Source organism: Podarcis melisellensis, assembly GCF_964234715.1.
Source record: "Podarcis melisellensis genome assembly, chromosome: 2".
Classification (NCBI taxonomy): domain Eukaryota; kingdom Metazoa; phylum Chordata; class Lepidosauria; order Squamata; family Lacertidae; genus Podarcis; species Podarcis melisellensis.
In genome coordinates, this window is record NC_138529.1 from 50,917,375 (window position 1) to 51,052,546 (window position 135,172).

A 135,172-nucleotide genomic window follows, 5' to 3' on the forward strand; every position below is an offset into this window, starting at 1 on the left:
ACTGAGTTGAACTGAATGTAACCTGTACTTGGGATTGAATGGTTCGGATTGCTGGGTTGCTCCAAGCTCAGCAGCCGGCAAGCCCTCCCAAGTGCCCCTATTTTCTAGGGACAGTACTGGATTTACAGAAGCCATCCCAGTTTCTGATTTGATTCCAGATGGTCCCACTTTTCCTTAAGGTAAAGGTAAAGGGACCGCTGACCATTAGGTTCAGTCGTGACCGACTCTGGGGTTGCGGCGCTCATCTTGCTTTATTGGCCGAGGGAGCCGGCGTACAGCTTCCGGGTCATGTGGCCAGCATGACTAAGCCGCTTCTGGCAAACTGGAGCAGCACATGGAAATGCCGTTTACCTTCCTGCTGGAGCGGTACCTATTTATCTACTTGCACTTTGACGTGCTTTTGAACTGCTAGGTTGGCAGGAGCAGGGACCGAGCAACGGGAGCTCACCCTGTTGTGGGGATTCGAACCGCCGACCTTCTGATCGGCAAGTCCTCTGTGGTTTAACCCACAGCGCCACCCGCGTCCCCCGCTTTTCCTTAGGATGTCTCTATTTTCATCAGGGGAAATGTTGGCAGGTATGAGCGTACTGGCTTTGCAAAAAGAAAGCTAGAGCAGGAACCCCTACACATAGCTGCTGCGGCCCTCGAGTCTCCCTGAAGGGAATCGGAACTTAGGTCCATCACATGCATGTTAGGGTCATAGCCACATGTATGGTGTGTTCAGCAATGCTATGTTACCACTTCATAGCTACTAAACGTTCTTCTAAGAGGCCTCGCCTTTAAGGAAAGCAGCCTGAACATGCTTAGGTTAGTTGGCTGTTTCCCCCCAAGCACATGGTAGAGGAAGGACTGCTTGCTCAGTTATGTCCCGGCTGTCAAACACTGATTTGAAGTTTTTGTTAATGGTTTTCAGGGCAGAACTAGGAATGACAGTGAACATGAAGTAACCGGCAAAGACAGCAGCCCCACTTCAGTGTAAGGGAAATGTAGTCAGCACTCTTCCAATCCCCTTAACAACCTATATTTGGGAAATACATGTTTTGATGGTGTCGTATTACACATTTCCCTTATTAAACGTTACAAAGACTGAACTTGACATTAGGTTGCTGCTGGTTTTGATGGCAACTCCCTGATCAGCAGCACGTCGTCTTCTGCTTGAAGAAAAAATGCTGTTTCTATAGCCTTATGTCAAGTGATCAAGTAGTTTCTCTCGTCTCTCTTGAATCTGCCACTGCCTGATCTGATCCCTGCACCCTTCCCAAGTCCTTAATTCTTCTCCCTTCTCCTACAGTTTTCTCCTGACACGTTTGGTGCTGAGCATGCATGGATATGCCGTTATGCCTTGGGATATGGGTTGCCTGGTTGGCCTTGACACCGATGTAGCACAATAAACTCGAGTGACCCAGTCTCTCTCGGCAGTTAGTAGCTTAAAGGGTTACATATTCTGCTATGTAGCTCCTTTTGCTCTCTGACCCCGTCCACCTGCAGAACTGGGATTTGAACAGACCATGGCTGCCCTGCGCTAATTACAGCTTAATAATTACTCAGCATCAAAACCCAACCTTTCCATTTCCTTTTGCTCTGCTCGTTTGCTTGCAAAATAACTCGAGCTTTCCCCAGCAACAGTCGGTGGGGTTGAGGGTCACTAAGCAAGCCCTGTTGAAATGAATGCACAGGCTCTTCTCAACCTTTACACTGATTAACAGATTTATTCCTCTTCTGTTGCTCAGCACTGATTTCACACAAGCGATTGGCTTAGGGATGGGGAACCTGGTGCTCACCTGATGTTGTATTGCCCAGCATCCCTGATGGTTGGCCTCACAGGTTGGGGGTGATGGGAATTGGGAGTTCAACATTCATCCAGACCAGGCATAGGCAAACCTGGGTCTCCAGATGTTTTGGGACTACAACTCCCATTATCCCCAGCTAACAGGACCAGTGGTCAGGGATGATGGGCATTGTAGTCCCAAAACATCTGGATGGCTGAGTTTGCCTATGCCTGATCCAGACTTCCTTTTGGCCACATTTCTAGGCACAGGTCCGGACTTTAAAATGGCATCTCTGAGTGAGTTTTATTTATTTTGTCCCTGGGAAAACATGCGTTTTACTGCTGAAGCAGAGCAAACAGCAATTGGATTTTCTGCGGATTTCTGTTTGCTCCAATTCAACGGTAAAACGTGGCTTTTCCCAGGGAAAGCACCAGGACAAAAATAAAAAATGAAACCCACTCAGACACAGAGCTTTAAACCATGGACCAAAGTCTGAAAAGCACAGCACAAGAGGAAGTCTGGATGAGCCCAGGCTCTTTAAATTCAGCAAAATGGCTTTTCTTGGAACCAATTGACCTTTCTCAGTAAGAACAAATGAAATCCCTTACCTGCTTCTTTTCAGGAAACAAGTGTTAGCATACTGGATTTCAGCACAATGAAAGTGAACAGGCATGTCCTGATAGCTGCTGTGACCTTTGACTCCAATGTTGTCACGTAGCAAGTTGTTGAATAAACCGAGTTCATATAATTGGCTTCATTAGGCAGTTTTGCTTTGGTGTCATTGTGCAAAACAGATTGAAGAGGGACGTGCCGTTGAGTTATATGCTAGTTACTGCAGGTTACTGTACGTCACCCATCTGACTGGGTTCCCCCAACCACTGGGCTGCTTCCAACATATACAGTGGTACCTCAGGTTAAGAACTTAATTCATTCCAGAGGTCCGTTCTTAACCTGAAATGGTTCTTAACCTGAGGCGTGCTTTCGCTAATGGGGCCTCTTGCTGCTGCTGTGCTGCTGGCGCGCAATTTCCGTTCTTACCCGGGGCAAAATTCTTAACCTGGAGCAACCACTTCCTGGTTAGCAGAGTTTGTAACCCGAAGCATCTGTAACCCGAAGAACCACTGTATAAGAACATAATAAAACATATTAGATGACTATTATTCCCTCTGAAAAATAAAACCTACCCAACAATATTCGATTAATCTGTTTAAAGTTGCAAAGAGTTGCACCCAATGGGATGTGGGCAGACTTCCACATGCACAACAGTTAGCAAGGTTAGCAATTCTGCTAATTTTCAAGTCAGGTGATCAAAGCATCAAAACTTTATACTAAACTCTACAAAAATGAAACACTTGTTGCTATGGTGTCTGGTTGCTATCTTCATGTCTTCTGGGAAACTCTTTGGTAAAGAAATGGGGGGGCTGTGTGGTTTATTTCTATCTCATAATGGGAGGAAAGGAACATCCAGCAGAATCAGTTGGTAACTTTTCCTGGAGTCTGCTACTTCAGGCTATAGACATGTAGTTGCCTGCTGCATGCTTCTTCCATCCCCGCAAGCTCCTGCTAACACCTGGGTGTCCAGCCCCCACCCTGTATAGAAAAAGTTGGAATCTCGGGGAGAAAGTTCGATTCAGCCCTTCTCCCTAGCATGCTTATTCTGTATGCATTTTAAGTTTATTTTTAGGTGGAGGAGCATTCAGCTGTGTTATTCTGTCCTCCACGCCCTACAACTCACTTGAAGATCTAGAACAGGGGTCAGCAAACTTTTTCAGCAGGGGACCAGTCCACTGTCTCTCAGAACTTGTGGGGAGCTGGACTATATGGGGGGGAGGGGAGGGGAAATGAATGAATTCCTATGCCCCACAAATAACCCAGAGATGCATTGTAAATAAAAGCACACTTTCTGCTCATGGAAAAACATGCTGATTCCCGGACCGTCTGTGGGCCAGATTTAGTAGGTGATTGGGCAGGGTATGGACCTTAGTTTGCCTACCCATGATCTAGAAGCACTGTGCATATTCTGCATAGGGGCTGACAGTAGTAAAGGAAGTGCACTCTGCACATGCTCAGAACCAATATTTTATTTATTGCTAGTTCACATATTCCATAGCGGTGCTCATAGACTTACAATCTCTGGGGCTAAACCTGGCTCAAATTAAAGCCATCTCCAATAAAAGTTCTGCACTGTCTAAACTCAGCTATTGAGGGCTTCCATTTCAATCTCTGACTACTGATCAATATTTCCCATTTTTATAGAGGGGATTCTTTATTAAATAAAAGGAGGGGGGACCCTCCTTGTTTCAAAATTCAGTAAATTTTAAAACACGCCTCCTTTATCACACAGAATAGCTATTATCTTACTCGCTGATCTGTTCAATTTGCAAAAACTTCTGGGTGCTGCTTTAGTATGGACGTTCTGCAGTCATATTGGTTGTTGACTTGTTTTTATTTTTCCTCTACTGACCGATTGGCAGGAAAGCGGTCTATAAATGGCAATATAATAACACCTGCTCTCCGGTCTCCTGGCTGGCTTCACAACCCAGTAGCATTGCAGGCCTGGCGAAGGGTGGAAGTGGGGTTCTTGGCACATTTGCAAAAGCAAAATGAACCCTTGCAGTATGCTTCTTGTCCTGCGGTGGAAGGGAGCTGCTTCTGAAAGCTGCAGCACAGATAGGGCTGTGGCCCTGTGCAGGGGAGCTGGAGTAGCAGTTTTGACTCAGTTAATGTGTCCTCTTCACGATTCCCAAATGTGGAATCCCAACCCAGCAGCATTTGACAGAAAGATAGATGACCTTTCCTTGTGTGCCAGTGTTCTTGGAGGAATGCAGCGTTCCTCATGCAGACTTCGCCCATGGGTTGGCGGTGATGGCTGTGGTGTTTCTAAAACATCTTTTCCGTAGCGTTGCTCTTGCAATGCCACCGACAAACAGAGACTGACCTTGCCGGTTGCTTTAAATGCCCTGCTACACTGCAAGCATAGGAATGAGAAAGTCACATGGAAAGCACTTTGGCTCACATGGACTGTTCATATGCAAAGAAGGGAGACTAAAAAACCACAAAGCTCTCACAAATAACAATAATCTCTGCGGGATTCTACTGCTCTCTCCTATGATGAAACCGAGAGGCTATGTTTTTGGGGGAGGGGTGCTTGCTTTAACACAGAATCATATCACAGTTTCAGGCCATTTACAAATCTCCCAAACCAGACTATGCTTTTGCAGCCCAACAGGCACTTTAAAAGCCCTGGTCTTTCACATGAAACTCAGATCCCACCAAGGTGAGATAATCAAGACATCTGGGAATATCCCAACTTTTGCACTGACAAGTCATCCTAGTTTTCCTGCCACATAGTTGCAGTCCAAGGCAGTCTTGCTTTAGAGTAAATCCCACTGAAATCAGTAAGAATCAGACTGGGCTGTGAGGATTAAACTATGTGCATGTTTAATTGATGCACATGCTTTCTTTGGGTGCCTAAATTGCTTTGGGGTTTGGCGGAATGCTGGCTTGCTTTTTTGTTCCATCTTCCACAAAGTACTTATCCCAGTGCTTTAAAAAAACACAAAAAACCTCCCCATGCAGGCCCATTCTTGTGTGCCAGAACGGGTGTGCTCAGTGGCCTTGTCAGGACAGGATTTAGAGGCAGAAGTCCAGAGCACCACTCAGTAGATTGAGTAGGAGAGCTCCCAAATGCAGCAGAGCTGGATCATGAATTTTGAGGTAAGCGAAGTCATGCACATAGGGTGGTGTTCAACTTAGTTCTACTCAGAATAGACTAAGGCCATAATCTAAATGGGTCTACTAAGAGCAAGGGATGTGGGTGGCGCTGTGGTCTAAACCACAGAGCCTAGGGCTTCCCGATCAGAAGGTCGGCAGTTCAATTCCCCGTGACAGGGTGAGCTCCCATTGCTCGGTCCCTGCTCCTGCCCACCTAGTAGTTCAAAAGCACGTCAAAGTGCAAGTAGATAAATAGGTACCACTCCAGCGGGAAGGTAAACGGCGTTTCTGTGCACTGCTCCAGTTTCACCAGAAGCGGCTTAGTTATGCTGGCCAAGTGACCCTGAAAAATAGTCTGTGGACAAATGTCAGCTCTCTCAGCCAGTAAAGCGAGATGAGCGCCATAACCCCAGAGTCGTTCATGAGTGGACTTAACTGTCAGGGGTCCTTTACCTTTTTTTTTACTAAGAGCAAAACAGAGACACACTATACATTTAAAGCACATTCGATGGGTATGGCACTCCCCTGCCCCAATAACCCTGGAAACTGTAGTTTCCTTCGAACACAGCTACAATTCTCAGCCCACTGAACAAACTACAGTTCCCAGAATTCTTGGGGGAAGCATTGCCCATTGAATGTGCTTTCAATTAATAGTGTGGTTCTGCAATACCATCCAGTATCATATAGAAACAACCTCCTCTCCTTTGATAGACCCTTCATTCCAGAACTTAACATTATTTAACTGCATCACTGGATATACCTATATTTCACATTAGTAAAAACAATTTCTGACTCACTTATTTCTCTGGGGGAAACATAGAGCTGATAACAATACAATAAATATTGACATATTTTAGGATAAAAATAGGAAATCCTACTACTAGTAGAAATAGTATTGTTACACAAATTGGGAAACTATTTTGCATTTACCTGATGGCTTCCAACTACTCAACAATGATCAGCTGATGTCTCATCTGTGAGAAATTGCAGGCAAACATAACTACAGTATGCATAAGAGCTAGTTAGAAGGGGTTAAGAGCACAGAGTTCTGTTCCTAGACTTAAACTATGTCATGCTGCCTCTACCCTGTGAGGGAGGAAGTGAAGCTTATTCCTCTCTCCACCATGTAACAAAGGATGATAGCTTAGAGCATGTGTTTGAAGCTACCTTGCTGTATATTCTGCTTGTGTTCTCCTTGCTGCTGCATGGAACAATGCATGTATCAGACATCTCAGTCTGTAAGTAAAGAATTTTAAACTTACTTACCAGTGTGTGGTCTGTTCAATGCTAAAAGAGGTAGAAAGGGGCCTGCTGTTTCAGCAAATTAAATGGAAATTTTAAACAGGTTTAACAGCCTATTCCTATGCAGTTCTGCTGCACAAGTTATGACTTGATTTTATACTCTGCTGGGGCTTTCTGTGTGCTAGCCCTGCTAAAATGATAAGACGATATGTTCTCTAGATAACTAATAATATATTTCTAGCTTTTAGACTGTAATATCCACCAGAGTTTGCAAGGTGACGCTCTTCAGCTAGTGGAAGGGAGCAGAGAAGCAGAATCAAGCAGTTTGAGTTTGAAGAGACAGAGTGGACGGTGAGTTGACTGAAAGTGAAACACCCTAATTAGGGAGGGTCTCATTGAGTTCTGATTCAGGGTGAACAGGTCTACTGCCTGCTATAGGAGAGGGTCCATTTGCTTCCACTATGCTCTAGTTATGGGCAGGGTTCAGTTAAGTAGTTGTGTGCATGGAATGAGGGCCACTTGTGCAATGGGACTCCATCCACCCAGTGCCCCATGCACCCACCCTAAATGTGCTCTGGAGGGATGGAGGAAAACCAGAACATGTTTAGAATATGTGCAGGGTGCATGCAGGGGGAGAAGAGGGGAAAGCTCCATTGTGCAAGCAGACCTCATTTCAGGCAAGCATACTCCACTTAGTGCTGCAATGAATTCCACCCTACATATTTATAAACAAAAGAAACACCACAAAGACACCTTGGGCTTGACCACTGAAAGGAAGCCAACCCCTGTAGCTTCTGGAACTTCTCACCTCTCAAAAACGATGAGCACATGACAATATCGTAAGAGGAAGAGATGGTGGAGGTTATAATAATAAACAAAGCTGCAACTTTTATGCCACGCGCACACAAACAAATATAATACTTTTTTAAAAAGGGGGCTGCCTGGTCCCAAATTATACATGCCCACAGTTAGTCATCAAGTCTAACACCATGTTATATATTCCTCTGTTGGGTGTCCGGTATATTTATTTACAATCCTAATATGGATGCCAAGTGTAATATAATCATGCAAATGTTATAATGTTAGGAAATGTTAGAAACACCATTCTTTAAAGGGTCATTATACAACCCCTGCTAGTTATCACAATGCACGAAACAGCCCTATGGAAAACAGAGCTTCCTGTTTTCCAAACACCTGATTATTTAAGTGTTTTGGTGTATTTACTAGGCTGCTCTCATAGCCGAGGCTTTCGCAATGTATGCTTTGCAAATAAAGCTTTAAAGGAGAGGTGATGTTTAAAAAATGTCCCCCTTCCAAAAGCACAGCATATGCAAATCAGTCTGTGGAAAGCAGAGCTGTATCATGTAACTACAAAAAACACACAAACACACACATAAAAGAAAAGCAAACAAACACAGCGAGGAATGAGTTTAGGCAGGCGCAGTCCTCACTGAGGGATGAGCTTGCTGACCAGCAAATTCCTAAATCAAATGCTCTCTCTGACTCAATGTGGAAACCATCCCCTAGGTTTGCTGTAAAGATACAACGCTGATAGGAGTTCCATTCAGGAAAAGCAAGGTGTGTATAGAAGCAACCAAGCAATCAGTTCTCACCCTGCTAAGAAGGGTAATGAATAGTTTAGGTAACAGTCCTTACTTTAATTGCAAATTTTTCACATTTAGAAAGTGATTCGTACCCAGAATGGGCATACACTGGGCGCCTGGCTAGCCCTTTTCAAAAACCGATGTGTCCGAATTAGAGCTCCTCTGTGGTGAGCAAGAATGGCTGTGGAGCTGGCTGCTGGCCCTGGCTGTCTGCAAGTGTCCCCCCCCCTTCCCCACAGGCAGGCTTCCATGGCCAGCCTTGATCCTGTCAGTATCAAGTGAGCATCCCTCCACTCTTCAAAGCGCCAGCCGGTTTATTTATTATTTTGCTCGGAACCATTCAAACTTGCTGCTCCGATTTTGTAACAGGCCAAACTCCAATCCCTAGCAGGATAAACAAGATTGCAGGGCTAATGATTTGTGAGCTTGGCCTGGATGCCATTTTGCAGCAGAAATTCCAGCCCGGGAGACTTTGCAACTTGCTAATAAAGCACTTTTGGCGGAAGCTGTGCAAACAGGATTTCACAGTCCCCAAATCTGGGTTTCTAGCACTGGTGCAACCTGCAGTGACAATGACTCTTTTCAGAGTAGCTTAACCCTCCAATAATAAACAAGTTGTAGTTGTGCCAGTTTGTCTCTCTCCTGCCCGCCAATCTCCCCACCCCCAATTAATTTATGTCTTTTTATAGGTAGCGAGAACCCCTGCACGTTTTACACAAGAGCCTTGATCATGTCTCTGCTGAATTTTCTGACAACAGTAAATAGTTTAAACCCTTCCTACTTAAAAACCATTTTGTTTGCGAATTAAAATAGCCATATTCATCCTTCCACTGGCAAAAGAAGACAGAGGTGGAGATGGGCTGCAGCAGTTTTGTGCTGGCTCCCTTTGCTATCATTGTGCGATAGACTTCAGTTTTTAATTTAGCATTCTGAATGGGCTTGACCAGGCAATTAATTAAAGAGGAAATTCTTCTAGCTGTTGAAAAGGAATTAAACTTTTGATCAAAAATAGGCAAGGAAAGAGGTGGGTAAGAGAAAACAGATGACCAGTGAGAGAATGAAGTAAAAGATTCACTGGTCACATCCTGCCTCAGTGATCCAATTTGGACATAATGCTAAGCCAAATCATGGCTTAGCACAAATGTGCTACAGCAAAGGGGCACGGGTGGCGCTGTGGTCTAAACCACTGAGCCTCTTGGGCTTGCCTATCGGAAGATTGGTGGTTCGAATCCCCACCACACGATGAGCTCCCGTTGCTCTGTCCCAGCTCCTGCCAACCTAACAGTCTGAACGCACACCAGTGCAAGTAGATAAATAAGCACCGCTGTAGTGGGAAACAGTGTTACCATGCACTCTGGTTTCCGCCACAGTGTCCTGTTGTGCCAGAAGCAGTTTAGTCATGCTGGCCACATGACCTGAAAACCTGTCTGTGGACAAACGCCGACTCCCTCTGCCTGAAAGCAAGATGAGTCCCGCAACCTCATGGTTGCCTTTGACTGGACTGAACCATCCCGGGGTCCTTTACCTTTACTTTTTACAGCGAAGGTTTCTGCCGCTGTGCCCTCACCTGGTCCTGTTGCTGCTGCACTGCCCAGGTTTCGCTTAGCAGCATAGGTGAGGTGGTCCAGGGTTGAAAACCCATTCCTGTTTCTTCCATTACGGGGTCTCTGCCTCTAATGAGCTGCCCAAGTAGCATGATCTTAGCCACTGAGAAGAAGCCTTCTCACCCTTTGGGCTGATTGGAGCCAATCAGGGTGAAAGGAAGTGAGTAGGCCACTAAGGATTGGCTCCTGGGGTCACTCTGGAGAAGCCATGCAAGAAGAACACTGAGGAGTCATGTGTGCTCCACAGCTCAGCACTTAGGAACACTGAAAACACATGGTGCTTTGGTTTCAGGAGAATGGCATGCAGCTTCTCTTTTGTACAATGGAACTTCGAGGAAAACCGAACTTCTCCAAAAGGAGATATTGGAGCACTCCAAATAATTTGCACAAGTACACGAACAGAAAATAGTAGACCTAGCTGAAAGGCGACACATGGAGAGCAGCATTGATCGTTGCAACCAATCGCAAATTATTATTTTCTATAATTATAAGATTATTGTGTAACCTTATAATGTTGTATTGCTTTAGAAGGGTGTGTGGCTGTGACTACAGTGGTACCTCGGGTTACATACGTTTCAGGTTAGAGACTCCACTAACCCAGAAATAATACCTCATGTTAAGAACTTTGCTTTAGGATGAGAACAGAAATCATGCCCTGGCGGCGCAGTGGCAGTGGGAAGCCTCATTAGCTAAAGTGGTGCTTCTGGTCAAGAACAGTTTCAGGTTAAGAACGGACCTCCAGAACGAATTAAGTTCTTAACTCAAGGTACCACTGTATAAAGAAGGGATCTTTCAAAATCACTTCTGAATCTGCCACTACACTGCTGCTTAGCGGTACATCCAGACATGGGCTTATGGTTTGTCTCCCCCAGAGTGTCATGAAAGGGCAGCTCACCGTTTGTTACCTAATGTGTTGTTACTGTATTTTTACTGCCAGAGAGACAGAGAAGCACTTGTACAATTTTCTGCCTGAGGTGCCTTAAGTATTATGCACCTTGATTTGGGGAGGGAGGAGGGATCATTTACTGCTTCACTCCAGACAGAGAAGTGTCTTGGCCTACTGACTCTGCTGACATTTGTCTAAATCCCCAGTATACGCTGACAGTTTCCCCCTTAAACAAGAAACCCGCAAAATAAAAAGCATAAAGAAAACAAACTAAAGCTCAGATTCTTAGGACCCAGTGGGGAATAAGTACTTTATTCTGCATTAGAAGCTGACCCCTTGCATTAGATGACACAGAAAATCCAGATTCTTTCATTTTACAGTCCTGCTTGTCTGTCGGACGGGTGTCATGGGGCAACAAGGAGTCTGGCTGCTGGTCCCATGATCCAGCTAGCTAAAATGCAACCTTTCGTATCTGGGAGTCTGACATAGTTCTGGGCTACAATCCAACACAGCGCTGAATTCTTTGTATTCAGTAGGTTTTGTATTGGTTTGAAGCCCTGATGTTTAGAACTGGCTCCCCGTCCCCCAATGGAAAATGGCTATTTCATTAGAAGGAGCAGTTTCCTGATAAATGCCAGGTTTTTAATTTTCTTTTTTAAAAAAACAAAAACAAAATTCCTCTCAGTTTGAAGATGAATTGTTTTCTTCAATTTTTTATTTTATTTATTAAAAAATTAAATCCAACATTTAAGACTATGGCTGAGTCAATAAAATATATCTGACAATCCTATATCCCCGCGCTCTCCTATTTTCTATGTACACCAATATGTATGTTCAATGTATAACACTTTGCTCTTCTATTTGTAAGAACTATATAATGTGCTTTTGCAGATACCTTTTGGTTTTTTCCTGTATTTAATTTTTTTTGCTTTATTTATTATTTCTATGTTGCCTGGTTTTAAGCAGATGCTCTTTTATATAGGTAAAGGCGTAGTATTTTCTTATTTACAGTTTAGTTGGCATTCTCTTTTTGCCATTGATGGTCTTTACACTCATCAGCTAGTCAATGTTATTCTGGCTTTTAGCACTCCAAAGCACAATCATGTATGATGGCTGAAAGCCTTAAATAGTCTGATTTTATGGGTTCCTCCAGCTTTTTCTCTGATATTATTGTTGCCATTTGTTTCCTTTTCCTTTTTCCTTTTCCACCTGAAGCTGACTGTTGAAAGACTTGCTGTGCTCTGTTTCCATATGTTTAAAGCAGAAGGTGAACACTATAGCAACTTTACTTTTAGAGAAGCCTAAACATCTTGTAATATGCCAATTAATACCATATGCTGTGATTATAATAACCAGCATTTACAAAGCCTCCTGGCCACTGTTAGGGCTGCCATGCTCCAGCACGTTAGCAGAAGTGGCTGAATAGAGCAGACTGAATCCAGAAAATAAGACAAGGCTGACGAAGCCCGGTTGGGCAAAACAAGGAATTATCCTGGAATCCTTGTCTTATTTTCTGCATGTGCCATTCTTCCAAGTTCTTCGTCTGAAACCTGCATATGAGGAACGCTAGAATTCTTAAAAGCATCTTCACACACACACAAAATGCATCTTTACATGGAACTCTACAAGATATTAGAATTCCACACCGTGGATTTTGCTAATATAAGAACTGAATAGATTGTATTTCCTGGTCAATCTGCTGGACTTTAATTTCTCATAATATGTTTTGTTTATATGGTAAGTTGGTCTATAGAACCATATATTTTGATATGATCTGTTGAATTGCATTTGAAAAAGAATTTATACAGTTACATACAGCCTGTTACATTGTTTGTGTTGTTGTCGAAACTAGTAGTGCACAAGCAGAGCTGAAGCAGTCAGACATATTGAAGAGAAGAGTGAACCAGGCAACTAACAGAATGAAACCACTACACATACTGAATAGTGTTATGAGTTTGTGGGTACCATACCCCTTTAATCCCTGGATCTAGCAAGTGTTGGAAGCTAATCAAAAGCCAGGCTAGCTTCCTGAACCCCTTGATCTAGCAAGCGTTAAAATATAAGCCAGGCTAGCTTCCTGTTGAGATGATTGCCTAGGTGATGGGCCATTAAGAGAACGAAGGAAAGGAGCCTCTTTGCCAAATAACAAATGGGTGGTGCTCCTCCTTCGACTCTTCGATAGTTGGAAGGACAATTCCTGAGCTGCAAGCAGAGTTTTCCTGTGATGCAAACTATAAGTAAAGCATCAAGCTGGATAGAGTCAGAAAGTTACCGTATGTTTGATGCCTGTTTCAATCCAAGGCTGTGGCTATGGGAGAAGCAAGACGCTTTTTGGGGTGTGGATGCAGTGAACACCTCCATCAGAGGTTCAGATTGTAAATATGTGTAAACAAACCATATATCATAAAGACACCACGGTCTCTGCTGTGCCTCATCCCCAAAAGGAAATATGAACCTTGGGTAAGTGCCTCAAACCCCAGGAATCTCACACCACTCAGAGATTGGGGTAGCGCACAAAAAATGCTAGTCTCTTTCCAGTACACTGGTGTAATGGTTGGACTAGGGCCTAGGAAATCCTTGCTCAGCCATGAAGCTCACTAGGTGACCTTGGGCCAGTCACTGTCAGTGTAATCTCCCTCAGAGTTTTGTTGTGAGGAGACAAAGGAAGAACCATGTATGCCACCTTGGATTCCTTGAAGGAAAACTGGGAAATAAATGTACGAAATGAAACTAAATGTATAAAAGCACACTGGCCTCTTTACGTTCAAGAAACCCAGGCTGAAGGCAACTTCTTTGGCTCCACCTGGTTGCTAAGCAACACTCCCCATCCCAATTGTGAGCCCAGTTTGCAGCCAGGGCTCTCTGGATGCAGCGAGAGCTGTTAATCAGCTCCGCACCCTGTGTGACTCTTGCTATTACATGTTTAGCACATGAAAAACAAATTAACCCTTGCACTTTGAGGTGCAAAATCTTGCCATCTCTGTGCCAATACCGCAAACCTCCCTTTTTAAAATACAGTGGTACCTCGGGTTAAGAACTTAATTCGTTCTTAAGTCCGTTCTTAACCTGAAACTGTTCTTAACCTGAGGTACCACTTTAGCTAATGGGGCCTCCTGCTGCTGCCGCGCCGCCACTGCACGATTTCTGTTTTCATCCTGAAGCAAAGTTCTTAACCCCAGGTACTATTTCTGGGTTAGCAGAGCCTGTAACCTGAAGCGCCTGTAACCTGAAGCGTCTGTAACCCGAGGTACCACTGTAGGCCGATTCAAGGAGGCACTGTTTAAATTTCCCATACTGCTCCTGGCATGGCATCACTTAGAGGCACTGTGGGAGATGTGAATAGCCACCAGGGACAGCATAATGCTACTATGGCATTAGAGGAGGCAAAAGTTAAGAAATACTTTCCTTACAGTCAGTGGAAAGCCCCCACCCCCTCCAAAAATCAGCTTCCTATATTGCCCTGGTCTCCTGCCACTGAATGTGCCATTGTGTTGGGCACTGGGTGGAGTTGTGCCTCTTGTGATTTGCCTGAGCACTGCAGGGTAGGGTTACACCATTTCATTTTCCAAAAACATTTACACCCTGCCTTTTGGGTTGTTGTTATTATTAATAATAGTAGTAGTAGTAGTAGTAATTGCTCATGGTTATCATGGCATCATTTGGCCCATGCCATACCCTGATTGCTTCGTTCCAGGTATCAGCTTGTAACACTGTGATTGATGGAGTGGTGTTGCTATATTGTATTGTGTCATTAAAAGTGGCATAATTTTGCTTGGAAATTTTGTTGCCTGGCTTACATAGTATCTTAAATTATGCGAATGCAATGCCATTGTTAGCAGCATCTTTAATATTTATTTAGGGCACAGTTAATGATGTGGGTGGCGCTGTGGGTTAAACCACAGAGCCTAGGACATGCCGATTAGAAGGTCGGCGGTTGAATCCCCACGACGGGGTGAGCTCCCATTGCTCATTCCCAGCTCCTGCCAACCTAGCAGTTCGAAAGCCCGTCAAAGTGCAAGTAGATAAATAGGTACCACTCTGGCAGGAAGGTAAACAGCATTTCCGTGTGCTGCTCTAGTTCGCCAGAAGCGGCTTAGTCATGCTGGCCACATGACCTGGAAGCTGTAAGCCGGCTCCCTCGGCCAATAAAGCGAGATGAGCGCCGCAACCCCAGAGTTGGTCACGACTGGACCTAATGGTCAGGGGTCCCTTTACCTTTACCTTTATCTTGCTGAGTTTTTAAGTCTCACTGCTGATGGGTTGGTTATTTGTGTTTTTAATGCTATGTTTATGATAAATTAACATAGTTTTATTTGTTTTATTATTTTATGCATTTTTAAACATTTTTAACGTTGATTCAGGGGCTTCTCTGTAGGGTATGTGTCAGGGAACTGCCATCGGAGCTAGAGGTGGAGGCAAGGCTCCAAAGCGATGCTGGAGAGGGGCCCAGCAGGGAGAGAGGCAGCTCATCGGCTGGGGAAGGAAATCAGCGTAACACCAGGGGTAAAGGGGGGCAGCTGGCGGAATCGGCGAGGGGGCTCTAGGACTCCTCGCCGGAGACCAGCGGGGAGAGCACGGGTCCTCCCCTGCCCACACCCACCCTGCGCAGAAGACTTCCGCGCAGGGAGAGTAGGCGGAGACTTGGCGTCAAAGAACTTCTTTGATGGAAGAGGTTCAAAAAACGCCCACTGACGGATTCTGCCAGCGACTGAAACAGCCACGAAGTGAAGGGCTGTCCAGACAGAAAGGGTTTAACCAGGAGCGGCGGCAACTTACGCACGAGCAACCCCTATAACCATTACAGTATGCAATGAATCCACTTCAAAAGAAAATAAAGCCAGCAATAGAATATAAGAGAGAATTGTTGTTGTTTTAACATAGCCAGAGTTCCCACCTTGAACATCAAGCTCCCAGATTGTCTTGGGTTAACATAAATTCCGTGCTGTGGGCAGAATGTCTGGTTTTGAGAAGCGAAATTTAAAATACTCTTCCCTACCAAAAAATAAATAAATTGTCTGCCTCAGCCAGACTGTTAAAAGGACAACCGCCAACTGCCCTGGATGTAGCGTTCCAGTAAGTACCTGCTACTGATTCCAAAGAGCTCCATTAAAAGCAGCTCTCACCAGAGACAGAGAGAACAATAGATAGAATGGAATAGCAAACCATTAAAAATTACTGCATACAAAGGTCCTGTCCTGTATTTTCCATTTTGTTGCTCTTTTATTCTATTCATTTTGCTGTTAACTGGGAAATTGCCCTTCAATCACTTCTTAAGCTCTCGCATGAAAGCAGAAACAAGCATAGCATCTAACTAACTGCTGCCAAATTCCTCTGTGCTTGCTGCTACGAAGCAAGGGCTGTTGCTTCTGCTTTCAGCTGTAAGCTTTTCCTCTGGTCTGTTTCCATGCAGGGAAACTTGCCCCTGAAGATAATCCTCATGACCTTTTCCTTTGGGTAAGACAACTGGCAGGTGGTCCTCTTGATCCACTTCAATGAATCATAGCACTTGGATCAACTTGTACCATACTCCACAACATTTTGGGAGGGCAATTCGGGGCACCATCACCACCACTCTGCTGACCCTGTTCCTTGCCCCCTTACCTGCTGCCAACCCCTCGTTTGCTCGCCCGCACATCCCCCTCCCTCCCTCCGCCACCTACCTTTCTCCAGTCCTCCACAGCACCCGGCCTGTACCACCTCAGAAGCAGCAGCACAGGCTGGGCAGACCTTCCGGCAGGGCCAGCTTACCACATTTTGAAGGAAGTGACGTAAATCACGTTACCATCTAAAAGGGGGGGGGGGGTTGTTGTCAAACTGTTGAGTCCAGAGTCTAAAACTGCCTAACCCCTTGGAGATGTTTGTGGGGTTTTTTATTTTCAGTCGTGAAGTATATAAATATTGTTAAGTAAAAAATAAAATAAAACGCACCACCGCGTGCCGCTTTCAAAGAGGAATCTGAAGTAACAGTGTATTCGGCCTCTATACATTGGCCATGCCGGCTGAGTCTCATGTGAACTGAAGCCCGACCACATCTGGAGGACTATTCCTGGCTACTCTTGGTCTACACTGACTTGCAACCGACCTCAGGGTTTCAGGGTTAGAGAGGGTGGAGACTAAAGCTGAGACCCTCTGCATGCAAAGAATGTGCTCTACCTCAAAATTTACAACCATTTTCTTTTCTTTTTGTTAAAGATTTTATTGATTTTCCATTTTCAGAACAAATATCCAATATCAATACTAAACATAAGTTTTTCATTCCCCACCCCCCACCCCCCGTTGACTTCCCTCAGCTTCCATTTCTGGTTTATTACATCAAATGATATGTTCTGCTGTTTATATACAATACTATGTTATTTTCTAGCTGTTCTTCATTTTGATAACCCGGAAAATGCTTGCTTATATTCTGGAGAGGAATTTCTGTGTCTATTAATAGACACCATAGCCCTACTTCTTGCACTGGCAGTGTCGCCGCCGCCTGTTTCCTCAACACACAAATCTGCAAATGGCAGCCACGTAAAACACTCTTCTAGGATTTTGCACCAAGTGAATGAGTGTCCTTATTCCCCACAACCACCTTTGCCCTGGTTCCTCAGCCTCCAGCTTCCTCTGTTAAACTATATACCATCTATGAAATTATTTTAACAAGACCATATACGTAAAAGCAAAGTCTCTGTCTGAGTAATGCTTAGGGAGAGTGGGGGAGGGGCGGAATTAAACTCCTCTCTAAACTAATTAAACTGTACTATGTGTCCTTGTGTAGTTCCGGGTGCTTTTCTGGTTCACTCAGTTTCAATAGCTACATAAAAATTGGAGCCAGGGCTCCTGAATGACTAACTCAGAACAAAAGCAGGTCCCCTGAGTATTCTTGAGCAGCCAGCAAACAGAGAGAAAGTTATTTCGGGTTAATCAATGTACTTCAGTTACAATCACATTTAACCCTAACGGTAAAGAGGTCTGCAAACAAGGAATTACTGTTCCAGGCTTGGAAGTGTCACTAACCAGACAGCTCTGCTCAGATGCTTTTAGGCTTCGAGCACATACGTAGCACGAGTTTTCAAGGTGTTTTCAGGACAAGGGGGAACTGGTGGCTCAAGATCTAAGGGGGGGAAATGCCATGGATATTTGGAAAACCTTTAGCAGGCAGGTTTCACTTTCATGTCCAGAGATCCTATCTGATCACAATGTTTGGGAAAAACGAATGAAGAATCAGAGCGCTCAGCAACACAAAGAAACTATGTAGTACATGTTGATTCAGTACACGGGGAAGGACAGTGTTGCCCCCTTGCCACCAGCTATCCATGGCTCGCTCTGGCATAATCTGTCAAATCGGAGAAGTAGAAGACACCTGATGCAATCAGTTCCAACTATTTATCAAACTTAATGTTTGATTGTATTATTTGCATTAAATATGCATGGAATGTTTGTTGGAGGGGGTATATGAGATCGTTTGTATTTTTAGAAAGTGAAAAGTAAACTTAAGAAGACAAGGAAAAGGTAAGTTATTTACATACTTGCATATAGATAGACATCTTTTCGGTGACACACCAAGACACCCTGAAGCAAAACCTTGGTTGCTACACCCCCGCCCTACCAAACCCAGCTAGAGCCAACACTTTAAAAATCTTGCTGCACCATTCAAACAGCATTCTTTGCCTTTCTGTATTCTCTTCTTCCGTGATCTAAACCAGGTTGCTTTTATCCTGCTCCATTGTATTTATGCCATTTATATTCTGCCTTTCCTCCAAGGAGCCAACACTGCATATGTCACCCCCCCCCTCAAAATAGATTAGACAGACCTTCAAGTTACCCAGTGAGTGTTACACCTGAGTGGGGATGTGAACTTGGTTCTTCCCATTCCAGGTTGAAAACTCTACCATTACATCATGCTCACACAAACACCCCCTTTTTGTGTCTGGCTCCAAGTGGACTAATAAGCAGGTTTGGCAGCTGCCCTGGATGACGTAGTTCAAAGGGAGCGTGCTCTTCTGTGTCAATGCTGCTGCTGGTGTAGCTTTCTCCCTATTCCAGAAGCAGAAAACCTGTGGTCCTGCAGATGTTGTTGGACTCCAGCTCCCACCAGGCCCAGCCAGCAAGGCCAATGGTCAAGGAATGATGGAAGTCTGTGGCCTGGCAACTTGGGAAGGTTCACAGTTTCCCCATCTCTGTGCTGTGCCATCTGCCCTAGAATCCTCTGCAATGCAGGCTCCCAGTAGACAGCAGGAGCTGCCTACTCCAAGAACGGCCCGGGAGTCTGTGTGCATCTACTGAAGGCGCCTTCTCTGTTATGATACAGGGAGTGCTCCCAGCACATTTCTGAGCACAATTCAAAGTGCTGGTGCTGACCTTTAAAGCCCTAAACGGCCTTGGCCCAGTATACATGAAGGAGCGTCTCCATCCCCATTGTTCAGCTGAGGTCCACCTCCGAGGGCCTTCTGGCGGTTCCCTCCCTGCGAGAAGCGAGGTTACAGGGAACCAGGCAGAGGGCCTTATCGGTAGTGGCGTCCATCCAGTGGAACACCTTCCCATCAGATGTCAAGGAAATAAACAACTATCTGACATCTGAAGGCAGCCCTGTTTAGGGAAGTTTTTAATGTTTGATGTTTTATCATGTTTTTAATATTCTGTTGTGAGCCACCCAGAGTGGCTGGGGAAACCCAGCCAGATAGGCAGTGTATAAATTTATTTATTTATTTATTTATTTATTTATTTATTTATTATTCTGCTTGCAGAGGAAACCTGCTGCATGGGGGGGGGGGGGACAACACTGAGCCACCCCTGAGCCGTGAGCTGATAAGTACTGCTAAGGCGTTCTAGGCTTATGCTCAAAGAGGAGGCTAGTCCATCCAAAGCTGTCTCCAAAGCAATGATTAATCTGCTTTAATAGATACTTTCCTCTCAGTCAGTATCAGGAGACTCAGTTGTGACTGCAGCTGCTGCTGTTGCAGTGAACCACACCCAACCAAAGGTGCTGAGTCACGACCCTTGAGTCATCAGCAGCTGAACTCTCCCTCACCAGCCTGGTGTCTGCCTACACTGCCGCTTCTTGGGAGATGGCCTTCTGCAGACCTGATAACAGCTCTGCTGAATACCAGCTTTGCTGTAGAACTTGTCTCTGCCAACCTAGCAAGCTAGCCCAGTTCCATGTCCCCACCCGGCCAGCCCACTGTTGCATAGAGTTTCTATCTAGCCATATATTTATCCATTTCCATTCTTGACCTTCTCTCCTTAAATGTAGCTTGGAACCATGCCTGGGCAGCTCTCACAGCCAGGTTGCAGAAGATCGTGGCAAAACATGTGTGTTGTATCTGATAATAATGAAAAAAAACTACACCAACCTAGCCAGACCTGTGGTATGCTGACATGTGTTTTAATCTCATTTTCTTGCTGCTGATTTTTCATTACCTTTTGAGTGTTTTAAACACCTGTTTTTAGCAGTCTTTTATTGATAATTTTAATGTGGTTTTTGTGTGTAAACTGCTTGGAGGCTGTATTACAATCAAATGGTATATAAATGTTGCGAAATTAATGAAAATGAATAAACTACAGTCGGTAACACTTTGATTCAAATGTTTGTATGCATGCATGTAGCACACCTCCTCTTTGGGTGGGAATTGATGATGAAAACATACAGTCATACCTTGGGTTACAGACACTTCAGGTTGCGGTTTTTTGGGTTACAAACCGCCAAAACCCGGAAGTACTGGAACAGGTTACTTCCGGGTTTCAGTGGTCATGCATATGCAAAAACGCTAAATCGCACTTTGCGCATGCACAAAAGCGCCAAATCACAACCTGTGTGTGCGCAGATGCGCCACTGCGGGTTGCGGATGCTGCGGGTTGCGAACATGCATCCTGCACGGATCATGTTCGCAACCCAAGCATCCACTGTATTTTGAAAATGAAATGAAATGCACACATTAGTAGAGCTGAAAACGTCAGCAGTTAGCCTGAGTAATATATTGCCGGTTCAGAGAGGGGGAGAGAGGAAGAGAGAAGAAAACTACTGGGAAGGATACAAAAAGAACATCTTTCCCACCTCTGCTGCCCAAGAGTGCAAGGACCAAGTCAAGCCAAGTGATGGGTGCATTGGAGGTCTTCAAACACAGGTTGGGGAGGCAGCTGTTGTGTATCTTCTGGGCCCCAGATTTCTTGCCCTGAGTGGGAAATTGCAGTGGCATAGCGTGGGGGTGCAGGGGGGGCGGTCGCACCGGGCGCAACATCGGAGGGGGCGCGCGCTTGCACTCACAGCTCTCTGCCCCTACCTGGCTCGAGTGCTAAAACCCATGGGTTAGGGGGCGCAAATTACTTGCCTTGCCCCAGGTGCTGACAACCCACGCTATGCCACTGGGAAATTGCACTAGACAGCCAACAAGTTTTTCTCCAGCTCCATCACCCCCTTTAATAGCAAACTCAGGTGGGGAGGATTTGCTGCTGCTTTCACTTCACAATACGTTGTATGTTACATTTTGGGTTCATTGTGGAAATATGAGGAGTTGACAATTGTGTCATTAAGGAACTGGCTTCCATGGCTTTTGATTGCACAGCATGCTCCCAGAGATGCTGCAGACATTGCTACATCGTTGTGAGCTGTGCCAGCTGGAACCTTTTTTCTGGTTTTCTCATAGTAAGAATCTCCACTGATTATGGCTGGTGGGGGTGGCATTTGTCAGTGGGAGGGTTAGTTTAACGTCACAAAAGCCCATATACAAGAACACGGCATCCCAGGAAAATATTGGGAGAGGGAAATCTGTGGTTGCTGGTCAAGCTCATTGTGTACAAAGCAGTCTTTGTTCCTCTCTCAGTGAGAATGTTCCTTGGAGGACAATTCTACACTATAAATGTAACCTAGTTTCAAACTTGATCAGTGCTTATGATCCCTGTCCTATGGGAAGCTAGGAACTGTGTTGATAGTATTACTTGCCAGGAATCCCTACAAAATGTGACAAAAGGCGGAATCCTCAAAGGTGGATGACTGGAAAGAGGCGTAACACATGAAACATCAGCTTGTTTAGGGGAGTGCCAAGGTTTGCAAAAATTCAGTAAGTTTTTTTGGGGGGGGCTTAAGGAAGCCCCACCCACCCAAACAGGGGGCTGTCTTTCAGAGGAGACCTGGAAAACTGGAGTGGGGAGAGGGAATGAAATGAAGTATCCTAGAGGAATTCCAGATTGGCTGTCTGTCAGGAACACCGAACAGGAGCAGGCCACAGTGCAATGCTTTGTTGAAAGCCCCCCTTGTGAACCATTTTGAGAGAGTACTGAGACCACGAAAATATGCAAGGAGCACATTTTCTGTAACCTCATCTGACCCTACGTGCCATCTTCCTTCTTTGAAAACCCATATCAGAAGAGACAACTATCCAAGCAATTTTGGCAATTGCTTTTGGGGAAGCAATGGAAGCATGGCTGAGCAAGCTCAAATGAAATTTGACAGTGGCGAGCCCGGCTCTGTCCCAGTCACATTTAAATGGCGGGGTGGAGATCAAGAATCCATTTTTAGAGCAAAAGGGCGAGAGTGCAAAAAAGGAAAAGAAAAGTGCTAGAGCACATGATCTGCATACTAAAGCAACCCGAGTTAGATCAACCAGCAGACAGACTTGGTAGCTTGTTCTATTCCTTCTTATATGTGACTTGGTTTGAAACAAGAGGACCTGCTACTGTCCAATGTCGCTTGAGCCCCGGTTAACATATATGATGAGCATGTATTCACACACATTCTAAAGAGGCCGACAGCATTTTCATATTGTTAGCAGTGCATTTCTTTCTTCTCCTGGGCTCCCATGTAACTGAGCTTGATGGTTGTAAGGCTAAACCAAAAGGTAATGTTTCAATGCAGGGTTCACAAGCATAGTAATGGATTAAATTTCTGCTCCAAAGTGCTCTGCATCTCAAGTAGTATCAGTGACCAGACAGACCTGTGCTCCCCTCTCCCTGCCCACACTCACTGTTGGTGTGGTCTCCATCCGAGACAGTAAAGATCAGTGTGGAAAGCTTGAAAAAAATATGTGTGTCTATTTGTTTCAGGCTTATGCCTTTAAAGAACACAGAATCATAGAATTGTAAAGTTGGAGGGGACCCTGAGGATCATCTATTCCAACTCCCTACAATGCAGGAATATGCAGCTATCTCACACAACAGTGGTTTTTGACCAGGGAGCCCTGGTCAGGGGTGCCACAGGCAACACTGGCCTCTGTCCCTCTTTCTTTCCCTCCCTCCTCTGATGCCCTTTCGCATCACTGCCTCTCAAAAGCTTGCACAGCTGTTTGTTGCAGCAGCCCTGGCTACAGGCTTCTCAGGCAAATGGTGCCTCTGGGGCTGGCCAGGGTGTGCTTCCAGGGGGGCAGTGTGAGGAGGCACCTCTCTTTGGAGCTCAGAAACCAGGGGTGGCAGCTGCAGCCGCCCAGATGACTCTCATGGAAGAAGAGAGGAGGCTGAAGGAACACTCTCCAAGGGAGGGTGTTCGAAAAGGGGTGAGGGGCCACCAGCTCTGCAGGCAAATGGTAACATAACTGGGCTCCTGAGCCCCACAGGGGTGCCGCAGGAAGAAATTAGTTGGCCAAGGGACCCATGGACCAATAAAGGTTGAAAACCTCTGCCATCCATACAAGGATCGAACCTGCATCCTTGGCCTTATCAACACCACACACTAACCTGCTGAGCTATCAATGACAATTTCTATCAAAACAAAAAAAATTCCTTCCAGTAGCACCTTAAAGACCAACTAAGTTAGTTCTTGGTATGAGCTTTCGTGTGCATGCACACTTCTTCAGATACCTGATCTTCAGATACCTGATCTTCAGATTCTTCAGGTATCTGAAGAAGTGTGCATGCACACAAAAGCTCATACCAAGAACTAACTTAGTTGGTCTTTAAGGTGCTACTGGAAGGAATTTTTTTTGTTTTGACTATGGCAGACCAACACGGCTACCTATCTGTAACTAATTTCTATCAACAAAGTCATCAAATATAAATAAATCACAGGCCCTTTGAGAGTATGTAAACTCCAGGCGTTGTACACTTGACCACTGGCTATGGTTCCTGGAGCCCGGCTTGTTTCAATGCATTAAGGATGTGCAAGTAATGCACAGTTTGTCCTCCGCAATGATGTTGCTGGTAGCAGTATTCAGCTGCAACCTGGACTGGAGGAGAGGAATAGCTGAGCGTTCAATAGAATGGCAAATGTTCATCACAGTGCCATAAAAAGTGGTAGGCAGGGTTCAACTAGGTGGTGCAAACTCGAAAGGTCTGAATTTTACTGAATTAAATGAATGCTGAATCATGTTCTTCATGGAACAGGAAGCATAAATTCTACAAACTCTGTAACTGAGAGGCATTGCATGTGAAAAACGAGTGTGTGGTATCTGTCAGTGCAAGGATTTTTTCATGCACAATGGGCTTCCCCCCTCTCCCCACGCACACCCTGTGCCCTTCCCAAATCTGTTCCAGAGGTGTTGGGAGAACAGATTTAGGAGCCACATGGTGAAAGGGGAGGAGAGAAGTTCTGCTCTGTAAGTGGAGATTCTTGCACTGATGGACAGTCTGAGTTGGCTACCATTCTCTGTGTATATTAATTTGGAAAACATTTCACATCTAAACCTAACTGAAGTTGCACCAATGTGTATTTTAGTGGCAATGTAAGCTGAATAGTTAATGTATATAACAACTGACCACTGTGCATGTTCACCAGGTTTCATGGAGAATGAGCATATAATCTGTTTAAGAAGGGAAATTGTACACATTTCCCAGCTAATACACATAATCTCCAACAGGCCTTGGAGAATTTGCATATTGACAGCATTTAGTACATTCTCCAGGCAATATGAACATTCCCTGGTTACTTTTTGTTTTTATCACATTTCAAACAGGTCGCTTATGCAATGGTCCGGCAATGGGGATGCCTCTTTTTGCTGAAGATGAAGATACAATACAAGAATGCTATGAGGTTTATAATTTTTAAAAAATAAAGTCCACAGCAGTGCTTATTTAAAGAAGCTTCCAGGGCATTACAAAGTGCATAATAATAGAATTATCAGGCAACATTTTGGTAATTCAGATCAGGCTTCCCTCTCTTTTTCTTTCTCCCTCTGATTTTTAAAACAATGAGCACTTTATCCCATAATAAGCTCTAATTAGATTAATCTGTTTCTGTAACTGACAGGTCAGATGTCTTCACTGAAATAGATGTCTGCGTTCTTATTGTGTCTTCATTATTGGATTAAATTTTGATCCAGGCAGGGAAATTCTTCCCTGGCTCATGTGTGTGTAGGGGGGGGGGTCACTGTATGTGAATGTGAATTATAGTGCTGGTCCACATTTGAGCACTGTTTAGCTGTTAATCCGCTTCCTCCACATTTGAATTAGACCACGTTGTACATATCCACAGATATTTGTATCTGTATATGAGGAGCAACTTTGGTCTTTTCCATTGATAGTAGTAGGAATTCCCTTTTGTGTTTGTCCCCACCTTCTAATTTGTTGGTTCTATTATGCCAGTTAAGTACCAGCCGGGCATGTGAACAGATAGCTTCGTGTGCATCTTGGTTTTGTTTGTTTGTTTGTTTAATGAATCCCAGCCCAGGAAGTATGCAAAAGCAAAGAGACAACTATAAATTCTTAACACATATTTTTGCAGTCTCCCAGTGTGGACAAGCCCATGGAGTCACTGGCCACATTTACACAACATGCCAACCCAACCCATGGCTTAGCATGAATGTGTGGACATGCTGGCACCCATGGAGGAGATCACAGCTCCCCCCCCGGGCTTTCTAGGGCAGTGCAGCAAGGGGTGGTTTAGTGTGACATCTTAATTTGGGATTGTGGTTGAAGTCTCTTCTCTTTAACCATGATCTGTGGCCAAGGTTTGCCTTATGGTTATTATAGTTCTGTGCTGGGCTTAGGGGTTAACCCGAGCAACGCGGTCCAGGTTCGGTCCCAAATCCAAGGGTTCCATGAGGAGTCAGTCCGACAGGGCCAAGGCAGAACACGAGGCAGGAAACCGGACAAGGTCTGGCACAGGGTCTCAGTCAGGTTCAAGCAAGCAGCAATGTTGCTCCCACAACCTGGGGTGGGGTCCAACAGCCTTTTATCTTTGTCGGGCTAACGGCCAGTCCTGATCCCCCGGTGACTCACTTCCCTGTCTCGCCCAAAGGCGAACACTTCTCCCAAGAGTACTCAGATCTCTCCTTCTCTCAGATCTTAGTCTTTGCAGCTCAGGAGTTGTTGGTGGGTTACTAGACCCAGAGACCGCCCCAGCCTCTCCTGACCCAACTGGTAGTGGAGCAGCTGTAAGTGATTGCCCAGCTGAAGGCAACAAAGTAATCCCTGCATCTGGAGCCAGGGCAGGCTCAGGCCCCTGACTCGGCTCAGCTGGTGCATGTTGCAGGGGAACCTGTGCAGACTGGGGCTCTTCAGAATCAGGCCCCAGACTAGGTTCAGATGCCACCTGAGGCAAAGGATGTGGACTGAGACTTCTCTGGTTCCGAGTCTGAGTCCAAGCCCAAGTCCCAGGCCATCACAAGTTCATGGTTTAAGAGAAGAGGAGAAACCTTAACCTTGATAATGGGTTCAGACAACGTGCTAAGCCAAAACTTGGTTTAGCTGCTATCGTGTGCTGACTTGGGGAGGAAGCAAGCACAAAGTGGGCACAAACTCACCAAGAGCCAGCACATCTGCACAGTCACAGCAAGCTATACTCTGGTTTACCATGATGTGCAAACCAGGCCAGTGTGGAATAATGGATAGAGCATGGACTTGATCAGTGGGAAGATGGGGGAATAAATGCAGAATGAATGCTTATGGTCCTATAACCGCCCCACAAACAAATCCGAATTTAGAGACTGTCATGCGTATTTTTTGTGTGCGTTTGTGTGTGCGCGTCCTAGTGCAATGTAAGGAATGTTAGAATATGACCCACAAACTAACGTATACCTGCAAGCATAATTGTTAGCAAACAACCATAACATCATTGTCTGCCAAAATAAGTGCCAGATAGGGATGATTGCTGATCCATCCCATACAGCAGTTGGTCTAATGACATGTTATTTCTGATTAGAATCCTTAACAAAAAGCTACACTAACTGAACTTTAGCACAATAGAAGGAGAATGAATCACAGCTATTACTGGAAATAAGAGGTTCTATGACTGCAGTTGCAGGGAGAACACAAATGTAACTTCTCGGTACAAAACATGAGCAGGAGGCCGACCAGACAGGAGACGTCACTTTTTCCTGCTCATGATTAGAGTTGCCAATGTGCCAGAAAAAAATTAAAAAATACAACCCACAAAAATTGCCTGTTTTTGTTTTTAAATCAGACTAGTTTCCAGAAATGCAAGAGGCAAGGCTGTTTAATACCACCACCACCTGCCCCTGCCCAAACACTTCCCTTGCTCAGGAATGGCTGTTGCATTCTCCACTGGCTCTAAGCTCTAGCTTGCTGCTGTAAACCTGGAGTAAAGACCTACCAATGAATGCTCTGGACCCAAAATAAGGGCCGGGAGCTCCTTTATAAGTTTCCAGGGACAAGCCTCTCAAGGAGCTCCTGTGAAAGGTCTGCTCTGCTTCTTCTCAGTCCCTTTGTTGTGGCCCTTTGCTCTCCTCTTTCCTCCATTTATAGGTTTCCCTCTATTTCTCTGCAGCCTTCTTTTATTTCCTGAATTGGTTTTGGTACGTATGTGTGTAAGTGTGCAGGACAGGTATGAAGAATCTGTGCCCTCCTAGTTGTTGGTGGACTCCAGGTTTTTCAAAGTACATTTTCCAACTGCACAAATTTCCCATTGGACACAACCCCGCAGCTGAAAGGACACAAAGTGTGCTCTAGTCCGTGCTTGCCCCCTGTATCACCATTAATTATGACTTTGCCTTAGCTCAGTAACTAACAGGGGCACAGGTTATTTAGAAGGGCGTGGCAAAGAGTTACCAGCCTGAAAATGAAGATATCAATCAAAACTTTATTAGCAAAGCCAACAGGCCAACGCTATACAAGAGTTAAAAGTGAAAATAGGGATAAAAGGAAGAAAAGAACAAGCAAAAGGAGGTCCGTCAGATGAACAAGTCTGTCACTCAGATGAAGATATAGAAGAGGAGGTTCCAGGCAAAAAGAAGTAGGAGTTTTAATACATATAGCTTGGGCAGTCTATGTACAGAAACTGAGCACATTCTATCTTTACATAATTTGGGTGCACACTATCCCTGACATTGCCTGACATTTAAGTGCTTAATCAGTGGTCAGCAAACTATGGCCCCCAAGCTGGATCAGGCCCACCAGGGTTCTAAATCCAGCCTGCCCGGCTATTTAAGAACCTGCTGCGAAGCCAAGACTCCCGGCGACAGGAGGAAGAGGCCGAGCAGCAGCAGCTCTGCCAATCAAACGCCCCACCTGGTTTACCTCAGCGCAGTACGGTGTTTGATTTGCAGAGTCATCCCCGTGCCATACTGAGGTAAACCAGGCATGGCGTTTGATTGGCGGAGCTGCCGCTGCTCAGCCTCTTCCTCCCGCCCCCGCCCTAGTGCTCCTGTGACTGCTGCCGCTCTGCGTCCCCATGAGGGGGGTGTCAGCGACGTTCCTGAAGGAGGACAGCTGGCCTGGGCTAGGACTCGGCGGGGCTGCCGCCGCCACATTCCCATTAGCGGCCGATGTGACGGTGGAGGATGATGAGGCTGGTGATGAAGTGGCCCAGGTAGCGGCCTTCACCTCCAGGGAGCAGGAAGGTGAAGGGCAGAAACACCCACATTGGGCGGCAGCTGCAAGTGAGGCACCAGCTCGTCCTTGTCTCTGTCTCCGTGCTCCTTGAAGAGGAGCATCGGACAGTGCGTGCCACTCTCGGTCAGCTCCTGCAGGCTCCCGGTTTCCAAGGCGCCCAGCTGCCACGAGCGCACCAACCCACTTTCCAAAACTTCCCATCCAGCCCCCAACAGTATCTGAGGGACATTGAACCGGCCCCCTGTTTAAAAAGTTTGAAGACCCCTGTGCTTAATCAACATATGCACCTAATATGTCTAATTCCCATTTTTTTCAAATTAAACAATATCAGCTTTCCAACTGCACTCCCCACTCAAATCCACTTTTTGCATCCAAGGTTGGTGGATATTGGTGGATTCCAGCTCCCATCAGCCCTGCCAGCGTGGCCAAAGGTGAGGGAAAATGAGAGCAGGAGTGCAACAGCATGTGGAGGGCTTGCCCAGCCCTGGCACAGGCAGTCCTGGATGAATCACAACTGCACAGCCCTTCACAAGTGCTAATATATATTAGCTAATATATCTTCATTTCTTTTTAGGTTAAAAGGCTGAGGCTATCTCCAGAAAGCTCTGAAGGCAAAAGGTTTGGTGGGAGGAGTTGCTTCTTCTTTCACTTCCCAGTACATTGTGCGTTGCATTTTGGATTCACTGTGGACACAATTGTGTCATTAAGGAACTGGCTTCCATGGCTTTTGAGTGCACGGCCTGATCCTGGGAATGCTGCAGACGTTGCTACATCTTTGTGTGCTGTGCCAACTGGAGGCGTTTTTGTGTTGTGTCATAATAAGGGTCACCACTGATTGTATGTGTGTGTGTGTGTGTCAGTGGGAGGGTTAGTTTAACATCACAAAAGCATATATACGAGAACATGGCATCTCAGGAAAATATTGGGAGAGAGGGAAATCTGTGGTCATGCTCATTGTGTACAAAGCAGGCTTTGTTCCTCTTTCAGTGACAATGTTTCTTGAGTTGGAGGACAATCCTACGCTATAAATGTAAGCTGGTTTCAAACCTGATCAATGCTTATCACTGTCTTCTGGAAAGCTAGTAACTGTAGTTCGCCAATAGGCTAGGGATTTCTAACAAAGAGCATTTGACAAAACGATGGTCCTCAGAGGTGCTTGATTTGAAGGATGCATAACACTCAAAACTGTTTCTTACTAGTTTTGATTTGTAGTGAAAATGCCATGGTTGTACCTGGATGATGTGCTGGTGTAATTTTACATTTTTGGTTGTGTACACAATTAAAAAAAATTGGGAAAGGGAACTCTAGTGTGTATGTATGTGTGTGCATGTGTATAAAATTCACTTATTTTGGGAAGTTTATAAACTGCCAAACATTACATAAAACAACGATAAAGCAACAGAAATGCAACAGATAAAAATAGACAAAACATTTCTCAAAAACGAAATCAGATACTGTCTGTGAGTCAACCCATTCTGCTGGGAAAGCCTGTAAAAATAAGAAATAAAGTGCAGAATAAAGGCTTTAAGCTTCCATTGTGCTCCACAATTTCTGGTCCATGCTGAGCTCTAGAGAGAGCAAAATGAAGTTCACTACTTCTGCCTACTGGTTTTCTGAACTGGCCCTGGGTGAGGTAATGTGGGATGTTTTGCTTATAGGGAAATGTGAGATGCAAGAAAACATGCCACTCTTTGATACAGGCTCTAACATAGGAAATGATACCCTGGTAAAGTTTGCTTTATCTGTAAATAAAATCAAAGCTACGCTGGTGCTGAAAGGGCCTTCATTACCTCAAACGGCTATTCTAGTTAGTTTGGAGCTAATCAGTGTTTTCCTCAAATGGTGAGCACTGTTGTGACTTTGCATAATGATGTCTGGGCCAGTGCTCTGTAATTTTAGCGGCAGCAAAGCAGGATGAGTTCTACCACACCTCAGTCTTTTCCTTGTGTCAACTTGGATGGTTTAAAGATAACCTGTGTTTGCTTCCAGGCCTGTCCTGCCACTTTCATGAGCATCCGTACAGAGCTGAAAAGCCGTCATAACAGAAACTCAAGCATGATGTGCCCCCAGCATCCATTCATGTGCCAGCTCCTCTCTCAATGGTTAGAAACCCCCTCATGATTGGGGGGTGCTGCTGATTAAAGGAAGGATAACATCTACCCATGAATGGTTAGAACAGGCATAGGCAAACTCAGCTCACCAGATGTTTTGGGACTACAACACCCATGATCCCTAGCTAACAGGACCAGTGGTCAGGGATGATGGGAACTGTAGTCCCCAAATATCTGGAGGGCCGAGTTTGCCTATGCCTGGGTTAGAACCTCTCTATGGATCTTTACACTGGAATGCAAACATCTAGAGAGGAAAGGGTAGGGTATCATGCACATCTATACTGAGAGTTGGGTGAGGGCGGCATGTATATCTTTGCACCTCTTGCCAAGTTTGGGCCCTCACGGGTCTGTTTGACCACTTGAAGCTTCTTACTGAAGCTAAGCATGTTTGGATCGAGTCAACATCTGGGTGAGAGATGACTGCAACCGCCATGTTACCCACCTTAGCTTCTATATTTTTTTTAATGAAGTGGAGAGCCACAGATAGTTTGGGAATACTTTTCGTTAACAGATGCCAACACTACATTTGGTAGACAGGTGCTTGAAATCCTAGACTGCATTTTTTTGGAAGCAACTTCCACTGACATCAAAAGAAATTATTTCCATCTAAAGGTTTTGGACTGGAATGTTTCTCCGTGGTGCTCCTGTTCCAAAATTATTGCTCTCACATCTCAAAAATGTGTGTCATCTGTTTCTTTGACAAGTCTGCATATATGAAATACACAGAACAATAACTTTCAGTTTCTTTTCATGTGTTTCCAGCCATTTGATTAGCACTTTGTCAATCACTTTTGAATGTATCTCTTCAGTGATGGAACTTACTGTTGCCTTTGTGGCTTCCATAACCCATATGTCATCCTTTAGAAGGTAAAGTCCAGAACTATGTCAATATATAAGGCTAAAGGGGGTAGGGTGTTTGCCTCCCACCCCTTTAATTCTATTTTTTTACTAAATAAATGTTGTGCCATTGGTAGGAGCAGAATAGGCCTTTTGCTATCCAGGAAATGAGTGTCAGTTGGCAGCTTGAGGAGAAACAAAGGATCCATTGAAATACTTTGATGGGTCAAAAGAGGTTAAGGATTAGATATGAGGTGTCTGAAGATTTTTTATTAGTTCATTCTGACCCAGCATTTCAAAAGAACCCCCTGTTTAATTAAATGATCGCCCACCTTGTGACAGTCAAGGTCTTCCTGGGAGGACAATGTTGGCATTGTTGCTGTTGTGCTGATTGTGTAGCTGGATTGGCTGTCGTTACGGAAGCCTCCCTTTCTCTAAGACTGAGCAGGTCTTCAAACTGGCTGTGTACATGGGACTTTTTAAAAGAATGAGAAAACATGCCTCCTATCGCAAGGGGCTTACAATTTAAAATTCAAGAGACAGGGGACAAAAGAAGGGAAAAGAAGTGAACAGGGGAAGAAGATGCTTTTTTTTATCTTCTTTGACTCAGTAGAGTAGTGGGTATGGAGTCTAGAGGTGAGTTACTCCAAAGGCTTCAACGAAAAGATGGCATTTAAAGGAAATAACAGAGGTAGCATCATGCAGTTGTTCCAGGAGACAGCTCCAAGCAAAGGAGTAGAGTTTTTTGAGGAACCTAGAGACCTTCAGATGCCTGAGGGTGGCAGTACTGGAGATGTACTGGCTCTCACCAGAGGATGCAGTACTCAAAGTCTGCTTTAATGCATATGGTACATCGAGGTCTCCATGGCTCTCAGGACAGGAGGGATGGTCATGGCTAGGAATGAATTGGGATTTAAGAGTGGAGTGATTATTTAGCTGTGATTCCTGTAGGGGGTTGGACTCGATGGCCCTTTGGGTCCTTCCAACTCTACAATTGTGACTGGCCTATCCCAAAGTCATCACTCTCTGCCCTTCCAACTTCATGGAAGTGTCCTCAGTCCTACTCTGACATTCACCATACTGCCTCACACAAAAGGTGCACAGTCACAAATTATACCGAGAGTTTAGCTTCCTTTACACACTATACCTAGCTTGGTTGGTTTTAAAAATAGAATTTGCACACATTCACAGAAGAGAAGAGATCTATCGTATGGGCACAGAAGAGAAGAGATCTATCATATGGGTGGCTTGTTGTCAGGAAAACTCAAGGGACCGCCCAGCCACAAATTGGGATAACCAGGCAAGTGGGAACCTTAGCCTTGCAGAGGTAATAAAAGCCTCTGCTTTTCTTTTCATTGCTGGAAAGGATGAGGGATAGGGGGAAAGCACTCTATTTAATGTAAATCTGTTACATAACAACAAACCCATTTGTTTGCCTAGCCATTGTCAAGCTCAGTTATACTGGGTGAAGATTTCGAATACTGTGATTTCTATTTTATCAAAAACTAGCAAAATGCCCTTCTTCATGACGGCTGGTGAGCTTATACCAAGGAAACACAAACAGAAGGGAAGCTGTGTTGCTGCCCTTGCCTCTTACTGCCTGGCCCCATCCCCTTGACATCCATGCATGGAGAATGAGACAAACCTTTAGATCAGGCATAGGCAAACTCGGCCCTCCAGATGTTTTGGGACTACAACTTCCATCATCCCTGACCACTGGTCCTGTTAGCTAGGGATGATGGGAGTTGTAGTCCCAAAACATCTGGAGGGCTGAGTTTGCCTATGCCTGCTTTAGATCTTAACACTTAGCATCCCATCAGTACCAAATACCGTATTTTTTGCTCTATAAGACTCACTTTTCCCCTCCTAAAAAGTAAGGGGAAATGTGTGTGCGTCTTATGGAGCGAATGCAGGCTGTGCAGCTATCCCAGAAGCCAGAACAGCAAGAGGGATCGCTGCTTTCGCTGCGCAGCGATCCCTCTTGCTGTTCTGGCTTCTGGGATTCAGAATATTTTTTTTTCTTGTTTTCCTCCTCCAAAAACTAGGTGCGTCTTGTGGTCTGGTGCGTCTTATAGAGCAAAAAATACGGTAGCTCTCCCTCCAGTGGCCATGCAGGCAGCATAAATGCCTGAAGGGAGGAATTGCACCCAAAGTGATTATAGTTCCACATCAAGTGAAAGATTATGCACACCCTTCAATCAGGGGCGGGGGAAGGGGGTGCAGTGGGGGCGGACCGCCCTGGGTGTCTTTGCTGAGGGAGTGACATTTGGTGCGCTGCCCACCCGCGACTCCCAAGCCTACCTCAAGCCATCGGGGGAAGGGGGGAGCTGTGCTGCTTTGCCAGTGGCATTCCCCCTTTGCTTTGACAGCTGAGGGAGGCTTGGGAGTCACGGGCGGTGCGCCGAATGTCCACCATTGGCGGAAGGGCTTGCACGCCGCTCCATGCACCCGAGCAGCTGTCCCACGCTTGGGAGGGCACCCTCTGCACCCTGCCCCCCTTGGGAGCACCCTCCGCCCTGGGTTATATGCACCATATGCCCTGCCACTGCCTTCAATACTTGTGCTGTATGCCAGGAGCCAGGAGAGGAGTTGCTGACCAGGAGCAGAATCATCTGATTGGAGCTAAGGCCTGCCAACTATGTTGGCCTGGCATGGGCTAATGAAGCCTGGGGGGGGGGATTGCAGATCTGCCTGTCTGCATTTCTGTTAGCAGGCACTTTTCCTCCTGACCTTCCCTTCTTCCTATTCCCACCCCCACCCCTTTATTTTTAAAAGCATCCTTTAGTTAACGGACTGCGGCTGCAGAAGTTTGAAATTTTGCAATAAAGGAAGTCTGGAAAACAAAATGAAACAAGGAAAGCCAGAACTGCAAAAGGGGGATTTATAGTTTCTAGCTATTTATATTGTTAATGACAAAATAAGGGGAGGGAACTATGGCAGGTGTTTTTGTTTCAAAATGTGCTTGCTATTATTTAACCGTCACTCAGAGGACATATGTAAAATAAAGCCTTTCTTTTTAACTGAAAGCCTGCTAAACCTCCACCGGCCTGTTTCTCCTGCTCTCCCTCCCTCCCCCATTGCAATTGTGCTGAGTCACATCCTGGTTCTTGTTCCCTTATTTCAGTCTCTGTTTTTTCTCTGTGCCTCTGAGTTAGTCTTCCTGCCTGCTTTCCTGACTCTCATGTTAAGTTCCACTTCTACAGCTACCTTAATCAAAATTAAATTAAATTAGAAAGAACTGCCTGCTCAGATAACACAAAGAAAATGTTGCTGGCTGGATTGGACTCTCTCCTCTGCCAGTCATGTGGTCTGAAGCAGAGAGGAAAGTCACATCCGTGAGGGCAGAGTGAAGTTTTGGGTTGTGAATTCAACTGGCAAGTCTGAATCACTATTTCTTTTTTCCAGTTTCAGCCCACTAATTGCTCAAGCCGTGAATTCAGGAGCGAAGGAGCCATTTTGTAGAAAAATATGATTCCCTGTTTTAACTATAGCCCAGAGGGCACACTATAAATATTAACTGGAATACTGCATGTAGATGAGAAACTGAATATAGCCGTTCCTTAATAACCACTTTTTGATGGGAGGTCATTACTAGCATCATTATGTTTCACTGTTATGTACCCTGTAGAATAATGTGCATGTATGCTATTAACAGCCAAACTCGGATATGATTGTGGCAAACGCATGTGTTTATATATGGATCTGCCCCAGTCATAGAGGCAGGGGTCCATTTTAAGAAGAAAAGTGGATTCATGGTTTAGGAGTGCTAAACTCTGCATCTTAACAAAGACTTCACAACAAAGACCGTTGGTTTCCCCAAAAAGAATTCTCCTTAGCTGAGCCTGGGCTCCAATGCTGGAAGGATGCTTAGCTGGAAAAAATGCTCTTGAAGAGAGGTGTAAGCTATGAGCAGCAGAAGGGTTCTACACTTCTCAACTGCACCCCAATTAAAACCAGTCTCCTCCATTTCCTACATATTTGGGGCAGATACACATTTAAACCTCATATGCTACTATCATGTCTTGCTTGCCTTCTAAGCAATATGCCTTCTGCTCTAGAAGGCTGCCTTATACTGAGTCGTATCTAAGGCTGGGCAGCTCAGGACCGCAATACCGCAAGGACCGCCTTTCTCCATATGAACCTACCCAGACCCCGAGATCATCTTCTGAGGCCCTTCTTCATGTGTCTCCTTGAGAGGTCTGGAGGGTGGCAACATGAGAACGGGCCTTCTCTGCAGTGACTCCCCATCTGTGGAATGCTCTCCCCAGGGAAGCGCCTTCATTATACACCTTTAGGCACCAGGCGAAAATGTTACTTTTTAACCAGGCCTTTGGTTGATCCAATTTACATCCTATGCCCTTTTAAAATGTGTTGTTTTTTTTGGGGGGGGAATGTACCCTGGGTATAGAGTGGTATATAAATAATAATAATAATAATAATAATAATAATAATATCTGGTTTTCAACATTATGATCTATCACCAGCTAAACACCATGATATACCAGTATTTCACCATGTCTGAAATAAGGATGGAGCTATGCATAGGCATTGACTGGCTTCACAGTTTTTCCTGCATTGTGATTATTGCATAGCACTCTCTCTCATGCACATCATGATTCGTGATGCATTGCCAGGTCAGAACTTATGAAACCGATATCGCAGCATGGACTTCAAGCCGGTTTTGGACTATATATCTATATATCGCCCAGCCCTAGTCACATCATTAGTCCATCTAGTTTGCGCCGCTGTTTTCCACACTGTCTTGCAGAGGTTCTCCATAATTTTCAGGCCTACCTGGACATGTTGAGGCTTGAAGCTGGGACCTTCTGCATGCAAAACAGGTGCTCCCCCCCCCCTCAGGCTACTTTATCTGCCCTTGGTTTCCATTCTTTTTCTCTGTTCACTTCTATTCCTACTTCCATTTCCAGAAGACCATGCAGAGGTGAGATGGTTCCACAGCAGGGATAGAAGTGGCAGATAAACAAAGAAATGGGAAGATTGAGAACTGGTTGATGGAAAGGCCAACCTACGTAAATAAGATGTCTGCAGGTCACCTTGACACATACGGCTACAAGTGGGAAAGTGAGAGCCACGTGGAAGCAGCAGGCAATCTGGGGGAAAGCTTCATGAAGGCAGAAAAGGTAGGAAGGGGATAAGACAGTCCTACAAAAGGAATAGGGAGTAAGCAGAAATGCAAAGCAGGAAGCAATAAGCAAGTAATAAGTAGCAGCATTCTAGGTGTATCAAGGAAGGTATTTTATACTGGAAAGGAGGTTGCTGCAGACTAGAGCCTGTGAGTGCTTGTTGATGCTTTGCTTTGTTGGAATTGGCTAGAGGCAGAATTAAAACCTAGGTTTCACATTGCGCTTGATGCAATGCTATATTATCAAGCAATACCTTCCCCCGTGAGCAAAATCTTTCTGTAATATTTAATGTTTTGCTATGAAAAATAAACACAAAAACAGAGAACCAGTGAGAACAGAAACTGGGACTGGAACAATTGAGCTGCTTTCAATCCCCTGCCCCCCACCCTCCCGCTGCCGCTGCCGCTTAATCAGCAAGAAACAACCAAAAGGGCAGGGCTTATAAACAGGAAACTTTTAATTAAAAGCACAGAAACCCTGAAAAGCTTCAATACTGTTTTGTCCATCCATGCTGGATGGACTCATGTAATTGGATTCTATTGCCGTTTTTAAAAAATTGAAAAACTGTGAGTGGACAGCACAGAAAATACAGATTGTAGTACTTTCACAACAGTTCCATCTGATTTCTCCATACATAGTGGGTCATCAAAGGATGGAACATCAAGGGGAAAAGGTCCGTGTGGCAGCTTCCTTGGTTTGGGATGTACCCAAGCAAAGTCAGTTTCCCTTCTCATAGGCAGTAAATAGCTGAAAACAGAAGCTTGGTTTCAAAATCTTATGAATGCCTATGAAAAGCTTATCCATAAAAGAATCAATCTTGTAAATGGGTACTTATACTGAAATATAATGGTGACTAATTAAATATTAACTCGGTCAATGTGGTTAGGCTTTGATACTTCCTACAAGTTGGCACATACTTGTGGCCTAATTATAACTTGACACACACAAAAAGATTAAGCACAAACTACAGGATATTTTTTCCTACGGATCCTTTGTAAGCCACAGAGCAACAAAATAAAACAGTTTGCTAAGGACTGAGTGATTTGGATATACAAAAGCTGAGAGGATTGAAATTGCCACCAGGCCTGAAACAAAATAATGTAGGGTATAAAGGCAGCCCGGAGAGGATATTGTGAAAAAGCACGAGATATTACAATTGTCAGGCACTCCTAGCAAGACTGAAACAACCTTGCCCCTCTCTCTGGCTCACAGACAGTAGGAGGACATCAGTATGTGTTCTGGATCTCAGATCCAGATGTGGCTCCTGCCCCAGATCAGCCACTCCTTTAGGAATGAACAAACACACCAATATGGCTTCCATATAACCTCTCTTCTCTTGGCTGCATCACTACACAAGCCTCTGTTTTTGTACTGGCTGCAGAATTTAGGCCACGGCTGCTTTCATGTGTGGCAGCACGGAGGCAGGATGCTCTGCAGCAGATGCAGCAGAATCACAGCCTTTGGGCACATGACGCCTGCAGCATAGAGTAATGGCTCCACAAAACCTTGTGGAACAGCAGCCTTTCCTGGAACAGCATCATATCAGTTCAGTGCTGCTGCTTGGCTCAGGCTGCAGTGTCTCCTTTCCTGGAAAAGCTGTTCCATTATTAATCAGGGTCCTACCGCTGTCACCAGTGGACAATGGAAGATTTTGCTTCCTTTTATTTACTCCTCTTATTCAGCAGTTCTCTCTCTCTCTCTCCCCTCTCTTTTTTACAGCTCAGCAGATTCATCAATGCAGAGGCATCAGCTGATAACACAACACGCATGCCACAGAGAGATAAAAGGGAAACATGGCTTCGCCGCTGTGTGCTGAAATATTGAAGTGAAAATGAGTGCACATTTTACTGCTTTCTTTCCGTCCATTCCATCACATCAAGGTTTCCTCTGCTGCTAAAAACAGATTGGGGATTGGCAAGTGGAGCTGCTGCAAAATGCTGTTCCTTAGATTGCACTGTATTTGCAGGAGGGGAATTGGGGGCGGGATTTGCATCAGTTTTCAGGGGTGGCCAATTGTGTGTGGTTTTCTCTCTCTCTCTCTCTGTGTTTACATTAACTCAGACTTGGACTGGACAGCCCTCTGTTAGAGGGCTGTCCAGTCCAAGTCTGAGTTAATGACAAAGAACCCAAAGTAGCGAGGCCAGGGGCCTTGGAGTTCTCTGTCAGCAGTTAGCACCTGGGTAGTAGACTGAGAAGGCACACGTTATGTAGTGCCTTCCCCACTATGGTGGGATGTGCTGTATTTCTGTTTGTATTATAGTAAGCACATTTTATGCAAATTGGTGTCCTCTTTTATCCTCTTTGGTAATGCAAATCCTTGCTTTAGGCAATCCATGACTCACCACCCTAATCTGCCACCCTGGTTCCTTGTCTTGGCAGAGCGTTGGGAGGTGGCAAAGTGATGTATCTTAGCCAGACAGGAAGAGGAGCAAGAGCTCTTTCGGCTGCCAGCCACCATTTCCCATGCCCAGAAAGCCACTTGACATCAGGCTTAATAGTTGGGACATGGAAACCTCACTCCCTTGCATCTCCTCAGGTGGCATCCTTGTATCCAAGCAGAACAAAAGCAAATGGCTGAATTGGATGTGATATCAGAAGAACAGCCTTCTGCTACAGAGGCCTATGAAGAAGTCAGAGACTCTAGACTTGGGTCAAAAGTGGATGCTTGTGTCCTAGAGCTGTGCATTGTACAGGAGGAGATGAGTGTCATCCAGTAGTGGCTGGTGCCCACTGGTAGGGAGAAAGGCAGGAAGGCCACCAGTAGGTGGCACTGGAGCAAATGGCAGGTGGAACCAACTGCAGTATTCTAGTTTTGTCACCATCGCCCTCCCTGTTGTGTTCTAAAAAGGCAACATAGAGACCGAGGAGGAAGTTGAGAGCCAGGGGCACCCTGTGAACTGGTTGTAAGCAAGGAGGAAGGCAGACATAGGATGCTGGAGGACAAACTGAGGTTTGTGGGGCAGTGGCCCATTCAATAGACCAGCTTTTGCTGCTGCCACCTCCCAATGTCCTCTGTGACCAGCAGGCTCTTATCTATTATATTTATATCCTGCCTTCTCTCCAAGGATCTCAAGCTAGTGCACATGGTCCTTGGAATAGTGGAATAGGAATGACTGGATTCCTTGGAAGAAAGCAAAAGCTTCCCTAGAACAGTGGCAGATCCTTTGGCACGTAGCTGTCACCAGCCAGCTGATTCCCAGCCCTATCAAACACGGTTTCTCCTGCCTTGGACAAATCCGCTGTGGCCTGAACCATAAAAGATAAAAGTCTTCAGGTGGCTCTTGCTGACAGCCTTCAATGGCTGGCCTCCTGAGCCAAGCCCCACGTGACCAAGGCGCCTAGGCTAGAGTCACGCAAGTGGAAGAATGTGTGTCTTTAAGGGATTTGTTTATTATTCAAATAGTAAAGAGAAACACTTTCCCCTTAAGCTGTTGCACCACTTGTAAAGTTGGAGGTAAATAGAAGGTTGCCATTACTACTGGGGTCACGGATGCATAGGCTGTTGCAGGACATTAATGGCACTCGCATTGTGTCCTGGAAGCGGCAACCCCAGAGTGCTGTCACTTTGCCTTTTTGCAATTAGCAACAAGCAAGTGCAAACGCAACCAGGGCCAATTACATGCCAAGTGGTTTCGGAGGTTTGTAGGTAGCAACACCTTTGTTCTGCTTAACGTACTGGCTGTCAAGAAAGAGGAGCAGAAATCCTTCTAGGTTTATGACACGAACTTGGCAAAATCGCCTTCTTCTACCACCCTCAATGAAACTGCAGATTTCATAACAAGCAAGCCTGGTTTTCTTTGTCCTGTGATTTCACTCCTTAATGGCTTGCACATTCTTAATTTGGCTACTACAAAAATCCATTCAAAAGCACACCCCCACCCCACCCCCCAAAAGAAATATATGGTAGAGTGACCCGGAAGTATCTCCGGACAGCGCTGGCCGCTGGCCTCTTAAGTGAGATGGGTGCACAACCCTAGAGTCAGACATGACTGGCCCATACGGGCAGGGGTACCTTTACCTTTTAGGACACTCTTGGTCCCAGCATGCTCTTATCAATTGCATTTATATCCTGCCTTCTCCCCAAGGATATGAAGATAGTGCACATGGTCCTTCACTGTGATGGAGAGATACTGATTGAACTACATGGTCAAGTGGGGATCGAAATGTGGGTACCTTCCATCATAGTTTACCATTCTACCACCTGCCCATTAGCTTACTTCATGACTGAGCTGAATTTCCACCCTTCCGGGTATTTGACACCTCTCCCTTCAGTATTACCCAAGACCACAGAACTCCATATTTCCCCCACAAACATTTAGGCTACAATCCTTTGTACACTCATTTGGGAGCTGAACGCAGTGGGACTTGCTTTTCAGTAAACATGCAATGATCAAATAGGTTAACCCCTTAGTTCATTCCTCTTTTCCACACTGATTTCCACATCTTCTTGATTCTTCTCTTTAGTTCTACCTTTTATTCACAGCCCCAGCTATCTTGAGCTGCATTCCTTCTTGACAGTTCTGCATCCCTAATAACTCCCTCCTGCCTGCCATATCTTTGGTACACAGTTGCTCTATTTCTGGACTTGATGCTCCTGCTGCCTGCTTGCCCTTCATGATGACTCCCAGCTATTGTGCCTCTCTGCCCCTGCACCACTCTCCTCAAAAATACACACTCTCCTCACAAATACTCACTCCTCCTCATGACACTTTGTTCCTTCCCCCAGGTTCTCCCCCCCTTAGCTGCCACACCCAGACATGACTCAGATGTTTTGCCCATTCTCACACAATCTATAAAGTCCTTGATGAGTTACCTGCCCCATGAAGAAGGTTAGGCTGAGACCTATTGGCTCAATTCAGATGCGCATAGCCAAGGCTGTCAGAAATTTGCTCTCAGGTCTTCCTCCACCCCTCAGATGTGCCAATTCCACCCTCTGCTTCTTGGTTACCAAAGTGTGCCTCCATCATAAAATGGTTTCTGAAGTGGATTTCCAATTTGGACAATTTTTGTTATGAGTTGGGAGGGGGTGTCAGTTTGGATGATGCCCGGAGTCCCTTCCAAGTCTTGGCATCCTGTGTCTGTGGTATTAGCAAGCTTGCCAAACCAGTTCCTTAATTAAGAAAATGGCTTTGGCTGGCTCATTAAGTACCATGATTAGGATAACCCAAAAAGTTGTCCTGTGCCATGGAACAAATGGGTGGGCCTTCAACCCTGTTCGCCTGCTAAATAGGAGAATAACAGCAGAGGTGTGTGCATGTGAATTGGAAGCTGAGGACACAGAGACATGTTTAATCTAAAGCTGTGACTATTGGAGGAGCAAGATATGTTGGGCTGTTAATGCTGTGATCCCCTCCATCCTATGTTCAGGTTGTATCTATGTGTATATAAAAACTATATATCCTAAAGACACCACAACCTCCACTCACCTTCCTTCTGAGGAAACCAATCTCTGGGTAAGTGCTTGGAACCCCTGGAATCTCTCACTGCTCAGAGATTGGGGTGGCATGTAACAGTATGGTTAGCAATAACCATAGTTTGTGTTTGGATGCCACAGCAAACTATGGTTACAGCAAGCCAGGAAGGGGAGGAGAAATGTAGAGCGGGGAGTCGTGAGTCCATAACACATCCCAAACAACCAAACAATGATTGTCCCCATAACCACCCAGTGTGCTTTCATCTGGCTGGTTCAGCCCACAGAGGATTTGTCAGTGACTGCAAGAGCTTCTTTAGAGGACAGGTATAAATGTCATAATATGTAAAGTAAAAAACAGGGCCACGGATACATTTACACCTAAAAGCTTTATGCATTCACCTGGCACTGTAGCTCTAAAGAGGCATAAGCCAGTACCAACCCCTTTCCCTTGAACTCTGATCTCTCCAGATGTATTGACAGAATCCTTTCTTTTAAAGACCATAAGAATGGCATGCAGCATAGGCATAATTCTGATGAAAGCAATTCCCACCAATAATCATCTACAGATAGATGAAGTATGCGTTAAGTCATTAAAAAATGGAAAACCTAGCGTGATATGCTCCAAAGTACGCAGTAATGGCTGCAGGAGAAGACAGCAGATTTAGAGCTCTGCTAAAATAGCCACTTCTGGCATTAGTGGAGGTGGTGCTGCAGATAATTACATATGGCATTCATTACAGATGTGTGTTATAGTTTGCCTGTGCTGCTATGTGTGAGAATATAAAACTGAAGGAAGGGCAAACTTGTGTTTTTTGTGCAAATACAATCACTCTAACAGATAATTTGTTTTTGCTTTTAAATGAACAGGTTTGGTATTATTGCCCAATATTGCCAAGGAAACTAGATTAATAAACCCAAGGGCTTCCAGGAGTCTGTTAGCCTTTTACGCTGGAAGGTGGCAATTCCCTTATCCTATGTTAAAGCTGTGTAACATGATACTTCCTTGCAAGTAACTCCTGTTGTCAAAATTCTCATTTTTGTTACCATTACGTTTATACCCCACTTTTCCTCGAAAGCATACATGGGTCGCCCCCTCTCCCTTTTCACTCCCGAAAGATCTCTGTGAGGTAATGTGCTGTAAAATGTACTTCGGCAAAGGAAAGGTGTAAGGTGTCATCTTGAAATGGACACACAGTCAAAAGGCTGTGTAAGTTGCATTTGCACAATGGGAGGGTGGAGCTCATACAGTGTGCATGTACCACCACCCCCTTCTGCCATCCTTCTCATTTCTTCCTTAGATCGGGGGGTGGGGTACCTGGGACCCTCGAAATGTTGCTGGGTGGGTAGGCAGGGGCTGGTGGGAGCTGGAATCCTACAACCAGTTTGTGGAAAGCTGCCCTTTAACAACCGGACAAGTTTTCCTTATCTAGAATGGTCAAGACAAGACTGAAGGCTGAGATCTGACAAATCTAGAGGGAAGACACTGAAGAGGAACAACCACCATAGGACTTGTGACATTCTTTGTTGACACATCATGACAGTCACCAGAAACCTTCCTAGTGTTCCCCCATCTCCCCTCTTTTCTTCATAATGTTTTACAGTAAACCAAGTGTAGAGAATATTTGTTTTGTCATTTGAGGAAATGCAGAGCCGAGCTGGATGGAAATGGGCCGTTCTAACTCACCTAATGTAATCTGCTCCATCAGAGATTTGGAAGGCAATGTGTAGGCAGAGTCTGAAAGACATAAGGTTGTGGCAAACCAGCCGGGCAAGCTGATATATTCAACAGGGAAGCTAACACCTACTTGCTGTTGCTGTTGTTGTTTCTCCTCACATTGTTTATAGACTCACACCCATAGATATGCACATTGTCTTAATCATTGCAGAAGGGCAAGTAAAGCTGCATTCTGATCAAGTGTAGCAGCTAAGCAACCTCACTGAGTTTGATGTTCAAAACAAGCCTTTTCACACCCGGCCCTTTTCATATGCGTGTAGGAAAATGAACATAGCCTCCATCATGGACAAATCATAAATGCTGTCATTATGTGTCTGGTCACTGTCTTGTGTGGCTTCAGAATAAATGTAACAACTACAGCACAATTACCATTTGCACACCCTTTTCATATTCCCATGGCTCTTTCCCCCTTGGTGAGAGGTGCGTTGCCTCGTTTTTTGTATGGTTAATTTCAAAGGTGGGGTGAGAGATGTGGGAGGAACATTATGCGAATTATATAAAACATCTATTGTTTGCCTCACTAATAAAACAGGATCCAAACCAGTTTCCAGCCTCTGGCAACAGTGCTGTTGGTGTAACAAATAATGTTGCTTTTCAAGTACATCTGGTCTGGTGATTTCAGCAACACTTTGCTTCCCACATCTGACCTGTATACTATTTGCACTTTAAACTGATTTGTTTCTTATACTCATTGAGCATCCGACAGTAGCCTTTTGATCCTTTGACCTCCCAAGACACACAGACTCCCTCAGATTTACTCAATTTCAATTTACTTAAGTATTTTATCACTTTTTCTCTCCCTCCCTTTTAAAAGATAATCAAGGGATGGAAGCAAGGTCTGATTTTAATACATACTAGGCTTGCCTCATTTAAAAAATTTTTTGCCATCCTCAATACAGAGCAGTAAAAAATGTAATTGTTATCACTTACATTTTTGAAAAATATTTCCAAAGTTGGTGTAGCTTATTACTACTTTTGAAAAAGAAAAGCAAGATAGAAATGTTAAAGTAAATGAGGGACCATAGCTCCAGGGCCAGATTAATACCTTTAGAGGCCCTAAGCAATGAAAAGTTTATGATGTCCACCATATATAATTCAAAATAAAAACAATATTAAATGGTAAAATAAATTTATATTTTTTCAAATGACACAAAACTTACACGTATGCTGAAATCTACATGCATGTATCTCATCTGCAACACATTACAGGATCTGATTTTCTCAGATTATATTAATCTATGTTAGTAGGATCTTTCCTGGTTTAGGTGAGGATAAGAAAGAATAAAAGAACAGAAAAATGGGGGGAATTGTGTAATGGAGTGTAAGGAAGTCTAAGAAAGTTCAGGTTTTCCCCATAATGTTTGCTTTGATGCTTCAGTGCTTTCTCTGAAATATCAAATGTCAAATTCTTTCCAAAAATTATCTCTTTGTGTGTGTGTACCACTGCTTTGCTGGTGCCTAAGCACGTCCTTCATTTGCCTCTTGGGTAATCCAGCACTGCATAACTCAATGGTAAAGAGAGCATTTTTCAAGAAAAAGGCCCCAAGTGGGGCCAGGAAACGCCTCTCTCTAAAACCCTGGACAGCTGCTGCCAAGTTCAGTGCAGACTACTGGTCTTTAACTGGTGGGTTGGGACCAACTAGTAGGTTGTAGCATGATCCAAGTTGGGTCACAACAAGATCACGGCCACTTTGCAAATACATGGTAAAAGATGAAGAAAGGGGTCCCCAAATGCCTGTTGGGGATAAAAGTAGGTCCTGAGTATGAAAAGGTTGAAGATATCTGGTGTAGACAATACTGAGCTAAATTAACTAGCCCAGTGGAAGGCAGCTTCCTGTGTTCCTAAATAAAGGAATGAAACAATGGAGATAAATGAATGACTTATCATTAAATCCAAGGCATTGCACCCATGTTACAGGCAAAAGTATCTAAAATCAAGGTGGTGTGCAGGCACACAACCAGGAACTGAGTAGATCCATACCTGCTTAGCTTCAGCAAGGAAGGGGCCTTGTGTGTCTCTTCACACCATTCCCTGGAATTTTTATATCCCTTATCTGCCTTTCTTGATTTGAACAATAATTTCTTACTCGTCTTTTGGACACTGGAAGAAAACTGGAGAGGGCAGTTAGGATAGTTAAAGAACTAAGAAAATGGTGGTGCAGTGGGAAGAATATTAAAACTCTCTTTCACATGCAAGGACTTTCTTTCAAATGCAAGGACTGTAGTTTGCTTCAAAAATGTCTGCATCTAATAATAAGTAGAAAACACAAGTGTTTTGTTTACTTCAGAAATTATGCATACAGCCCCTGGAAACTGAGCATGGTGTTCAGGCAAGTATTTGCCGTAGTTATTATTAGATGCAGACATTTCTGAAACAAACCAGATTATAAACAGCTTGTATCCTTCCCACCTTCTCCTGTGGGGGAAGACTGGAACTAAGCATCTTGATCTGACTCTATAGGTCCCAAGAAGGGGGTGGAAAATATAATCTAAGGAGTCGAAGATCTGGCCACATCCTCTAATATCCTGAGAGTTCGCCAATGATGATGCAGTTATTTCTGATACTGAATCAAAGGTTCTCTTAGGACCACGCTTCACCACCCAATGAATCAACAGTATCTCCAGAACTGATCCCAGTCCTTAAGGGCTGCTGAGAACAGGGACCAAATCCTAATTCCTAAAATGATACTTCATAACTCATGTCACTGTTCCATCACATGTGTACGGTCCCTTTAGACAGCTTTAGATGCACCCTGAAGCCAAACTGTCGCTTGTGTCATGGGACAGGAGTCGGCCTCACCTGCTGAACAGCAGTCTGAAGGCGGAGAAGGCAGGTTGACTCCACCTTCAGTTGTTCAGCCTTCAAGGACTCAGAGGAGAAGGCGCTGATGAGAACCAACTGACTTCATTCTTCTTAAGCAGAGCTTCCAGCAGCAATCAGACCTTCCTGCTTCATTGGATTCCCTGACCCCTGAACCATCTGACCATGCGGGTTGCTGTTTGCCTGACCCTAGGACTTGATCTGACTTTGGATGCTGACTCTGCCTCCAGACACTTCTGGTTGGCTGGCCTCCCACTCCACTGAGCTCTGCAGGTTGTGGCTCAGCAACGAGACTACATCATGCTACTGTTTAAAAAGACTCTGTTATTGAAAATTCTGTGTGTGCCTGTTTTTCTGTGTCCAAGGCAAAGTCCTAGCTTGGGGCGGCGGGGGGGGGGGAGGCTAGCCAGGTTTTCTGCCCCAGGTGAAGTCTCCAGAGGGGCCTCACTGAGGCTCCCAGCCTGTGTGTATGTGTGTACGCAAATGTGCATGGGTCTGGTTACCAAACTGGGTCTTTGACCCGGATGAAATAAAGCCTAGTTTTGCCGCCTTTCCAAGGAAGCCTAGTCATGTCTCCAAACATTTAAGAGCTCAAAAGGGCCTGTCCTTCATTGACACAACTACATTGCTGGCCACCCTCAGCCTTAAGTGGCTTCTGTTATCTCGGTGGAGCTTCCTTGAGACTGTCAGCCTTAGATAGGATGCCTCTGCTGTCTTCGTCCTGTGATGCAAGACAGTAACCAAGCCTGATCTAGAAGGGCATTGTCTCACTCCTCCAATCCTTTGCTTCTCACATCTTGTGCCCTATCAGACAACATATCTCATTCTATATACCAAGAACCTCCATCTACCAGTTGGCACACAGGATCTACAACCCCTGTAGACTTGTGATCAGTCAGCAGCTTCAGAGGACATGGACAAGACAGAATTGCACTCATTTCCAAGTTTATTTTCTTATCACAGAGACTTCAGCGGTCTTCCAGTTTGACCAACTTACCTGTTGTCAATGATGTACTCATTATCAGCAATTTTTGTCTGTTTACCAGGCCTAGAATTACTATTTTAATGCCTGGTTTCACGTTTAGCCAGGCACAACTTTCACTCGGGGGGGGGGGGACACATACAGAGACATATTTGAACAACCAATTAATGCTGAATTCCTATGCATGTTTACTTGGGTGTAAGCTCCACTGTGTGGGACGCAGGTGGCGCTGTGGGTTAAAGCCTCAGCGCCTAGGACTTGCCGATCGAAAGGTTGGCGGTTCGAATCCCTGCGGCGGGGTGCGCTCCCGCTGCTCGGTCCCAGCGCCTGCCAACCTAGCAGTTCGAAAGCACCTCCGGGTGCAAGTAGATAAATAGGGACCGCTTACCAGTGGGAAGGTAAACGGCGTTTCCGTGTGCGGCTCTGGCTCGCCAGAGCAGCGATGTCACGCTGGCCACGTGACCCGGAAGTGTCTCCGGACAGCGCTGGCCCCTGGCCTCTTAAGTGAGATGGGCGCACAACCCCAGAGTCTGTCAAGACTGGCCCGTACGGGCAGGGGTACCTTTACCTTTACCTTTAAGCTCCACTGTAAGCATTGGAGCCTTCTCTTCAGTAAGCATGTTTAGGATTGCAGCATAAGGCCCACTCAACTTGTTGATGAAGTAAACCTGAATAGGATCATACTGCAAGAAAATATAACTTTAAGGCCATTATTTCATACATTTAGGTAACAATCCTAACCATGGTTCCCTGGGAGTAAGCCCCTTTGGATTCAGTAGGCCTTACTTCTTAATAGATATGGCTAGGATTGCTCTGTTTCTGAAGTTTAAGCACATGCTTAATTCCCAGTGTTTTGCTGTGAGTTAAGCAAATGTCCTAAATCCATTCATTTATTATGAGAGGCCCTGAAAAAAATGCAGTGTCAGATGAAGGGGTGGCCATCTGCATTACACCTACAGTAAGTAGACTCAGAAGATGATCTCACATATATGCAACCACATGCCACTGACCATTACAGGAGGTCAACGAAACACTTCCAGTGTTGTTAATTTCCTCCCTTCCCCCTTCCACTAGGTAAGTATGCTGCCTTTGCTTCTTTGAATTACTACTGATGCTGTTTTGCAACTGGTACTTAAGGGTTTTTGAGGTGGTTGCATTAAATCTGCCATCCAGCAGAGCTGAAATCCTAGTGGTTAAATAGGTACTTCAAAAAGTACAATTGGGTGTAAGGTTTCTTGCAGCAATCAAACTGGGGGTTGATTATGTAGATATGAGAGTTTACTCATATCTAGAAAAGCTGCTGAAGCTATGATTTCTTCCTTTCTTCCAAAACCTGTGCTATGTGCTGGCACATCTACACAAATGGCTTACACAACATTCTTGCAATAGTTATGTGCTGTTGTGCTACAACTAGTCACGCCCAATTCTAAATGTGCATAAACTGGCATAGCAGGTCCTGGGACCAGGCCACAAACCTCATGGTTTATTTGCTAAATAAGGAGGAAGCAGTAATAGAAAGATCTATTGTCAACCAGCTACCAGTACTGTATTCAATTGGCACATTCCTTTCTCTTTGCTACATTGATACTGTATTACATTTGCTCCCTGTCTTATTCTGTTTCCAAGCACATTGCCCTTAGTGTATTTCTGCTATGTTTATATTACCGTATAAAAGGAAGAGGACCTGGCACTATGTAGCTGCTTCATTTTAGCAGGTTCTAAAAGTAACATTGAATTTAAGCTCAAACACTAAAGAGGTGTGTGGGGAAGGGGAATCCCATGACGCTCTCACTTGTCTCTCTAGATCATTTTGATGCTGGTGTGTTCCATTTAAAAGAATAATCAGCAAATGGCTTATTATCAAGAAAAAGTTATTTGTTTGCACTAATCAAGCCTTAAACTTGGAAGCGTAATGCAGAACTAATTCCTTTTAACTAACTAATCAACATGTTTCATTCATAAGTTGGGATTTATCAATATAGCACATGAAAGGAGAGAACATATTATTATTTCAATTTAGATAATATGCAAAAAGCACTGTGTTTGTAATGACCTGCTTTCACTGAATATAATCAAGCTGCAAAGCTCTATTACAGGCTGGAAATAGCAGCAGCTTACTTTAATGAGATTGCTGGCTCTGGGCCCCAGCTGTTCTGTGCAGGGCTGTCCCCTTGCTCTATGACCTACCAATATGTGCTGTCACCAGTAATGAGACAGACCTGGTTCCCTAACATGGGGGGAGAAAACTACTAAGCATGTGCTCTTTCTACCATCCCAGCAGACACCCCAGATTCTTTTTCTCCCCAATGAAGGGGAAAGTGGAATATTAAACATGCAACCACTCTCTTCCACAAGCCGGCCTTTGTTGCCTGAAATAAACCCGGCAAGCCAGAAGATTCAGAATCTTAAGCCTAAGATTTTCATTTTGCTGCTCCAAAGTGCATTTAAGAATTGCTACTTACTGGGTATTATGTGCCGTTATATGCCAATAGGGCACAGTTCAATATGGCTTTGTCCCCAAAGGCTCCTGAACCCTCTGGTATTTTGCAATGTATGGCAAAATGTGTGATTATACACATTTTAGAGTAGGGTGTGAATTCTATGGATTTTGTGGGTTTATGGTAGATCAAAAGCTGCAATGGAAATGTGCCAGGAGTTGAAAAATCTGCACCTGATCTGCATAAAACACAGCAGATTGCAGATGCTCTGGTTGTTAATACAGAGAATACAGCCTAGAGACTACCAGTCCCATCAAGCAATTATCCATCTTCATCAGAGAAGCCGCCTCAGTATGATCAAGAGAGAATCTAGGATTTTCAGGCATGTAGCCTCTGAATGCTCCAGCGTTGAAATCTGACATTGGAGACTCTTTAAAGGCTTTGTTTTAAAACACCAAGATAAACAGGCCGTAATGTATATGCAATTCACAAAACCTTCATGCCTATGTTACATTGGGGTGCATTCTGAAAAAAACCTAATGCAACACTATTTTAGTTTGCTGTTTCATTTGTTTTGTATCTGCAGAAAGTTATACCCTCCCACCACACACTTAGCTGCAAGCTTATATCCGCTTACTTGGGAGTAAGTGCCATTCAACTCAACACAGCTTACCTCTGTGAGTAGACATACAGTGCTGGACATCACTGGTACATAAGATCAAAACAGTATTCTGTAGTTTTATCCCAGATATATTCGCTAAGGCTGATTGAGATGGGAGGCTTCTGTGGAATTAATTGCCAGACTTTTGTGTACATCGATGTGAGTACCACCACTCTTAAAATGCTACCTATTTCTGGGTCTAAATTATTTATGCATTTGTTATATATTACATGAGCTGTTAAACCTGGGGCATTTTTGCCGCGTCAGGCCATTCTCAAGAAGCACATTACATACAATGAATCTCTTCCACTACATTAAAGAACGGGCAAATACAACTGCATGTGATACCATTCATTAATATTACATAATTACTACATCTGAAATAGTTCTTTGGGCACTGATGTCTTTAAAAGAGAGAGTGGGGAGAGAGGGAGGAAGGGAGAGAAAGAGACTGAAGGCTGCAAGGCAGTGAATTCTATTAAACGCTTGTTTAACATATGAGGGTATATAAATACATAGTACCTTAATGCAATCATAGAAAAATAGCAAAGATGGCTTTATTAAATGATGCTATTAGCACATATAATGTGCCCTATGCAGAATTTAAATGGTTTACTGAGCTTATAGAACAAGTCTTTGCTGTTGCAGTGGATGATCAGGGACACAACATAATGCAGAAATCCAGATCTGCAATTCCAGTTTGCCTCAGACAAAAGGCTGTGAGTGTTTAAGAGAGATCACTTATAGTGTTGCTGTGGTCTAAGGCGGCAATCCTACACACCCATTCATAAACACCCACAGACACTTAGCTAGGAGGTAGATCACCATGAAGAAAATGGTATGGCCCCCACCGACCAGCAAGTAAAACATGCATAGGACTGCACTGGAAAATATGCAATTTGGAAACAAAAGATTTTCCTTAAATTTGGTCTATTCTATATTAGCTACTGCTTGGTTGCCTGGAGATAACTCAATCAGAGATAGCTGAGGGAGGAGAAAGTGAATGATGCTGAGTCTTTTCTTCTGTCAGATGTCCTTTCTACCATTGTACACAAAGACTACTTGTCATACGTGGCATATTAGAGATGTCACTCAGAAATATGAATGATGAACATAGTGGCCTCCCAGCCCAAGCTGCACTTGACCATCCAAAAAAATGGCTACAGAGTTCCAGCCACCAAATAATGACTACTTCAAACATTGGAAACTTCAAATATAGAAAACTGATTTGGTCTATAAAAGAAATGGATGCTTAGCTTATACAAACAGATGCCCTCACTCCAATATGGCACTCCTTTTTTTCTAGGCTAAGAAGATTGGATCCTTTCATATTTGTAGAATAGGAGGCTGTATGTTAAAACAAATAAAGTGATAAAATCAGCAAAACAAAACACAGTTAAAGAAGCATATGTGGCCACTATCAGCAACTGAGAAGTCATGTGGTTGTTTTATCTGCACTATGCTGACTGACAAGGCCAAGGGCTCGGCTTTCCTCAAGCCAGATGATACTCTGACAGTTGTAATCCACAAAGGTAACTCAAGTCGCCTTCCCCCTGGCTTGAAAGGAAAGGCGCCTTTTGAGAGACCATCTTTATTCAAGAGTCTCCATCTTGAAGGGAGATGATATTAGAAGTATATGATGGAAGTGGTATGGCTGTTAACAGAACACTAGCAGTCATGGATATTGTAACAGAGGTCTGAGAAAGGCCTAGGTAGCAAATATATCTGCAAGGTAGATTTTTGAGGAAATACTTCATAATTTATTTTGTTTTCAACCTTCTGAAGCAACATAGTCATGGCTGTGTTTGCAAGGAAAAAACCCTTGTCTTGCGTTGACACCAGGTGGCTCCTGGCAGTAGCCATGTGTTCTAGCTCCTGAGCCCAAGTCTAGTTTGTCAGGTCAGGGAGTTAAGGTGCTGGGCATTTTTCTGAGAAAATACATTGAATGGAGTGTACTATGTGACTTAAGTAAGGAAGGTAGTTGGTGCAGCATAAAACAGGATTCTGACAAAACCTGCTGTTGTGCAACATTCCAAAGAGAACTGAAAAAGGATTTTACTCTAAGAAAACCTGCCTGATAGCATGTTAGGCCCAGTCGCGAGGCAACTTCACTGGGCATTTTTGCACTGCAAACAGGTAAGTGTAGTCCTGAAGTGTCTTCCTGTGAAGATACCCTGATATGTGGGATGTTACCACAGCATGTTCACACAGTGAACTATGCGCATTTGTTAACGGCAAGGGATGGTTATAGCATTTCCTACGTAGAAGTGAATCCCATATAAGAATTTAGCTATATATTATATGAACCTGAGAGTTCTAAGGCAGGATTCTGGCAGGAAAGAGGAACTCGGGTGGCTGAAACCAGTCCCAAACTTGACACAGGAGCATAGGGAGCAGCCTTATACTAAGACAGAAAATTGCTCCATCTAAGCTAGTTTCACTATTTTAACAAGCCATGGTTCTTCATGGTCTTAGATGGAGGTCTTTCATATTTCCTGCTACCTGGTCAGGTTTTGCAACAATCTCAACAGCAGAGATTCCAGCAGAAATTGATAAATGGCCCCTTATTGGCATTCTTCCCAACCCTGAAGTGGAGAACAAGGTGGAAAACTGTAAAGATCTATCTCAACTCCAAAGTTCTCTTTAGCCCTTTCTCTCTGTTATTGCCTTGTGTCCACCCACAACTTCATTGGACAGGTGTGGATACATCCACTCCCCATTCTCAATAACGCCTACATCTGTTTTCAAACAGAGACACTGTGGAGCAATGCAGAATCAATCGGCAATGAGCTTTTATCTTTAGAATGAAACCACTTGGTCAAGAAGTGATTTTCAGGGGAGAAAGATACATCTAGTGAACATTGGGGGAACACGGCTGCAACAGTGAACATGGAGCATGTGCACAATTTCCTACAAGAAACCAATAGCTATGTATTAAATTTGTCATGTATAAAAATGGCACTCAAAGTTTTGCTTGGAGGTTTGCATCAGAGGGGAGAAAATACAAATACAGAAAAAATGTTAACACTGTTAAATGAATATTGAATTACTGAATATTCATAGCGGACACTGCATTTCCCCAGGTACATGATCCATCTTTTTCACTGCCGTGCTTTAAAAAACATGGAATGTCTGGTTTGAATAAACATTCAAGAATTGGCTCTAGCATTCCTGGCAAGAAAATGGTGTGTGTGTGTGCAAGGAATGCATGCACACTTTATTTGTGTGATTTTTCTAACAGAATTTTTTACAGAATATTTGTGGAATAGTTTGAGGGATTTTGTGATATGTATACAGGTGTTGGTGGGAACAGAGAATAAAAGAAGGGAAGTTGAAGTGGGCTGGAGCAGATAGGAATGACGAGAAGTGGAACAGGGTAGTACGTCATGGGGGATAAAGATGCATCTGGCACAGTGTCAAGGTACAAAGGTTTGCTTCAGCTTTGCAAAGTCACTTTGCATAATAGAACTCTGGTTTACTAATCTTCCTGGCATATTGCAATATGCATCTACACTTGCAAGCTCTTTGGGATGGGCTGAGAAAAGGCTTTAAGGATTATTGGTTGTGGTTGTGGATTTTTTTTCTTTTGCAGTTGTCATGCAAACAGCTTCTCCTCCTCGTATTCCTCTCAGTAGTATTCAAGGGCTACTGATTTCTGCACTAAGCACATGAACACATCAACAACCGAATCTGAAAGCAGAAAATCCAAATGCCCGTGTTTTGTGTTACTAAATTTAGTCTAGTTACAATATCTGGGGATTTGCACAGTACTGCTGCTATATTCTTCCCCAAATGATGAGTAGTTCCAGGGGCAATGCTACAAGGTTTAGCTTCCATTGGAAGAGAGAGCACTGGAAACTTATGGCACAATAGTAATATCTGCCTTGTTTATACAGTAGATGTACAAGCACAGTATAAGTGGAGGTGAGCTGGCATTCCAATAGCAGGCAGCAAATGCAGTACCCCATGCATCAGATTTCCAGAGAGCAGTTGTTGTATCTTTTTCTCTAAGAGTTTACCACAGTTTAATCAATTTTAGCAAAAGGTTCAGTGATCTCTCTTCACCAAATCTGCAGTTCAATCCTACAAGTGCCTAGAAGTAAGGGCCACTGAGTTCAGGCTCAGACACTTTAGCCATAGTGATAGATCAGTCAAAGTAATCAAAATGACAAAAATGCATAAGAATGCAGGGTGTTTTTTTTAAAAAAAGCAGTGGCTAAGATGGTGTAACGGAAGTTATGAAGTGAGCAAAGGAGTTGTGAACTTTCCATTTGGATTGGCATGTGAAGGAGGATGGAGAATTGTAAGAGATACAGGTGGCCTTGGGGAGACTAAACACACACTGAGATTCACACCCATCCAATATTGCACTTCCCTGCTGTCACTTGTGATTTATCTTCTGAAAATATGGTGAAAAAGAGACGTAAAAGCCAAATCAAAATATGATTTACTACTTATGCGGTGGTATTTAGTAAGGGCACTTCCAGTTTGTCAATTATTTTCGGGTGGGATTCAATCACATACCAGCAAATTCAGGTTGCACTAATATAGCAGTGTGCAGTAAATCCTCTTCCTCATAAGACTGGACTTTTTGCAATAAGGAAAGTGATGGGAAAATGCACTGGATGTAGGATTACATCTGCTTTGACATCACTGTGAGCAAATCAGAATGAATGCTCATCAAATAGCCAATGTCACCTAATCTTTCCACAAACAAATCAAGCTGAATGCTCAACAAACGGGTCATCTAGAAGAACCCTAACTGTACCAAGTCAGGTAAGAAACTTTGAAAATTGAACAGTAATAAATTGCATATTGTTGGTGAAGCAGGGGGGTGCAGGAGCAGGTCAAGGATTTTAGGGTAAGCAAGTGCTACTGCTAGTGCAAAATGGCTGCTATAGATGTGGAATGCTATGAGTGATTGGTATGATGCCTTATATTTACTTTTATCTTATGCTTTTAAAGAACCTTTAGAGTTGCTTTTGCTGGACAACAGTGGATGGTGCCATTGATGGCAATGATGTACAGCCTAAGCCAGCAAATGTTTTCTTGAAAGTAAATCTCGATGAGGTCAATGGGATTTACTCTCAAGTAACTGTGCATAGGATAGCAGCGCAAGGATCCTTGTTGTAGGAAAAGCAAGAGTGTGCTGCAGTCTGGTTTTACCATTTTTAGAAACCAGAACATATGAGAATTACTTTCTTACACAAAACTCCTACACAACATACTGCTTGGAACTCGGCTTTCTGCTGCAACAAGAGGATGAAAACTCCATTGTATATTTGTTAATTTTTATGTGCAAGTCTTGCTCCTTTATGTAAGAACTGTTATTTAAATAAATCTGAATGTATTGCCACTTTTTGAATATGGGAATTATTTCTGGGCGAAAAATACCAGGTCATAAAATGCAGCGGGATGAATAAATTTGGTACCAGAATAATCGGTTTTTGAATTTCCAAAAATGGAAGACTTTTTCAGAATTGCCTGAAGATCAAGTGTTTAATTTTATCTTTTGAATATACACAACGTTTATATTTGCAAGTTATATGGGGGGGGGGGCGGAATCCACTGCTCTACTTATTCAATGCAGCTTACATCCAAATAACAGCATAGGAAGCTGTAGGTCAGACTATTTGGCCCAGTATTCGCAAGTACAGTATTAGCTTTGTAGGTACAATTGCAGGCAGAACTCTGGACCATCATGGGCTGTTTGGTCCTTTGGAGATAAGAGATTGAACTTGGAACCTACAACATGCAAAACATAAATTATACCACTTAAAGTCCCTGCTGCCCTTAGAACTGCAACCTTAAATGCTCCACTTTGCTTATGCAGTGCAAAGGGGAGATCCCTGCTCTCAACGTTTTTATTTTTGTCATTATAATCAGGGTGACAGCACTGGCATAGCATAGCCAGGATTTATAGGGGGAGGGAAGATCAATGTTTTGGGGGGCAGAACTGAGCTATCTTTGATGTGTTTGGTCAGTTAGTTAAGCATTTTTATTTATTTACTTTATGGGGGGGTGCTGCCCACCTTGCCCACCCCTCACTACACCCAGGGGTGGCAGCTTCCTTGTGGCCTACTAAATGCTCATCATTGAAGACAATTTCTCTTAAGGCTAGGATTACTGTCCATGCAGTCAGAGGTCGCGTGTAAAGTCACATTTCTTTGCACTCAACCTCCCTTGAGTGACAAGGACATACTTCGTTCTTGTGATCGGGTCAGGAGGATCCATCCATGCACCTCACTCAACAGCAGCACTGGCTAGCGATGCCTTAGTCAAATGTGTTTTTGCCCCCTTTACATTCCCCCGATGGCTTCCCTTGGTGAGCCACCCTCCCCCTCCCACACCTTAGCTGTCTGCACTAGGAGGGGTCCCTACTCTCTTCTTCCGAGCAGATGGTGCCTTGGCTGAGATCGGTCCCTCACTCCCTGCCCCGAGGGCTGCCAGGAGCCGGCTCCTCCTCTCTCTGGGCTAGCAGGTGTGTCTCCCGGCAACTCTCGGAGGGGCTTGCCACGGAGGCCATGCTCCCCCGCCACCTCCTCGGTCCCACTGGTCTCTTTCGCAAGAGCCAGTAGGTAAGGCACGAACTGCCCTTTCAAGGGTCTCTTCCCTCCCCCTCCCCCTCCTTTCCACTTTCGTGCTGCCGTTCCTGCTTCCTCCTTTCTTTCGGGTCAGAAGGAGGGTTTCTCCCGCTAGCTCTCCTAACGACAAGGTAGCATTGCCCTCCAGCTCCTCCGAGGGGTTTGGAGCAGAGGCAAGGCTTGTGCCCCCAAACAGACGGCCCTCGTCTCCTCTTCCTGCCACCTTCAGGCTGCCTCTCCCCCCTCCCCATCTTGCAACCCCAGCCTAGTGGTGGGCGCTCTCTCCCGGCTCCCTTTTGCGGATCCCAGCCCCGCCGCCTTCCTGCTTGCATCCGGGGTTGCCGGCGCTGCAGATGCGCTCAGGGGCAGAAGCAGCTTCGGTTTTCTGCCAGATCCGGCGAGGAGGGTGCAGCCCGGCCCTGCGGTTGGCAAGAGCCACGTATAAGTTTGAAAGTCATGCCGCCCGTCGCCATGGCTAATCTTTGATCACCCTAACGCACCGACAAAGGCGTGCTGGCATTTAAAGGAACCTTGGCCCTCGCAAGTTTCAAGCCGTCTGTTCAGCGACAGCACAGAGAGGCGTTAACCCTGGATAGGATTCATAAGTAAATTGTTAAGCTGCCAACGGCGATTTCCGTCTTTGGTATGTATGTGCCAAACATGTGCCTTTTCGTGTTGCGGAAATAGAGACATGCGGGGGGCATGAGAGGTCGGTCCATAAGGGAATGTTTGGTTAGGTGAAAAGTACGGTTATCACCAAGTAAGACCAAACACACCCACACAGCAAAGGAGGTGCCCTTTGGTTTCCTGTCGATGCAACATCCATAAGGACATAATTGGGTCTGGCCTGTTCTGTGGGTTCACAGAGCGCTCGCTTGTGCTTAGCCAAATCCTTTCTGTCTCATCTGGTTTGCACCTTGCAGTAAAAACTGACACCTGGAAGAGATCGAAAGTCTCTCCCCGCAACCAGTCTTTTCTTCTTCACCCTTTCTGCACTCTCCCCAAAGTCCCCGCAGGAGAGGAAGCTTAGTATTTCCAGCAAAATGGTTTTTATCGAGGTATTCTCAAGATCCTTGCAGTTTAAACTTCCTCATTGCCTGGAGCAGAGGCCGAAGGAGGAGAAATATGAACTGTCATGGAAGGCGAAACGTACAACATGTTCCTGAGGGGTGACCTGAAATGAAAACTATTCTTTAAAAAAAGCATTTTCTACCAGTCACACGACTTAAACTGGGGCCAACCTCTCTCTTAATTTCGATGCAGAGTTCTTCGAATACGTGGTCGCCTATATATATTTAAGCGACCTATTCGAATAAAAACTCTGCATCTATGTGTGCTGGAAATTAAACCTGCACCTGCCTCTTTCTCTCTCACACACATACTTAATACATATAAATATATATAAATGCATATATGTGTGTTTGATGCAGCTTTAATTTCCAGCACATAAAACAAGCCAATCTTCAGTGAGCCCTTTAACCAATGATAAAACCTTAACATCTGCCATATTCAAAAATGGCTGTTTAAGCGAGGCCAACTATAATTTCACCTGTCACGGGAGTTTCCCCGACCTAAACCAACATGTCCGCCTTGGTTCGCTCTGAGGAAAAGAAAACTGCCCAAAGCAAAGATGGCCGCCGCGCCGAACAATTTCTGCCCTCATCCAAAAGGGCTGCCGACTCCCGCAGTTCCTCTTCTGGCTTAGGGAGAGGCGGCCTAGCGGTTGAGGAGGAGAGGGAGGGGCGTGGCCGCTGCCAGAGAAGGGAGAGACGGGGGGGGGAAAGAGGCGTGGCTTCTCTGAACCGGAAGTGCCGCGCTGCCTGTCTCCAGCTGGTTGTCATTTCGATCGGAGGCTCGGTCCTGTGGAGACGAAGACGACGACGGTGGCGGCGGCGGCGGCTGAGGCGGCCGGGCCGGAGTGGCGAACCGGCGGATCGACAGAGTAGCCCAGCGCCTCGTGACTAAACAGAAGCCCCCCCCGGTCCTCCCGCCCGAGAAACAGTTGTGTTACATGAGGGGAAAAGAACGACGCCGGGAGGAGCCGAGGCGGAGGAGAAGCAGCCGCAGCCTCAGCAGCAGCCGCCGCAGCCCCGGAGCATCAGCAGCGGGAGGAAAGGCAGGACCCCTGGGAGCCGCCACCGCCACCGCCACCGCCGCCTCCCTCGCCGCCTCCTCCTCCACCCTCCGGAGCCAGGCTTGATATTGCCCCTCCCTGCTCTTTCGCCACCCAGCGATCCTCGTGACCCTCCCTCCCTTGAGAAACCGGCTCCCATGGGGGAGAGAGGAGCCCGGCCCCCCGCCAGCGCCATCCCCTCCCCGCCGGAGACTGCGCCCCTCCTGAGGTAAAAGTCCTTCTGCGGGGGTGGGGGTGAAATCCCTGCTCTCTTTCATTCTCCCCCCCCCTTCCGAGGGAGCAAGGGCGGTATCAGCCCTATATATTCCTCCTCACCTTCCCCCACCTTCGAAAGAGGTTCGTCTCTCTTCTCTCCAACCCTCCCCACGCCACCCCCCGCTTTCTAAATATTCTCAGTCCAAGGATCTGAGCCCGATCTCTCCCCCCCCCCCCCGCTGTCGCACAATAAATTATTCTGCTGATGGCTTTAAAATGCCTAAACTCCGCTCGCCAGATATACTTAATTCAACCCCCCACCCCGCCCCCCCTCCAAACACTTGACTGCTGATTTTTCTGAGGTGAAAATTTTCCTCTGCAGGCAGCCAGGATTCATCTGAAGGACACACAAATATCGGATCATAATAGGAAGCGAGCTCGGAAAAGCAGCAACCAGGAACCCACCCAACCAGCGGCAGCAACAACAAGAATCCACCCTCCTCCTGCACAACTCAGTCCGTACACATACACACAACACGCAGTGAATGCAGATATCTAGAGATTAAAACAGGAACAAATCCTCGCACCCTCCCCTGCTTTATATGGAAAGGACTTGTCAGAAGGGCATCCGCATAGAGCATATTATACATATAGTCCTACAAGGCAAAGGCAGTAGCAGCACAGGTTGGGGGGGTGGGGAAAGCTCTCCTGTACAACTTGCTCCACCATTGAAATCTTGAGGTAAAAATTTCAGATTTTTAGCAGCAAAGACTGTTAGAATAGATCACAGATATATATTAGATTATATAGAATTTATTAAATTATTCCAGATTTAAATATATTTTTGGAGCTGTGAAGGAGTGAGGAGCACCAGATGTCTTGGTATTGTTTCCATTAACGTGTACATGGGCAGGTTGAAGCGGCTGTTAAGGCAAAAAAGTTTTTTTAAAATCTTTTTTAAAAAGAATTCCCAGGAGCTTTCTTTCATCCCCACTTCATTCTTGTGCATTTCCTTTTAGAAAAAAAGGAAACCTCTTATTTTGTTAACCAAAGATTTACTTTCTATTCCTTCTGGATATTTGAAGGAAGTGAACACAAGTCTATCCATGTCAATATTTTAAGTGATCTCATTAATAAGATTCCAGGAATAATATCCAAATCAGATATCTCAAGTGGGTAGGTGGGAAAGAAGGGGGAGGTGAAAGATCTGTAGTAATTTTCAATTATCTTGCTTTAGTAGAAGAACAAAAACATTTTAAAGTTTTGTTTTGTTTTTTCTTTCCAGGCGGAATTAAAATCCTAAATAAAATAAATGGGGGATTACGGGTTTGGCGTGTTAGTGCAAAACAACACTGGGAACAAGTCAGCTTTTCCAGTCAGATTTCATCCACATCTGCAGCCTCCGCACCACCATCAAAATGCAACCCCCAGCCCCGCTGCTTTTATAAATAACACAGCTGCCAATGGCAGTAGTGCTGGGTCAGCTTGGCTCTTTCCTGCTCCAGCTGCCCATAACATTCAGGATGAGATTCTGGGGTCTGAAAAATCTAAAGCTCAGCAACAGGAAAAGCAAGACTCCCTAGAAAAACAGCAGCTTTCCCCTAGTCAAAGTCAGGAAGCAGGCATGCTGCCTGAATCAGAGAAATCTAAATCTGAAGAAAACCAGGGGGATAATTCTTCCGAGAACGGCAATGGGAAGGAGAAAATAAGAATAGAATCGCCAGTGTTAACAGGATTTGATTATCAAGAGGCTACAGGGCTGGGTACTTCAAGCCAGCCCTTGACATCTACAGCATCTTCTCTGACTGGTTTCAGTAACTGGTCAGCAGCTATAGCTCCTTCTTCTTCAACAATAATCAATGAAGATGCGAGTTTCTTCCATCAGGGAGGGGTTCCTCCTGCTTCAGCTAATAATGGTGCTCTGCTGTTTCAGAATTTTCCACATCATGTCAGTCCTGGCTTTGGGGGTAGTTTTTCCCCTCAGATTGGACCCCTCTCTCAGCACCACCCTCATCACCCCCATTTTCAGCATCATCACAATCAGCATCAACAACAGAGAAGGTCTCCTGCAAGCCCTCATCCACCTCCATTTACGCATAGAAATGCTGCTTTTAATCAACTGCCTCATCTTGCTAATAATCTTAACAAACCACCTTCTCCATGGAGCAGCTACCAAAGCCCATCACCTACACCGTCTTCTTCATGGAGTCCCGGTGGCGGTGGTGGATATGGTGGGTGGGGAGGGTCCCAAGGGCGAGACCACCGCAGGGGACTGAATGGAGGAATCACACCCCTGAACTCCATCTCACCCCTGAAGAAGAATTTCCCAAGTAATCATATCCAGTTGCAGAAGTATGCACGGCCCAGCTCCGCTTTTGCTCCAAAATCTTGGATGGAAGACAGTTTGAACAGAGCTGACAATATCTTTCCTTTTCAGGTGAGATTATTCTACTAATACTAAATAGAATATTCATAAATGTGTTAAATGGTTGCAGAAATAGCAAGACTCTGTTGTTTTTGCATGGTTTCTATTCTTAGAGCTGAGGACTTAATTTTAAAAATACACCTCTTGTGTGTAGTTTATCCTTTGACATTTCAGGCTTCATCTCTGAATCATGAATGTTCCGTATAGTGTTTGTCAGAGAAGTAACTATAGGCTATGAGTGCATCTGTTATATAGGTAGTTTGCTGTCAAGTTAATGCACCTGATCAATAAAACAGTTGCAAGAGTGATTATTGAAATAATTCTTTTGTGGGGTGGATAAGTCCTAAAAAAACTGAGCAGCTGAAATGGAATCCCCCCCTTTTTTACCATATGGCAATAGCATTATGTTTTCAGTACACAAGTATTGGATCCTAAAACTGGACTATCGGAAAATATGCCTATGGCTTTGTGAAATTTCTCCGTTCAATAGGAATTCATCTGTTTTTTTAAAAAATAGTCCACTGGGATTTACAGTTTTCTTACAAAATGTGGAGCTGATCTCCTCCAGCAAGGGCAATAGATTTTGGTAGATTATAAGTCATTACTAAAAATAGATATACACTCGCTTCAGACATTGGCCTATGCTGTTCAAATGAGGCCATATGTTATCAGGAAAGAGGCTGTGTGCTTAAAATGTATTGGGAATTTGTCTCCAGTTTCTGAAGGTTAATTTCTATTAAAAACAGCCAGCCATGTAATCAGTGAAAATCTGGACAATGGCAATTTTATTTTTTATTTTGGAATTTGTGATTAAGCTTGGTGGGTTTAATTTTTTTTATAAAGAGGATTTTGAAACCTAAGGATTCATGGGTGGTGTGTGAAAAAGCAAAGATTGCAAAATTTTTGTTGCATTTCTAGGCATGGTATAAGCAAAAAACATGGTGTGACCTAGTTTTGTTGTAATTTGGGATAGGAAAACCGGTAGATCAGAAGAAACCTATACTTGACTTAAATACAGTCTTAAAGATCTAAATATATTTTATAATCTAGTTATACTGCACAGAGAAGTGGAAGTTCTTGTATTATCTTGCATGCAGTTCTCTGGTAAAAATACTATCATTAATGAGACTTTTTAGTTCATGCTGTATAGCCAGAAGTCTTGAAATAATTTTTCAGACTGGAAGTGTATAAAAGGCTCGTGTAGAAGACCAAATTTAACCTTGGAAACCATTAGCACTGTCACTGCAGCAAGCTCTGACTTCCTGTTTAATTCATTCTGTACCGTGACAACGTAGCTACACTGTGACAGAATAAGACCGTGTCCTTACTCCTGTAGTTAAGGCCTCAAATCTATGAATGTCAGACATGGAAATTTTCTGTTGGTGTACTGGCACACCATTTTCGGGTTGCTGTTCTTGGGGCTATGGTCTGTATCTTGACACATGCTTTTCTTATATTGTATTGTGGTCAAAAATAATTTGTGGCAGTAGGTTGTTGTCTGTTTACTTAAGCAGTAAACAGAAGGCCATGGCAAGACCAAGTCTGATGTTTTCTTGTGCCTAGCAAAGGAAAGGTATTTTAATGAAATGGTTTCCAGTTTGTCACTGCTTGAGTTCTGTGATGAGCAAGACAAGAGCAGGACTTCAAAAGAAGAACCTAGCACTCAAGCAAATCCTCTTATGAATTTTAAAATAATCTTGGACATTTACCTTTTCTAGTATAAAATCCATAATGCTTTTTTTCTTTGCACAAATAACTAAAAAATAAATGAGTTGGCCCTCTTTGTTCAAGTAAGCATGCAAGGTATATGCAATTCAAAACAAAATGTGCAATATAAAGTGTGTTTGCAAAGCTTTACATAAACGAAAGGCCCTAAGTGCATCAAATCAGGGCTGTCTCTGGACCTATAATTGCCAGAATCTTCTTGGGCCCATGTTTAGTATCACTACACCCAAACTATCTTGGCAGCTATAACAAAATGGCTTAAATAGATGGCAGTGTTACTTGATCGTGACTAACCCATTCACTGGGTGACCTCTTGCTATTTTAACATATCCATACACAAGTAGCTTCCTAATATAAGTCGGCTCTTCTATAAAGAGGGGTTTTACAATGTTTATATAAATATAATAAGTGCAGAATCTCTTTTTAGTCTCATCTGAATGCCTTTTGAAATACAAAATCCATATCCTTGAGGGATTTTCTCTTATAGCGAAAGATCCTCTGTTAGAAGTATACAGCTGGCTTTCTTTTTGAAGGATGTTGGCTTTAATGTTTATGTAGATATTTTACAGGAACGTAGTTTAATTATATATATTCACCTATACTGCAGTTCATTATGACATTATGTATAAATCTAGGGTACTGTAAACAGGAGGGTGGTAACTGGCTGTTAACATGCACTCTGGATAATAGTCCAGTGGTCAGAGTGTTAGACTCGGGTCTCTTAATTATAAGCACATAGGCCTAAATTCTTCTGCCACAAATTAGGAATAAGGATTTGATGCTTTAAGGGCACTTGAGAACAAATCAAATTCTACCTACCTTGAACAGTATAGCAGTACATAAGGACCAAGTGCTTGACTGTTGATATTAATGTGATGCCAAAATGTATGTCCGGTGACATAATCCAGTCCTGCCCCTAGTAACAGCTGTTGGCACTGCTGCATCACTGTTTTCCTGGATGGGATGCTGCATTGCTGTATGAGAGTTCCCGTACTGTGCTGCTGGGGAGGAGATCGGAACACAACCAGTTCCACAATGCAGCATTTTTGAACTTTGGAGGGATTCCTGGAAGTGTGAAAGCTCATACAATGTATGCAACTAATTATGATTCTTGGGGATTTCCCTGGTTGGATATCAAGGATATCCCTAGTGCCATCTTATTAGGGTAGGACGCCATTATGTCTGCAGCAGTGTAAAGCAACGTTTGGTCTGCTTCAACTGAAGCGGACCTATAGACTCGGGTTGCAAATAAATGTGCCCAGACACTTTAAAGCAGATATGCAGGTTATTTCTCAGCTATAGCCAGTACCAATTCTCCCCTAAAGAATAGATACGCAGGCGGGTGGGGGGAGGGCGGGTAGCAGCTGGACGTGGATGGGCTGGCTTTCCTGCTTGTCTATCTGCCCACATGGTGGTGGTTAAAGGTCTGTAAAATAGTGTGAATTGTCCTTCTGTGGTTTCTCAACCAAAAAATACAACATAGAGCAATATGAGCTGTGCTTTTGGTTCACTGTTATCTTAGTTCTGGTCTCTAAAGACACAAAGGGAGAAAAAAGCTGCACACAGAGCCAGTGTAACCTGCAGTGCAGTTTGAATCCAGAAATGCAGCACAGAGCAATAGAGTGAGTGCATGTGGCTCTCTCCCTTTTGCCAGCAGTCTTTTAAACTATAAAGGGTATGCATGCATTTGACATGCCAGTGCATAGTATTTCTGGCCTGGTAGAATGGGAGATTACTTGTGGCAATGGGAGATTACTTACGTTGTTAGGCCTGCTTCAAATGCTAGAGCTTGGTCTTGCAAAAACACAGTGGTGGATAATAGACAGAAAGGTAAGTGATCACTCTGTATTTGTTTGTAAGCATGCTGTAAAAGCAAAAATATCATTATGGTTGTAGAAATAACGTCCTGGCTAGAATAATGTTGACTAGATTCTGTAATATGACCTGCTTGTAATTCTCAAAATACAATGCAGCTGTCAATGCAATATACTTTTACTGAGAAAATGTATGCAAAGCACTTTGAACATTTGAAAATGCTAGATAAACCATGTGAGAAAGCAGGATATAATTAATAATATAATACTACATGCCATCTCTTTGCAATATTTCCTTTTTTAAGAAAGGCACACAAGATCATACCATTTAGCAGAAAATGGAGGCCGAGTGATTCAACTAAAGATTAATTTTCATATTGATTTAAAAACTTTTTTAAATCCTATGAGTGTAGTGTTAGCTCATTATTCATTGAAGAATAAGAAGTTATTCTTAAATAGAACTTTATCTTGCATAATAAGGCAACTATTTGGACATCTGAGAAAAAAGTTGGCAATGGTGCGTTCTTTTTTTGGATGTTTCACTGAACTAAGCGGAGCTTATTTCTGAGTATAAGATTGCACTCCTGGTGTCTTATTGTCTTTTAAAGATCTCATTGTCTTATTTTCCATTGTGTCACTGTTTGAAGTCAGCGGTATAATAGACTTGGTCATAGCAACTGCTTTTTGCTGATGCTCTGCCCTCATGTTTGCAAAGATTTTCTTCTGTATACTTCTTCATAAAAGTGGGACACCTTGCCTGTTTAGCAATAAAGAAGGTTAAGGTTGAGATAGGAAGATATATTATTGATGACAGAAAGAATGCAATTCTATATACTTAGCTTACATTAGAGCAGACTATTGAATACCTTGAATCTATTAACTGAAAATACATCTGTTAAACATACTCACAGACTTCTTGCTGTTAAGACATTTCAAACAAAAGTTCAGATTCTGATCTTTTCCCTGGGTAACTCCACTGAAATCTGTAGGGCTGCTTTCACACAAGTGGTTTCTCAACAGCTAGCAAAGTGTTGATGGTTTTCTCCTGCTGTGGCTATTTATGATAAAATCTCATAATTTGAATCAAGAGTTGTGAAAACCGATTTAGAATTTTTATCTCATTTGGTCTTAATTTCCCTATCCTTGAATCACTTCCTGGCACCAGGGTTTTCAAGTGGCCTTTATAAGGAAGTTTTGGAATGATTCTCATATTCATGTAAATAAACAAGTTACTCTGATGGACAGCAAGGAGCTAGGAGGACAACAGGGGACAGCATTTGTTTTATACACTTCCCAAACAGGCCCAAATTGGATTCAGTACATTTAACAAACAAACAAAAAACAACTGGCTATACATGTGCAAGATTTACCTGGAACTAGACTGGGAGAACATGAACAGGTCACTCCAACTCATTAAACTCAGAAGTTGTTCAGCAAGAGTCAGACGGTTTTGCTTAAGCAATAAAGGCTTTTGCAATATTTTCCCTCTCTCTTCTTTAATATAGCCAAAACTTCAGTGCATTTAAGAACCTCTATTTAAAATCATGTCATTGAAAGAGCTGTGGAAGGAAGGTAGAACATAATGATAGAGACAAGGTACCAACCATGGCGAGAGGGGCTGAAGCAGTCTTTCTGGTCTGTAAAATGAAATATTTATATTCCTTTTGCTCCTCTCCTTGTCCTGCATTTTTCAGAGTGGTAGACATGAGTGAGGAAGAACCACTTATCTAGGATACCTCTTAGGTGATAAGGATTATTTAAATAATAGTTTTTAGATAAGTTTCAGAAACCCAAGACTTGTTTTTAAATTCAGGTGTGTTTATATGTACAGGAGCAGTGCATAAAATATGATGAGTTAACATATGCTTATTCTTTAAACAATGCTTCAATTAAATTGCTTACATCATCAGCAAACCTTGTTACTGAAGCCTTAATCTTCAAAGAACTCTCACTTTAAAAGACACACCACAGCCTTTGCTACAAGCAAGTTTGTCACACCCAGACAGGCTTTTGATTCTACACTGTTTGGCATTCATGTTGGCAATTTATGGATTAGATTGCCTCACCCTGGGAAACACAATATAGAAACATTCAGCAGTAACTATCAGGTGATATGGGTGCAAACTGTGACACATCGTGACCCTTAGTCTGTGTGTATGCATGTTCTACCGAGTAAGAGTAGAATGAAATCGTACAAGCATAGGGACGCCATATGGTGCAAGGGGTTACACAAAAAGTAGATGTCATAATTTGATGTTCTTCTTGCACCAGTGAATTTTTATACAACTGCAGAACCTAGTGGCACTGCTTGAATTACAGGGGTCCAGAATCCTTACCATATGTGACATCCTAATAGTGACTATTTAAAAAAACTTTTAGAGACATTATTTGTCTATTTGGCTAAAAATGGAGAGATTCAGAGGGTAGAGCCTGTGGATTTCATTAAGGGCCACCCAACCCTCCCATCAAATGAGCACTGGAAGGGATCTCCCATTTTAAGTATTGCTGTGCTTGTGGAACACAGATGATGACAGGTTTAGTTTTGAAAGTGCAAGCACTCTGCCTGAATCCAGAGCAAGATTTCACTGCCTACTGCAGGAAAAATTGCTGAAGTTCTAAAGTTGTGTTTGTACCAAAGCTTCTTGAAAGCAGAGATGTGCCATAATTATTGTGACTCTTATTTCTAATATGTTCAAGAGTATCACGATGCATGCTCTGTATGCAGCAAACCTCAGGAGTATGCAGTCTTTAATAGTGCTTTCAGGTTTTTTCTCTTTTAAAGAGAGCCTTTCTGTCGTCTGAAGTATGATTCAAGCTGGTGTGTGTGTGTGCGTGCGCGCGCATGTGTGCGCACACCCACACAATTTTAAAATGGAAATTATGGATTGGTAGCAGTGTGTGGAGCAAGAACTCCTGCAAATTTGGCTCAGTTGTGTAATCTCTGCATTAAAATATGTCCCCTTGTCCTTTTGGAGGCTGATAAGCAATGGCACATGTTTCAAAATGATTTCAACCTTGAGGAAAGACACCAACCATTTTTTTCTCTTTCAAATGAAATTATAGCACAGTGCAGAATATTAACTGACATCCTTTAGTGTATATTAAGCAAATATCTGATGATTACTACCATCAGTGTTTAGTTTTACAAAAATCTTTTTTAAACCGTGAGGTTTAATTAATTACTTAGAAATGTCTTGCATCTTGACTAAATGTACAAAATGCATGATGATACTGGTATGTCTCTGAGAAACAGCTGCTATTTCCTTATCGGTTGGCAGCCTTCTATTCTTTAGTGGTAGAAAGCAGTTATTTAGTAATGTAATCTTTATTAGTCAGGCTCTTATTGGCACAATTACTTGCTTGTTCTTTGTAGACTTTCCAATTCAGTATCCTTTGAACCACCTGTTAAAGCAACACTACAGATACATTATAGCAAACTGCAGTAAATAAACACAAGTGTTCATGCTTTATTGTGCTGCTGGTCACCTGTTTACTTATTTATTATGCCCATATAGTCATCAGACTTGATTAATTCATTCATATAGGTATTTTGAGGTTAGCACAGTGACTTGATGTGGTGTCCAATGGGATATTGGTGGAGGGCAATGGCTATTGTTTTCATCCCCCCCAATAGAGCCAATTTGTGTTTATTTTAAAGGGAAGCTATGCAACCACTCCTCATATTTGACAAACATTGCATCTTCCCCATCCACGCCAGAATACAAACAACCCCAGAAGAAATGGTCCTTTGGATGGAGAAAACTGGCTCAGTTTCCAGGGGACCTGGGCAAGAGCACACTGTTCCTATTATATAGAAAAAGAAGTAAGAGCCATGTTGTATGGTAACCCTCTTGTACTGTACCACTTCAGAATGAACACGTGAAGCTCTGCATTGGCATATTAAGCCCTATCTACTCCAGCTAGCGGGACGCAGGTGGCGCTGTGGGTTAAAGCCTCAGCGCCTAGGACTTGCCGATCGAAAGGTCGGCGGTTCGAATCCCTGCGGCGGGGTGCGCTCCCGCTGCTCGGTCCCAGCGCCTGCCAACCTAGCAGTTCGAAAGCACCTCCGGGTGCAAGTAGATAAATAGGGACCGCTTACCAGCGGGAAGGTAAACGGCGTTTCCGTGTGCGGCTCTGGCTCGCCAGAGCAGCAATGTCACGCTGGCCACGTGACCCGGAAGTGTCTCCGGACAGCGCTGGCCCCTGGCCTCTTAAGTGAGATGGGCGCACAACCCCAGAGTCTGTCAAGACTGGCCCGTACGGGCAGGGGTACCTTTACCTTTATCTTCAGACATACTCCTTCTAGTACTTCTAATAGCAGGGACTATGTTGCTTCACACTTGCAAAGGATGGGTCCATCCATATGCAGAGTGAGTGGTCATCCTTTCTTGAATTGGGTAGCAGGGACATACTATATTCTATTTCTTCTTGGCCATAAGGCATGTTTTATTTCAGAACTGTGCATATGGCAGCTTAATACATTTTTCCTATAAAGCTATCCTGGCTTAAATTTCAAGATATTGATTAAATATGAAGAATCCTCCTTGAAAGATGTTAAGTGATCTGCCTATACAGAATGTTAAGAAATTGTTATGGAAGAATACCAGTAACTCTAGACATGTCAGTCTCCCTTTGACAAGAAAAGAAAATAGGTTGAGATCTTCCTAGAGGTGGGAGTGGCAGAATAGTTCAGACTATGATGAGATTATGTGCTTTAAATTAAATAAGAAGGAACAGTGTGAAGTCAAAAGTCTGTAAAAATAGACAGTGCCCTATTAGTTTTCCTGTAAGTCATGTAGAGGGAACCTGCACAGCACCCATCTTCTTACCCAGTCATATCCATATGTAAGTTAGGTTTGGTGAAAGGCTGCTGAGTTCATCTCATAGGAGTTTCTTGTATCTCCTAAGAATGGTCAGACTCTCATTGGTTTTTAAGTATATGTCTGCTGAAACAAGATGTAAGTAATGCTCACTTGTCAAAGCTATGCTTTCCTGGATCTCCCTGTGTTTTTACACAGTGACTTGAATGTCTTCATAACTTTTCTTGATACATGAATACAGATACTGTTGCAAGATGTGGCAGGTCTAAAACTGGCATCACACCTACTTGATGCACACAACTCATTAATTATGACAACTGGATGACTAATTCCAAAGAGCTTCAAACCTTTCCTTGATGATCTGTTCTAATGCTTGATGTTCAAAATTCAATAGGTAATTTTTTACTCAATCACGTGAGTTTTGGCTGGGGCAGAAACTTGCAAGTGCTGTCATTTTGAATACTATTGTCAGTACCCTGGTTATATTAAATGGGAGGATAATGTCTGTATCAGCCATGAGCTCTGCTGACCCACAGTTCTCCACTGTACTTAGCATATATGATAAGAGTAAGTAGCGTTTTAACTAAAATGGAAAATGAGCACTCTAAAAATGTTCTTAAAAATTATGCATTGCCTTGGAATGTGGACCATGCTTTTATAGTCTCTCTGTTGTTTTGTGAGATAACTTGTTGCCTTTTTTTTTTTTTTACCATGGGTGAACTAAGGTTATCTTTCCTGGTTGAGAAGATGGAACCTGTGTAGGCTTCTCCATTTGAGTGACAGGTATTAGGGACCAATAGAGCTCTCCTCTATTTTTCACAAGTTTTTTACTTCCTTTTGTTCCTTCTTTCTGACTTTAGAACATGCTGATCACAGTCTAGTCAAAGTCCAAAATTGTACACTAAGCCACATTACCTTCTCTAATGGGAACATAAGCGTTGATGTTCCATTGGCTTGCTTTCCAGCTATGAATTCACTTTTAAATATGAACATATCTAAAGGAAATGACCTCCTTGTCTGTTAGGATCCTGTAATGCTAAAAATATGTTTAGCTTTATTCACCATTGGACTTTCCCAAAACTTTCCTTATACGCAATTGCAGTATATTGGCCTGTGTGCATGTTTCTTCTATGGCTTTTAAAAAAAACTTTGGCATCATTGAACTTGCCCATAAAGGGCCTAGTGATTAAGTTGCAAAACACAAGTTAATCTCTCTAGATAACCTGAAATATTGTATTTCTTCTGGAAGTTGTTTCTATGAGATGAGAGCAAAAGAATGTGTGTATAAAATAAGATAAATTCTTTTTACTTTAAGGTAGGCTATTTCAATCTGGGGTTTCAGCCTGCTTTGGGACTGGAAACAGCCTTTATCACTTTTGTGGATTATTTACATCAGAAGATGGAAGGTGGACTGTGTTCCTGTTGGTTCCTCTGGACTTTTCAGTCACAATCAGTACCATTGACCAAGGGGGTAGGGCTTGGGTGCACTGTTAAGTAGGCTCTGCTTATTCCTTCTGAGACAGGGCTCGGAAAATGATGCTGGGGCAGGTACTGTTCCTCCCTGTGGTGAGTTGCCTGCAGGGTTCTTTCCTTGTTCTGCTTAAGCATCTACATAAAAGCTCTGGGTGAACGGACACAGTTGAAGCTGAAGCTGTAAATCTCCAATTTTGAGATCTGGGCTATATAGTCATCAGTGTGCAAATACATAGACCTTTCTCATTTTCATCTGATCCTAGGGAGACAGTAAGGAAATAAGGTGGTAAGAAATTGAGATGGATATGCATTTTAAACTCGAAAACTGTGTATACTAGCAAAGCTCAGCATCAACAAGGTCTGTTGCTTCATGCATTGACTTAACAATTTACTTTTCATCTTTTCCCTTGTTGGGGAGTACAGCAAGTTTTGATGGAGAATTATATTTTAAAAATATAATTCTACTATAGGATTGCCATGCTTTTATTACTTACCTGGCCTCTTGAAAATGGGTGTAAGAGATGAGCTGGTATTTAACTTGGCATGTCTCTACTGACTTTGGAAAATTACAGCTTGACCTCAAGGTTAGGGAGCAAAGAACTGCAAGCAGGGCTCGTGTGCATAGTTAAACAAAGCCTTGTTGCTAATCCCATGTCCCGAGTAAGTTCACAATAACTGTACTTTCTTTTAGGGCGGAAACATTTTTTTAAATTTTTTTTTTAGGTAGGTGAGTTTAAATAGACTATCTGGGACTAATGTTATACCCATTAAAACAACAATGAGAAATTTGAAATATAAAACAGTGAGCACATCTTAGCAGGCACGACAACTCTTTGTTGGATATTGTTGAGGGGGCCTGGTGCATGTCACACGCATGTGATGTCATGCATGCTGCACTTTGCAGCACCAGAGGCTGGCTCCTCCAGAGTGCTCTGCCTCCTCCAGATTGACACAACGTTGAACATTCTGTTTAGTTGGGTATTTGTTGTTTCGGTCAAGAGTGAACTATGAAAGTACTTGCTAAGTGATGGTTTTGGCTATTGTATGTGAGAAATACTTGGGAAGTGTGTTACAGATGACAACATGGCAATGCCTTCACTGCAAGTCATTGTGCCTCAGTTAAATATCTATGTACCGTAAATTCCAATGTTGGTCTCACTACAGTGAATGGAATTTCAATGTATGCAGTACTCTTGTTATCTGTAACACTAGGTAATGTGGAATACCAATATTTGAAGTAGGTAGAATTCCAAGACTTGCAGTTTTTATTGAACTGCATCTGACCAGAAACTACTGATAACTGTATAGCACAGAGCAAATGACATTATGTACTGCACTGCTGCATTTCAAGTAAATAGATGAGCTCTTTGGGCTTCAAATGCTAGGAGGATGGCTTTGAGATTATGGTCATAAAAAGTTGTTTGTAATATTTAAAAATGCTTCAGATTTTAAAAGAATTATTTATACCTTTGTATAACATGCGGGGGGAGGGGAATACAAGCATCAATATATCCTATCAGTAGAGTAAAAAAATAAAAGAAAAAGATAAGAAATGTAGGAGAGTAAAAATTTAGCTCAATGAGAATGTTTCCCACTTGGACTATTTCACCACTTCGTTTATATCAATATGAGTGTTTGGAAATACATAACTAGTTATGTTTTACTCTAATTGCATAAAGAACTAAATATAATTGTTTTATAAAACTACTTTTACTGAGGCTTGAAGTCTGTGGTTTTAAATCAGCATTTGACGTGTCAAGCTGATGAAATCTGGCAAACATGGCCTTGCATCAGATAGGGTTATATTTTTATTATTTTGTTTATTATTCTCATATTGTGATTCTACCTTCCAAACAGGACTGGTGGTAGCTCTTGACTGACTTAAATTTGCTTCAATATATTTTGGATAGTTAAACTGCATTTCCATCCTGAGTGTGCTTAAGGTAGTTTACAACAACCTAACAAAACACACAGCAAAAAATCAATGCAAAGTATCAATATAATTACATACAGTGACAGCAAAACTATCCATGTTGAGACTTGAGAACTAAAATGTATTCTAAAATAAGTAAGTGTTCAGTTGACAGCTAACACCATATGATGTAGCCTTGGAGGCCTCCCAAAAAAGTATTCCAGAGCTGCCATACTACACTGGAAAATTCCCATTTTGGGTATACGTCTCTAATTATCCATGGAAAGGTAGCCTATTGGAGATCCCTAAGAGTAGTGGGATTTTATATGAGAGAAAGTGTTGTCTAAAACACACAACATATTTAAGGTCATCATTTAGTGACAGTGAATTCTGAAATGCTTTTCACTAGGTCTTGATTTGCCTTAAGTACTGGAAAAAAACCTTTTTCGATATTTTTTTAAATATGAGGTTGTTTTGAACTGCATTATTTGTAGAACTGATTTTGCCTTACTTATTGTGCATTTGATATGATTGTATTGATCAAACTGCTGCTCACTTGTTTTTAATACTTCGTTATTGTGAGCCATTTTGAGCTCAACTTCGTTGCAAAAGTCGCATGCAAATATTAAATCAAACTAAATTGTGTTAAAGCAATCTTTATGCTACAAATGAAAAATATTTACTCAAATGATGCAGACATTATATATTCTGTATCTTGTTTCTTGGTAGGAGTACCTCTGAATTAGGTTCAGATAACCTTCACTTCCTAACTTGAAGTTACAGTACTTTTGTTTCAAAATTATTGTGCTCCAAGGGACTGATCCAGTGTATACCCACTTAACTTCAGTAAATGCTGCAGCCTCCAGTGCTTACAAACTGTTCTCCAAACCATTAATAGTTTGCTTTGCTCTAATCAATATAAGCTGATTCTGAGTATTTTATTAAATTGCTGCTTTAAAAAAATCTGTTTTGAAAAGGTTTCCGGGTAGTTCTCAGTAGCATTCTCTTTAAACTGGTATTTGTGTTTTACTTGCAGGATCGCACAAGAACTTTTGACATGCATTCACTGGAGAACTCGCTAATTGACATAATGAGAGCTGAAAGTGATTCACTGAAAGGTAAACTTGGATTACTCTTTTCCTGCAATAAATAATTAGGCTGACATACTTGCACAAAGTATGAAGTTCAAGTATTTATAGAATAGCTAAAGCAGTTACTTCCCCCTCCTATTTGTTAGTTTGTCCAGACTCTGGACCTCCTTTTTCTTTTGCTTCAAGTGGAAGCAGTCAGTAAAACATTTGTGTGTGCTTAATGGCCTCCTTGGCATAATACCTCTTAAAAACACAGGCCATGTTTTCCAACATTGCTTTCTGAAGTGGCTTCAGATTAGTAACACTTTTAAAATGTGATTTAAAATTGAAGCCTTATCTGAAGATATGTAAAATGCACCTACCCTGTTTGCCTATTTTCCTCAGTATGATATTTTACAGTCTTGGGAAATCCTGTTATACCATAGATATAATGTAGAAGAGTCCTTTGAATATTAGGGGTTTTGTTGGAGTACAAGGTAACCAACTGACCTAGCCCTAGAGCTGTGTATGTACTGTCTGTCTGGTAAGCTGGTGGAAAAAGTGAGCTAAGCATAAAAGTTACAGAAGTGGTGAATTTTGGTTTGGATGAAGATCCCACTCAGTGTTGTTTCATTGTGGTTCGTCTATATTGTGATACACCTACAGAACAAGATGGTGCAGAATTTGCCCCTGAATTGAAGCTTAAGGTCCATTTAACTTGGGACAGGCCAAATGCACTGGTTCCACTCCATAATTAACTTCTTTTCAATGACTCTTGGAATTATGGGAAAGGTAGTTCCCATGTTCCATCTCTGCTCCTAGGCCTGGTGATATGGGTAGCCTCTGTAACTATATTTCCCATTATATGGATTGGCTCAAGCGTTCCTAGGAACAACCAGGCCCAAGAGCAGGCTGAGGCCTCAACAATGGGGAACTATACTACTAGTAATTAGGGATATAGAAGTGCCCTTACTCCCCATTGTTCAGACTTTGAGGTGATTCGAAATCTTTTAAACTCTGGCATATGTGATGACAAAATTATCTGTTGTCATTGAGCATTTTGTGTTCCTGCAGACTTCAGTTAATCTGTGCATTATGCAGAATGGATTATACTCCTAGTCCAAATTCACTGCTGAAATCTTGTAAATTCTGACAATGACACTTTGACATTGAAAAATTTGTCAGAAACATCTTAGTGGGTACACATACTGCTTACTCTGGATGTAGAGAATAAATTAATAAATGTCTGCTGCCTGACAAAATGAACAATGCTTTTATCATCTGAAAATGGTACAGCTTGAGGAATTGATGAAGTCACATAAATAACCATTCTTCTGTTCTGAAAATGGGTTGAATCAAAACATACCTGAAATATATTAATGTACAACCTCCTAGAAGCAGCATGTTAAGCAATACATTTGTCTTGTTTAGGGTCAGTGCTTAAGCAATAATCTTAACTTACATGTCTCGGGGTTTTATGTGTCAGACTCCCTTATTTATCTACTTTGTCCAAGGCTTTTGCTCTAGTTCATCACTGGCCTTGACATGGCTAGAGCAGATTTACGGCCTTCCTGGAAAGTAAATTTCTTCTATTGTCTAGGTTTCTGGTAGTAATGGAATTAACTTACCCTTTAATAGTTCTTCTTGTCACAAAGAATCCCAAAATGCTTGACACAGTGGCTACCCAGAGTTGCTTCTATCCACTTCTGGGGTGAAAGCAGTAGCTACCACTGTCACCAAACCCAAATAGCTATTCAGGGTGGGGAATAAATTATCCAGGTGAAACATATGGGGGACCTGAGCAGCAGGTATGGTCTTTCCTCAAAGAGAAGAGAGCCAAATCCAGTTTCAGTTAGCTTCCTGCGCCATGGCCTTAAACTATGTGAAATGGAATCTTAATATATAACCATGTTGCCTCATGTGCAAGTACAAAAATGTCCTGGCTTTGTAATTAATTACCTTGCAGGCTTATACTGATATCAAGTACAGTGGTGCCTCGCAAGACGAAATTAATTCGTTCCGCAAGTCTTTTCGTCTTGCGAGTTTTTCGTCTTGCGAAGCACGGTTTCCCATAGGAATGCATTGAAAATCAATCAATGCGTTCCTATGGAAACCGCCTTCAGACCAGGTCCGGGGACAGTCTGTCCCCCGACCTCTTCTGAAGGCCGGCGGGGGGGGGGGGAAGTCTTTGCTCCCCCCCCCGCCTGCCTTCCCGGGACAGCGGAGACTTCTCTGCTGTCCCGGGGCGATCTTAAAATGCTGGCAGGCGGCAGCGAAGGCTTCGCTGCCATCCCCCAGCATTTTAAAAACCCCGGGACAGCGGAGGACTTCTCCGCTGTCCAGGGCTTTCTAAAAATGCTGGCGGGCGGCAGCGCTGACGCCCGCCAGCATTTTAAAATCGCCCCGGGACTGCGGATGAATTCTCCGCTGTCCCGGAGCGATTTAAAAGCCCCCGGGAAGGCAGGCAGGGGGGACAAAGACTTTTGCCCCCGCCAGCCTTCAGAAGAGGTCCTGGTGGATGAATTAAGATGGCCAGTAGTTCCTGGGAATGGGCCACAGACTCTCGTGAAAATTTTCCCTTTTCCTGCCTCCATCGTTATGGTTAATAACTACATCGGCACTAACCTTAACACTGTTTCATGTTAACCAAGGTTCCCATTGTGCCTATGGTTTGCAGAACTGCTTCAAAATCTTGATTGTGGTAGAAACACTGGTTAGGTTGATGCAGTTTAATACCTAGCCATGATAATGGGTTATGAGAAAGGGTTGGAGAAATTACTGTATGACAGGGATGGAGAACTTCTAACCCTCCAGATGTCAGCCCCACCCATGGTTGGGATGATGGGTGTTGTAAGCCAACAACCTCTTGGAGGCTGCTGATTTCTCATCCCTGCTGAATGAAATTTAGATCTTGGAAAAGAGTGTGTGATTCTGTGACCTGTTCAAATCTATTGGCTAAGATTAGAATACAGGATTGTTACCCAAAGTTCTCGTGAGCTCTCATACATACACTCCTGTTCTCTCAAATGTATTTGCCTAGCAAGAAGAGACAGTAGCTTACGTTCAGCTTTTAAAATGTATACCCAATTGAATAATTAAAAGCTGAAGAAAACAAAACGTGTGTAGGAAGCTGTGGTGTCGGTTCACCTTGGGGTAAGTCACTATTAAGTGATAGCTGCAAAAGGGTATGTTTTTCTGGTTATTGTAGGTGAATTTTGAAGAGCAATGAGACTGCTTCCCTCTTAATTTTTTTGAGAGATTGTTAGCACAGTAACCCCAGAAGACTGCAAACCTTTTTTGGCTGTATAGGGAAGGACCATAGCTTTGAGGTTGAGAATGTTTTGTGTGTAGAAGGTCCAGATTCAATTCATAGCAGGTAGGGAGTACTCCCTGTCTCTTAAACCCTGGAGAGGTGCTGCCAGTTGGTGTAGACAGCACTGAGTTAGATGGATCAATAGTATGTTTTGGTATAGGGCAGCTTCCTGTATATAGAGGGGATTTTTGTTTGGGGGTAAATATGTATCAATAGCCTCCTAAAGAAGCATATTTGCTTGGTTTTTCTTCCTGGAATGTTTTTTTTGTAAGTACTGCACTTTTGTATTTTAGCAGAGACAGAGAGTTATACTACCCAAACAATTGTCCTCTAAACTATTGTCAAATGTTAGGGAACTTTGTTTTTGTTGACCACCTTCCTGAATCCTCGTTATTCGCCTGCCTTGAGCAGCTGTCATTTTCAGTATGATATTTATATCCACAAGAGTGTCTGCAGAAGTCTTTCTCTAGAGACTTAATTGCATTTCCTTTATGAGAGATTTGACTTTCATGGACTGAACTTGACACAGAGAGACATGCTTCTCCTCCTCCTCACTACAGTTATTTGAGATGGCAATTTGATCATTGTCATGCTAATAATGAATCAGATGATATGCTTTCTTCCCTATAATAAAATATACTGCATAGTCTCAAATGGTCATCAGTTGCCTCGAAGTAGGGCAGGAAGAAGCTGATTAACTGAAGGAGGATAGTGGTATAATAAAAACATAAGAAGAGCCCTGCTGGATCAGATCAAGCCTTCATTTAGTTTAGCATCCTGTTTTCCAGAGTGCTCAACCAGATGCCTCCAGCAAGTCATCAAGCAAGGCGTGGATGCAATAGGCTTCCCATGTGTCCATCCCTCTTAATGGGTATTCAGTGGAATATTGTTTACGAAAATGGATCTTCCACTTAGCCACCCTGGCTGATAGCTACTGATAGATCTATACTGAATGATTTTACAAAATCCTCATTTAAAGTAATCTAAAGCTAGTGTTGGTAACCACATCTTGTGGTAGTGAATCCATCAATTATGCATTGTGTAAAGATGTGCTTTATCTTGTCTGTCCTGAATCTACTGCCAGTTTCATTGGGTGACTCCCAATTTCTAGCATTATGAGAGTGGGAGGACATGTTTTCAATACACACCACCTTCATGCCATAGACTCATTGAATTGTAGAGTAGGGAAGGAACCACAAGTGTCATCTAGTGCAACACCCTGCAATGCAGGGATCTTTTGCCAAACATGGGGCTTGATTCCATGACCCTGAGATTAAAGGTCTAATGTTTATAAACCTGTTTCAACCCCCCCCCCAAACCCTTTAGGTGTTACTAAACTGAAAAGTCCCAAGTGTGTTAGTCATTCCTTGTAGGGAAAGTGCCCGAACCCACTTGATCACTTTGGTTGCCCATTTTGCATTGAACCCATTTCTGTACTATGGGGTACTATGGATTTCAAATCCAGCCACACCAGAGATTTTATAGAATGACATTATGATACTGATAGTCGTCTTGTCAATGCTTTGCCTGGAATTTTCCTCTTTTTTAACACTACACACTGAGTTAATGTTTTTGTCGAGCTATCCATAATAATCTTTTTTATCTACCATAACCCTATTTTTTTATTAAACTCTTTTAAATATTGTACTGTATTTTATATTGTTGTACCCTGCCCTGAGACCTTAGGGTGACGTATGAGTAATAAATCAAACTGTTATTAACATTAATAATGAATAATAATATCCCCACAATCTTTCCAAGTTACTAACCGTCAGTTGATTAATATACCTGTGAATTTGGGATTAAGTATTCAGCTCTGCTAAGCTTTCACACTGTTGTGTGAGGTTAGTTAAAAGCAACCAAAGCAAAGTCATGAAGTGCTTTTAAAATGGTGAAATACTCAGGTAAATGATGTTGAGGAAGAATAAAAAATTATCTCCCTTTTAGATGAAGTCATTCTTTAAATGAAGATAAAGTGGTGATAGTAATAATGAGAGTAGATTAGGTTATTGTAGGAGGTACATTAAATGTATCAAGCCCAGCTGGTTGCATCATATTAAACTGCTAAGACAACTACTGCACAGTGTTTTTATGTACTTTGATCATTGAGGATAAGATTTCTATAACACCTCACTTTTCTCTTCCAGTATTAAAATAAAATGGTGCCACTTACAACTAGAATGGTGAAGTAATGGCAAACTATGGGAAGGCCCCAATATAATATGTTAAATAATAGTGGAAGCTTTCTTGAAGCAGCAAGCAAAATCTATACCGTATTTTTCCCTCTATAAGACGCACCAGACCACAAGACGCACCTAGTTTTTGGAGGAGGAAAACAAGAAAAAAAATATTCTGAATCTCAGAAGCCAGAACAGCAAGAGGGATTGCTGCGCAGTGAAAGCAGCAATCCCTCTTGCTATTCTGGCTTCTGTGATAGCTGTGCAGCCTGCATTCACTCCATAAGACACATACACATTTCCCCTTACTTTTTAGGAGGGAAAAAGTGAGTCTTATAGAGCAAAAAATACGGTAAATAGGAGGATGCAGAAACATTCTTAGTCCACCTCTTATATGCAAGAAAAAGAAATTTTGGTGACAAGAAGACTGTGTCACAAAGAAGTTCAGAGCTTCAACGTGCCTTATGTCTTCTTAGTCTGTCTTTTTCAAGTTGCAAAATGCTGACTCAAAAGCTAGTTGGGTGACATTAAGTGCTGTGTGCAGCAAGCTACAGCACATTACTTTCTGCATTAATTAGAGAGGCTGTTGCATGTATTGCAACACAGCTGCCTTGTAATAATTTTGTAATATGAAGAAATTCTAGATTTTTATGCAAACCCCATGGTTTTCTAATGTATGGATCATTGCTTTTATGTTGATAGAGTATAGTCTGTATAGTCTGGGGCAAAACCAAATTGAACAGTTTTGATGCAGCCTAGTGTCCATTTTTATATTATCCAAATCGGGAGCACCGTATAAGTACCCCTCCCATGACTCACTCCTTGATGTGGTTGGTTGATATAGACTCAGCTTCAAGACTTGGTTATATGTAACTGCACCTCTGTTTTTATACTGAATCTGCTCCATGTATGGTTTCATTATTGCTTGTATGGTTATGCGTTAATTTGCCCATATGTTTTTGATAAATCAATACAAATTTTCAAAAGGAAAAAAAACACCCCTATTTAGATAGAGTATGAGGAGGGAAGTAAAGGAATGATTTAAACTCTCCCTTCATTTATTTCTATGATGGGCCCATTATTTTTTCTATAGATTTGCTGATTTTTCTGAAGTGCCTATTATGCTTGGAACACTTTCTGTGTGAAGGTTTTGTGGTTTGAGGACTTCTCTTGAGGTTGCAGTCACATGTGTCCATTTGCAGTAAAATGGCAACCACTGACTTGTTGAACATCCTTTGACGGAGCTTTCAGAAAGCCACAGCCACTAGTGTGCAAGATCAAAGGCAAATGAGTGACTTATTTAGTATTTTGGACAACTAATAAACAGCTCACTGAAACTATGCTTAAAATAAAGCCTTATTCAAGGAAGTTATTCTAAAGTAAGCTGCCTCCTTCAAATAAGACATAATGCTAACTAATCACTATTTGAGCTTGTTTTTAGAGAGATGAGTAGAGCCAAGTGACCCCTTGGCTTGAAGAGGCTGTAAACCTCCTAGTGGCTTACTAGGTGGTAATGCCTAATAAGAAGCCAAGTTTTTAAAGTTCAAAACATAACCCGACTGGTTACCAGCTTTGTACATTCTCAGGAGATAGGGGAGTATCAAAATCTTTATATTGGTGCTTTCTCCCCCTTCGTTGATGATACTTGAAGGATCTGTATGGAACTCGAGCCCTCTTAAGGCATATTTTAAACAAGTTAAGTAAACATGCAAGGGGTGGGGCATGGAAGCAGGCATACTAATTCCACCACCACCAAACCTCCACAAATTGGAAAATCAGGTGAGTGCAGATTTCCAGCTTCAGAAGACTGCCTCCAACCCAGAAGAACTGTGGGGATGGGGACATGTGCTTGTCCCCATGGTCGCCTCTTGTATGTTTACTTAACATTTATAGAGAACACCTGAAGAAGCTTTTGTGTCCTCTGTCATTGTTGTCCATTTTCATCCGTTTCAGTAGTAGGTGGGTTCTCTTGGAAAGCAAAGAGAAAGTGGAGCAGTTGTGTAAAAATGCATGTAGGAGGTGCTTGTGTGGTATGGGATAAGATGAGTGCTGGACTTTCAGCAGAACAAGCTTCCGCAAAGTATGAGTAGAGAAACAAGAAAATGACTTTGGCAATAACAGAACTGTAAATAACTTAAGTGTAGAAGGTGGGGTGGACTGAGAAGGGAGGGGAGCCTAGAACACGTGTTTGATGGGGTTAACTTTCAAAAGATTTAGGAGAATGAAGAAGTGTCTGATTGGGAAGTTGATACTTTTGATCAGGCCTAGGCAAACTCAGCCCTCCAGATGTTTAGGGACTACAACTCCCATCATCCCTGACCACTGGTCCTGTTAGCTAGCGATGATGGGAGTTGTAGTCCCCAAACATCTGGAGGGCTGAGTTTGCCTGTGCCTGCTTTTGATTCTAGCTGTTGGAAAGTAGAGGTGTAACATTTCTGGAATTTTTGAAGCCATTTAGCGTGCCTTCTTGGGGGAAAGAGAAATATATGCAATATGTTCTTCTCATACCTAAACCTAGATTGCCACCTTGAGATCGTGACATGTATTGTGTGTAATTTAGCAAATAATACTACATTGTTTGCTATGAATGTCTTTAAAGTTTTATTCAAACAACAATTATATACTGTGGTCAGTGCTTAAGAGCGACCTGCAAGTTGCTGGACCTAAAAGTGAAAAAATGCATTTTGGATTTTGCTAGTTGGCAAAATAATAATAAAATAAAAATTGACAATGGGAATGCTTGACACTGTAGTAAACAAAAGGGAGGCTTTATTATCTGGACTTAGTGCGGGTGGCTTGTATCCAGAGAACTGTGCGATTAGCTTTGCATACCAAAGAAGCTTTGGAATTGTTTTTCTCAAATAGCAGTTCCCCTTTCTCATTTATGGCAAACCTCTTTTGAACCAGAAGAATTTTATAAGCCGTGTGTGCTATGGAGTGCAGTTTCCAACTTTAAAGGAAAAAGGCCTAAGATCTCCCACCCTTGAGCTTTTAGAAGGCTGGTCTGAGGCAAAGTGCTCATTCAGCCCTTTCAATGAATACTATGTCTTCTAGGTGGGGCATCACTTTTAACTCTTAAGGTAGCATGTATGAAATGGCAGTTGGCTTTTATAATGCATTTGCTACCTGACAGTAGCATACCCCTCAGTATTTTGGACAACTTCTTAACGAATGATGCTATTGAATTGTCATTTGGCTCCAATCTACTTTGCGGGAGTTCAGTTAAATGTGCCTTACCTAGAGACCTCTGCATGAGAGGACATTGGAGGTGCTCTCCTTCACTTCAGTGAAACCAACAAATGTAAGCCTCATTTTTGAAAAATGACACATCAAAAGAATGAATAGACCCAAAATAGCAGCAAGAATCCGCCAAGGTCATTGAGCAATAACCACGGTACAATAGCTTGTGAAGAAAGAAACTGCTTCTATGATGAAACCTACTTTTCCCTTCTGGTGTCTGAAGAATTTCAAAGTCTGTGCCAGAGGATGCCACTGTCAGAAAGAAGAGAATTGACTGTGTAACAAACTTCATTTTGAGGTCATTAGGAATGACATAGTTAATAGATCCTTTTTTCTTAGTGTCTCTTTTTCAAAATTAATTTCTTTTATGTTTTCATGCTGGTCTGATTTACCTTTTTGGATAGTATGAAAACTAACTGAAATAAATGCACTGATTATGTTTCTGGTTCTGGTTTCCTTATTTGGCTTGATGTCCATGTGGTGGCTGCAAGCTCCAGACTTATAAAACAACTTACAAAGAAACATAGGAGGCCAACTTGTACTGAGTCAGACAACTGATCCACCTAGCTCAGTATTTCCTAGACTAACTGGCAGAAGCTTTCCATGGTTTCAGGCATAGGGCATTCACAGCTGTACCTGGAGATGCTGAGGATAAAGCCTGAGACCTTTTGCATGCAAGGCAGATACTTTACCAGTTAGCCATTTCACTTCCCAAAGGTCTGCTGAAAAGTTCCAAAAAAGGGGCAAGGGAGTTCTAAGTTGAAACTGAGTGAACTAGACAAAGTCATCTCAATGAGAAATACAATTTACAGAGAGCTCACAAAGCTCCCTTTATCTCAAGCTAAGTCTTTCTTCCCCAGTCTTTCTTCCCCAGGTATAGGCAGAAACAGGACTCTTGAGGGCCTTCCTTCACATGAAGTTATTAGAGCAATGATTGTGCAGTTCTTATCTATTTGTTGCTCAGTAGCTGCAATACTTTCTTCGTGGAAAGACTTCTGTTTCAGAAGTTGTTTCCTTTTCTCGGAACGTACTCTCAATGTGATATATCATCCTTCATCAATCACACCACAGAACTGCAATTGCAATGGCCAAACGTTGCTATTGCAATGGCTGTTGCTAGTGACATCATGAGTGACAAAGCAATAAAGGCCTACTTACATGCCAATGCCATTTTGTGGGCATTTTATTTTTACAGTTTCTTATGGCTGCCGGCTGCACTGCTGTGCAACATCAGTGCTTCATTGCTTATACAGCAGTATTTGAAGCTGTTTGGTGGTTCCGCCTTTCCACAGAGTTATTTGAGGAACTATTAAAGTTTCTATCCCACCTAACCTGGTATTTAGTTAGCATTCAGCTGGACAGGGCACGTTTTAGCTGCTGTAATCACACACTTCTATCTGTGATCACACACTTCTATCTTTCTGTGATCACACACTTCTATCTTTGGGGTCTGCCCTCCTGGGAGCGTTTGTAGAACTGTTCTAATTAAGCTGATAACTTGTAGATAAAGACACAATCTTTCTCATTTTCTTACAATGGAATTATCAGTGTCACTTCATTTTACAGCAAACCAAGTTCAAACTTGGAAACTCAAGAATTTTTATTTCTGAATTGTAAACTTACCTCCCCACCCTCCTTTAAGCCAAGTGTTGGATGACTATTGACATTCAAGGCTTTAAATAAATTTCACTTCCTGCTACAAAGTTGTCTGGTTTTTTTTTTTAATTAAATAGGTATTAAGTAAAATAAAAATATTAAATAAGCATTAGTTTATTTCACAATCATAGTATAAGCTGATTACTTTTAAAGCTGTATATTGAACATTCCATCTGAAGTTTAGTTTTGCATATAGTGAGGCTTGTTATTTAAATAAGCAAAGGATGAAGTGATTCTGGAGAGACTTGTTTGGAATATGTTCTGGGATGTTAAGACATACAGGTACATTCAGAACAGACCCATGATGAGTGCTCTACCTGGAGCTGTGACAGTGTTGCGTGAGCACAGGGCCAGTAGTGGTAACTGCACCAGAATGAGCAAAAGTTCTGAAGCAGAGAACTTGTGAGATAAGAGCCTTGTCCTTTGGATTTGCTGCCACTCACCTTGTGACTCCACCTTGGTTCTCACCTGCCACATTATGCCCAGGAATTAGTGTAGGTTTGGTTGTGTACAGTGGTGACAGCGGGAACTGAAGTAGGAACAGGGAGAACTGACCTGACGAGGGGATGAGAGCACCAACCTCTTTCATGGCCTTGACCTGCTTTGTGAGGAAAAGACAAAGTGTTTTTAAAGTGCTTTTTAAAGAGTTCACTTTACTATACACCCTTGCATCATTTTGTTTCTTTTAGCACTATACAATACACCACATGATGCAGTATTTCATGAAGTAGGAGTTTACAGGTACACTGCCTAAGGTGTTGGAACTTAGTGCTGAAGTACTGGATTATCCTGCAAACACCCACCAAAGAAACAATATATGCAACAAAGCCCACTGGCAGCTCTGTCCATCTGTTTATTATGGCAACACTATTGCTGGACAGTCATGTTGACTATTTACCATATCTAGTGCCATAGTATATCCTCTTCCATCACTGCCCTGCAGTGGTCTTTTGGGTTGTGGTAGGGTGGGGATGAGCAAAGAAAACTGTAAATGAAACATTAATTAATATATATTTCAGTTCTTCTAGATGCCCTATTTCTGGCCAGTGTTTCAATATTCACAGCTCCTAAGTCAGAAATAACATTTTAAAGAGTTTGAGGGTGTTTCTTCTGCTAGGCAGTGGACAAATGACCCCCACTTTTGTTAAGCAGCCCTTAAACATGTTGCTCAGTGCATCACTGTAATGTGCAGTTAACCTTTGTTTCACCTTAAGCTCAGTTTCCAGCCGTGTTTATATATACCTCAGTTCTTCAAAACTTAGCTCATCTTTATTGGAATAGGACAGCCTTCCCCAATGTGGTACCCTCCAGATATTTTTGACATTATCACAGGTCACTGGTTGGAGCTGATGGGAATTGGAATCCAAACTGGAGTTGTTTCCTTCGAAAGGAGGTACTCTCTTAATTTGAGAGCTATAAGAAAAGGGTTGACCAATTAGCAGCTAAAGTCTGATGAATTTCACAAGTACTGATTACACTGAGTTATTGTATCATGATGGGAAACCATATTAAAAAAAAAGCATGCACCTGTCTAATTCAAAGACAAAGAACTAAAATTTCTAGATATCTTAAATGACAGTGCTGTAGAATAGTTGGTTATGGCAGGAACTATAGACCTGTTATTGAGTGGCTCCCAGGACCTGGTACAAGAGGTAAAATTAAATTTAAAATTCCCTACATGTTTTTATTTATAATTTTAATGATAAGTACATTTATAATCTGCCCTATCCTGTTGGTTTAGTGTTCCATATATACACATTTAATCTGGTTGTTAAATGTCAGCACAAAGAGGAGAATTCTACAATTGTTTTGCAAGTATTTTATTTTGCTATTCAACAACATTTCTTGACTCATTTAAATTTTTTTTTAAAGAAAAGTGACTTTTCTTTATTTTTATTTCCTGAGAATCGGCCATCTTAGAAATAAACCATTCCATAATGTCTGTCTGATAGTGTGAAAGCCTATGTAAGTTTGTATCGTGCATATCCATGTAAGATTTAATATTTTTGGTAATCTGAACAGTGTGTTTACAGCCACCCTGAATAAAGTTACTGATTTTATAAGTAAAGTTCCCTAATCAGACTGCTACCCAGAGAAATTACAAACAGGTTGTTACTGAAAGGTTGTAACTGTGGCTGGATATATTGTTTTTTCTTTTATAAATAATTTGGGTTCTGTTTTGTAGTCTACCTCAAACTTCAGGTATTTTACAATCTAGCCCTTCCAACCGCTTTGTCATTGCTATTTCTTACATTAACTTCATGTGAGCTAATCTCACTCACATTAGCTGCACATGAGCCACTTTCTCACATTAGTGTCCCATGCATGAATTGATCTTTCTCTTCTGATGCTGTAAATGTAAGAAGGGTTTTGGACAATTTGTCATGAATGAATTTGAGGGATCGGAACTTTATTTGCTGTTCTTAAATGCTGGCCCAGGTTAAGCAAAATTTGTGTTGGATATTTTATGTTGTAGCATGTAGGTTTCTTTCACTCAGATCAGAGCAATACAGTGATGCTAGCAAATTCCTTACTGCTTGAGTTATTCTTTGTTCTCTCTAATTGTAGCTGCCCCAGGAACAATTTTGCCTACAATTGACTACAAAGTACAGAAGCTAATTCAATACCATCAAGATTTTCAGTATTTATGGTTGATAGTTGGCTCAATCTGTAACTGGGTGATTTTCGAGTACTGTACTCAAAATTTAGTGTATAGAAGCACATTGAAAATCTTAGGTCAATATGCAACATCAGCCACCAGGAACACACACCAATTTGAACCACCTGTTGGATCCCAGTAGTTTCCTGAGCTTTAGTAAAGTGCTAATGACCTTTAGAGGCTTGGCTTTTGATACCTCTCTGCACCTGGCCTGGGGCGGGGCCTGACAGGCCTCATAAGGACTGCTCCTGTGACTGCTGCCCAGCAAGCACTGGGGTATTCCAGCTGAAGTTTGGAAGAAAAAGTTTGCTGGTAGGTTCAGAGAAACTGTTTCTTAGCACACATTTCAGCTTAGAGCATTCATTGTTTCAATACGTGATGAAGGCTCCTAGCTTAGATGGTTCTCTTGCTCTCTCTCTCTTTTAAAGGTCTAGACAAGTTAATGGAGATTAGATACATCAATGACTATTAGCAGTAGTAACTAATGAAAAATGGGTATTCTATCTGCTTAACAAATACGGGGTAGTTGTTGTCTTCATGATCTGCTTGTAAACTTTCCTATGGCATCTGACCAGTTACAAAGTGCTGGATTAGATGGATCATTGTTGCTGTGATCCACTTAGGCCATTCTTTTCTTGCATTCTAGTAGATCAGGTTATGCATTTTAGCTTACGTTCCCTAGTTTACAAAATTTATGAAAGTAATTACAGAATAAACTGTACAGGATTTTTTGGTTTAACGACAAATGTGTTGCCACTTTGGTATGTAAATAGTGTTGAAAAATGGAAACTTAATGGGAATCAGTAAACTGTTAGCAGGTAAATCTGAGATCCTATAGATTTGTGCTTGATTGAATGGTTCTTGGTGGCTTTATAGTTTCATTTGTCAGTTTAATCATCATTCCCTTGACCTCAAAAACTTGACCTCAAAAACTGCAAATCACAAGTAGCTCCACACTTTACAGAGTAATCATCTTTCCTTGGGATACACAATGGTTTCCCATAGGCATCTGGTTGGCCACCTTGAGAACAGAATGCCAGAGTACATAAGCTTTTGATTTGGCCTGGCAAGGCTCTTCTTTTGTTCTTACAGTGTGACCAGCACACATCCTTAACAGTTTGTGAACAAATGAAGCTGCCTTACGGAAGCAGACCATTGGTCAACCTCATTTGTATTCGTCACTCCAGCAGCACTGGATTGCTGATGTCTGAGGCAGACAGTTTCCCCACTTCTTGATATCTGGAATTCTTTTGAATTGTGTATGGTGGGGATCAAACCTGGGGACTTGTGCAAGCAAAACACTTCCTCCAAATATATTGGGGAGATGTAGCCCAGTTGGGGCTCCCTGGCATGTTTAGGCAGGTGTTGTATGCCACACGTCTTTCCTTTTACACTTCGTTTGCAGCAGGAAATATTGGTGTAACAGCATTGATGGGTATAGTATTACATAATGTTTCAGGTAACGTTTTGGGGAAGTGAACTCCAACTGCCTATGACAGTCATCCTTGCCTTCTATCAAAGTTCTCCTTTCTGCAGAACCTGCTTCTTCTGCAAAGCAGGACCATCCTACCCTCATATTTTCCTGTACTGTACTGTCTGCTGTCACAACTATATCTCCCCCACCCCCCATGTGTTGGTCAAACTGTTATCTTCTTTCATCTCTCGCCTGTCTGTTGTATCCAGAGCCCTACAAACAGGGATCGTGTCAGTTCTTCCTTCCATACAGGCCTTTAATTGTTGGTCCTAGATAAATGAAGAGTAGAAGCTGGAATGGGAGTTATCACTACTTTTGGAATTGTTAGCAAAAACATCAGTTTCTCAAATTCTATTCTAGAACTCTGTACCCATTACAGTTAATACCTGGACACAGCGATGATGACTTTCCTTTGGAAAGGCGGCTACCTTCAGATACTAACAAATATATGTCTATAAATATTCTTATAATGGTTCTGCTTCCACAGTGAGCAGATAATAAAGTGTTCTTCATTACAGAGATTCAGAGAGGTGCATGAATTTTTAGCAATGAGTATAACAGGGTTGCAATTTTCTGGCACAGTGAATGGGGTTGGGGATGAAGTTAGACTATTTCCCCAGCTGTGAGCCATTTGTGTAGTTTCAAATTAGGATTGAGGGAAATCTAGCAATGAAAGTTAGGTTTGTCAACAAAGGAAGCTGTGTAAATTGGCACTAAAATCACTTTATTTTCACCCAGACAAAATTTTTCTTTAAAGGGTTTAGAAGCAATCTTTCTCTGCTTTTCGGCTCCTTTGATGAAAGACATATTTTATGTAAAGTGAACTGGGGCACTTATAAAGTAGTAGACTTCTCTCAAGTGTGTAACAAAAATACTGGAAAATGCTTCAGAAAATAGGGTGGCTATAGAACCATAGAACTGTAGAGTTGGAAGGGACCACAAGGATCATCCAGCCCAATAGTGCAGGAATCTTTTGCTAGGCTAGATCTGTAAGTGGCCCACCCACTGCTTATTACTTTTGACAGGTAGGTGGGACCACCTGTGACACTTAGATGACATTGGGTGATATCAGATGTGTGATATCACTTTCAAAGGAAGAATTTGGCAAATACTTTGAAGTGCCCTCTTAATTCTTCCTTTGGAGCCACGGCTTGAATTTCAAGGCACAGCTTAGTTAAAATACAAGTCCCACTTTCAGCAGCGATCTGCTCTGCTCAGGGACTCTGATATGGAGCTCCTGAGTGGAGCTGATTAAAGCAGGGCTTGCTTTCAGTGCTGAGTTTAAATTCAGTGCTCAATGCAAGCCCCACTTTCAGCAGGGATGGGTCCACTCAGGAGCTTCCAAATGGAACTAATCCCATTAGGACTTTCCTTTGGCATCAAATTTAAAGGCACTGAATGCAAACCCCTTTTACAGAAGAACAATCGGGAGCACATTATGCGCCACAGCCCATTGAAATGGGTCTTGTGGGCTGAATTAGGACCACAGCAGGCCTAATTTGCCCTGCAGCCTGAGCTTTCCCACCCGTGTCTTAATCTGTCAAACATAAGCACCCTATGAAGATTACCACTGGGGCAATGCACTTCAGCTCTGCCTCTAGCTGAAACTTCAGTCTGTACTTGAGTCAGAAACATCTAAAACTTTTTGAAATATATGATACAGGGACAACATCATCTTCATCTCTGGAATGTTTTGAGAATCACTATAGAGTTGCCTAGATAATATAAATGTGGATGACACAAATGTCACTGTATTGCAATACATACATGAATAGGTCTACATATATTTAAATGAGTTTTTAAAGTTGTAGTGTTTGGCTGTGGTTTCTGTGAGAAATCTGTGTTAGAGACAGCTTGGAAATCTGCAGCAGGAAAACCTACTGCAAGTCTGTATTATTTTCTTGGTACCATTTATGTCAAAACCAGACTCTTTGTGACACATAAGTGACAGAACAGGGAGTCTGCCAATTCAGCATCACTCTCATGGGCCTCACTAGGAATTGCAGCTATGTTGACCAGCTCGTCAGTGTACCAAACAAGGAAAGTTGTGTTGTATATTTGGTTTTGTTAGCCAGTTATAGACCACAAGCAGAATTTTATAGCTTTTTAGGCAGGGAATGCTCTGAAAACACTTGAGGCTCTGTCAGGCAAACACAAGGCAGAGTAGTGTAGCTAGATTTTTTACTTCAGTAATTACAGAAACACCCTAGGCCTTTCTGGTTTTATAAACAATGAAATGCTTGATGTTTAGCAGGAATTATTGTCAAGACCTTCCTTTCCAGTATGTTGATACTGAGTGTTGAATTCTCCTGTCCACTGTACAGTTATCACCCCTTTCTAGCTCCAGCCCCTCTGAACATGCTGCCAGTTTTACCTCATCAGACCCTATGTGACTGAGGGGTATTTTAATTTGTTTGAAAGGAGTGAAGAGAGGATATAGGCAAGAAGAGCCACTGGCAAAAGCTCTGTTCTGTGGAGAGAGTTGGTCAAGTAAACGTGTTGGGAGTGGAGATATCGGGAACAAAAGTAACAAATCTTTTAGGAAAACAAAAACAAATGTTTTGCAGGGTTTATATTTTCTATTTTTTGTTGATGAAATGCCTGAACCCTCAGGGTCAATACAAGTGGTTCTTAAATAGTGGGTTGTAAGCTTTGCTGTATGTTCCTAATACTGAGTGTTGAATACGATATAATGTGACATATGATGCTCTCTGCCTAATGGACTATCCCTTCTTCTGGAAATTAGGGGGATGTAATCTTGTTTCTGGGTTTAATAGGTAAAAAAGAATGTTGCTGGTTGCTGCTCTGTGCATGAGGTGTTTGTTGATGTGTGAGGCTTTTTAACTTGAAAAGCTATAGCATAGCTGTATTTTTCTTCTTCACTGGCAGCATTGAGAAGCTAGAGTATTGGAGCAATTTATTCTCGATGGCCAAAGCTGACAAATAACAGAGGGAGTGCAATAGATGTAGGTAGAAAGCAACCAGTTTTGATGCCTCATACCTAATCTACAGAGTCCTGCATTGGTTTATCCCAATTGATCATGTGCTTACAAGTGACTTGCTAGACGTGGGGCTAAACTGGGAGTTGTAGGCCCTTAGACATTGACCTTCCTGTGTTTGTTGTCACGGTGTTTGTATGGTTCTGTCAGTTTTTCCTGTGTAAATTTTTCACTGGGGAGGGTGGTACCTTGTAACCAAATGTCATGATATTGAGGAAACACACAGAATGCTAGAACTGAAGTCGAAAGATGCAGTGTCCTAGCAACATGAGAGAAACATTCACTACTAATAAAGTTGCAGTTCTGCAGGGTGCCCTAGTGAGCACAAAGCAGCTAAAGAGTGAGTTTTCAAAATGAGATCTCTTTGCTAGCTTCTGTCATGTTGTTGTGTACCCAGTGACAAAAGATGTGGGTATGGGTGGAAGGTTTCTTATGTGGTCTGCAGCGCATTAAAGCCTAAGAACCACTGAGCAATCATAAGGGAAGTGAAACAATATATATATATATATATATTTAACAATGTTTGAAAGGCTGTTTTTCTTCTCATTTGACATGCAGCAAGGACATATGGGAGAAGGCGAGGTAACAACATTCCTCTTTAATTTTCTGATGTTTAAAATGTCTCATGGCACAGCTAATGCACAATCTGCTTCTGTAAGGAGGACTGGAAGCAGTTTTTTTTAAAAAAAGCCAGGCTTCCTCAATTTGCATGCTGTGGTAACCTTTAGTAACTTAATGTAGTGGCTCCCAAAATTAAGACTACCTAGGCAGAATTAGGATAGTTATACAAAGGCATGGGGTTGAGGAGGCGTCAATCAGTGTTACTACAGTGTAGACTATATAATATATATAGAGGTCTGACCTTATGTGTGGGTGTGGGTGGTTATTGCTTAGAAAAGCACCTAAGTGACTTGGGCTCCAGGTCTATTTTTCAAAGGTGACTTTGGCCATGATGCACTGTAATAGGAAAAAGACAATGGTTATCATATGTATTCTGACATGGGTGATTTAATACTGCTTCTTAAATTTTAGTGGTAATCTTAAATAGTGGTAGTGCTTCTTAAATTGTGGAATCAGATTGCTTTTCTGGTTCTCTCCTGTGAACAAGCTAAAAATCTCTGTGTCTGAGAGGTGCCTGGAGCCTTGGAACTGTAATTGTGTGTTTTGAAGAGCTCCTCAGCTGCTGCTTCATAATAATAATAATAATAATAAATAATAAAATTTATATGCCATCCATCTGATTGGATTGCCCCAGCCACTCTGGGCAGCTCCCAACAAAAAATAGTAAAAGCACAATACATCACACACTAAAAACTTCCCTAGCTTGGGTTGGGGGCACTAGCAATCATAATTTGAAGTTGGGGGGAGTTTCATGTCATTTGTGAAAATGGATCCTGGCAATTAAGTCACTTAGGTGCTTTGTGGAATGAGGGAACTGCATTGCTCGGACTTCATCCTCTGAACTTGCATGTTGAGTAAATAACCATGAATACATGCCACTTTGCTTAGCTTCTTCAACACTTTCTTGCTTGGGGTGAGGGAAGCATTTCTGCAATAAGAGTAGAGTAGTAAGGAGAGTTAATACTAAAGAAAAGGAAGAGTGGCTATATGTAGTCCAGGAAAAGGGTCTGCAAATTTAGTTTTCAAAGAGAATTCATCCCTTTCAGTGGGTTTCAGATCATTACATTAAAAAGCAAATGTTCTAGAATGCTGGTAATGATAATGGGATTAATATTGTTGTGCTCATCTTCTAAACAGGAGTTGTATTTTTTTGATAGGTTGTGGTAAACTGGTTCACTGTTTATTAGTGACTCAGATTTTATTGACATGTTTGACTTCTGGGGGCACCCCTTGATCAGAGAGGTGAGGCGTTTGAGAGGAGGAGGCAGATCTTCTTACACTGATCTACCCTTTAGCCCTTCAGCCAAGAACCTTACAGTTGCCACTTCCCATGTCAAAAGGAACCTATGACATTCCTGTTGCTGCCCTTGTTGAATGATCACATAGAGGAAAGCATGACACTGCCATTGCCAATATGTGTAGCTTGCCATATTCAGTATATAAGGAACAATGTTTTCAACCATCTTGGTGTACTCTAAATAAAACTGCACTGTGATGTTTCATCAAAAAGGGATTGTAACACATTTTTTCCTTCCGTGTGAATGTTAATTTAAAAGAAACTGGAACACTAGCCAGAAACACAAGTTTCCAGCCTGTCTTGAAATGATACAGGAAGTCAGGTGCTAAAGTGATCAGTTTTGTCTATATGAATGTTAAGCGGTATGAAACAAAGTACCACTTTCACAGTAACATATACAGTAAGTACCATAGCAAGGAGACCCCTACATAATTAATAGCAGAATGATTCTTGAAACATGGCTTTCCTAGATAATCCATTAATCTTGTATAACATCAAGGTACTGGTTACTATTAGGAAACAAAACCACCTAGAGTCTACATCTGTCTGTGGTGGTACATCTGTACCTGGACTATATCACTTCAGTCTGAAAGAGTGAAGAGTCAGAGAACCAAATGTTTCCTCTGCAAAAACATCATTGTACATTGAAAGCTGGCATATTAGGGGTAAGGCTAGACTATAACCTTTCCCCCTGACATGCTAATCTTATATGTGTGGGGACTTTTCTTATATGGAAAAACACACAATTGCATAAGTTCTTACTTCTCGTATGTAGTGGCACAGCCAAGACTGATGAATGAGCCTCAACTTGTTTCATGTTGGCTAGGAAATAAGCTGAGAAGTAACCAGTTTATTTCTAAGCCAACTACCCTTTGTTTACTGGATTTTACTCATCTACTAGTGGTGTTCTGGCTCAGGCAGTAGTGGTAGCACGCTGCAGGGAAAAGCAAAGGAGGGGCGTCTCACTCTTCCTTTCCCTCATTCTCATAACAAAATCAGGGAAATGTAGTTTTCCCAACAACAATGTTGGTAGGCACTAGAAAAAATGATTTTCCAGGGGTTAATTGTGGCTCACATACCTACGAAGGTAGAAGAAGGAAACCTTCTTTCCTTGCTGATACCACCATTGGGGATGAAGGGAAGGACCTCAATAATGTTTGAGGTCAATATTCATTTTGGTGGTGTATTTCTATACTTTTGTGATGACCAGTGGTTTTTGCAAATAAATTTGGCTGGTTGCTTAGTGGAGGAAGTTTGGGAATAGGCTACTGGGTAAGAAGGGAGTGAGTGGGTAGAAGTTTGGGAGTCTGATTGGATGGAAGAGGAATTATTCTATAGATAAGAATAAAACCTGAGCTGAAGAAGAGTTCAGGGGTGACAGGAATACTTGCTTCAAGGTTGGGGGCAAGTATTAAGTTTTTATTCTGCCTTTCCTCCTGAAGTTCAGTGAGGCATGCATTGTTATTCCTTCCCCATTTTATCCTCAAAGCAGCCCTGTGAGGTAGGTTAGGCTAAGAGAGAGAGACTGTCCAAGGTCTTCCCAGCACTAACAATTATGTGATGCTGTATGCCAAGCATTATGAGACCTATGAAACTCATACTTCCAGGAAGAGTTACAGCATTAGTTGGTTTACTGTGTCAGTAAAAACTAGGGCTAAAGAATTTCAGATTTGGGCAGGGGAGTATTTGTTTGGTAAGATATTTTACTACTGCTGTCACATTGTGACTGTTCATGATTTCAAGTCTCTGAGATTAAAGTGTAAATTAGATATGGGATATTTCACTTCATCTGAACTATGCAGTTATATGGGGTTAGCCGACATCTTGCAACTTGCAGTGCCACAGCATTCTTCATACGATATTGGGGAAAGGCACCAAAATTATTCTTAATATATTTGATAAAGCATTTATTTGCAGCATATGTTTGAAAAATATTCAATTTGGTGTGTGTTGAGAAGAGAATTGGGGGATATATTGACGGTAGAGGTTAGACATTTAATGATTTTGATTGTGCTTGTTTTACCTTGAGCTGCCTGCATAACAGCTGAGAGAAAAATATTGAATTAATAAATAATATTAAAATGAGGTTTTCCTATTTTGTTTCATAGATAGCATTAACAGGGCATCTTCGTATACCAAGAGGTCAGGCTGTAGGAGTAAGAAAGACATGTAGTTAATGTTACTGTTAATTATGTACACAAAAGGGGAAGTGCTCTGACATGTCTGATGTAACAGTTAATATTAATGAAATAATTGTATCTATCCAAATAGAATTTTCTTCTGTTAGTATGTTTTGCATTTCCCTCCTCTTTTCCATTGCAGGTCAGTCTTCACTGTTCCCAATGGAAGATGGGTTTTTGGATGATGGACGTGGGGATCAGACGCTCCATAGTGGCTTGGGATCACCACACTGCTTTTCCCACCAGAATGGCGAGCGAGTGGAACGGTACTCCCGCAAGGTGTTTGTAGGTGGTTTGCCACCTGATATTGATGAAGGTATACTTGGACATCAGTATAGCCAAGAATACCCACATTAACCATAAGGGCCAAGGCTTAATTGCGACACGTGGGAGGGGTGGACCCTCATGTCTTGGCTATGTGCAATTTTTGGGGGGCTGTGAAAATAATTACCTAAACTATGAGCTGCCAAATATGCAAGCTGCTGGGTTATGAACTGTGAGGATAAGGAGTTATGAGCTGGACAGCTCATGCGATAGTTTTTCTTTCCATCTAGTTCCGTTAGTTGCATATTATGTTGAATGACATCATAAAACTCTTTATGAAGGTCTTTTATTTTGGAGATGGCTGTGCTTAAGACTTTATGTTAAAGCCATTAATACAGGCACAAATTTAGATCAGTGTCTGACTTAGAAGTGGAGTGCAGTGCTTTGATTGTTTTAGGGAGCAATACACAAGGCACTGCCTTTTTGTAACCACTGTATATTTCACTGGGGGAATGAATTATCCCTACACCTCAAATCTGTTTTAAGCATAATTAACACTGTTGGGGGTGTGCCTAATAGGGTGAGAGTTTTTGCAGTATAGGCTTTCATTTGAAAACAGGGTTTAAGTAGATGGACAACCATGGGTGAGTTTCTTTAGCTGAATGGGTCTCTGCCATGGGTATCTATTTTGTATTGTTCATGGTTGGTTTTGGTTTTTAAAATATATATGTTGTTTTTAAATGCTTTTTGCTATTTTTATTGTGCATTGCCTTGAAACATTTGTGTCGAAGGCAGTTAGTTGATAATAAATAAATAATAGATCCCTCTAGGTAATTAGTTATAAGAACAAAATAATGCCTCATTTTAAACAATAATTTACATTACTTTCTTTGGGATAGCTAACCCTAAAATACTATTTTCAAATTCTGTTAATTTGGAAAAACAGTTTTTAGTAAGCTGCAAGCAATGTCTCAATATCTCTTTAGCACCTCTGTTGCTTGCATGCATATGAAAGTATCTGGAAGGCTTGTGACTGGGTCAGAGATCATTTGCTTTTGGGAAAAGAAATCCTGACACATGTTGAAATCCAGAGGATAGTTTGAGATGGATTTAAGGAAAATAGTAAATGAATGGAAGTGGGTAGATCACATATATTTTATTTATTCAGATACTGTGTTATAGAGAAACACTAAATTTTCTTCCTTTAAATAGCTTTAATTATGAGTTTGTTTTAAAATTAGACTGACTTTAAGAATTCTCTATCTGCTGTTTTTAGCATGAGCAGTACAGTAGTTAGATTTGTGTAATATTAGCCAGTATGTAAGTCACCTGATCTGAATTTTGAAATGGAAGGAGGCTTTGAAATGGCTGCAGCAATTGCTTTCTGTTAATGTGTTCTGTGCATACTGTCTGCATCCTCGTCTCTATGGCTATTACATAACTGCTTTCTAGAAGCCCTGCCGAAGTTAGTCGGAGGTCAAGCTCAGATAATGTGCACAGATGTGGCATAAGCATGTGATGTGAGCAGGCATGACTAGACCGTGTGATATTCTTTTCTCTTTCTCCCAGCATTTTGCAAAGCAGCTTGCAGAGCAGACTGCTCAGCACTCTGATTCAGACTCTGCACGCTAGCTGTGGGAGAATGCCTGAAGCTAGGATCTGGTAGCTGTTTAGGTTCAGTGATTTCGCTCCTTTGAGTGGCTTGCTGCAAATCTTTATTTGTAATCTAAAACACACAGCTTCAGTATCTGAACTGTTTTCTTCATTATTAGACATATGTTTTGACTTGTCAAGCCCTCCCTTTAAACAATAAAAACATCATCAGCTCTCTGTCTCTTAGCATTACAGAAAATACTTGTAGGCCAGACCAAAGTGTTATTACCAACTTACCTGAAATCACTGTATGATGTGGTGTTTTAATACTTGCTTTTCCCTCTGACCTGCAGATGAGATCACCGCTAGCTTTCGCCGCTTTGGCCCTTTGATTGTGGATTGGCCTCACAAGGCTGAAAGCAAGTCCTATTTTCCTCCTAAAGGTAACACTTAGTATTTTATATGTTCCATTTTGTGTCCCGTCCTTCCTCAGAAGAGCGCAGGTTAACTGTGATCTGGTGACATCTTGTTTCACCTATTGAACTTCACAACTGGCTCTCTTGGTTCAAGCCCAACACAATCCACTAAGGCACACAATATTTTCCTATTATGTGGGTGCAGTAAGGTTGTAGATTATGGATTCTTTTTTTTTTAGTATTATTCTCTGTGCCTTTTGTTTGTTTGAAATTGTTCTTCATTGCTGCTATTGCTCTAAGACCCTGCTGTACTTTGAATACTTTAGTTGGGCTGTAGATAAGAGTAGTCTATTTAGTCATAGTTTAAGATTATTTTTATTTCTGCTCCCATTCAGTAAATTACTTGGTTTATTTAATCCAGAAACAGGGAATCTATGGCCTTCCAAATGTTACTGGACTCCAACAGTCATTAGTCCCCCGTTAGCATAGCCAGTGGTCAGGGATAATAGAAGCTGTAGCCCAACATCTGGGGGGGGGTGTTCAGCTACATTTTACTCAGAGTAGATTCACTGAAATTAATCAGCTTGACTAAGTTATGGCCATTTATTTTAATAGGCCCAGTTTGAATTAAACTTGGTTGAATACCATTCCTAGAGAGCCATAGGTTCTCCATCTTTGCTTTAACTTCTCTCCCCTCACCCCCTGTTCCTTGTTCTACTTAAATCTTTCACTTTGAATGACATAAGCTTATGTGTTACAACATACACTGTATAGGGAGTTTGCCATTGAAGTTGTGGCCAAGAAATGTAGGAAGCTTTGGCTCTTGTAGCCTGCTCCCACTCTTATTAATAAAAGCAATTTGTTTAGATTAGCGCATTTCCAACTGCTTCTCCAAAAAAATCTTCATATTCCCTCAATATGGGCTAAGGATTTGTTCATCTCTATGAACAAATTGCGGGGACGCGGGTGGCGCTGTGGGTAAAACCTCAGTGCCTTGGACTTGCTGACCGTAAGGTCGACGGTTCGAATCCCCGTGGCGGGGTGAGCTCCCGTCGTTCGGTCCCAGCTCCTGCCCACCTAGCAGTTCGAAAGCGCCCCTAAGTGCAAGTAGATAAATAGGTACCGCTTTATAGCGGGAAGGTAAACAGCGTTTCCGTGTGCTGCGCTGGTGCTGGCTCGCCAGAGCAGCTTCGTCACGCTGGCCACCTGACCCGGAAGTGTCTTCGGACGGTACTGGCTCCCGGCCTCTTGAGCGAGATGAGCGCGCAACCCTAGAGTCGGTCACGACTGGTCCGTACGGGCAGGGGTACCTTTACCTTTATGGTCTTTTTCTTGGTTATGTGGAGCCTAAGTAGATAACTTCAACGCTCTGAATCTCACAGAATTTTTGCAATGCTTGCCTCTGTTTCTTTATTTACATAGGATATGCATTTTTGCTGTTCCAAGATGAAAGCTCTGTGCAGGCTTTGATTGATGCATGTATTGAAGAGGATGGAAAACTCTATCTGTGTGTTTCCAGTCCCACAATTAAAGACAAACCGGTAAGTGGAATTGTCAGGTATGTGTAATTTGGAAGAAGATGGACACAGAAATTGGGCGCATAAGTGCTACATTTTCACAAGGCATAGGTTGGCAATACATGCTTTCTTTCTACGTGAGCACATACTACCATTATTTTTCAATAAATGTGCACTATTCTTTGGGTTAGGGTCAAGATAATTATTCCAGAATATAGAATAGTAGGCATTAGGCCAAACCTGGCTAGTCTTTACTAACCTGATTTGGGGCCAAATCCCACATTTTTCATATCTGATCTCCAGCATAACCCCATCTCCAAAGAGACCCTCCTATTCTATGACCCACTTAATATATTTTCTCACAAGCGGAGATCTAACTCCCACTTCAGTATGAATCCAAACATGTCTTCAAATAGACTTCAATGGGCCTTGCTATAACTATCAACCAGCTGACTGGAGGTTACAACAAGATGCTTTACAGTTGCCTGGATGTGGCTCTTTATGTGTTCTAGGGAAACGCTGAGGACTAGCCCATTTGTCACAAGTAATGCACTCGTGTGTGTGTGTGCCTGCGCGCGCGCGCGCGCACACACACACACACACACACACACACACACACAGTACACCCCCCTCCCCTCAGTCCTTCACTTCTGAATACTTTAATGTGTGGACAGAGGTTTGTTGTGATGACTGAGCCATATCTGAGTAAAGGACATGGTGGTTCATCTTTCTTAGACGTGTGGACTGTGCAAGCTGCTTCCTTGAGGAGTGCCCTTTCTCCACCCTGGTAGCCTATTTTGCTCCTGCTTCAGAAATTCCATATGTGAAACCTGGCTTTGTTATTGCTTGACTAGATAAGAATGATTGCTAGGAAAGTAGCCTCTAAAATCCCATGGATGTGACATGCAGGAAACACTGTTGTTGTAACATCTTAATGATGTGCATGCTGCAGGGCAGGGTGGTGGTGGGATAATTCGACTGTCAACTTGAATTGTGAGTGGTAAAGTCTCATCTTCTGCTTGTAGGTTCAAATCCGGCCTTGGAATCTTAGCGATAGTGACTTTGTGATGGATGGCTCACAGCCTCTAGATCCGCGGAAAACCATTTTTGTAGGAGGAGTTCCACGACCCTTACGGGCAGGTATGGTATGCAAAAACAAGTGCAGTGGCTCGTTGATTCTGTCCAAGCTGCCTTACTGCTGTGAGAGAACATTGTGTCCTTATTTCTATTGTAGAAGTATGCCAGTGCTTGCTAAATTTAACTTTTGCTGACACTCCAATTATTTCCAGATAGAAGAGTACAAATAAACATGCTTTTGCCCAGGGTCTAGAAAGAGAAGTTATGTATATAAAATATCTGGGTAAATCGTTTGTTACTACTTTATTTTAGTGGAGCTTGCAATGATAATGGACCGGCTGTATGGAGGAGTTTGCTATGCTGGAATTGACACAGATCCTGAGCTGAAGTACCCAAAAGGAGCTGGGCGTGTTGCATTTTCTAATCAACAGAGTTACATAGCTGCTATCAGTGCCCGCTTTGTTCAGCTGCAACATGGAGAGATAGATAAACGGGTAAGGGCTAGAGCACATTCTGTGTATTACTCAGCATTATTTCATGGGTTTATTTCCATATAAGTGCCCGTGTGTGGCAGGAGAAAATGTTGTCTTAAATGGAAAATATTATCTTCCCTGTATTCCTAGCATACATGCATAAAAAAGCCATACCAGACACAAAAAAGCTATACCACAAAGCCCCCCATCATCCCAGAGATCCGGAGGTGGGGGGATCTAGTTTAACATTGGCTTTTTAATGCCTTCTGGCACCTTCTAAAACTGTTGTTCCCTTCAGAGAAATTTCCTGTAGCACAGCATAAGCCTGTGTTCCTAATGTTATCCTGTTACCTCTGCATGACTTGCTTTGCTGTTGGCCTCTTTTTCACCCCTGCCTATGTGCTGGAAGTAGAATGGTCAATTGGTTTATGACAGTAGAATGCAAACTGCTGCACTATTTGCATTCATTTCTACAGAATTTGTGTGAGTCTCTCCGAGTCCTGTTTTAATTCAGTGCAGGTTACACAGCAACAATATGCAATCATCATTTTATGTTGATGTTAGTGCTGGCTTCTTAATAACATATGTTCACAGCACATGCCAACAAAAGCAAAAATAGCTTTGCCACAAATGTCCATATTTCCCTGTATGTAGCTCATTGTCATCCTTCCTTCATTCGCCAAACCTTTATTAGGCATTACAAATATAGGCCATCATAAAACATCCACATATAAACTTTTAAAATATATACAAATAAACAGCCATTTAAAAATATGTAATAATGAGAATTTTTGTTGGAGTTTCTTCCTGCTAAATAGTGCTATTCACCACCCTGAGAGATACTATTGATAAAAACTCAGCCACCCTTGCAGTTACTTCTGGGTTAATGTCGGACACATATTTTCTGATATTTTCATTGTGCTGTGTCATTCACATGGTGAGGAAGAAAGAGTTAGGATTAAGGAACAGGCAGTATTTTGTTGTGGTGTAAGATCTTGTGAGCCAGCTCTGTCACTGTTTGTATTGTTTTAGCCATTTTACATGTTTTCTTCTGGGGTTTTGTGACTCAGCAATTTGAAAACCATGATTTACTTGATTGAATTTTTAGGGAGAAAAAGCAAATTGTGCATATTGTGCATATTGATTTGTGGTGGCTGGTCCTTCTCCGAGTTTAGAAGAGCTGTCATGTTTCAATTTCTCATACACAGTAATGGCATACAGGTTAGATTTACTGTTGCTAGCAAAAGGTACCTGAAATCTGAGCAGGAAATGAAAACATTCCTGTTCATGTCCTCCAGCAGATTTAGGCATATGCAGATCCTTTCTAGACTGAGTCCCCTTTGCAGAAAAGCCGTCCCCCTTGCTGGATTTCCATGTCCAGAATCTGCATCTGTGTGTGCACTTCCCCCTTGGGGAATGGAGCCACAGATGCAAGTCAAACTCACCACTTTTGCACAATCAGATCCCAGTTTAATAAACTAGGATATGTCCTTTGCTGTCACTTTGTTCTACTCTTCACATGAGTGGCAAAAACAGACCATGGTTTCCTGTTACATGTGAAGCAGGGACTATGACTAATGACTTCCAAACAAGCCAGATTTGCAAGACAGCTTCCGATGCAGCCACTGTCAGTTTTAACAGCACCAGTCATCTAAGAGGAGTGTCCTCCCCCCCTGAGGGAGGAAATCTAAATTTAGACCCCTTCAGTAGGGGCTACCACAGTTTGTGATAGCAGTGACACCCATTTGTTTGGCAAATCCAGACAATCAGTGTGTACTGTAGTCAGTGAAGATATCTGGATCGTGTTGTGCCTCTCTTTTTGTGTGAAAATCTAGACTTTGACATTTGTAAGTATTTAATGCTCTCTCAATCTCTCTCTCACACACGTTTTTATAAAACTCAATTTAAAACAAATATCACTACAGCCTCTGAAATATATTTCTGTCTAAAACATATTCAATGAAATAAGGAGTTGTTTATTCACACTTCTTAACATTGGTTAGGAAACAGTGCTGTTCAACATTCAAATATTTTTAAAATCCTTGAAACGGTGCAAAAAGACAAGATGACACAAGATCCATGATTGGACTGACCCCCTTTTTAATAGTAAATTTAGTTGGTGGAATGAACTGAATCAGGCAGTGGAGGGAACATTGGTTTTTTTAAGCATCTCTTCCCCTCCCTATTTGCATGAGTGGACTGGCGGACATTCGTTAACTAGAGGAATTATCCTGTTAACCGAATGTCTGCCAGTCCACTCTTCAAACAGAAATTCATGGTAAGACCAATTTCCTTCCTTTTCCCACTTCAGATTGTTCCCCTAATACTACCATCAGCCTGACATATGGCTATTGTATGTTTTGCTCTGCATGGCAAATAATCCAAATTGCTCCCCCCCACTCCACACATAGCTATTAAGAAAATGGGGGCGGGGGGAGAATTAAAGCCTTTTCCCCCTGTGCTGTATTTCAGATCCAAATCAGGCCTTTTAAAATAAAACCAACAATCCTGAAGAGATCCAATCACAGATATCCCTTCTTGTGTTGTTTCCATGGTCTCTTCCCAGTAGTGAGGCTTAAGCAAATATTAAATGGTTTTATTTCAGCAAAACTCCTCAATCACTTGATCTTATGGGGCACCTCAGTAACTTTAATTAAAAAATACTTTCATATGTTCAAAATTGACTTGACATGCTGCCAGTTAGGAACAAATACTTTTTTAACCAGCAACGCAGAACTCCCCCAATATGATACTTTGATCAAACATTTCAGCACAATCAAAATCCCCTTTCCTTTCTCCCTTGCCAAATTATTGCCTTACACATCACTTACATAATGGTGTGTCTTGTATAAAACGAAACAAATTCTTAACATGTGCAAGCATCCTAAAAATTACTGGGGGGGGGGGAACTTCTGTAGGTTTCCATGGTGTCTCTTAGCATGCTGCCAAAGATATGGTGATGACCACTAGCCTGGATTGCTTTAAAAGAGGGTTCGGCAAATTGATAGATAACTTTAAGCATCAATTAGTAAAATATTTTTTATTAATAATAATAGCAGTAGCAGTTGTATTTTCATCCTGCTCTTCCTCCAAGGATCTCAGGGCAGCATATATGCTTCCTCTCTCGCACCCTCAATTTTATCCTCACAGCATCCCTGTGAGCTAGGTTAGACTCAAAGAAGATGACTTGTGCACAATTACTCAGTAAGCTTTATGCCTCAGTGGAAATTAGAAACCATTTCTCTGAGGATCTAGTCTAGAACTCTGACCACTGTGTCACATTCCACATTCAGAGACCTACAGGTATAGGACAGTATACAAATTTTAATAATAGTAATAAAATAACCTTCATAATTAATAAACAACTTATGAAAACCAAATTACTGGTGGACATATAACAAGGGAAAGCTATAGCCTTCCTGTCCTGTTTGTAGGTTTCTTGGAGGTATCTGGTTATCCATTGCTGGCAACAGGATGCCCGGCTAGTTGGATCCTTGCTCTGCTCCAGTTGAGGTTTTCTTAAGGCACAGTGGAATATTCATTGAGGCATCTGCATTAACAGTTAGATTGCAGTAATCTACACAGAAGACACTCTAGCAGTGTAAACTTTCTCTCTCCTTCTTTTAACACAGGTGGAAGTTAAGCCATATGTCTTGGATGATCAGCTGTGTGATGAATGTCAGGGGGCCCGTTGTGGTGGAAAATTCGCTCCATTTTTCTGTGCTAACGTTACCTGTCTGCAGTATTACTGTGAATATTGCTGGGCTGCTATCCATTCACGTGCTGGCAGGGAATTCCACAAGCCCCTGGTGAAAGAGGGAGGAGATCGCCCGAGACATATTTCATTCCGCTGGAATTAAGTGATTCCTGCAGCGTGTTCATATGCAGGCCTCAAAATAAGTGCACTCTTCTGTTATCCTGATTCCCATGCCCTCCCTTCCTCTTCTCTCTTATTCAAGATAGCATGTCCTACTGTTGTAGTCTGTAACTTAACAATAGTGTAACAAAAGAATGACCTATAATCATATAGGTATTTTGTAGAATCTTGTCATTAAACTGTATTGGGAACTGCTATTCATATGGATAACACAGTGCATGGAAACCAGGTTCTCTTACCTTTAGTTACCCGGGGGGACACTGCTTTCCTGCTATCTTTTCTTGAAGGAAGAGAGAACAATATTAAGAGAAGAGAAATGAAACAATAGAGTATTTTGTTTTTTAATTAAATTATTGCTAATAACAAAATCAATAGAATACTTTTATGAAAAGTAATCATGAGATAGGAACACTATGAATCTATTCTGACACTTTGTCCAACCCACCCTTCCTTCTCCCCTTCCCTGCCCAAACCTCTGGGAAGCCTGTTTTCTTGCCGCCTATGATTTTATAGCAATGGAAACAGTTAGCCGTTAACCTAGTAACAGGAAAGAGCATGTTTAAAGCAACAAAAATGCATGAGCAAGGTTTAAAGCAGCATTAAGTTAAATGTTTTATTTAAGGGTTCCGAAGCTATTTTTTTAGCACAGTACGTGTTTCTCACCGTGCCTCCGACTTCCCACCACATTCAAACTTTTACTAATTGAGTAGGCAGAGCTTAGATCTGTGTTCTTCATCCAAGCAATCACATTTTAAAAGTTCCTGAATGTAAATCCTGGGTCAATTTACTACTGGGGGTGGGTGGGGAGTGCACTTATTCTTTGTTGTTGTTGTTGTTGTTGTTGTTATATTATTATTATTATTATTTTTAAAGAAGAAACTTCATTATCAGAATACAGCCCTAGAAATCCTACCAAAGCTAAAGTAATGACAACTAGTGAACTGGCATGTCCTCTCCTGAAGAACAAATGTATAGATTTTATTTTTGATGGTTATATAGAACTCTATATCCTAATTTACTAATGTTAATCAGGGGCCAGCCTTTGCTCTCCATTTTGACGTGAAATACAAGAACCTAAAGATATACCTCAAGATTATGATTTTGATTCCCACCTCCCCTGCCCGCCTCTAAGACACTAGTAATTCATTCTAACCACACAGATCAAAATTTGGCTACTTACTGGGCTTACTCTGGGATGTAAATGTGTTTTAATCTCTGAATGAAATTGGATCATCAAAAGCATAAGAGGGACAAAGTGAAGTTTGTTTCCAGGGATGTTATGCACTGTTGGTTGAATGAATATGCATTGCATATTGGCAAAGAAGAATATGCTTGTCTTTCAGCAGAGAGCAAGTAAGAAAATCTCAATAAATAATTCTTTTTGGAACTTAGCACAGAAAATAAAGAATTCCAGGGCTCTAATGTACCAACTTGCTGAGAAATGCATGGGTTGTTTGAACCATATAAGTGAGAACACAGTAGATGTTAAAGCTAAAGCACAGGGTGGTGTTGGTTAGTTTGATATAGTCACTTGAGCTCTGTAAAGCTGAGAAAATTGATAGGAGTGAATGAGTTCAGTTCTTAAGAAATGATTTTGTAGCAGTGTGCAAAACAACCCAGTCCATTGGCAATCTGAACTGGCATGGTACCACCATAGACTCTTAAACCAAAGACTTGCCTTAGCACAGCTACAGACAAAAAAAAGCAAATCTCTTCTGTAAGCCCTCTCCCTCCCCTTTCCTTCCCCCTCCCCAATTATCTTTGAGAAGCAGTTTTGATTTTCAACACATAAAACATACCTTGTTATTTTCCAAAGGTCAAAATGGAGACATTTGCTGTCTACTCGTCAAGTAGAGAAAGGGAGCTGCTTTTAATGAAATCCCTGCAAATATTGACAACAGTAAATGCAAATGGAGAGTGCTCTTTTGTAGACTGTCAGGGACCTTTTTCTCTGAAGTACATAATTATAGTTGGAATATTCGTTTTAATTTTTTTAAATGCTTGTAGGTGGCTTGGGGTGTCTTATTGTGCCGATCCTACCCAGTGAACAGGTGAGATGGGTTACCATTACAAGAAATAACACTGTTTGAGAAGTAGCTTTGAATAATAATTTTTTCCCTTTGTACATGACCTGCTGAATTTCGGTACAGTGTTTTTGTAGCTAACTTATTTTGTCATGCACATAATGTATATTTGTTATGCACTACTTTTGTATATCTTGTTTTTCCAACAGTGAGCATTTTTAGGCACACTTTTCACTGACGGGATATCTCTTTATGCAATACCTCAATTTTTCATATTGCAAAGAGTAGCTTTTTGTACTTTTATTACTGAGAGATCTTCATATACTTCATTTTTTAATATAAATAATTTTAATAAATTTTATTTTCTTATATTCTGCTTTTTATACATTTCAGTGCTCTGCATACATTTTGAATTATGGATGTTGTGCACTGGCAATGCTATTTTAGAATTTGCAGAGAAAAGAAAGCATGTTGCTTAAACATCTTTAGCCCAGCACCAGGTATTTGGTGTACATATAATTTAAAAAAAAATACTTATATGTAAAGTTGAGACTTAAAAAGAAATTTTTAAAAAGCATGAAAGTGACAAATGAGAGAGTTTGTCTTTAGACCCTTGAAATTTAATGCATAAGCATAGAGTAGAAGTTTAAAAGTAACATCCCAAATTGTCTACCGCTTCTTAATAGGTTTTTAAAAGTAATACACAAATGCAGATGTTTTTTGGTGAATGTTTAGCCATTTTTAATCTTAACAAATTGATGTTAGGTGTTTGCAGAGATGTGTCTGCTCTTTTAAATCATATGTAAGGAAATAAACCCAAGCCTGCCCAGTGGTGGGCATGTAATGTTAGTATGCATGACTAATATTAAAAGAAAAATGTTATTCTACTAATATTCACTTGTGGTGATTGTGTGAAAAGCGTGTTTACAGATTATTTGGTTACACTTCAATTTACAGGGCATAAATGATTATCTATATTACTCTGTACTCTAGATAGTGCTAATATAATATGTCCTTCTGATTACATGGGAGGGTGGAGTTGCCATGTCACTCCAAGCATAACTAACATGTAATTAGTTTTAAAATCTTAGGGTATCACTTTATTTAAAGGGGTGTAAACAAGCATGTCATTTTCTCTCACAAGCATGGCACTGGCCATGTACTTACAATGTAGTTACAGAGTAATTACATGGTTATTTTTGCAATGTAAAATAAAGTGTTTCTGATTATTTTATATGTAAAGGAACCCCCACTGCCCCGTGCTTTTTTGGTATATAGTATCTACTTCTCCATACACAGACCTCTGCAGAAAGCAAATCTAAAACTTGCAGTGAATGACTTTAGTGTTTTATAAGGATGCTGTTGGAAAGACTTGATAATTCACCCCTTTTTTGTTTCTTGAAGAGTTAAAGCCTTCTGTTTTAAAAGGTGATTTAAAACTTGAATGTGATGAATTGTGGCAAGTTAACTTCAAGTTATGTGCAATACTTATTTCAGACTTCTGGAAGATCTTTGCAGTGTAATTCTTTGTTTTTAATTGCAGACATTTAAAAATGTCATTTTCTACTGTTCTAGTAAATCCTCTTTCTTGCTGGTGTTTCTAAAGAAAAGAATCAGAAATCAATCTTTCTACTAATGTAAATTTGAGATTATTTTTTAAAAAAAGGAATAAAAGAGGTTTTGGTCATTTGCTTTATTTTATTATCTTATTTTAAAGCTACTGTGATTGATAGCATTGTAAGAATTGGGACAATATTGTATTCAACTGTTTTATTTTTTATATTTTTAAAATTTAAAGTATAATTAGTTTTTATAATTTTCATCAGATTCTTTTGTTATATTTTTTGGAAGTGAAACTTTTAGCAAGTGGGTGTCTAGTTTTTACTAATCCCTAATATGTTTCCCCCCGATGTAATGCTCATATTATCAGAAGGAAAAGTTATTTAAGTATGTCAGTTACTTGTACTACTTGGCTGAATTTCCATATAGTTTTTACTGTGTATGGGGAGGTTGTAGTATTTATTATAGCATTTTAAATAAGGGTAATTCATTTTTTATTAAAGTCATTTTCACATTAAGTTCATATTTTTGTATGTTCTACTCTAAGTTATAACACAAGTTTCTTTTTTAAGAGAGTTCATTTGTTGAAGTGCTAGTGGAAAATTAATGTTATTAAATAGTTTGCAAATGACTATTTATACCAGTATGCATATAATTTTTAAATATTTGTAATGTGAGATGTTGAATGAATAAAACTTTTAACTCAATGACTACTCAAGCTGTTATTTTGAGCTCTTCAGCATCACGACATAACCACTATTTCTTTTTGACTTCATTATTTTATGAAGGAACAGTGTTGCAGAGTGGAAATCATTTTGCTACACGAGTCTCTAATTCAAATCACTGGCCAGCCATGACGTTCAGTTGCTGACCTGAAGGACAGTCATATCCCAATACTGCTCAGATTTATGTGATTACTGTTAGTGATAACAGTTGTAAACCACTTTGTATACTATGTTCTAGAAACAAGTAACATCTGACCTGCAGTAGTGTTTTATTCTCTGCTTCAAAAGAAGTACTAAAATTAGACAATGATTCTTTTATTCTTTCTACTTTGGACCTTGTGAATTGAAGAGCCAGTGTAAGGGACAGAGTTTTGGACTTTGACCAAGGTGGCTAAGAACTAAATAGCTGCTCAAGGAAGGAAAGGAGGGAGAAACAAGAAGAGAGGAGACTTGAAAGGTGCACTGGTTTTTCTTCAGCCCAATGAGTTTCACATCTTATGACTCCTGTAATGTTCTCCGTATAATCATAGGCCAGGAAATAGTTTTAGTAAAGAACTATCTACAACAGATCTTCTCTCCTTTTGCTGCTTTCTCTCTCTGGCATCTAGCCCTGCTTCTTGCTTGGGTCAAACCTGCTAAATAAGAAATAACCTAAAATGCTCACATTTATCCTTACAGCTCCTGAAGGAGCCCTAGTTAACCAGAACAGTCTTCTGTACTACCTTAGATTAACATGCTTAACATGCGATGATTATTATTATTATCATCTGTGAATTTTCTGAGTCATTCTTGAATTCCATAATACAGCGGGCCATTTTCCTTGGATACTTGAGATGCAGCTTCCATGGCCTTGATATTGATAGATTTAATAAGCAAATCTGCCATCTTCAGTCGGGTCAGAACCCTTCTAGTATTTTGTCATGTTGTCCTGAGATGGTTTTGAGAGTTTGGCCTCCCAGTGGTGTCAGCTTCGATGTCTCAGTCCTAGGCATAATCAAGCCCAACAATCGGGGATAGTCCTAAAGAACTTTGTTTTCAGACATCGCTAATCACAGAGAGTGTGCTGTTAGGATAAGCCTTCAGCTGCTGCTCAAATGTCACCCTGGGGGTAGAGCCAAATACTGACTATTTATATTTTGTAAATTTGGTACTTGGGGAAGATCTGCTGTCTCTGGCAGGAGTCTCATGTGACTTTGGCATGAATCTTCAGCAAACTCAGCATCTTCGCATCTATTTTTAAACATCCAGCCTTCGGTATGTCAGCTAGGCCAAAAACAAACAGCCAAGTGTTCAGTCACCTGCTTCCACTTACTGGTCTTCTGCTACTTAATCATCAGGACAAAGGGAAGCCCAGAGTGTGATGCCGAAATAATGGAATGTTGGATGAGCGGTGAGACAATTGGGGTGGCAACGCGTCCGAGGAGAAGAATGCAAAGCATCAGAAACTGGAGTGACTTGGCAGGCAGGGGAGAAAAAAGCTCGGCCAGCTTTGCCAAGTCTGGGTGAGGCAGGCCTGGGTTCTTGTGGTTTTCTCCTTCATCCCCCAAGCACACTTGGAAGCTGCTCTAGGGAGAAAGTGGAAAGCTTTTATGGAATGTTCACAGCTGAGGCTTTGAGCTACGTGGTATTCTATATTACAATGCCAAGCCATCTGTGTTTTTATAGCCAATGCCCCTTTACAATCGAAATCCCATACATGATACATGTAAACAAAGCAACCCAAAATTTCAAAATTCAGATCACTAAAGCGAATGTTGCAAATGTCACTTGTTTGCCAGGGTGTTGGAAACAAAATCAATCACTGTTTTGAATTAGAAAGATGGCTCTCAATTTTCTTGCTGCTTCTTAATAAAGCTACCCTTACAGGTAATCATGTTTTCAGCAACATATTTAGTTCTAAAATAATCTGATTTACCTTCTAGGAAACTAAAAAGGAAAACAAAAAGTTATGTGAGTTACAGAAATAGCAATACAAAATACAGTGATATCGTCAAACTGGTGTGCATACACAAAGATTATTCTTCGCCTGTTTTTTTGTTTTTTAAAAAAAGCCCAGCCAGATATTATTTGGCCAATATTTGAAATGTGAAGTGAGCACATCCCCCCTTGCAATTTCTTTTTATTTATGAAACATCCCAAAGCAAAACACAAAAACCATTTCAAATCCAGTATGCATACAGACTAAGATAATCTCCCCTTAAAAGACTTGTTTAAAAAGGAAAGCCTTGAATGTATTCCAAAAAGACAACCGAGATGGTGCTTGTCTAATACAGAAAGTTGGAAAGGGTATGTGTCATTGCAATAAGTGCCTGACTTTTACATCATGTGGAAGATGCCTCCTGATGGTATCTGCAAGAGGCATATGAAATTGCAGACTTTGAATGCTTCATGTATTCACAATCTATTTGGGCATCTTCTTCATAGATCTTGTGAGCAGACACATCCTGAGATTATTTTACAAGAGGATTTAAATAGCATCAAACAGTTCCCAAATTATGCCCAGCCTTCTTAATGCTGCAGATCTAAAAATTATATTTTTAAAATAAGCATTGACATGATACTACTGGAAGTCTGTCCCCCCCACCTAGTTTAGGCTGAATTATTTATGTGTCCTTTTACAGAAGGAAGAGCTGCTTCTAGGTAATGCACCAAGTAGACTATATGAGACCACAAGATGCACAAAACCAATGGGAATTGTATCAAATTTTTCTGCCCAGCAAATTTTGCTGCCCAGATGAGATACCATTTTATCAGCAAAAACATGGTTGTAGCAAACAATGACCCTTGCTGAAATAAAGTGACTTTAAAGCCCCCAATGAATGGGCAGATGAAACTTTTAATTGTGTCTAAATGGGTATGCTGTAATTCCCTCCCCCCAAAAAAGCCCTAAAATTTTAATTTAATAATGTTTGATTATATGACCAAGAAACATTTATGCTTCTTATGCCTTTTGGCAAACTGTGCATCACTTTGGCCTTACTATAATTGATTGAAGTTTCCAAATTTGGAAAGTAGCCTTGCCATACTTGAGATAATGAGCTATATCAGCTGCAAAAAGAAGCACTGGGATTTTTTGATCTCCAATGGGGGCGGGGGAGAGAGAAGAAAGCTCCTGAACTGTATCGTTTGTGCAAAGTTTAAACAACAGGTGTTAAAATACAACCTTGCTTTACTCTCTTGATAGAAACTTTGGCAGGTAGCCCACAAAACCAGTTCAAGTTTTCCCATCATTATTAGAATAGAGTTGCTGTATAAGAAACAATCAATCTAGCAAGGTCTTTCATTTCTGCAACCTCCATTTCCCGAAGTTTTGGAAGATATTACTGAGACACAGCATTTTGGATTCTGAAGTTGAAATAATGTAAACTGGTTGACACGAGACCAGCCTTTCGTTTTCTGCAATAAAAAGTGTTTCCCCAAATAGCTGAATTACGGTAAGTATAATAAACATGTTAGTGTGGGTGGGTGTCAAATCCACACTTTACCTATTTCGCCATACATTTAAAAGAATCGTAGGTGTACACATTTGAAAAATAATGGTGAAACAGCCTTTATCCTGTCACAGCAGGAAGCAGTCATTTGCTATTTTAAATGCATCTATTTTCTGCATACCTACTTCTAGTAACCTCAGGTTACATACGCTTCAGGTTACATATGCTTCAGGTTACAGACTCCGCTAACCCAGAAATAGTGCTTCAGGTTAAGAACTTTGCTTCAGGATGAGAACAGAAATTGTGCTCCGGCGGCGTGGCAGCAGCAGGAGGCCCCATTAGCTAAAGTGGTGTTTCAGGTTAAGAACAGTTTCAGGTTAAGTACGGCCCTCCGGAACGAATTAAGTACTTGACCCGAGGTACCACTGTATAGTGAATATATCTTGTCTGTGCTGTCTGCAACCCTGTCCCTTCAAAATGAGGATGAGAACCAGTCCTGGAAAGGGCCACACCCTTTTAGTAGGTTATTGAGGGTTTTGCAACTTTATTGGCAATAGAAATTGTCAATTTACTGAAATGCATTTACTGAAACACATGGAATTGCTGATTTGCAACATACTAGCCATCTTCCAACAGGGTTCTCACCTCACAACCTGTTATAAATATGCACCATGTCCACATCCCAGATTTAATTCAGAAGATACATCTCTCATCTTGGCCATACTCCCCCTGATGTAGCAGGCAACGCTATGAGCCTGGCCCGTTCCTCCTGGTTGTAGGGACCAGGGCTCTGGATGTACTGCACTGCTTGTGAAGGAGGGGGCCGAATGACAGGATGAGGGAAGGAATAGAGTGGGCCACTGTTTTTGTCTGCATCAGGGGAGTTTAGAGCTACATGCCCGGTTGAGAGATGGGAACTGTCTCCCAAGTTAAATGTGAGGTATTAATCTTCTTGCTTTCTGAAGTCATCTGATGAGTCCTCTTTTTTTGTACTACAGTGGTACCTCAGGTTACATACACTTCAGGTTACATACACTTCAGGTTACAGACTCCGCTAACCCAGAAATAGTACCTCGGGTTAAGAACTTTGCTTCAGGATGAGAACAGAAAACGTGCTCCGGCGGCGCGGCGGCAGCGGGGAGGCCCTGTTAGCTAAAGTGGTGCTTCAGGTTAAGATCAGTTTCAGGTTAAGAACGGACCTCCGGAACGAATTAAGTACTTAACCCGAGGTGCCACTGTATTTCTATGTGTACTGTTAAGTAGCCTGGTGGCTCCTTGGTGACGCCTGGAAACAAGGATGCTGGAAGTGGTCAAGTGTGACATGACTCCAGAGTACGATCCGAAGGCACATGATGCAGCCACTTTGCTGAAGCTAAGCAAATCTGGATATGGTCAACACTTTGAAGGGAGGCTGTTCGCAAACTTGGGGAATATAATTAACGATAATAAGAATGGTGGTTCCTACTTTTATTTTTGTACTAACACTGCATTTGCTTTTATTTGGTCTCCAAAGCTGATTACCGGGTGGGGTGGAGCCCCTGTTGGTGTGTTTGAACTGCTCTAACATCCCTGCCCCTTTCCCTCTTGGTAAGCAACAGAAAGTCACCTGCCAGAAACCTAGCACAGCAGCTCTGCCCCAGCCAGCCAGTTCTGTATCCCCCCCCTAAGGTAACTTTGGGGGAAAGGAAAGTATGTCAGAAAGAGAGTGCATCAGATGGCTCTTGTTACCCTGTGAAGTATCAGCACTGGGTTGAATATGTGCAAATGCTTTCAGCAGGAGCTGTTTTCCCTGCAGGTTAAAGCTTGTCCTTTTCGTCAGCTTTGGAATGGAAGCTGAAAACTGAATTTGTTTAGACTGCCTTCCTAAAGCTAGAGTTTAGATAGCGAGGAGGCATAATGGGTTAGAACACTTCACATTTCTCTGCGTAGCACATCCCATGCTGAAAATTTTCCATCCGTTACAAACTGTTATAATGCAAGAAAACCATCCTCTTGTGATTTTTAGGTGACAAAATGTCCATTTTATTTCTGATTGTGCGTGCCTGCTCTCATTTTGGGAATGGAAGCAGAATAGATCTCCCCATTGCTTCAAAACGGATTGGTTGATAGAAAATTGGCTGCCCAGCAAATGCCTATGAGGCGATTCCTCAGCTGTTCTTTATTCAGTGTCATGAAAGCCAGCTCAGACAACAGTCCAAAAGGCCCATTGCCTGCCTACAGGAAATTGGGAGACAAATAATGGCCTCAGAAGGGAGAGCAGAGCAGAAAACATCTCTTCTTCTCAGTAAAATAAGCCAATTCAGTTCGTCAGTATGAAAAACGTCTGCAATGAAGCTCTGTATGCAGCTGCCTTTTGCAGCATATATATATATATATGCAGGTTTTGGTGTCCTCGGGTGTCTTCCCGTGTAAAAGTTGGGGTGTCTAGGCGACGTTTCGACGAGGTCTCACTCGTCATCTTCAGGCTGGTGCTTTCGGCTTCTTGTTACTGGAACAGAGCAGGATCTCAGTGTTTGAGTTCCTATAAATACTGTTGAGGGGGTGTGGTGTATAGCCTCCAATGTATAGCCACCACACCCCCTCAACAGTATTTATAGGAACTCAAACACTGAGATCCTGCTCTGTTCCAGTAACAAGAAGCCGAAAGCACCAGCCTGAAGATGACGAGTGAGACCTCGTCGAAACGTCGCCTAGACACCCCAACTTTTACACGGGAAGACACCCGAGGACACCAAAACCTGCATTCCTGTACCCGTGAAAATCTACGAAAGCAAATATATATATATATATATATATATATATATATATATATATCTCACATTCAAGTGGCTTAGTTGTAAATACCTTTCATCTTAAACCACTGCAATGTGATAGAATTATCATCTGTGGGTAACCAAGGTAGTAGTAACATTTATTTCATGCTAAGCAGGTTGTGGAAGTGGTCGTTTTTTGCCTATCACATAAGTGTGTTGTGTTCTCTGGCTTTTAAGGAAACCACCCACCATCTCTACGCATGAAATTAACAGTGTTGCACTCCCTCTGCTGGGCCTTCTGAATAATTCTATTACTGCTTTTTCCAGAGGTACGTGCAGCTGCCTTACACCAGGTGACTCTTGTACATCTAGCAGATGATTGTCTACTCTGAGCTGCGGTGCTTTTCTCATCACTTTTGCTCAATCCTTTTTAACTGGAGCTCCCAGGTGATGAATGGACTGTGCCCTGCAGGGCTCTCTGCTGTTCATAGGCAATGTCTGCATAGCAAGCTAGTAGAAAGATTTAGTGGCCATAGGAGGGTGAGGAGCTTCTTAATAACCAACACATTTTAGTTCTGGACATTCCCATGCTCTTTTGAAATCTACCACCTTTTGGGGGAAAGGTCTGCAGTTTCAAAAAGCAAAAAGATGACTCCCCCATCATCCATGTCATTTACATAACAGTACTTGTGGGTCCCGGTGGGTCATCTGGTGGGTCATCTGCTTCACAGGACTGTTGTACAATGAAGTTTCACAAGTGATTTGTGTCCTGATGATCAGGTCCATATTATATACGAGAGCTATAAGCAAGCAAGCAAGCAAGCAAGCAAGCAAGCAAGCAAGCAAGCAAGCAAGCAGCAGTCATGGGGGCATAACCAGGGAAGAGAAACAATTCTGTGGAGGGCAAGTTTACACATCAAATTCTTCCGCATGCTTACATGTGTTGGTGCAAGACCACAAAAGGTCAGTGTGAACTCGGCTGTACATGCTTATAATTGTGGTTGCATTTCCTCCAAAATCTGTGATCGCAGAAGCAGTTGCACATTCTAATAAGTTCACACTCATCCTTTTTTAATCAAGTACTTGTGAACTGGCCCTTAGTCCCAAGCCCTAATTACAAAAGCTTCTGGAACAGCATGTGCTGGATAAATTCCAGTTGCAGATGTAAGCATTATGTCCCTTCTGGACTCATTGTGAATCTTGCTTTGCAATGATATATATTCTCTTTGAGAGTGACACACATAACCTTTGCTGGAAATAAAATATATCTTCCTGACATGCCTGGGGCATATCCAGATGGCCCTTAAATGGGAAGTTAGTCTTTCACAAGCTGGAGAATCACCTTCTCCAAAAGTCCTCTGGAGTCTGGATCCAAGGAGCCTTTCAGGATGACCACTCACGTGTTCATGTGTGCATGAGTTTAATCTTGATTTCCTGCTCTGCTTCCAGCATCTCACACCACATTAAAGGCTACTCCCATATATACCCTACATTTTGGGAACAGCTTGTTGAACAAGGTGGGAGCCACAGTGAGAGCAACAGGGGCTTTGAAAGTTCCCTGGAGAAGTAGGCAATCCTGTTGTGGCACTTTATTCTTGATCGGCACCTCTCAAAGATGTGTGAGAGTTTTGTCACTGCAAAGGGTAGCCTCAGTTGCTGTCAAGGTGTCTCCAGATACTAGCTCTGAAGGTGGATAATCTGTTCTGTCTTTGTATTATAGCTGACTGAAGTAATTCTGCTATGACTCAACAGCAATTTTCCTTCCTACGCGTCACAAATATCATAAACTTGAGAGCTTCACTTGTAACTGGGTTTGAGCCATGCTTAAAAACAACAGCCCAATAACCTTCACTAAGGGAATATAAAAGTTCCATGGTGGTTATGCAGGCTGAAATCACAACTTGGCTCCTGCATGCTTATTAAATACTGGATGTTGCCAGAATTCTATCAAAGCAGACAAGGCAAGTGTGCTTGTTCCAAGGCTGTTGGATTCTTAGGAGAATCTCATAGGATAATAGCACCACTTGAGGGCTTGCAAATTAATCAGGAAATTTGCAAGTGATAGTATTTCCATACTGTTTTGTACCTATATAACAGTACTTGCATCTTTTGGTAGCAAGCTGGTGTTTGCTGTGAGTAGCTTTGGGCACAGCACATAAACTAAAACACACATTTCATTGTTCCCTCCCATTGCTATGAATGCATCACTCATCTCCTTGAAAACCTGCACTGGCTTCTTGCCACACTCTGCATCAACCTTAAGCTTTAGTCTTTATTCTAAAGCAGGGAGGGAAAATTGTGGCCCTCCAGATGTTTCTGGACTACAGCTCCCATCATCCCTGATCATTGGCTGTGCTGGCTGAGGGAGGGCGTGGGGCTGATGGGAATATCTGAAGTGTCACGTAGGTTCCCCATCCTTGTTTTAAAGCAGGCATGTCCAACAGGTAGATCACTGGTAGATCATTGGCTCCTCCCAAAGAAGATGAACAACTGTGGCTCCCCTAAAAAAAGCTCAACATTTTACCTGAAAATACTCAACAGCTTTGACCCAACCCTTCCTCATTCCCATGACCTGAAAGGGTCCAAAAGGAGGTAGATCACTGCTAGTTAATCTCTGTGAGTAGATCGCAGTCTCTTGGGAATTGGCCACCCGTTTTAAAGCATATCTTTGTTCTGCAAGCAGATGTTAACATTTGCAGTGCTTTTCACATTCTACACTAACTCATCTGATATCACCCCCTTTTCTCATTCTATTGGTTCCAGTTGTAGGGAGCAGCTTGACAGAAACCTTCTGTCTGCCATTAATTGTCAAGGCACAATCTCTCTGTAAATAATTTCCAAGCTCTTTAAGAAATGCTTTACAAAGTCTACTGCTGACTTGACCCCACACCCAGGCCAATGCTCATTTTCCAGCTGATTTGTTTCTTGTCCCACACATTTTGCCTACCTAACGTACACTCTGAACCTTCCAGGAGGCTGTTGTCAGCACAGTTCTTAGTGCATACCGTATGCTTGGAATTAAGCACTGTAGTGGCCAAGCAGTATCAGTCTTGTAAAATGTTAGGTAACTCTCTTTTTCTCGGGGGGGGGGGGGCTAAAAGGGCGTGGCTAATGTGAAATTTGATTCAGTGGCCAGTTACTGGAGGCAAGAGCACCTGGAATGCAGAAGTCAACCAGGACTATAGTTTCTAGGATTGTGGTACCTTTTCCATTCATTCAGTATAATAGTCAATAAAAGAACATCCTGTAATCAGACTCACTGGCGTCTGCTCACCAGAGTGCTAAGTTTGTATTGCATAAGAGAAAATATGGGCAACTGGTTTCTTCTCTCACTTGAGCTGAATTTTCATTTTGTTAATGTGCAGGCCAGTTTGCACGTCCTACCTGTTTTGTATCACATACATTTTCCTTGGAATGGCTGTTCTGAACATACTTAAAAATACTGAGAAGTAATTTTATTCTCATTCATTCATTGGTCATTATTTTCTTTTTATGGGCTCTCATTTTTGTTGAATAAGTATCTTGAGATTGTGATAGGCCTTTCTTGCTCTGTGGAGAAGCAAATTATCTATCACTCATGGCAAACCATTTTGCTTTGTGTCTGCAAGTTGTGCTTATGCCAGCATGACATTTTACCTGCAACATAAAAATACACTACTGTTCTGGAATACCTAAGGGATGGGCTTGTTACAATAATCCCCACCTTCTCACCAGATTCTCTCCCCCCCACCCTCCCTCTCTCTCCTCTATCTTTGTGTATATGTGTTTTGATAGCTAAGCCTGCCATCTTATGGTTTGTCTATGAACAACAGTTCGCATCCTTTAATGGAGTTGCATTTTGTTATAGTGAAAACTCCACTGTATTTAAAGGTCTTTAACCTGAAGAAAACCTCACACAAATATATGCAGATGCTGTAATTTTAAAAACAGTTAAATAAATAAGACATACCTCTAGTTCCAGCAAATGTTGTGATAGAGCCCATTATCACCTCGTGAAATGCTCCATGTGAAAACCAATAAATATGGCTTTTCAAATAGTCAAAATTGCTTAGCTGAATTCACTGCTGTAAAACACTACCTTTTACTCAACTGGCACATTCCCCCACCTTGCTCCTTTTTTACTGTCTTTCTCGGAGTACCTTTCTGTAGCCAGTGCAAGACTGACACAAAATCCAGATGAAATACTGCATAGTATTTCATTTTATTTCTTGCATAGTGAGTATTAAGGAGATGTCTGATGACTGCCCACAATTTGTAGACAGCAGCAAACTGCAATGTGCTCAAGCAAGAATGTTTTCCGTGTGATTATTAACCGGCTTCCCTCACCAGTCTTTTGTGGCAATTTAATAGTCATGTTGTGATTCCTCTGTGGCTCAGTGCGATGATCATTCCATTCCTGGTAATCCTCAATCATCATGTGCTTGAAGGGCAAACTAGACAGTTATAGAGAGCTGCATATAACCCTCTGCAGTTCAGGGCCCTTCACAAATCATATGGTCTCAGCACCCTGGCTGATTCTAAAGCTCACAGGCAGCAGCTTCATTAGAGTAGGAAAACTAACGTGGCAGCGCAAGCCTGTTAGTTGGTAGAGTGGGTGTGAATGAGAAGACTGCAGTTATGTTTCTGCAAGGAAGATGTGGGTTAAAAAAAAATAGTGGGATGTTCTATATAGAAAGTTTGTTTGAAGCAGTGTATGTGAAGCCCCTGTCTGACTTGTGGATTTGGTGAATTATGTAATCTCTGGAGAATGAGATCCTATTTTTGTCAGGCCCCTCCTGCCTCTGCAGCAGCCATTACAGGTCCATTACTGAGGTCCAGCTCCAAGGGCCTTCTGGTGGTTCCCTCACTGTGAGATGTGAGGTTACAGGGAACCAGGCAGAGGACCTTCTCGGTGGTGGAGCCTGCCCTGTTGAACGCCCTCCCATCAGATGTCAAGGAAATAAACTTTTGTCATTTTCATTTCCAGATGTCAAGGAAATCTGAATTTTAGAAGACACCTGAAGGCAGTCCTGATTCCCAGTGCCAAACTGTCTCCTCTTTCCTGTAATAAATCTTAGCCCCCTGAGCACCTACAGAGGTGCTAAGGTGATTCATATGCTATCGTTTGCAAATTGTGCTTACCATACTGGACTGGTAAGAAAAGCAAAAGAGAAACACATTTACTGCAGTCTGGATGCTTCTACTCTAATGGACTTGGTGCAGAGCCTCTATGTTGCTCGCTCAGATAGCTTCTTCTTGACACCCTGGCTGTCAGATGATGATGAGCTAAATATAAATACGTGTTTTCTTCACTGCAAGAAGCTGGAATATTTTGACGTTCAATCCCCTCCGTGGAAACAAGTTGCTTACTCACTGCTGCTGCTGCAGTATGAGTCACCCAGGAATATTCTTAGCACGGCCAGATGACAATGGGCTCCCAACAGCCAACCACCCCTGCCAGCTAGCTTGCCCAGTGGCAAGGCATGATGGGAGTTGTAGTCCAAAAAATGTTTGGAGGCCAGCTTGGGAAAAGCTGTCTTTAATATGAATATGTGTGTTCTTATTTTGTGTTCCTTGACCCCAACGCTTAAGGCTGTGCAATTTTCAGGACACACTCCTATTCCAGACACATTCCCCCCCACCCTCAAAGAATTCTGGGCAATGTAGTTTTCCCTTCACAGAAATAGTCTTCCCAACAACCCTGCACAAACCACAGGACCCAGGATTCTCTGAGGGGACAGTGCGGGCGCCCCGCTTCTCCTCACTCGCTCACCCCACAACTCCTCCCCGTTTGTATTCCTGACAGGAGAAAGTTCCTTATCGAAGGCTCCGCTTCCCTCGGGATGAAGGCCAGCTCTGGCCTGGGAAGGGGCAGGTCGCGGCGGGTGGTTTATGTGAACAGTTTCGGCAGCCACCGCTGCGGCAACGTGATTCGTTATGGCAGCGGCGGCGGCCACCTGAGGGACCCGGAGGCGTCCAGCCTCTCGGGCGCGTCTCTCGCTGCCGCGCTCTCGGGCAGAAGAGGCTCTCGGGGTGCAGCCGATCCCTCCGGGGAACGAGGGAGCCTCTGCTTGGGGCTGAAAGCCCCTGTCGAGGCGAGAGCGAAGGGGGTCGGGAGAGGCTGGGAGGAAGGAGGCGAGGCGAAGAGGCCTCGAGCCGAGAGGCTGGTTGGGGTCAAGCCACCGCCGTCGCCACGCGAAGGGCGGAGCAGCAAGGCGGAGGCGGCGGCTGCCAACTCCACAGACTCCGACGGCCAGGAAGAAGCGGGTATGAGCAGAGCGCAGGGCAGGAGGACGCGTGTCCTCGCCGGTATTGCCTCGTGGTGTTAATGGCGAGGGTTGGCAATCAGTGCCGGATTTACCTATAAGCTAAACGAGCTATAGCTTACAGCCCCACTCTCTTTCCCCTCCCCCCAATTTCACTATTACCATACTTCTTAATTGTATTTAAGTTCAACAATTACTTTGATAAATTACATATTTTGTTATGAGCAAATGGCTTTAGATACCTAGTAAAGGTAAAGGGACCCCTGATCATTAGGTCCAGTCGTGACCGACTCTGGGGTTGCGCGCTCATCTCGCTTTATTGGCCAAGGGAGCCGGCGTACAGCTTCTGGATCATGTGGCCAGCATGACTAAGCCGCTTCTGGCGAATCAGAGCAGCGCACGGAAACACTGTTTACCTTCCCACCGCAGTGGTACCTATTTATCTACTTGCACTTTGAGGTGCTTTCAAACTGCTAGGTTGGCAGGAGCAGGGACTGAGCAACGGGAGCTCATCCCGTTGCAGGGATTCGAACCTCCAACCTTCTGATCGGCAAGTCCTAGGCTCTATGCTTTAACCTAACCCACAGCGCCACTCGCGTCCCTAGATACCTATTAGGTGCATAAATTACCATATAGCATATATTCAACACAAAAAACACCGGCAATTTGTAGTTAACAAAGGACAGCTGGACATATAAAGGACCGCATTACCTTTAGTAGCTTAGGGCCTCACCAAACATAAATCTGGCCCTGTTTGCAATACTTGCATATCCCCTTCCATGGTAGATGAAGGAACTGGTGGGCGGAATCATTTCTTGTCCATTTTGAATGTGGGATTTCCCCTTGCATAGGATTGTGCTCCCTTGAGGAGTGAGAAGTAGTTCTGCTGACTAAGAAGCTGGGCCTGCCTTTTCATTTTATTTCTAACAGCTTGCAATACCAAGCCTTGCCCTGTTAAAATAAATAGAGAGACAGCAACCTCCCGGCCCTCAGGTTTTTGTTTTTTTTAAAGTTTCTTCATGTGTCATTGCAAGACTGGTTGCCAGTTTGTTGTCAGGCCCGTTTCAAGATGCATTTAAACACATTAGTGTCTAAATGACTTAGGCCCCAAATATCCAAAAGATCGCTCCATTCCTGCCAACCTGAGTTGTTAAGATCTGCAGAGGGGGCTCCTTTGGTAGTTTTACTAGCCTGTGGATAACAAGCTTTCTCTGTGACAGTCCCTAACTTGTGGAACTCACTGCAGAGGTTTTTCTCCAACATCTTCATTTTACAGCTATGAAGCCTTCTCTGTATGTTGATGATCCACCCCCTACTCTGACCTTTGACAGGTTGTTGGTTTTTTTGGTGGGGGGCAGATCTGGCTCTGGCTGATTTTATAGATTTCCATTTGGAATGGCTTTACATCTTTACATAAATGTAATTTTAATGGTTTTGTCTGTTTTTATAACTATATTATATTATTATAGCCTGCCTTTGGACCTTAAGGCAAAAGAAGGGGGGAAAGCTTTTATAAATAAATAGACAAACAAACAAACACAAGGGCCAGAAACTTTATGACTTTCCTTGTTTACACATTTTTTTTCAACAGGACTTTTGTCTCCATCTGGTGCATTTAATATGTTCCTCTTGTCACCATAACACTAGCAGGAGAACCTGCACCTGCTGAAATTCTCCCTGAGAAATACATGTATTCAATCTTACTGACTCTACTGACACTCCAATTCAATTTGGTTTAAATTTATTTCTAAAATCATGGATGGCATTCAGCATCAAGCTATGACGTCACTGCAAGCATATCTGCTTGCCAGATGGAACAGTCTGAGGGTTTTCCCCGACCCTCTAGAACAGATTTGGGGAAGACGTGATGTACTAGGCTAGTAGTCTTAGTCAATCATTTCACTATTAAGGAATATATCGTGATTTAAATTAATTATTTTTCAGAACGTAATACAATGTCTACAAATGCTGGAAAATCATTCACTTATAAAAATTTAATTGTTTGATATATATATATATCCCCTCAGAAATAGTTTCCATTAAGTTCATTGGGGCTTGCTCCCAGGTAAGCAGATATAGGATTGCAGTAACTTTATTTGCATACAGGGGCATCTTGCCCATAGAGGCAAGTGGTGCGGGGTGCCAGGGTGCCAAGTTCTGGAGGGCGTCAGGGAAGAGGCAGGCTGGACGCAGCACCTCCCGGCATTAGCTCGCCGCAAAGCTGCCGGCAGCGCAGTAAAAAGGTTGGCAACTCTGGGAAACCGGGGGGGGGGGGGGGGCGGCGCTGGAGGGATCTTTGCACCACCGCACTGGATATACTTAAGATGGCCCTGTTTGCATAGTCCTGCAGGTAGGAGCGCAAACCCATCCAAAGATTCCCTCTAGCCCCTGAAGAACAAGAACCTTAACGGTAGTTCTAATGATATTTTTCGGAACATCTAAAGACATTAGAAACTCTCCCCCCATTTGTACTGCTTTAAAAAGCCTTTCTCACAGCAGCAGCAGGAAACATATTGAATTCTTCCCCCCGCCCCCATTCTGATTGCCATCTTGCCTTCGTTTCCAGCTACTATCTGAAGAACAAGATGAGCTTCGTAATGCAGCGTTATGCTGTACCCTCTGCAAGGCTGACATTCATGCTTTGAAGTGATATGAAATATTGATCTTTCAAAGTGGTTTGTGAGAGATTGGCTGCTATACTTGCACCATGATTGCAAGGGAAGGTGGGGGGAAATAAGATTTTAATTAGAGCTACATGATCTGATTTAAATCTGTGATGTCTCACAGCCACTTGTTAGCAGTTTGATATTAGTAGCTGAAACAAACACAGTGGCAAATAAAATCCAACTCTTTTAATAGGTGGCTGCAAGGAAACTCAAGGAGATGCATTTGAATTTCCTCCTTCCTGGGAAGTTGATAACAGTGAGATCAGGCATCAAAAGAAAGAGGTAGAACATCAGCACAATGGCACTAGAAATAAAAAATGAAGATGCTTTGCAGTCCGTTCCAGAACTGGTTAGCCATTACAGCATTCTTTGAAGCTGTCCCCTACCCAATTGGGCCCTGCTAAGGTGTAATATGAGAGTGGTTCTCTATGGAGGATGAGGCTTTATTGTTCTATACACTGAGTGTTGCTTCAGAAGAGGATAATATGTTAAGAAAGCAGATTATGTTCTCAGTTGTGGGTGAATTTAAAATACAGAAGAGAGTATTAAGATGAAGAAGAGAGTGATAAGATGTCAGGGTTTAAGATTGCCTAGAAATTATTTTGGTGAATTGGAAGTCCCTTTCTCTAATCCCAGATGTGATTAATTAGCAGTGAAGGGAAAGTACTCTGCCCATGCTCAACAGCACTCACGTCCCATTTCTCATGTTGCAGAATTATGCCCAGGCACTAAAAACAGTTGGGTGGGTGGGACTAAGATCAGGCTCAAATTAAGCACATGTTTCTCTTGTCCTATTGTAGCATATTTCTTTGATGGTGGGGTGAAATGAAGGGGTGGGGTTGGGGAGAAACACTCGTGATTTTATATGCCAGTTTGACTTGTTTTTCCCGGTCCACCACTACCATGTGGCCCCTTGAAGGTTGGTCTTGTGGGAATGTGACTCTTGGGTTGAAAAATGTTCCCCACCTCTGGAATAAAGGGGGGTAGAATGTGAAAGTTGGATTAAATGACAATTAAATGCAAAATGTACAGTCTGCCATTTTGGTTGAGTCTAACTATACCAAATAAGCACAGCGACTATTTACAGCAGCTGTAATGGCTGATTACACAATCAGTTTTATATCCATTCACCCTGACCCACAGATTCTCACATGTAGCAGTGGGATGCCTGTCATTATGCATGATAATCTCCATATGATCATCTGATACGGTGATAGTTGGTGCAGTTTTGCTGAGGAGGGCAAGATTCTAGAAGGGCAAGTATGTTTAGAAAAGAAGGATCAGCTTTAAAGTTTGGAAAATACAATGGTCATCCAATTTTTTAATTATAAATTTATATCCCACCTTTCCTCCCAAAGGATGGGAAGCAATATATAAGGATATATTGATTGGAAAAGAGACTAGAGTCTATATTAGTAGAAAGCCACATTTCATTCTGTATCATAAATGCGATTCTGTGCTCTCTGAAAAGTTCACCTAGTGCCTGAGGATAAAACCAGACATGTTTGTTAAATTGACAACTGATTAATAGTTTTATTATGTGTAATCAACTCAGATTTAATTTATTCAAATGTCACTGATCCATGATTTAAAATAATGAGGAAAACTACTTCCTTCAAAAGAATATTTTAACATTTTGTTCTATGGTTTATCTATTCAATATTTTGCAAGAAGGACAAGGAATTTGCCTTATAATTCAGCATTAGAAGTAAGGCTAACTCGTAGTCTCTCTTATTATCATTAGGCTTCTGCCACTTTCATTGATGTGATTCAAATTGTGTAAAGACTCTCCTCCCTGGAAGAGAGGGAAGTGGTTGTGGGCGGGAGCCCGAGCTCCACCTCCTGGCCAGGGGCCATAGCCCCCGCCCCTCCTCACCTGGCTGGTGCCCACGCCTACCGGAGGCAGCCAGCCAGGTGCCTCCGGGGGCGTGTTTAACAGCTTAATGCTTGTCGTCCCGCAGCGAGTCACCCACCCTCCACTCCCATTTAGCTCAGGGTCTAGGTTTTTGGCCTTGCTATGGACCTTAGGTTGGTCGCCCTGGTTGTCTGGGGGGGCCTGGTAGGATTTTTTCCATTTGGCATTAGGCTTTTTGGTTTTTTCGCCTACCTCGTAGCAATCGTCACAACTTTTGTGGTATTGGTGGGTAGGTTAGGCATTGGATTCATGTGTGTCAAGGGCTAGGTGTGGCCATCGCCTATGCTATCTACCGTGGGTTATTCCGTTAAAGGAATCTGGCGGTCGTGTATTCCGTCTGATGCCTGCTTGGCGGGAGGCCATGGCATGACCCTCAGTGACATCAGGGGGTGAGCCTATAGTTGTATTAGCATCAACAGGCTCCACCTACTGTTGAATAAACCCACCTCCTATAGTCATCCAATGCCTAAGCCAATACCTTTTCACTGCTGTAATCAATAAAGTTGTGGCCTTTTCTTGCCCATTAACCTTATATCGCGTGTCCTTGTGTGTTTATTTCACATATCGGGGGTCGGGCCCTCGATCCACAATTGAATGTATCACAAAGTACAGTAGTAATTTTAACTGTGTTAGCATGTTTTTGAATGTACATGAATTACATTTTCAGCTTGATGTCAGTGCCAGTTTCTACTTTAGTTGCATTGGTTATAAGAAGTGTTTTGTTTTACCACTATGGGCTGATTTATGAGCTGCATTCTTAACATGTACACACAATGCACATGTTAAACTGTGAAGGAGGCAAACACATTTCATTTGGAACATATACCCATGTGCCTAGAGGCACCGGGGGCTCTTTGTGAAATATACACATATGTGTGAAATAATGTGTGTGACTGTGAGACTATATATGTATATCTGTCTATGGCTGTGGCTGCTTGTTAAACAATCTGCTGCTTCATGTAAGAAGGTGCTGCACAGTCCACCCACCTTCTGTGATCTGTATGCACAAACTTTTTTCATGCAAAATCTTCCATCTCATTAAAATCCAAAAAACCCCCACTGTTAAATAAATACAAGTTCTGGCATGATTTGTCTACATACAATATTTTTGTTGACTGCTTCCCACTGGTATGGCACATACCATTGATTATGGACCCTTTCTCTCTTATTCCATTGCTGCTCTGCAACTTGACACAGAAAATTTTGTGTGACATTTTAGTAGAAGCCAAACTATTCTATGTCGTTCGGTCTGTGTATTTGCTGCCTCCAGAGAGTTCAAGGTGGTGTAAATGGGATACTCTCTTTGTCCTTGCTACAACCTGGTAGGCTTGGTTAGTGAGAGAGTGACTAGCCCAAGTTTCTTTCCTCAATAGGGAGCTGAACTTGAATCTCATCCTCCTAGTCAAAACTTACAGCCCAATATTACACTCTCTTTTTACAGTCCTTTTTTGCAAACAGCATCACATGTACATGCATGCAAGGGATGCAATTGAACAACCCCAACATTTACTAAGGGGAAAAACCTTTCTGTTGAAATTCTGAAAGAGGAAGCAAATATAAATAGGAAATATGCAAAGATTGGTACTGAAACAAAAAGGAAGTGGGAGTGAAATGCAAGCAAGAATACTGACCTGGAAGGTTAGCAGACAACACAGATACAGTCAATATTGAAATGTCAATACTGTCTGTGTTATTGCTAATCCCTGATGTAAAAGCTGGTTCTAAATAGCTCTGGAAAGTACTGTTAGGAAAGAGGTTTGCTTCATGGAGGGACAAAGATGAGTCTTTTATCACTCATATACTAGACTTATAACACCACCACACCAGAAGATACAATTCTTAGTGATCAGCATCTAGCTTTGACTATACCTACTGGGGGTGGGGAACCGGATTTGGAGGTGCTAGCTCAAAGTAACACCAAAAAGTGAAATAATGCATTTTTAGGGTTAGACCTTTTAAAATAAAAGACAATAATTTTTAAGGCCAGTCATTTAACAATGTAAATAAACAGGCACTTGTGTTATTTCTTCTCACATTTTAAAAACTCTTATCAATAGGTAAGGCAATGTGGTTCTGTTGACATACCTCACATATCTCTATTTCTAGTCCACAGTCTGGCTTGGAGTGTGTAAAGTAATTTCTAAAATGATAGAAGAAAATGGACACTTTAGAAGCAGATTGCTGTCCTGTAGCGAACTTCCAAGTGAAGGTAGGTAAGAAGTAAGCTTCTTGTGGTACTCTTGTCTCCATTACTATGCCCAGAGTGGAAAGTTCTGGTGATATCCAGACATACATTTCACCAGCATCATCTGGTAAGATGGACTTTACATTCTGTCATGCTAAATAACATCCTCTCCTTTGTTTCCTTGGGATCTGAAAACTGTGGTCCTAATCTAACTAAAGTTAGTTGGGCTTAATGCCCCTGAAATAAAAAGGAGAAGGTGGTCATGAATGATTGAGTTTCCACTGATTTGAATGAGACTTGAAGCAGAGATAAGTTTAGTTGGATAGGGTTCTAATTTGAATTGTTTCACTGCTGTGATGCTGCAGTGAATTAATACAGGACACAATGGCTTTCTTCTAATAAGGAGAGCTCACAATGAAGTACTTTGGGAGCAGATTGCACACGTGCCTCAGAATATTTCCAGGCTTCCTCTGATCTTGCAGGCAGAATTCAAACCAACAGTTTGGACAGAGAAAGCCCTAACTGCCTCAGGCTTGCATAGGCACTAGGCCCAAAAACATCCATAAATTATATTTGAATATAAGAGATAGATACTACTTATTTTCAGTACCTATTGCACATTTATAAAACACTTCTGGATATTTATCAGAATAATTGTCTGGGAGTAGTATTTTACATGTGTTCTGACATGTGACTGAGGTTTACCTTCTGTATTCATTTTATATTGCTTTAAATAACAATGTCACTCCTTTTCTCTGGAGCCTCTGGGATGGTGTTGAGGGCAGAATTTACCGTTAAACTTCCCTAGCAAAAGAGATACCTGCTACTTTTCCAGGATTCAACTAGCTATCACAGCTGACACCATCTACCTCTCCTTTCCATACTTTCATTTTACAATGCTATGAATGAGAGATGCACAAACTTCAAGAAGGAATGGGAAAATTTTATTTAAGAAACCACTGTAAGCAGATGAAAACATTAGCAGGATTTTAACACTTGTAATGTAACAAATACTATGGACAATATGGAGAGATACAAAATATGGATTATGAAATATTATGCAGTTGAAAATGTTGACAATAGGACCCGTGGAGGGGAGGGTGGGAAGTCTGGAGATTCAGATAAATCTCTATATATGGTTATGTATTTGGCATTGTTATAACCTTTCACTTGTAAAATCAAATAAAAATATTTTTTTAAAAAGAGAGATGCACAAAGATGCTGCCATACTCGTTTGATACAAAATCTATCATGAAAATGAGTTTCTTCTGTAAAATTAGAAGATGACTGCCTATAATATATGAGTATTACATAAACAAGTGAGCTTCCAATGAATGCTGGCTACGACTTACCCTAATATAATATTAGAATATTTGCGGCCTAATTGAGGCCTGGATGCAAATGAATGATGAATGGATGGATGGAAATGAAGCATGAATTAAAACTGACATTCTATTGATGCAGTTTCCATTAGAGCTTTGTAGCTGCTGCACAATTCAAAGTAACACAATATTATGCTTACAATCATAATTGGAATTTCTGGCTTCACAGTTTAATTAGTTTTAGGAAACAGATTTACCAATCCATTAAGTGTTATGTGTTAAATTTAAAGTGACATATTCTCAGTTTGTCTGCTGAGCTTACATTAATGTCAATAGAGGTCTGCAAACTATGTGAGTATAGAATATGCATTGGTAATTGGAAATAACCATTGGTAGTTTCTGTTAGCAATGTTTTGTATTTCCTTTTGTTGTTCACATTCCATATAACTCCAAATAGCCAAACTTAAATTAGCTAGAATTTCTAATTATCTATTAGGAAAGTCCAATATTGTAGACTGGTTTCAGCTATAGTAGCATGGTTTCAATTACAGTAGCATAAACATTGACAGTACCATGACAGTGATTTTGTGCTAGTGCAGACACTTACTTCCAAGTAAAAATACATAAGATTTTACTGTAAGTCACTCTGTGTTCAATGGGGCTTTCTCCAGATAAGTGTGTATAGGATTGCTGCTTCACTATAGGATTAGGGTATTAAACCAGTATCTAATTTCCTCCGATAAGCTCAGGTAAGTAGTCAAAATTCAGCAAGCCGTTTAGAATATTAGTAATAGGTACCTGTGCCCTACTCCTAGACTGAAAGCAAATCCCATGGTTTTGAGTGGCACTTCCAATTCCTACGTGTGTTTACCACTCACTGAACTCCACAGAGTTCACTCAGAGTAGGCCTGTTGAAATGAATGGATCCAACTTAATCATGTTCATTAATTACAGTGGGTCTATTCAGAGTAAAACTTAGTTGAATACCACCCAGTGGAATTTACTCCAGTTAAGTGTGTATCAAATTAAACTATGTCCAGTGGGGCTTTTTGGTGGATTTCACTCTCTGAATGTCGTATTATTTATATGTCCCCTCTCTGTTCCTGTATTCCCAAACCACTGCAATACCTGTATGCAAGCAGAGGAACTAATTCTTCGTGACTGAGGTTCTGTTTGCCTGGTTTACAGCTCCTGCAGCAGCTGTGATTCATAATACTTGAGGTTCCCCTACAGCCTTTTTCTGCCTTGCTTTCTCACTAAATTACAAAAAAGAGTTATAGGGTTTTCCAGAGCATTTGTGTTTTATTTAAAAACAAAAGAAAGCCCAAAGCTAACATTCTGTCTTGACAGATATGAATCACTTAAAAATGCATCCCTCTTCCACTGGCTTTGACAATAGTAAGCGTGGCCTAGTTGAGAGCTTTGATTGTACACCAGGAGGAAGGAATGGACATTGGTATTCCCCCCCCTTACTTGCATTTTCTGATGCCCATTGTTGTTATCATCCATTAGAAATTACATAGTGGCAATAATCTTTGGCTATAATTTGCTTCTTTTTGAAAGACACCATTATGTTACCCTCAGTGCTAATTGTAGTTCATTTTTGCAGAGCTTTAATAGCGGCTCACTTATTAAACTCTATTTAGCTGAAAGCACTTGATTCGAATGCCTTCTTTCTAATTAGCAGATTTTGCACAATATTGCACTAAAGAGATAAGTCTCCTATTGATCTGAATTCTTTATCTGATAAGTAGTAAAAACACATTGGAGTAATCACAGTAGGACTGCAAATGCAGAACAACATGTCTGAATCAAGAAGCCTCTGTTTTGCACGAAACAGTTATTGTTTTGCACTTTTGTTTATATAGTAAAAGCAAGATTATTAATGCCACATTTTGCTATTTCTGTAAATTGTTTTCTTTAAAGGTGATTATTACAATTTTAATACCATAGATTGCTTCAGATGAAATGTAATGAGAGTTCCAATACAAATGAAAGCAATATATTTGTTCTCATGAAATTCTTCCACAGGCAGAGATGTAAATGGGAATGTACAAAATGAGACTTCTTGCATTGACACTGTAAGTAAAACTCTGCTTCAGTTACATTATGGTGATAGAAAATTATTTAATACACACAGAGAGGTAAGCAAAAGTTGTAGAATCAGGGATGACAATGGACCGTACACTTCATATATTTAGCATTGCAAATGTTGATGCTCTTTTTGGGATGCTTCAGTTAACTGTGGTAAAATTCTGTGAGAGTTAATTTATCATTCCAAGTCACATGCATATCATCAACTTATCTCAGGTATATGAGAGGCATTTTGATGGTGAATTGTCTAGAGGTGGCCCATGAGAAGCTTTGCTTATTGGTAGGAAGGGCATATTTATGTTTTGTAAACTATCTTAGTCATGGATATATCTTACTGTGCAATGGCAAAAGCCATACAGAATTTACATTGTTTACTATATTTCTTTGGTCTACTGCCAAGACAAATATTTTTTTCACCTAGATACTTTGCAGCTTTTGGAGCTAAATATTTTCAAATGTTTGTAAGCTGTGGTATCAACATGATTTAAAAACAATTGAATTAAGTCTAAGGGCAGTATTCAGCTATGTTTTACTCAGAGTAGACCCATGTAAACTAATGAGCATGAATAAGTTAGATCCTAGTTGAATACCACCCCAAGAAATATGGGGTGGAATTCAACCTATTGCTAAGGTGATTGTTCTTTCAGAACAAGGATTTGTACTTGCCTGGAGGAATGCTCTTCTGGGGAATCTTGTAACCCTCAACAGCAGGTGTGGGGAGGAGACGGGGGAAACCTTGTGTTGGCTTCTGCTAATGGAATGAGGTATTTGAATCTAGTCCAATTTTTTGGGGTTGATATGGGATCCAAACCAGGAGAATAGTCCCTGCTCATAGAATTCTGTGGAAGGAAAATGTTTCTGGTAGGATCCAACTCTTAACATGTAGGAAATATTGGATATGATATTTCCCACACTTCATCTATGCATGCACTATGGTTTGACTATGCTGCAGTTCTTCCTTAATTTGCTCTATATTGTAATTTCATCAGGAACCATCCTAAGAGCTGATGGTTGACAGAACAAAGGAGCCTTCTGTCTATTTGCCCATCTCATCTGGTCAAACTTAACTAGAAACGGCAGTACAGAAACTCCTGAAGTTGTCTAGGCATTGAGCAATTAAGCAGCTGCTTTGCAAAGCAGACTTCTTCCAAAGATAACCATTCCATAAGTCTGTTTATTGTAAACAAGAGATTCATAACCAAAGGTTTTTTTAATCTCCCTTTTTCATTAGGATGAAACCATTTTTGGATGGGTGTAGGAAACAAAGCAACAAGGAAATGAAGATTTACTTCAGGTTTTGCATTTTAGCTGTTTTCCAGTAATCCTTTAACTATACTGGAGAAACAAATTCTTGGTGTCAGAGGTACTGGAATACAAATACTAGACATGTTATGTGGAACAATTTATGTGTTTTTCATGTAATAGGTTAATTGTAATGTAAGTTTGATATTGTTTAAATGTGATTAAGCAAATCAGCTTTGCATTTGGGTTTAGGTCTCATAAAGGAATACAATGCAGTATGATTACAATACAATATTTTTATGTTGATTTTATGTGTATGCACTGTACTAATCAGCTTTTCAGAATAAAGTATGGATCAATGAAGTAAATGTACAGGTCTGGGAGTTTGTATCTCAAAACTTAGTTTAATTCCTGTTTCCATTACACTGTAATGGTGCACCTGAATATTACCTGAATCTCATAATGCATTTCAAAACTATACAGGGTAGTCATCCTCAAGGACAGTGGACTGTGGGTAATACTACAGGGTCATAAGAACAACACATTATGAATTGATGGTGTAGAAGTTGGGATGCAGTGTCAGTGTCTCATTAGCGCAAGCAGGAGTCCAAGAACTATTCAGCTTAATGAAGTCTACTGGGAGTTAGAGGAAGGTTTCACTTCCTTCCAGCTTTCATTCTCCTGGTACATACCAACTCATTTCCTTCTATGTGGAATTGCCTGGAAGTCCCAAGACTCATAGCAGAGGATCATAGTTCAAGAGTTATACAGTTTCTGAGGCCATAATAATAATAATAGTAATAATAATAAATAATAATAAATAAATAATTTTTTGTCTGATCCAGCAGGGCTCTTCTTTTATTTATATTGCCAACTCATTAATTATCTCAAAGACCTTTCATTCTCCCCTGTCAGACTTTGATACATTTCTCGGCTCCTTACAGTCTGTCCTCTGCAAGGGTATGGGGAGAGACAGGGTGTCATCTTTAAAAATTTAAATGACAATTTAAAAAGAAATGGAAGGAGGGATTCATTGTAGCTCTCTGGAGATCATTCCATAGGCAGAAGCATCTCAGCTTGCTGTATGAAGAGTTTGGATTTGGATTTGATATCCCGCTTTATCACTACCCGAAGAAGTCTCAAAGTGGCTAACATTCCCCTTTCCCTTCCTCCCCCACAACAAGCACTCTGTGAGGTGAGTGGGGCTGAGAGACTTCAAAGAAGTGTGACTGGCCCAAGGTCACCCAGCAGCTGCATGTGGAGGAGCGGAGACGTGAATCCGGTTCCCCAGATTACGAGTCTACCGCTCTTAACCACTACACCACACTGGCTCCCCCAGTGGATGAACGATTCCCTGTCTTCTCCCC

General features: G+C 42.1%; 2 protein-coding genes and 1 long non-coding RNA gene across 7 annotated transcripts; 2 read left to right on the plus strand and 1 right to left on the minus strand.

The window, feature by feature from the left end:
• Positions 1 to 54,864: 54,864 nt before the first annotated feature.
• On the minus strand, positions 54,865 to 58,953 carry LOC309364107. The gene is made up of 2 exons (XR_014165738.1): positions 58,792 to 58,953; positions 54,865 to 58,416 (listed from the first exon to the last, which is right to left on the minus strand). It is a non-coding gene; the product is annotated as an uncharacterized lncRNA (long non-coding RNA).
• Positions 58,954 to 59,095: 142 nt separating this feature from the next.
• Positions 59,096 to 110,519, plus strand: CPEB4 (cytoplasmic polyadenylation element binding protein 4). 4 transcript variants are annotated; one of them, XM_081900846.1, is made up of 11 exons: positions 59,096 to 59,584; positions 59,954 to 60,312; positions 60,857 to 62,008; positions 74,777 to 74,858; positions 92,887 to 92,910; positions 96,569 to 96,742; positions 98,637 to 98,726; positions 100,122 to 100,240; positions 101,242 to 101,356; positions 101,606 to 101,787; positions 105,399 to 110,519. In XM_081900846.1, the coding sequence occupies exons 3-11, from the start codon at positions 60,884 to 60,886 to the stop codon at positions 105,624 to 105,626; spliced, it is 2,139 nt and encodes a 712-aa protein (XP_081756972.1). In that variant the 5' UTR covers positions 59,096 to 59,584; positions 59,954 to 60,312; positions 60,857 to 60,883; the 3' UTR covers positions 105,627 to 110,519. The 4 variants fall into 4 exon arrangements, with proteins under 4 accessions (XP_081756972.1, XP_081756971.1, XP_081756973.1 ...); XM_081900845.1 differs by having other exon boundaries at positions 59,954 to 62,008; XM_081900847.1 differs by having other exon boundaries at positions 59,096 to 59,358; positions 59,954 to 62,008.
• A 10,585-nt stretch (positions 110,520 to 121,104) lies between these two features.
• Positions 121,105 to 134,547, plus strand: LOC309363726 (uncharacterized protein C5orf47). Of its 2 annotated transcripts, none has more exons than XM_081900138.1 (5): positions 121,105 to 122,424; positions 125,241 to 125,329; positions 129,069 to 129,171; positions 132,501 to 132,550; positions 133,795 to 134,547. In XM_081900138.1, exons 1-5 carry the CDS (start codon positions 121,959 to 121,961, stop codon positions 133,819 to 133,821), a joined length of 735 nt encoding a protein of 244 aa, XP_081756264.1. In that variant the 5' UTR covers positions 121,105 to 121,958; the 3' UTR covers positions 133,822 to 134,547. The 2 variants fall into 2 exon arrangements, with proteins under 2 accessions (XP_081756264.1, XP_081756265.1); XM_081900139.1 differs by having other exon boundaries at positions 121,763 to 122,382; positions 133,795 to 134,180.
• The last annotated feature ends 625 nt before the right edge of the window (positions 134,548 to 135,172 follow it).

Coding starts and splice junctions, on each gene's coding strand:
- CPEB4 (XM_081900845.1), top strand. CDS start 60,884: ATGGGGGATTACGGGTTTGGCGTGTTAGTGCAAAACAACACTGGGAAC. Junction 96,743..98,636: donor GCCACCTGATATTGATGAAG/GTATACTTGGAC, acceptor TCTGACCTGCAG/ATGAGATCACCGCTAGCTTT. Junction 101,357..101,605: donor TCCACGACCCTTACGGGCAG/GTATGGTATGCA, acceptor ACTTTATTTTAG/TGGAGCTTGCAATGATAATG.
- LOC309363726 (XM_081900138.1), top strand. CDS start 121,959: ATGAAGGCCAGCTCTGGCCTGGGAAGGGGCAGGTCGCGGCGGGTGGTT. Junction 125,330..129,068: donor TCAGGCATCAAAAGAAAGAG/GTAGAACATCAG, acceptor CTCTATTTCTAG/TCCACAGTCTGGCTTGGAGT. Junction 132,551..133,794: donor AGACTTCTTGCATTGACACT/GTAAGTAAAACT, acceptor CTTTTTCATTAG/GATGAAACCATTTTTGGATG.